Raw genomic sequence first — 102466 nt, 5'->3', positions numbered from 1 at the left:
AAATTAGCCCCCTCGGAGATATCACTGAAACTCTGTAAGGTGGGGGGGTGGGGGGGGGATAGTGGTAGGTGAGGCATAAGTAATGCTAGGGGCTGACTCGGATTAATGAATGTGCACATTTCGTAAGGAAGTTCTTGAATGCTAGATCATAATGTTTTCTTAAAGCCTCGCAAAATACTGAAAGTAACTAAATTATGTTTTTTAAGCTTTTACTTACGAATCAGATTACCATTTTAATTAATATATTAATTTATAAAGGTGAAATGTAATTTTTAATCAGTGTCGTAGGCAGGGTTTTTTAATGTAGTTTAGTCAGTAGAAGGTTCCTAAGTTCAACCAAACTCTGATGGGTAACTAACTAATTATGGAAAATAAATATATAAAAAAGTGCTGACCACACCTTCCCTACATATGCCGAGGTCAAGAAGCATAAACTATTGTTTATCTGCCAAGAGAATTCTTTACTTTTTTTATAAGGTGGTATAGGTTGGTTTTAGAAATGAAGTGGCACCCCCACCCCCCCCCCCCCCCGAAGAAAGTCTACCACCTCCCCGAACATATACTTTTAACAGTGACCGCCCCCCCCCCCCGAAAAAAGTCTACCCCCCCTCCCCCCCCCCCGAAAATTTCAAGTGCCTGCCCGGAGAAAAACGTCTGGAAGAAACACTGATTTTGAGGGTGATGTAGGTAGCTTTTAGAAATGAAATAGCAGGTTTTGAAGGTGATGTAGGTAGGATGTTATGAGATAATGAAAGCAGGTAGGTTTCTCAAAGTATGTATTTTAGTTTGCTAATGATTTATGCAGACTTAGGTTGGTGCAACGTCAACAAGTTTAAAAGAGTGTGAGTGGGGTAAATTTAACATTGAATTTTGTAGTTTTAACAAAAGTAATTAGAAACCATTACAGTTCATATTTTTAGGTCCAACACGCAAGTAAACAAATCAGTAAGTGGATTAAATATTCGACATTTTGTTTTCAAGTCCTAAGCCAAGTAAGTCTACATCATTTATGAAAACTAAGAACAAAAAAAAAAGACCTCGTAGGTAAAACTAATAAATTAGTTTGTAAAAAGGTTAAGCATTCCTTAAAAATTATAAAATAAGAAAATATGTGATGCGGTTTTCCTTACCTTATGAAAACTCCTTTATTTTTTTTTGACAAATTGACAATCCAACTACCTATGTACTTTCGGTATCAGTGTCGAAAGATTACGTTATGAAATAACACAGCGGTGAAATAAATAAATTTCCAAAAATATTTTCAGAAAAATATTTCCCACCGAGTAAGTCTAGAAAAAAGAAAGTCCTGGTTCCGTCTGCCTGCGAACGGTAATTCCAAGATCCAGACTACGTCACTGATGCCACAGCGGAACCGCAGACTCGCGGTCATGTGATCCGATGCTCGGGGTTTCATTGGATAAAAAAGCGCCATGTCTTGGAGGGGGGTAATCGAAATATTTGGATCTGGGAATATCTGGTTAATCTGTGAGGAAGGGAGGGAAGCAGAAGTGTTGGGAACTAGAAAGAACAAAAATGGGGATTTTAAAATTACTTTACTAAAAACGAGAACGCGATTTTTTTAAATAACTTATTATTGTATTTTTCCGAAATAAAAAAAACTTGCGATTAATTAGTTTCTTTTTGTCATGATCTAGATGAGTGTTTTTAATAAAAAAAACTAAATGGAATTTTCGGTTGGGGTGGATGTTGTATGCAGATAATAAAAAAAAAACAGGAATAACTTTAAGTAAAAACAGCCCATATAGAAAATAAATGTCTTGAGCCTGACGTGTTAACTGATAGTGAGTTCAGCACAGTGAACAGTTCTCTTCACTTTTACCAACTCGTGCCAGGTACCCACTTTAGCTGAGTGGACTCAACGATGTACTTCAAGTCCGCGAACCGACCACGAGACTTCAGGGTTAGTAACCGTGTGCTCTAACTCAGGACCACAACTTAGATAAATATTTCCTAATGTTCTCGGTGTACGGGTTTAATAAAAAGGGTTGCGTCTTAAGGCGCCGTCTAACTATTTACAGAATATCTGGTCGCGGTATCATCGTACTATAGTAGGTTAGGGGTCATCCATAAATGACGTCACGCGTATTTTGACAAATTCCCCCCCCCCCCCCCTCGCCTCCGTCACACGTCACAAAAAGCCAGACTCCCCCGTAAAATGACGCAACACCTCAGCCGACAACCCCCCCCCCCCCCCAAAAAAAAATTGCAGTTGATTTTTTCTTAAAAAACATCGATATTTTTCCAAAAACTCTGTCAACATAGAGTATTTTAATCAATTCCTATTAAAATTTATTAAAACTGTTTTCTAAAACGCGAAATATCGGCTAAAACTCGTTTTCTAACATTGCTTTTTTATAATTCAAAAGTGTGACGTCACACCATCTGAACCCCTCCCCCCCTTCCCCCTCATCACACACCGTCACAAAATTAAGGACCCCCTCCACCCCCCCCCCCCCCTACGAGTATGAGGTCATTTATGGACTACCCCTAAGTGTCCAATACCGATAAACAATTTTAGATGGAGACAAATGAGACATTTTTCATAAATTATCTCCATTTTTTCTAAACACTGAGAAGTGATTGGTGGTGAAATTTTTTTTGGATACAAGAATAGAAATGGAAGCATAAAAATATAACATTTATATAAAAATATAACATAAACATTTAACATTTATATAAAAGTTTAACATTTATATACAATTGTAACATTTATATAAAATATAACACTTATTTAAAAATATAACATTTATATAAAAGTATAACATTTATATAAAAATGTATTATTTATATAAATATATAACATTTATATAAAAATATAACATTTATACAGAAATATAACATTTTTTTTTCAAATTAGGGGAAACTCGTTCAAAGTCATTGTGTCACCAAACTTAATTTATACTCAAATCAGTAAAACAAAGTGCGATATATATATATATATATATATATATATATATATATATATATATATATATATATATATATGTATATATATATACATGTATACATATATCTATCGATCAATTAGCTGAAAAAATCATGAATCGTCCATTAAATATTTTCTGTATATGTTCTGATTTAATTAACAACATAAAGTTGGCATGCCATATAGAGATTACAATACGTAACACGATAAAGCTAAATTCTTCATATACACAATTAACAAATCGCGTTCCTTGGTTCGTGGGGTATTGATCGATGATCTATCTACATGATGGGTAATTTTATGCATCTAAACATTTATTTTGCGTGCTGTGTAAACTGATACACTCATGATTGATCATTCATAATATTTTATCACTACACATACAAACACAAACACAGTTATAGACATATATATGTATATATATATATATATATATATATATATATATATATATATATATATATATATATATATATATATATATACCGTGACTATGTTTGCGCATTCGAATTTGCATGTGTATGTAAATGTGTAACTGTATGTGCGTGTGTATATGTTTGTGTAAGTGCATGTACATGGGCACTTGTGTTTTATAATTTTTACATGCATACACACACTCACGCGATGAACAAAATCAGCGACAAAATGCATTAACACTACGATACTATTTATGGGAGATAATATGCACAAATTTACCAGAAATGTTATTCTTAGTTGTCTTTCTTTAAAAAAGTTTTGTTATACGAATTAAACATTTTACAATAGATTGGTACTCTGAAACTTTAATTAAGGCCATGAATTATTATTTGACAATTTTGAACTAGTTAGGGTTTGCGACAAGGATAGCAATCCAGCATGATTTCGAGGCATATGTAGATGATAGTCTGAACTATAGGAAACACGTTTTATAATGAACCATTTAGACTGTTAAGGAAGAAGCTAATCCGTTTATGTAACTCAGTTTCAGATGAGTGGGACGTGACATCAATAGTTTTCCAGCTTACTGGGTTCGAATCCTACAACCCCCGATCTATATCTCGACCACTTTTCCCCCCACTTATCCCTCGCACTCTCCTACCACAATCACAACCACCACCTCAACCACCACCACAACCACCACCACAACTGCCACACACCCCACCCTAACTCTATGTGTCTCATGTTCCGACATGACAAATATTAGTTCATTTTTAGCCACACTTTCAAGGGGGTCGGCGTGGTCGAGTCGGTTAAGCTCGTGGTTGCTAAACCGAAAAGTCTCAAGTTCGACCCCCGCGGCATATATATATATATAAATATATATATATATATAAATATATATATATATATATATATATATATATATATATATATATATATATATATATATATATATATATATATATATATATATATATATATATATATATATATATATATATATATATATATACATATATATATATATACACACACATATATATATATATATATATATATATATATATATATATATATATATATATATATATATATCAGCAAAATTAAACTATTTCTGCCTTGAAACAAATCCAAAAAGTAAAGCAGGCTGAAACCGTAGTCAACGGCTCTTATGCCGCATAACCAGCTGCGCTTAACCAATGACATGTAATACATAAGTATGTTGGAGGGTATCAACTGAAATTGTACATGAATCTAATGGAGTTGGGATAAGCCAGAAAAAAATACCACCTATCCAAAAAAACTTTAGATCCTTTCTCTGTTCTTCGTTTTAAACAAGTAACTATGACGCATAGATAGTATTTCCCCCCTAAAATAAAGGGAAGCAACTTTTTATTTTGTAGGTTTTTGATCGGTTGATAGAAGGGAGGACTTTGAAAGGGCAGTAACTCACTGATGTCATTAACTGTAGTTAAAACAGAGTCGCTTATCTTTCTTACGTCCATAGTATTAGATCACTGGTATTTTGTGTTACAAGATTGATTGTTGTACAATAGACAAGACTTTTACTGAATAACAGCAGTATAATTTAGTGTCGCTAACTGGAACTTTGGCAAAAAAAGTTGCCCATCCAGCTACCATTTGCTGCAGAAAGTTGTTTTTTACTGGTTAGTGGTGATTGGTGGCTAGTGGTCATTACTGTTTAATGGTCATTACTAGTAGGTTAGTGGTCATTATTGGTTAATGGTCATTACTGGTTAGTGCACATTTCTGGTGAGTGGTCATTTCTGGTGAGTTGTCATTTCTGGTTAATGGTTTCGGCCTAAATCCTATTTATTTTTAAAACAATAAAATCGATTTTCGAAATAGTTACAAGGGCTCGAGTTCGAGTCCACTCAGCTCTGATGTGTACCTAACTCAAGTTAGTCAAAGTAAAGGCGGCGGGGCATATTGCTGACCATATTTTCCTTTCAAATGCCGAGGTCAAAAAAACATATGAACTCTAATTCATTTGCCCAAATGCTCGTTAGGGGTCGTCCATAAATGACTTCACACTCGTAGGGGGGAGGGGGGTCCGTAATTTTGTGACGGTGTGTGATGAGGGGGAAGAGTGGGGTTCAGATGGTGCGATTAATAAATTGTAATAGGAATTGATTAAAATACTCTATTTTTGACAGAGTTCAGATAAAATTTTGGAAAAATATCGAAGTTAAAAAAACATTCAACTGTAATTTTGAGGGGGGTTGTAGGCTGAGGTGTGACGTCATTTTAGGGGGGGGGTCTGGCTTTTTGTGACGATGTGTGACGGAGGGGAGGGGGGAGGTAAAAATCGTCCAAAAACGCGTGCCGTCATTTATAGATGACCCCTTAGGTCTAAAGAGGTATCTTTAATTATCATACATTTTAATGCATTCATATCATCATTTAGTATATCTTGGGGGTGTGGTGGGGGGTGGGGGGAATGGACTCAGAGGTAAAGTTCTCTTATATAATGATCATTAACCTTGCTGTTATAACTGGTAGTACAATTTCCTTCTTAAAAAACAAAGTCAGCTTATAAAAACTGGCCTTACCTGAACGTGAACATAGATCAAACTGCTGACCAATCAAAACTTTACCTTATCAGATGAGAAGATCTGTTTACATCAGGTAAAAACTGTCGGTCTACTTTTTTTCCTAATCATTACTCACGGCGTAAGATTTCTGTATAGTACATAAAGGGAAGTAACAGGGAAGTAATTTAGCGTCGTGTTGCAAAATAATTTTAAAAGAAAGCAGCGACGTTTAGTTTACCTAACTAACGTAATTGCTATTTTTTTCTTTATAAATTAATTTATGTCTAAATGAAAAAAAAACTATTTTATGTTCATCTTAAAATTAAATAAAAACTGATGCTTTTAAAAAAAACTAATAACCTTAGTGTTTAAAATACATTTTTTATTAATAAATTTAATTACACAACTATATATGATAGTTAGAGATACACTGACGAACAACATTTTTATTTTCTCGTATACGACGTTTACAGGAAGTATTTAAATCATACAATAAATCGAAATGGAGACTTTTTCAAATCTCAACATATTAAACCACCCCGAGTCGGAACAACATAGTTTTGCTATTTTGTCTGTATGTGTGTGAGTGTGTATGTATGTGTGTGTATGTGTGAACACGATAACTAGAGTACCTTACAGCTAGTTTGATGAATTTTCATATATAAGTATTATGTCAAATGTGTAGTTTTGTATCAACTTTTCAGTGATTTCCGGTAACCGGAAGTGAAACTTAATCTACTTATGGTTTTTCAAAGTTTAATTTAAATCTTTGGATCTAACTGCCAAGACGTAGGCCTACAGTATAAAATGTATACAATTTTCTCGGCCAGATGTAATACAAATTACTTTTTAAAAAAAACAACAGAAATACCACTGAACAGGGTTTTTAAAGGAATCGTTTAAGTCTCTTGATCAGTGTGTGCATTTAATATAGTGTTGTGTTGACTAATTATATATATATATATATATATATATATATATATATATATATATATATATATATATATATATATATATATATATATATATATATATATATATATATATATATATATAATATCTGTATCTACTACTATTTTGTTAGTCAAAGAAATCTCTGGTTTTGAGACAAGTTGAAAACGTTGTATGTCGCCTAACGTTTTGGTTTGTAAACAAAGTCCTGGGCGCCTTGACACAGGCCCCACATTTCTCTCGCCGACTTTATCGTGCCGCGCACCGGTCTCGTTAGATCACACGCACTTTTCCTTTATCTCCCACGTTGATCAGGCCGGTGGGCTGGCTGTTGTTTTGGTTTCAGCAATCTCAGGCACGGACTGGTGCGGTAACACGGTCACGTGACCTGTTACCGTCACGGAGAAGTCACAAGAGAAAAACCTGCTCACGTTGTGGGATTACGTCACTGACGATAGAAGAAAAGTGTAGTTAGGTTAGAGGTCTGATGAGTTGGTTTATAATTGAAAGTACCTATCAGTATTAACATTTATCAAACTTGAATATATATATATATATATATATATATATATATATATATATATATATATATATATATATATATATATATATATATATATACAGTCTCTAGGCGTCTCTAGGTAGGGTGTCACCCGGTGCGACACTTAATGGTGTCACCCCCTCCCCCACGTGTTATAGTTTTAAAGTAAGCACATTTAATCGTAAAGATGTTAATTTATAGTAAGTTATTAATACATGTGGATTAACTCTAAATATCCTTTAATTGAACTGACAAAAAGCATATTTCTTCTATACATTATGAAAGTTTTCCGCATAACGTCAACCGTCTAAATGGTGTCATCCGGTGCGGTCCGCAACCCCCGCCCCCGCCTCACGACGACTCTGTATACATACATATATATATACACACACACATATACACCCACACACACACACACACACATATATATATATATATATATATATATATATATATATATATATATATATATATATATATATATATATATATATATATATATATATATATATATATAAATATATAAATATATAAATATATAAATATATAAATATAAATGTATATATATACACATATGTATATATGTACATTTATGTATTTTGAGTAGTATCATTCACAACATTCTTTTAATGCTATCGAGACCAAATCAAATTTTTAATATAGGAGGAGGGGCGGGGTGAGGGCAGGAAAAGCAATCAATCATTCAGTGGTTCCAACGAGAGATAAAAAAAATATGCATGCTGTTTCATTAAGTTTGGTAATTAACGACGCTGTGTAATTATCGATGCATGAAATAGTATCAGCGTAATTAACCGGATGAGGGTTAGATTTCTAGTGAAGGGGGGGGGGGGGATGGAGGAGACCTAATGGAGAGGGTTGTGCTGTTGACCCTCCCCTCCCCCCCCCCCCCCCTCACACTCACGTACTCTTTTCGTGGGCACCCAATATTGTCATATAAAAAATCTGAAATCCCATCAATTGGGCAATGTCATCATGGCTATTTTTTTAAATCATTGGTTTTGTTTTAATACGTCTTTAGTGTCTCTTGAAGTAAGGGGTGGGGAGGGGGGGGGGGGTAAGGGGTAATCCCTATAATAAGATATTACAAAATATAAATAACCGAACTCCCAGGTTTATTCCAGCTAACTACCCCCCCCCCAACCATACCCCCCCCCCCCCTCCAGGGTTATCTGTCGCGGAGTAGAGGTAGATACTGTAAGTAGGGTGTAGGGGTCGGGGGATGGGGTGATTAATGGTGGCTGACACTGCAGGAGTCACGTGCATGTGAGTACTGCATGAAGGTCAGGTGGGGCTTGGTGAGCTGTTCGTGTTGGGTGAGGTAGGCATTGAGGGGGAGTTATGGGGTGCGGGGGGTCAGGGGGGGGGGCGGGGGTGTAGTTGGAGGAAGTTGTAGGGGTGGTGTTGTTAGAGGTAGTTGTGGGGTGGTGTAGTTAAAGGTAGTTGTGGGATGGTGTAGTTAGAGGTAGTTGTGGGGTGGTGTAGTTAAAGGTAGTTGTGGGATGGTGTAGTTAGAGGTAGTTGTGGGGTGGTGTTGTTAGAGGTAGTTGTGGGGTGGTGTAGTTAAAGGTAGTTGTGGGGTGGTGTAGTTAGAGGTAGTTGTGGAGTGGTGTAGTTAGAGGTAGTTGTGTAGTGGTGTAGTTAAAGGTAGTTGTGGGGTGGTGTTGTTAGAGGTAGTTGTGGGGTGGTGAAGTTAGAGGTAGTTGTGGGGTGGTGTAGTTATAGGTAGTTGTGGGATGGTGTAGTTAGAGGTAGTTGTGGGGTGGTGTAGTTAAAGGTAGCTGTGGGGTGGTGTAGTTAAAGGTAGTTGTGGGATGGTGTAGTTAGAGGTAGTTGTGGGGTGGTGTAGTTAGAGGTAGTTGTGGGGTGGTGTAGTTAAAGGTAGTTGTGGGGTGGTGTAGTTAGAGGTAGTTGTGGGGTGGTGTAGTTAAAGGTAGTTGTGGGGTGGTGTAGTTAGAGGTAGTTGTGGGGTGGTGTAGTTAGAGGTAGTTGTGGGGTGGTGTAGTTAAAGGTAGTTGTGGGGTGGTGTAGTTAAAGGCAGTTGTGGGGTGGTGTAGTTAGAGGTAGTTGTGGGGTTGTGTAGTTAGAGGTAAATACACTAAGCATACTTGGAATGTGGGTGTGTGTGTGTGAGAGAGAGAGAGAGAATGTATTGCCGAGATGGTCAGTGTGTACTTATAAGACTTTTAAACTAATTATTCATTTACTGAACATGCAAAACGCATTTTTCTTCTATATATTTTGCAATTTTTTCGTGTCACCCCCCCTAAATGGTGTCACCCTGTGCGGTCCGCACCCCCGCCCCCGCCTTGCGACGCCTCTGATATTTTGTTTTTGCAAAGCGGCAACCTAAAATGAAATTTAAAAAAAAAATCAATTACCTTCGAACATACACCAAGATGTATTCGTTTTTAAAAACCTATTAAAACAATTGCAAGCCTCGCTTTCTTTACAAACCTCTAGTTCAATCGATTTTCATTTCATCTTGTGTGGGACTTCACCTACTGTTTGTATAGCATAATGGATAAGATTTCTTTAATTAAAAACGGGAGAAATAAGAGTACGTAGGTGTTCAAGGTTTTTTCTTCAAGATATTTTTTTAAAGAGGTAAGCAGGATAACAGAGAGGTTGGATAATAATATCTTATATAAAGCATTACAAAAAGTCTATTCAAATGTCGATATTGATTGTAAATGAAAAATGGAGGCTTTAAAAAGAAATATCTATTTATTTGAGGTTTTTTGAAATTGTGTACTAGGTGCGGTAATTGCATGTGTTTTGTTAGGATTTTAAAAATAGCTTTCTATGACAAAGACCTGGGGTTGAAACGTGATTTTGTTGTGTTTGTTTTGAACTTTTGGTGTAAGGAATCGTTAACCTAATTGGTGGTGGCGATAGGGGCGGGGGGGGGGGGGGGTTAATACACCCTGTTAGTGACAGTGTCCTAAATCAACTTGGGGTGGGGAATTCCAGATGTAGCACCGCACGGGTAAAGCGAGAGACCAATAACATAACTCAACAACCCGTAATGTTGACCAAGCCAGTATCTTTCCAGTTATCTCCCTCCACCCAAGCAGTTCATTACACGATAAATATCAGATTCATTATAAAACGTAATCAACAAAAATGTAATTATCTAAATAAGGATTCGCCCTCAGTCCAGCCAACCACATTTGATAATCAGCTGTTTTATAATTACTAGTTCTCTAATTAATTAACGGCGTCATTTATTCTTTTTAAAAAATCTATTTCAATCATTATTAATATACGCATTGAACCTGGACCAAGATTATATTCATCATTAATATTTTTTCTTCCTGCATTTTATGAACTAATAATAATTAGTAGTTTTCATTTCAGAAATGACATCTTACAAATGTAGTTTACTAGCAGCATCCTCCCGACACTGCCCGGCATTTGTCTACTTTGTTTATTCAAGTGTCTATAGTCTATTTCTTACTGAGGTTGTATGAGAAAATACTGAGTAGTTTACGCACCACCATTTATTAATCAGGTTGTTGTCGATAAAACTAAGCTATATAACAAAGCTATATAACGCCCAACACCAATTATGCCTAAATATTAAACCCAACCCTGTATCCAATGAAAAAAAAACATTTAAACTTGTACTCTAAACTAACCCTAACCTAAATTCTAACATCAACCCAGAATTTAAATAATTGTACCTACAATAAAAGTAAATTTTCATTATGATGAAAACTATTAAACATAAATAAGTCCTGATTTATCCATGAGTAGAGAAAAACCAAGTCATTTTTTTCGTTTTATTTTAAACTTTATTTACTTACATAAAAAATTAATAGACAATATTGTATTGAATTTGTAGAAAGTCGTAGGCCTACATAAAAAAAATACATAATTATGTTTTTACAATCAGATGTTTAAACAACACGACAATTGAATTTCAAGTTTTTAGAGAGTCCAATTCGTTTGATGACTGGTATTTTAATAAAGAGTATCCTGTTTCTTATTGAAAACGAAAAATTCCATTTGGCAGATTAGGGCGAACATCATTTTAGGGGTGGGCGTTGACTTTTAATGACGCTGTGTGACACTGTGTGACGCTGTATGACGCTATGTGATGGTGCGACGCTGTGTGACGCTGTGTGACGCTGTCTGACGCTGTGTGACGCAATGTGACGCAATGTGATGGTGTGACGCTGTGTGACGCTGTGTGACGCTGTGTGACGCAATGTGACGCAATGTGATGATGTGACGCTGTGTGACGCTGTGTGACGCTATGTGACGCTATGTGACGGTTTGACGCTATGTGACTCTGTGTGACGATGTGTGACGCTGTGTCACGATGTGTGACGCTGTGTGACTATGAAAAAGATTGTCTTAACAAGTGCCATCCCTAACTAACAAATGCTGGCCAAGTCATTTGACCTTGATGTCAAGGTCTCGAAAAAAAATCGTTTTTTATTTTTTTATTGGATAACAGATTGGCGTCTATTTTTACTTTGTGACAGAAGCTCGAGAGGAAATAGGCAGGGTTGCGGGTCCTGGTTTAACAGAGGTGACATAGGCCAGGCCTGTCTGAATGGGACAGTTAATCTGGCCGCTAGGTGTCTCTTGTGTCGTGTGGGCGGAGGGGGTGGGTGAAGGAGGGGGTGAAGGAGGGTTGGGTGGAGGAGGGGGTGGGTGGAGGAGGGGATGGGTGAAGGAGGGGTGGGTGAAGGAGGGGGTACGTGGAAGAGGGGTGGTGGAGGATTTTTTTATGGTGTGGAAGGGTCGTGAGAACATTGAGCTTATGTGGTACGTGAGGAGAGTTTGGAGTACTCACTTGTAGAAATAATGGAGGAGAGGGTTTGTACCGGTGGTTAAGTACAAGCTGATACGTCTTTGTTAGGGCGCATGATGGGGTGAGGGGGGGGGGGGGTTAACAAGCGAATGTGATTTCCCAGAGTTATGGATCACTGAATTTAAAAAAAAAATTCAATCATAGAGAAAAAAAACCGCAAGTTAATAATTAAATTAGCAATTGATTTTTTCTTGAGGTGGAATTAGCTTTTTAAAATTTTAATTAATTTAAAAAAAAAAATAAGCAAAAAACAAAAATAAAAACAACTCTCAATGGGTACCTCTAGTTATGGGTACTTGAATCTAGTTAGGGAAAGTAAAAAAAAAAAAGGTTGTGTATAGTGTTGACCATACTATCCCTGCCAATGCTGAGGTCACAGAAACAGATGTACTCTACTTCACCTGCTATATGGACCGGCAGGTACAAAATGAAATAGGCAGGCTGTTGTCATTAGTTTTGTTACAGTTGTCCAAGTTTTAAGCGTAGTACCGGTAAACAAGCATTACTTTTACATACGACACGGTTATGGTAGTATTGTCTGACACTGATACTGGCTAAACCATACACCAAGAGGACATGCACGATCTAGGCCAAATTCGTCACCTTGGATACAACGAGGGAAATCTTTTAAACAAAATGTTTGGCATCACTTTAAGCTTGTCTGGCTGATGACGTGTGGTATGTTTGACAGATGACATATAGCTTGTCTGAAAAATCACGTGTGACGCGTATGACAGATGGCGTATGACGCGTATGACAGATGACGTGTGGCACGTATGACAGATGACGTGTGACACGTATGACAGATGACGTATGACACGTATGACAGATGACGTGTGGCACGTATGACAGATGATGTAGCCTGGTTGTGTCTTCTTAGACCTAGTTTCAATAGTTATCTATGGGTTACTAAATAGGGCATTGTCTGATCACAAATAATCACTTGTGTGTTCTTGCTTTTGTGGCATACGGTCACTTGACAGGTGAAGATCGCCCAGTTGGGCATCGCCCAGTGGGTCATCGCCCAGTCGGACATCGTCCAGTCCGTCATCGCCCAGTCGGCCATCGCCCAGTTGTTCATTGCCTAGGTGGTCATTGCACAGTTTGTCATTTCCGAGTTTGTCATCTCCCGGTTGGTCAACACCCAATTTGTCATCGTCCAGTTTCTCATCGCCCAGTTTGTCATCGCCCAGTTTGTCATAGCCCAATTGGTCATCGCTCAGTTGGCAATCGCCCCTTTTTGTCTATGTTAATATTGAGTAACTAGCTGCATACCCGTGCTCCGCCACGGTAATTCTTTTTTAAATGTACCAACTTGGGAACAGAGCAAAACTAAACATAACATAAACATAAACGCAACACAAACACAACACAAACACAAAACAAACACAACACAAACACAACACAAACACAACACAAACACAACACAAAAACAAATACAAACTCAACATAAACACAACACAAACACAACACGAACACAACACACAAAAAACACAAACATAAAACAAACACAACACAAACACAACACACAAAACACATCACAAACACAACACAAACACAACACAACACAACACAAACACGACACAAACACAACACAAACAAAACAAAACACAACACAACACAAACACAACACAAACACAACACAAACACAACACAACACAACACAACACAACACAACACAAACACAACACAACACAACACATCACAACACAAACACAACACAACACAACACAAACACAACACATCACAAACACATCACAAACACAACACAAACAAAACACAAACAAAACACAAACACAACACAAACACAAAAGAAAACATACCGCGGGCGGACGCGCCTGATTCAGTGAATAACTATAAAACACCGGCTTGTCCACAAACCGAAAGGCAGAATAATAATTAGTAAACAGTACGTTTAGTGTATAAAATAAATAAAAGGCAGTATTTAAAATATACATGTTTATCAATTCGTGCATTATTTTTCCAGTTCTTTAATTTTAAAAATTTATAATAGAGTTTTATGACTTAAACCATTGCGCACCTAATGAACGTGATGGCGCGTGTATAATGTTGCGTACGTTCAGTGAATAAAATAAATAAAAGATAGCCTTTTATCAATCTATGCTAATCATAATATTCCAACAACAATGTCCTCTTACACGTCTTCAGAATTTGCATTCATATTTTGCTAATTATATTATTCCAACAATAATTCTCTCTTGGAGATTTTGCGTTCACATTTCTTTTTATTAGCGTGAGTAGAATTTATTTTTAAACTACCTCCCAGTTTAATTTATCAGTTTTTTCGACCCTATTATTATTAAAATATATCCACTTTTTTCTAGGAATCTAAACGAAAATAATATTTGACATTGATCCGTTTAATATGTTTTATGAATTTGCGTGTATTTAATATTTTCTTTACGTTATGCGAAAGAGTAAAAACAGTGGCAACTATAAAATAAATTTAAGTCGTTATATAAAAAAAACCTACTCTATCACTTAAGTAAAGTAGACCTAAGAAATCCTGGAGGACATAGGAAGGAGAAGTAAGGGCTGCTGGGCTTACGTGGTCTCATTTAAATAGAACCGTCCAAAACATAGTCAAGGGGATAAGTAAAGTCAAGTTATACGTTGTAATATGAATTATTTCTGTGAAGTAATTACACAAAGATTCCTCTTTAGACCTAGCAATCCTTTGTTCAGATGAAGCTCATACATTTTTTTTACCTCGGCATATGATGGGACGGTGTGGTAACCACTAAGTCCAGCCGCCTTTTCTTTCCTCTAATCACGTAAATACAAGAAAATCGTGACCCAAATGAACAAGTTACAGTACGAGACCTAACACACACTCGAGCTACGGGTAGCACAGAAAAAAGGTTGACACTAACACGACAGGAGCCCATATTCGCATACGTCACTTATCTGTATGTGACCGACATGTTAGCAAAAAAAGGAGATCGTGAACAAGTTAAGACTAATTAAGCTAAGATTTAAAAAATAAAGAACCAAATAGATAGCTTTATCATAATGACAAAACATTTGATTTTGTTAATCTTGCCAGCACAGTTAGGATTGACTTATGTTGAACACATAAGCATTGACAGAATTATTTAAGTATATATATATATATATATATATATATATATATATATATATATATATATATATATATATATAACATATTGCATTGTCTTTAATACTAACCCATGTGCCGAATTTCAGACAAATAGGTCGGTTAGAAATGCCCGGAACTTTGATCTGTGACCACAGACAAAAGCACGAAAGACAGAGAAAGCAAGTTAAACTAAAGCTTGTGAAAAAAAAGTGCATAAAAAACGTTTAAATAACAAGCTTTTATGTAACAATGCACTTAAAAGGGATAAAACAAATGATTTTCTTTACATATATAACAATACACTACAGTTTTTAATTAGTATATATAAAAAAGACGTGTGTCTCTTCCTAAATATTAGTAAACGTATCCAATAGATAATTTAGTGACCCACGCTTTTCATTATAGAAATGTAAATAGTAGTGGTCGAGTAGGTAAAAGCTCATGTTTATTAAACCGAAAAGTCTCGAGTTCGAACCCTCGGGCAGATGAGGCTCTTTAATTTGGAACAGCCACTCTTCTAGGAGACACAACTCCAAAATCAAACAACTGCTACCTTGTAGTTTGTTCTTGGTTGGACAAAGACTATGGAAGCAAATCCAAAAAGAAAAGCAAGCTGAAATCGGAGTCAATGACGCATAACTAGTGGACACGTATATTTAATTGTGTTGGAGGGGATCCCTTCCAGCACTAAAATTAAGAACGAAGAAGAAGAAGATTAAATATATAAACAAAAGCTTTGTTTTTCTCCTTTTTGTGCATTATTTTAAAAAGCTTGTTATTAAAACGTTTTTTGTGCAATTTTTTTATTACCAGAACCGAAGAACTATTGTGTTAGAAAATAATGGCGTTCGTCAGTAGAAGAAATTCTGAGCAATTAGCCTTTATGTTTTGACACAATCCCATTTGTGCCTAACTTTAGCTAGAAAGCCAGCAATAGACACTATTACCATAACAAAATTTAAAATTTCAATATATAGCTTAAAATATGAATCAAAATTATCCTACACATCAATAGAAGGTTTTAAATAAAGAATTTATTTGGGGCGTTGTCTATAATTATTACAGAAGTAAAACGAGAGTGATCTCCCCCCAAACATTCGCGTACATTCTTATACTAGCCGTCCCGGCCAGGTCCAGCACTGGCCTCTGTGAAAGAACTATCTGTAAAGGACCATCATTTTAGAGTTTATTAAGCAGCATTTACCCGGTATTGCCCGAGTTTAGGAAATATTTTACTTTTCCAATTAAATGGCTATATGCAAATACGAACGTTTGACATAAAGCACATAAAACTAAACCTAACTCTAATATAAACTTAACCCTAACCACAACCAACCAAAACACAAACACAAACTAAAAAAACTCAAACGTAACCCAAACGCAAACCAAAACACAAACGCAAAACAAAAGAAAACACAAACCAAACACAAACAAGCACAAACACAAAAACAAACGAAAACGAAAACGAAAATGTAAACGCAAACACAAACGCAAACACAAAAATAAACGCAATTGTAACCTAGATGCAAACACAAACATAAACGAATACACGAACGCAATCACAAATGCAAACGCAAACACAAATACAAATAGAAACCCAAACGCAAACACAAACGCAAACCGAAACGGAAACAATAACTTAGAAAAGAATGAAAAATTAAAATCGAATATAAACTCAAACTTAAATGCAAATATAAACGCATAATGCTCAACGTTTAGCCTGGGGCGCTACATTGCACCCTGTCGGGGTGCAGGCGGAACCACATAATTCAAATTAGTAAACTACTATAATAACCCATCTTATCCTTAGTCTATTAAACTCACTTAACCGAAAGTAAGTGCCAAAGCGCTAACGGGAAGGTCATAAAAATGTGATTAAATTTTAATCATCCAGATGAAGCTGTACTATGTTATCTGAGTTTTAGAAGCCAGAAATAGAGTAAAGTACAACCTCCTGATATTGGGGGCATTCATAATTTGAGAGTAATCCAAGGTTAAGATTTTCTAAAATTTATGTTTGGAATTTCGACTGTCTAACTGAAATAGTATTTAAGTTGTTGTGTTCCCAATTAAATATAGTGACTGACCACTTTTGGTTACCGGAAATCGTACAAAAGTTGAAAGGAAGCTTTGCATACAACCTTATTTGAAATTTTGTCTACCTAACTTTAAAGGTACTTATATTAGCAGGTTTTTAGAGACCGGATTTAGAGTACGTATCATTTCCGTATACCAGAAATCGCTTACAAATTGAAAAAACGACAAATTTTACATATATGTATATATATATATATATATATATATATATATATATATATATATATATATATATATATATATATATTTGGTCAACATATCTGAAACGGTACTCAAGTTATCGTGCTTAAAGACACACACTCTGACGGACAGGATTGCAAAACTATATTTTTCCGACAAGGCAAAGTTATAAAATTTCATTATTCATCAAAATATCAATTTAAATTCTTGTACGATTACAATGAATCCTGTAAATTCCGTATCCAATACAGTGGGGAGGTGTAAAACGGCGAAAACTCTTAAATTTGTATTTAATTTTTCAGCACTATCACAATACTTTTTCTATACTCTGTGTACGAGAAAGTAAAAATACGCCTTTAAGCTAGCTCTGTAAAAAACGTAATAATAAAAACTTTATTTAGTATTCTATTTCTACAATTATCATCTAATTAAGATTCGGCCATGTAGTCCTAAACAGGTGTTTCAATAGAAAATAGACGAACAATTTGTTCAACTTGCTATTAATCTAATCAGGCATCACCAAAATAATTAATTTTAAAAATTTAAATCAATTTAAACGGTGTTTTAGAAAATGGAAATTCTTATCTCGATGACTTAAAAATATTACTATTTGTTACAGTTTGAAAATGCAGTGTCAGTCACGAGACGAATGTGACCCAAAAGTCATCTAAAATTGTATTCAAGTAAAAACAAAATGTGCGTACAATTAGTAGATAAATTGTTGTTTTTTTTTTTAAATTTTTTTTTAATAAAAAAAAAGATAACACTATTTTTTTTTAATTTTAAAATGCTTTATCGTTTCTTTAATTTATTACTAAAAAAAATTTAAACTTACAAATTCGTGTCGACCTTTGTATTTTAAAAATAAAATTAAAATGTTAAGTTCCAAATCAGGTTTTGTCCTTGAAGAAGGCCCATACTAAAGGTAACGACTTGGGCAGTATATAAAGATGGGGCGCACGGACAATCAACAAAAAGGAAGGCAGTTCTTCTTGACAACATACAAAGACAAGATCATAATAGCCAACAACTATGAGGGTGCTTGCTGTCTTCATCGTTGGACTTGCCGTCGTATTTGGTAAGACATTGCATCTCATGACATGTTTTGTACTTGATAATAATAAGGAATGTTTTTAAAAATATGTGAACAAATAGGTGACTGGAACAATGTATTATATATATATATATATATATATATATATATATATATATATATATATATATATATATATATATAATTTTGACCAGGTCTACAGTAAAATGGCTTAAAGGAGTTAGGCAAAATTAAATTATATTAAAATATACCAAATTTTGAAAATTAAAAAATAAAAAATTCAGTAAATTTTCTGTTACAAAAAGTATCCAGCTTTCTCTAATAGAGCTAGGAGAAGGACCAATGCTTTAGTGATCAATAGGCATACATGTTATTTTTTTAAACCCTGAGACCTACACAAAATGTTTATTTTTAAAGATGACTTTGCCATGGCAACCATATTTTTTGAAGAGTCCATTAAGCAAGCTAATAATTCCCCTCAAGTACCCTAACTTAGATTTAAAAGAAAAATATAAGGCTTATTAATTTGATTTTTTTGGTTGGGGGGGGGGGGGCTAACCCCATAAAAGGACACTTTTGGTTTGACTTTAGATTTCACCTCCCAGTCAAAATCTTTAACAAATAACTCGCTTTTACTTAGAATGTCTTGCTCGATTATTTTTTCTGAATATCTTATTAAAGTTTTGATGTAAGGGTTTAGGGTTAGGGTCTATCTGTGAACGACTGTATTCTGTTGGGTTTAGACTTGGAAGCATTATGAAGAGAAGACTGTAATTCAATAACGGGCGTAATGAGTTAAGCGACAAATCTTGCCTTATTGATACGGCTGTTATGTCGTCGTCTACACCGCCATATTGTTAATCACACTCAAAAATATGTGAATTTGTTTATTTTGTTGTTTTTTTTGTGTATGTCTTCTCCTTATAGCTGAATGGCCTTGACCGAGTTGTTGTTGATTCAGATTTCAATTGCATTTGAGTCCTACTTTGGACGTTTCTTCAGATAGCTGATTCGTTTTGGTTTGGGGAATGCTATTCGATGAACTTTATTTATTAATTATAAAATTATTAACAAATGTTTGGTGCTAAGCATTTATGTAATACGTGGGTACTTTTCAGGAAATGTCGTAATTACCCCGGGAAACAGAAATGTTAACACTCCAGTTGGCGAGATCCATACCAGAAATGTCGTGATTACCCCAGGAAACAGAAATGTTAACACTCCAGTTGGCGAGATCCATACCAGAAATGTTAACACCCCAGTTGGCGAGATCCATACCAGAAATGTTGTCATTACCCCAGGAAACAGAAATGTTAACACCCCAGTTGGCGAGATCCATACCAGAAATGTTAACACCCCAGTTGGCGAGATCCACACCAGAAATGTTGTCATTACCCCTGGAAACAGAAATGTTAACACCCCAGTTGGTGAGATCCACACTAGAAATGTTGTCATTACCCCAGGAAACAGAAATGTTAACACTCCAGTTGGCGAGATCCACACCAGAAATGTTAACACCCCAGTTGGTGAGATCCACACCAGAAATGTTGTCATTACCCCAGGAAACAGAAATGTTAACACCCCAGTTGGCGAGATCCATACCAGAAATGTTAACACCCCAGTTGGCGAGATCCACACCAGAAATGTTGTCATTACCCCAGGAAACAGAAATGTTAACACCCCAGTTGGCGAGATCCACACCAGAAATGTTAACACCCCAGTTGGCGAGATCCACACCAGAAATGTTGTCATTACCCCAGGAAACAGGAATGTTAACACCCCAGTTGGCGAGATCCATACCAGAAATGTTAACACCCCAGTTGGCGAGATCCACACCAGAAATGTTAACACCCCAGTTGGCGAGATCCATACCAGAAATGTTGTCATTACCCCAGGAAACAGGAATGTTAACACCCCAGTTGGCGAGATCCATACCAGAAATGTTAACACCCCAGTTGGCGAGATCCACACCAGAAATGTTGTCATTACCCCAGGAAACAGAAATATTAACACCCCAGTTGGCCAGATCCACACCAGAAATGTTAACACCCCAGTTGGCGAGATCCACACCAGAAATGTTGTCATTACCCCTGGAAACAGAAATGTTAACACCCCAGTTGGCGAGATCCACACCAGAAATGTTGTAATTACTCCAGGAAACAGAAATGTTAACACCCCAGTTGGCGAGATCCATACCAGAAATGTTAACACCCCAGTTGGCGAGATCCACACCAGAAATGTTGTCATTACCCCTGGAAACAGAAATGTTAACACCCCAGTTGGTGAGATCCACACCAGAAATGTTAACACCCCAGTTGGCGAGATCCACACCAGAAATGTTAACACCCCAGTTGGCGAGATCCACACCAGAAATGTTGTCATTACCCCTGGAAACAGAAATGTTAACACCCCAGTTGGCGAGATCCATACCAGAAATGTTGTCATTACCCCTGGAAACAGAAATGTTAACACCCCAGTTGGCGAGATCCATACCAGAAATGTTAACACCCCAGTTGGCGAGATCCATACCAGAAATGTTGTAATTACTCCAGGAAACAGAAATGTTAACACCCCAGTTGGCGAGATCCATACCAGAAATGTTAACACCCCAGTTGGCGAGATCCACACCAGAAATGTTGTCATTACCCCAGGAAACAGAAATGTTAACACCCCAGTTGGCGAGATCCACACCAGAAATGTTGTCATTACCCCAGGAAACAGAAATGTTAACACCCCAGTTGGCGAGATCCATACCAGAAATGTCGTCATTACCCCTGGAAACAGAAATGTTAACACCCCAGTTGGCGAAATCCATACCAGAAATGTTAACACCCCAGTTGGCGAGATCCACACCAGAAATGTTGTCATTACCCCAGGAAACAGAAATGTTAACACCCCAGTTGGCGAGATCCACACCAGAAATGTTAACACCCCAGTTGGCGAGATCCACACCAGAAATGTTGTCATTACCCCAGGAAACAGAAATGTTAACACCCCAGTTGGCGAGATCCATACCAGAAATGTTAACACCCCAGTTGGTGAGATCCACACCAGAAATGTTGTCATTACCCCTGGAAACAGAAATGTTAACACCCCAGTTGGTGAGATCCACACCAGAAATGTTGTCATTACCCCAGGAAACAGAAATGTTAACACTCCAGTTGGCGAGATCCATACCAGAAATGTTAACACCCCAGTTGGCGAGATCCATACCAGAAATGTCGTCATTACCCCAGGCAACTAAGCAGTAATATGTTGCTTAACACAAAGTATGAAATTTCTGTCATACATTTGTCAAAATAAAATTAAATCTCTGTCTTCGAACAAAGTTTCTTCGAGGTTTTTTTTTTAATTTAATATTTCTAATGGTGTTCTTCCTTGTTTAATTTGATAAACATAATTTTCTGGCAATAATGATATAAATATAATATTTAACAGTTCGTTACACAAACACAATAGACACCAGACTAATTCTAATATATAAAAGCCCATGTGCGCACTTCTCTCTGTCCGCAAAATTTTTTGGCAACGTCGTCAGAATGTTCAGCGATATATGGAGAACTTAAAAATACGGATTTTTGATGAAAATAATATGGTGGACGGTATAAATGTATAAACTAAATTTTCTTTAAAGAAGAAAAATAAAAATAAAAGCATATTCAAATGTAGATCAGATTTCTTACTAAAGCGTTTATTGTCCTGACAAGAACGCATTAAACAATGACATCACATGTCATATGTTTACACTATAAGGAAAGAACCCAAAACTAATGGCGCCATCTTCAAATTGTAGAATATTAAAAAATTAACTAATTCATTCAAATTCGATTTAGATCTACGTACGCTATTAAATATATACAATACTTAATTATCTAATATATAAAGTTCAATTCTGTATGTTTATATGTATGTAATCGAGGATTACAAAGGAATACAAGAAAAAACGAAAAAACAAAACGATACTTAATGGATTCAAGTGTTAGATTATTAAAGTGCTCATGGTCTAAATTTATGAGATAAAAAAAAATTACTCTTGAAAGTTTAAAAAAACAATTTTCATTTTATATACTTAGAATAACAATTTTCAATTACAAACATTACATATAATTTGAAAAAGTGTATGAACATTTATAACATTTCTAAAATTGTGTCTGAAATGTATTTGCATTTTGTCCTATAGTTCTCATAACGTCCCTTGATTTGGAAAACACAGTTACTTCCCTTTAAAAAAACCATTAAATCGGTGGAAGAAAGAATTTACTTTTTATTACTTTGTTTTGGTGTTAGGTAAAAAATTACATAATTAGCGGGGGTTGATTGTATTGTCGTTGGTATTTTTAATACTGCCTTTTATTTATTCTATACACTGAACATACTGTTTACTAATTATTTTTGTAAATCAATTACACTTAATAAGCCAGGTCCTACAAATCCTATATGTTTATTTCTTTCCATTTACGGATAAGCTTGGAGTATTATAATTTTGTTCACTAAATTGAAACAGACGCGTCCGCCGGCGCCTCTGCACGTTTCGATTTTGCGCCCTGGGCTATCCTGTGAGCGCTATGCTGCATAATTTTGTTTTAAACAGTGCGATAGACTATGGATAAGAAAGGTTACTATAGTCTTTATGTGAATCAAATCCGGGCGTCCTCCGGCACCCCGACAGGGTGTTATTTGGCGCCCCAGGCCTTCCCGTGTACGTCATAGTACCTATGTTCGCGTAAGTGAGTTCAAAAGACTATGAATAAGTTGGGTACTATAGTCGTTTACTAAGTTGAATCAGGCGGTTACGCCGCACGTCGTCATGGTGCGATTTGCCGCCCCGGGCTAGACTGTGGACACTTTGAGTTTATCTTTGCGTTTGTGTTTTCTTTGTGTTTGAGTTTGGGTTTGCGTTTGTGGTTGTGTTTGCGTTTAGATTTGGGTTTGGGTTTGTTTTCGTTTGCTTTTTCTCTTTTCGTTTGTGTTTTCGTTTGCTTTTTTCTTTGTATTTGTGGTTGTTTTTGTATGTTGTTTTTTTGTGTGTTTTGGTTTTGTTTGGTTGTGGTTGGGTTTGTGTTTGCGTTTGCATTTATTTTCGTTTGCTTTTTTGTTTGCGTTAGTGTTTGTGTTTTCGTTGTGTTTGTGGTTGGGTTTGTCTTTGTCTTTGCGTTTGTTTTTGTGTTTTCGTTTGTGTTCGTTTTGTGTTAGTGTTATGTTAGCTTTTTTTTGTGTGTTTTGGTTGGTTGTGGTTAGGGTGGGCAATGCCGGGTAAAGGCTGTTTACTAAACACACAAGTTATGGTCCTTTACAGATATGTTTTTCTAATTTACTAACGCGGACTCTCTATGTAAACTACTTAACTAATTTTATATCTGTTACGTTTACGTTTACGTTTACGTTTACGTTTACGTTTACGTTTACGTTTACGTTTACGTTTACGTTTACGTTTACGTTTACGTTTACGTTTACGTTTACGTTTACGTTTACGTTTACGTTTACGTTTACGTTTATGTTTACGTTTATGTTTACGTTTACGTTTACGTTTACGTTTACGTTTACGTTTTTGTTTTTGTTTTTGTTTTTGTTTTTGTTTACGTTTATGTTTACGTTTATGTTTACGTTTATGTTTATGTTTATGTTTATGTTTATGTTTACGTTTATGTTTACGTTTATGTTTATGTTTATGTTTATGTTTATGTTTATGTTTATGTTTATGTTTATGTTTATGTTTATGTTTATGTTTATGTTTATGTTTATGTTTATGTTTATGTTTATGTTTATGTTTATGTTTATGTTTATGTTTATGTTTATGTTTATGTTTATGTTTATGTTTATGTTTATGTTTATGTTTATGTTTATGTTTATGTTTATGTTTATGTTTATGTTTATGTTTATGTTTATGTTTATGTTTATGTTTATGTTTATGTTTATGTTTATGTTTATGTTTTTGTTTTTGTTTTTGTTTTTGTTTATGTTTTTGTTTTTGTTTTTGTTTATGTGTAATTGTATATGCATTTGTAATTGTATATGCATATCCATAGTACAAATATTGTTAAGCAATATTTATGTTACTCGTGCTTTTAATATTAAACTTTAGAAATACAAATTATATAATCTTTTTGTACAAAACCCTGATGCGTTAGTTAAATCGTGCCAAAATTAACTTTTAAAACCATTTTAGAACCAATTTTACCCTTCTATCGCACTTATCTCTAACTAAGAAAAAAGAAGTCACGATCTGTAGTGTATTTTGTTTTTTATTTAATGACAGTAAGTCACTGATAAGAAAATTTACGTGGGACACTGAACAGCAGCACCAATGTGGCCATTGCCTTATTTCTACCAATATTTATTTCAAATTACGGTTAATTAAAACGAACCAACTGTTAACTCATAAGCTTCCCTAAGCATAGTATCTAGACCTAAATTCACTCACAGACTTTACTGCTAATAATAAGTCTTCAATATAGAAAGGTATAGTGTGGTCAGCATTTTACCCAGCTGCATTGACTACCTGTAACGTGGGTCAGGATCCCATCAGAACTATCCCAATTCTCTAGCGCGATCCCGATCTATATCCCTTATCACTACACCTACAACTGAAGAAAAGAAGAAGAGAAAACGTGCGACATGTTTCTTTTTGTTAATTTCGCAGAGCAGTGTACTGATAAAAAACCGAAGTGGACAAGGGGTGACACCACATTGCAAAATAAAATATGTTTCGATGTTTGGACATGACTGCTAAGTAACTTTAGCGTGTGTGTGTGTGGAAGGGGGGGGGGTTAACAACAGTTAAACAATAATTGTCAATTTGATTGTGTAAGTACTTTTGCCTTGGGTCGATACGCTTGCGCCTGTGTTTTTTTTTTGTTTTTTTTTTTTTGTTAAGCATGATTTGTGATTAGGGCATTTTACAAGTTTTTATTTCACGCTTCCTCCGTCTGTCGTCAGCCTGTCTGTCTAGATCGAAACGCCCGACCAAAGTTTCGGGCATTTCTAACAGACAGATCCGGTTCAAAGTTGGCACGTTGGTCAGGGCATGAAGACAATGGAATCCGACATTAAATTTGACTTAATTGGATGCCTAAATAATTTTTCATGAATTAATTAAAATTTTGTCCAAATGAGTAGCCAGTCTTACCCAACTATTCCGCGTTATCGTGTTTATTAGGCACGCAATAGTTTTTAGTTATGCAACTCTATTGCAAATAAAAACAATTTAAAGTATTGAAAAAATTCATAAAAGACGTTTTAATAACAGGCGCTTAGTAATAATGCACTGAAATTACAAAATAAATTATTTTCTTGAAATATTTAAAATACACTACCATTTAAATAACTAAAAGAAAAGCCTGGGTTTCTTCCTAAATGTTAGTAAAGGTATCCAACAGCTTATAAAGTGACCCACATTTTCTTCATAGTTATTTAAATGGTAGTGTATTTTTAAATATTTAAAAAAAATATTATTTTCTACTTTTTAGTGCATTACTATTAAATTCTTGATATTAAAACGTTTTTTTATTAAATTTTTAAATATTCAGTTTAACAATAAATTCTGACAATACGTCTATTTATACAGTAAACGAACCAAGGGGTAATGGTATTAATTGGACGTTATGATTAATGTTTTACATTATAATAAATAGATAATAGCATTCTAGAATCTGCTCTGACCCTCACTCAAGTAATGTTTTACGCTAGACACTATTTTACCGTTTTTAACTTATGATGAAAGATGATTTCTAGCACTTAATCATTTTATGTTTTTGGTTTGTTTTGTTGATATTAAAAGGAACTAGACTACCCGTTATCCTTGGATAACTGGATTTCCGGGGTCATCCATAAACGACATCACGTTTGTTTTACGATTTTTATCTTTCCCTCCCTCCCTTCTGTCACATATAGTCACAAAAAGCCAGACCCACATTTACAAAGACGTCACACCTCAGACATATATTTGTCTTTCAAAACACCGATTTCGACTGAGCATGGTTCTGACCACACTATATCTCCGTATGCTGAAGTCACAAAAGCAGGTGAATTTTTCCCAGGCCCCGTGTCCCCAACAAGCCTCACACAACATGTTTTCGCCTTTTAAAACTCTTGGCTGAGCGTGGGTGTGAACACACTATCTCTACATATGCCGTGTTCACAGAAACAGGTGAACTCTACTTTACCTGCCCCTTATCCCGCCAGGTTTCGAAAGGCAACTTTATCATTTTATTTTTTTAAAACTTCTATTTCTTTCTATAGTATTTTCTAAGCTCGAAACTCATTTTATTCATAAATGAAGAAATTATTAAAATTAACGTCAAACTAGTAATAATAAATTAGAATCAAATGTAAGTGTTATCATTTCGCACTGTGCATTAAAAATCAAACAACAAAAATTAAAACAAAAAAAAATAATATCTACATGATGTGTCTCGATCCCGTACCACAAGTAAGGTAATTATTACACTATCATCTAAGTCAGCTGGGTACATTCGATTGAGTGCTAATTTATTGGGCTAGTTAATGTTAATTTACCTAGGGCGTATAATAAAGCTAAATTACGTGAATATTATTTTTTAATTAGTTTATTTATACAGAGTTACATGACTGAAAACCATTGCGCATCTAATGAAAATGATAACGCGTGTATAATAGTGCGGAATACTTGGATAAGACAGCTTACTAATTTGGGCAAAATTTTAATTAATTCATAAAATTAATGAGGTATCCAATTAAGTAAAATTTAATGTCAGATTCCATTGTCTTCATATCTTGACCCACGTGCCAACTTTGAAAGGAATCTGTGAGTTAGAAGTGCCCGAAATTTTGCTCGGGCGTTTCCATCTAGACAGACAGAGAGACTGACAACAGACAGAGAGAGGAAGCAAGTTAAATAATGCTTGAAAAAAAGAGTAATTTTTATGAGATCAAAGAAATTTTTAAAAACCTATAAAACGCTGTGCCGACTAAACAGGAAATAATATAAATAAATTTAACACTAATCTATTAAAATTATTCACCTTAACATATAATAATCAATGCGGTAGAAACAAAAAAAAAGTTAAAACTTAAATAGCTGTATTTCTTTTTAAAATTACTTCCACTGGCAAAATTATTAAACATTTTAATTAAATCGTTTTATTCGGCACTACTTCTATTAAAATGAATCGATTTTTACTAGAAATCTAAGCGAAAATATTATTTGATATTGATCCATTTAATATATTTTAGAATATGCGTGTATTTAATATTCTCTTCACGTTCTTTTGTTGACGTATGCAAAAGAGTGAAAACTTTGCAGAGTATAAAAAAAAATTAAGTCGTTACATAAATAGACCAAACTCGTAATAATTATAATAAGACAATTCAATGCAAGTAAAATCACTGTATGTGTTAATGTTTACTTTAACACATGGGTTCCCAAACTGTGGGTCATGACCCCCGGCTTTCTGAGGGATCGCCGACGGGTAGACTATAACCATAGCCATGAAATAACAACATAAAGATATAGAAGAATATCTGAAATTCGGCATTACTGGAAATGGAAAAGAGAAGAAACAATGCGTACTGTGCAAAGCTGTTCTCATTCATGAGTATATGAAGTCAGTTACAAACGGCAGAGACTTGATTAAACAGGAAGCTTGCACCAAGAAAACACGGCATTAGTGCAAACATATGAAACCATATTAGAAATTGTCAAGCAGAATCAAGCAAAAAACCTCTCACACAATAGGAAAAAAAACATTCATAAAGCCTTGAATATTAAAGATGGTGAAATTAATTCTTGGGGACTCCTGTGCAGTAAAGATAAACATATATCTATGTCTAATACTATTCAGCGGCTTATAGCAGACATGTCCGTAGATGTTAAAGAACAAATTTTGAATTAAATCAAGCTCATTGTTTTGTTTTTAAATTGATGAATGTACAAAAGTGAGCTAGTGTTCGCAGTTGCTTGTCTTTGTGAATTATATTCATTCAGATAATAGCAAAGAAGAGTTTCTATTTTGTGAAATAATCATAGAGAAAATAAATAGTTTTTTTTTTAAATCGGAAGGTTTTTACGAATGTTGCGCCCTGTTGGTTCAAAATTGTGCTTTCAGAAAATAAAAGATGTATCTCCATAACCAAGGGGAATCCATGATTCACCGGTATGCCCTCGCCAGCAAGACTCTTCCGACTCCATTGCTAATAAAAGTCATAAATTATATTAAATCTGGAGCCCTAACACCCGTCTATGTGCAAAGAACTGTGCAAAGACATGAATAAAGATCACGAAGTTCTGCTTTTCTACACTACAGTACGCTGGCCGTCAAAAGGAAATATGGTGAATCGTGTTTTTGAATTGAAAGATGAAATCAAGTTGTTCTTGGAAGTGCAAAGGAAACAAGACCTTTCGATATACTTTATCGACAAAGAGTGGTTGGAGTGTGTCATACCAAGCAGATATATTCGAACATCAATATAAGCTTAACCAGAAGCTTCAGGCAAAATGAACAAATATTATCTACTTTTATGATAATCCGTGCATTTTTATCAAAGCTGCAAAATTGGCACAAAAAAAATCTTGAAAATATTGCCATGTTTGAGGAACTCTGCAGTCGGACAGATGAATATGTGTGATCAATAAAAATTGAAAGAGGTTTCTGGGCATCTTGAATCTCTTGATAACGAATGCTGGTGTTATTTCCTTGAGCTGAGAAAAGAAGAATCTGCATTGTCACGTAACCTATTCTCTGCTTCCCGTGACGTTGCCATTATTCCCGATGAATTACAAGAAGAATTCTTAAACTTGCGGAATGATTCCGCGTCACGTACCGTGTAAAATAAAAACTACTGTCACAATTTTGGTGTAGTATGCACCATTCATACACAAACGTGAAATTGATTGCCTTTCGATTTTTAGTTCTTCTTGTGTCTACATATCTTTGCGAGACTAGTTTTTCAACACTTCTACAATTATAAACAAAACAAAGAAATACATTAAATGTTGACAATGACATGGGGTTGGCGTTATCAAAAACTCAACTTTGAATGTTGAAACTAGTTAATAGTATGCAATTCCACCCATCGCATTAAAACAGCTATCAAGAATTATTCATATTTAAAGTCTACTATAAAATCTTATTTTAGTGCTGATTTATTTCCTTACTAATTTCGACTTTTTAATTCTATGAGGGTCGCGGGTCACTTACAGTTTCTAAAACGTCTATAACATCTATATCCCGACTTCACTGGAGTTGGCATCCCCATTACTGTTTAAAAAATATTCGAGAAAGTTTAAGGAAGATCACCGCTTTATTTTTTATTTTTTTTAAATTCAAAATTTTTAATACAATAGAGTTGCGGAACTAAAAACTATTGCGCACCAAATGAACATGAAATGCGCGTATAGGAGTGCGATAAATAGAAGGTTTCCCTACAAAATTCAGAAAATTTGAATTAATTAATACAAAATCAATAACGCGTCTATATAAGTCTAATTTGATGTCAGACTGCAGTGTCCTTGGCACTCGACACACGTGACAAGTTTGAAATGAATCGGTCTGTGAGAATTGGTCGAATTTTCGCTCGTCAGTTTCGATCCATGACAACAGATGAAGAGAAATAAATAAAAGTGTACAAACATTAGTTCATAATAAGATTTCATGAAAAAAAGTTTTAATAGCAAGCTTTTATGTAATTATGCACAAAAAGAAGAAAATAATTATACACTACTATTAAAATAACTATAAAGAAAAGCGTGGTTCACTTTAGTATCTATTTGATACCTTTACTAATATTTAGGAAGAGATCCACGCTTTTCTTTATAGTTATTTAAATAGTAGTGTATAATTTATTTTCTCCTTTTTAGTGCATTACTATACCACCCGTCATCCCTTGGATAACTGTGGGGGTCATCAATAAAAACAAAATAACTACACATTCAAAAAGACGTTTTTGTCTTTTAAAAACACCGATTTTGGCTGAGCATGGGTCTGACCACACTATCCCTTCGTATGCTGACGTCACAGGTGACCTACCCAACTCTACTTCACCTGCTCAGTGTCCCGTCAAGTCTCAGACAACATGTTTTTATCGTTTAAAAAACGATTCCAGCCGAGTATGACGCTGACCACACTATCCCTTCATATGATGAGGACACAGAAACAGGTAACTCTACTTCACCTGCCCTGTATCCCGCCAAGTTCCGATTGGCAACTTTATCATTCGCATCTAAAATAAACTGAAAAAAATTAACATAAACATTTTAAAAAAAAATTAACAATAACATGTCTCGAACCCTTGCCACCTGCATCGTAACCGAATACGCTAACAAGGGATTAAATTATATATTTTACTTTTAGTCTACGTAAGAAACTTCATTGACGCGAATAGGCTCTAAATCTAGAACTATTTCAAATTAAATTTGATCTCAAATTAACCAATGTATAGTTAAACTGTAATAGATTGAGATAATTGTGAGGTCAAGGGAACTCACTCTTCTGTATTAGTATTATATTTATATTGTTATCTTGAGTGATGTCCCTTACATGTTTTTATGTATATAAGTGTCTCGTCACTTCCGCCCTCCCTCTCTCTCCTCCTGGTGTGAATAAACTACTGTTAACAACCAATGTGGCTCCTCGTCAGTGATTCCAATCTATCACATTGGCGACGAAGGATAAATAATCCACTAGAAAGAGCACCTACTTACGCAAAAAAGAGGTTTGCTAGAGCATATTAGCTAAGTATTTCTAGAATAATGGCGCTGTATGGCCAAATAAAAGAATTTGATTCGAATGATGAAATTATTCAAGATTATCTAGATAGGTTAAGCTTTTACCTTGAAGCAAACGACGTGACGATAGAAGCCAAAAAGAGAGCTGTTTTGTTAACAGTCATAGGGCCTCAACAATTTAGGCTACTAAAGGACTTATGCGCACCAGCTAGTCTAACTACTAAGAGCTTTAACGAGCTGAGCAAATTGCTAACAGACCACCATGCGCCTACCCCATCAAAGTTTCTATGTCGAGCTAGATTTGACGGTAGGACTCGTCAACCAAACGAGTCAATATCAGAATACGTTGCTGCTTTACGTCATTTAAGTAGATTCTGTGAATTCGGAGACACACTGTCTGACAGACTATGTGAAAAGTTTGTGACAGGTGTAAACAACCCTGATATTCAAAGAAAGTTGCTGCTCGAGTCAGATCTAACATTAGAAAAAGCAATACAACTTGCAACTTCATTCCAGCAGTCATCCGATGCGGCGAGATCTCTTACGCCTTCAGAGATCCATGCAGTAAACAGCAGGTTAGTCAACAAACACCAACCCCATCAGAGCATTCCAACTTATGCTAAACAGCCTGCACGTTCAAAGCCTAGATCTAAATCTAGTAATAATTATCAAAAATGTCATCGATGCAAAGGTCCCCATGCATCTCATCGGTGCAAGTTCAAGTTAGCAACTTGTTATAAGTGCAGTAAGCAAGGTCACATTGCCAAGGCCTGCTTTGCAAAGTCTTCGTCTGTTGCTAAATCTAGCCAGTCAAGACAGTACCGCAACCAAAGGCAGCACTATGTTAACTCTCACCAAGACTACCAAACTCAACCAATGAACCACTCTACCTGTGAAAATGCTCAAACTGATTCGCAGCCGGATTTCAACCTGTTCTCTGTGAAATCAAAAAGTCATGCTCCCATCAATGTACTAGTTAATATCAACGGTAAGAGCATCAGCTTCCAACTTGACACTGGAGCATCTCTAACAGTCATCACAAAGAAAGATTTTGACGCTGTCACAGGAGGATCAGTGCCTCTACAGCCATGTCACAAGTGTCTAACAACATACACTGGTGACAATGTTCCGGTAATAGGAGAGTGTATGGTTCATGTGAGTTATAATGGTCAAAGTGTTAAACTTCCTCTTCTTGTGGTTGAAGGAAATGGACCACCATTACTAGGTAGGAACTGGTTAAGTAATCTTAAGTTAAATTGGGAGAGTATATGTTCATTGACCAATGCAAAAGAATCTAGTCTTACTTCACTAGATAAAGTTATATCTGAAAATAAAAGTGTTTTTGGCAATTCAGGTTTACTAAATGATAGAACAGTGAAGTTAAGCATTAAAGACACAAATCCAAGATACTGCAAAGCTAGAGTTCCACCTTATGCAATGAGGAATAAAATTGAAAATGAGCTAAGTAGATTGGAATCTAAAGGCATCATAAAGAAGGTAGACTATTCCGATTGGGCAACGCCCATTGTGCCAGTGTTAAAGAAGGATGGTTCTATAAGAATTTGTGGAGACTACAAAGCTACACTGAATAAGCAAATAGAGCTAAATAGGTACCCTATTCCTAACATTTCAACTAGAACTGCATCCAGATTCAAAAGTCTATACGACAATAAACACACATAAAGGACTCTACCAATATGAAAGACTATGTTTTGGCATATCATCTAGCCCTGGAATTTTCCAAGCTGTCATGGACAGTATTTTTAAGGATATTCCAAATGTTTGTGTTTACTTTGACAATGTGTACATAACTGGTAAGAATGACACTGAACATCTTGAAACACTTGATAAAGTATTGAAAATTGTTGGTGAAAAAGGTTTAAAGATAAACAAAGATAAATGTCAATTCATGTTGACAGAAATTAGTTTTCTTGGTTATATATTGAGCAAACAAGGCATCAGACCTCAACCTGAGAAAACAAAAGCCATTAAAGAAGCACCCAAACCTGAAAATACCCAACAACTAAGAGCTTTTTTGGGCTTGATAAATTACTATGCAAAGTTCATAGGGAATCTGTCTGGTAAACTATCACCACTGTACAAGCTGCTACAGAAAAATGCAACTTGGCACTGGGGTAAACAACAAGAAGCTGCTTTTAATACAGCAAAAGAAGCTTTGTCTTCTGACACCTTACTAACTCACTATGACCCAGGGAAAAGACTTATATTAACATGTGATGCTTCACCAGATGGTGTAGGAGCAGTCTTGTCCCACATGGATGAGAAGGGTGACAGACCCATTGCTTTTGCCAGTAGATCTTTGAACCAGGCTGAGAAAAATTATTCTCAGTTAGATAGGGAAGGCTTAGGCATCATTTTTGGTGTTAAGAAATTTCATAAGTTTCTGTTTGGTAGGAAGTTCACCATCTTTACAGATCATAAACCATTGCTAGGTTTATTTGGAGAAAGCAAAACCCTACCTGAGCATGCCTCACCAAGAATTCAAAGATGGGCTATCACACTAACTGCATACAATTATGAATTGAAATACAAACCTAGATCTGAGAATAGTGCAGATAGCCTTAGTAGATTACCTTTAAAAAAACCAAAGCCTGAGCTATGTACCAGAAGATGTATTTGTTCTCTTCACTATCATGGATAACTCCAATATAAATGTGAATGATATTAAAAGAGAAACACAAAAAGATGAGTGCTTAATAAAAGTATATGAGTACTGTAAAAATGGTTGGCCTGAAGAGTCTGTGAATGATGACTTAAAGCCATATAAAATAAGAAAAACAGAGTTAAGTCTAGAAGATGGATGTATACTATGGGGGTCAAGAGTAATTATCCCCAAAATATTACAAAAAGAACTTTTAAGAACTTTACATGATACTCATCTTGGTTCTTCCAAAATGAAGAGTCTAGCAAGATCATGGTTCTGGTGGCCACATATGGATGCTGATATTGAAAAATATGTAAAGCTTTGTTCAAGCTGTGCACAACATTCAAATCAACCAGCTACAGCACCTTTGCAAAACTGGGACTGGCCAATCGAGCCATGGAAACGTATACATATAGATTTCGCAGGACCTTTCATGAACAAAATGTTCTTAATTGTTATTGATTCACATTCTAAATGGTTAGAAGTTAAAATCATGAACACAATCACTGCAAATGATACCATTATAGAACTTAAGGAAATATTTTCAACTCATGGATTACCAGATCAAATTGTTTCAGATAATGGGCCTAGTTTCACAGCTCATGAGTTTAAACTGTTTTGTGTGGCAAATGGTATTGAGCATATAACCACATCCCCCTATCATCCTGCTGGGAATGGTTTAGCTGAAAGAGCGGTAGGCATATTCAAAACCGCTATGGTAAAAATGAATACTGGTAACAAGTTTTCTCTTAGAGAAAGAGTAAACAGGTTCTTAACCAAATACCGCACAACTCCTCATATAACAACAGGTGTTGCACCATGTGAATTGATATGTGGTAGGAAAATTAAAACTCATCTTGACCTACTACATCCAACTGTTCAAAGGTCTGTTTCCCAACATCAACATACACAAAAAGTAAATCATGACAAATCATCCATTGAAAGAGAATTTGCAGTTAATGATAATGTGTATCTAAGAAATTATGGGAGAAGGGAAAAATGGATACCAGGTCAAATTGTTAAATGTACAGGACCTGTGTCTTATAAAGTAAAAACAAATGATGGACTTATTGTCCGTAGACATGCAGACCAGTTAAAAATAACTTGTGCAGATAATAAGTGTGAATCTGTCAATCCCACCAAATCTGAACAGTTCACACCAACTCAGTTTGTTCCACAACCAAGTTCTGTTGATATGAGTGAACCAAGTAGTCTGGAGTCAGAAAATGTAAATTCTGGAGTTAATGATTTAAATCCTAGACCTCCTGAGATAGAGAATCCAAATGGTCAGAATCTTGAGTCACCAAATCAAAAGCCACTGAGAAGGCCAAGCAGGACAATCAAAGTCCCAGATAGTTAGACCTATGATTTTAAAGGTCAAAAGGACTTTGACATCATTGTTTTGTATCTTGATTATGTTGTAGCATATTGTGCATTGTTTGTAAGGATGTAATCTACCATAGTGTTCATGTTACAATATAATTGGTGATTTTAGGATACTATCAATTGTTCTATTGAGAGATGTGTTATTGTGTTCTAAGGGTAAAGGGATGTAATAGATTGAGATAATTGTGAGGTCAAGGGAACTCACTCTTCTGTATTAGTATTATATTTATATTGTTATCTTGAGTGATGTCCCTTACATGTTTTTATGTATATAAGTGTCTCGTCACTTCCGCTCTCTCTCTCTCTCCTCCTGGTGTGAATAAACTACTGTTAACAACCAATGTGGCTCCTCGTCAGTGATTCCAATCTATCACATAAACAAAGATTTAGATCTATATAAAATAATTAAGATCTAAAATAGTTTAGTATAGAAACTCTTATCTAGATTCTACGGCTGGTTTGGTTAAGTTTTAAGTTTTAAATCGAGTTTTCTCGTAGATCTAGAACCTAGAATCCTAAATAGATAAATCACTTAGATTAGATGATCCGTGAAGCTAAAAAGCAAAGATTTATATTAAATATTTAAGGACTAAAATAGTTTAATAAAGAAACTCAATAATGTATTCTGATTTTAAAATGCTTTTTAATTTTAATTAATTAATTTTGGTTTGACCTGGATTCTAGATCTATAAATAACTCCATTCGACAGCTGATATTTAGATTCTAGATCTAGATGACTGTTGAAAATTTATATTAGTGTTGGAATGTTATAAAAAATAGCAAACGGACGTATCCTTAAAACTATAGCCGACAGAAAATTAGCTATATAATGCGTTATACTTCTGAATAGAGGCAACAAAATCTTCGATGGAAGCCACCATTGTTGTTGTAAAAAGTAAATAAATCATGTGACGTCACTATTCACTATAAGTAAAGTCATTGTTCTTAACTTTTATAATTAATGTGGTTAATCTACCAATGAATAAATCAATAAATTAATTAACCTCTTTAAATAAATTTGTGATTAACTGTCTGTTTAAAAAAGAAAATTGTTCTCTACCTAAATACTATTTTACAGCTCTACACATAGTGCAGATTCTCTCCTGTGACTAAACGAACAAACAAAAAAAAACAAATAAATATTCAAACATGTAAACAAACTTGAGTTTTTGTAGTTTACTAGGCATGCTGCCCAGCTTAGCTTAGGCTTTTGAAAACATTGAGAATTTGAATGCTTAATTAATTCGCCCATATAAGGCGCCGGTCAGTCGAGGTCAGTTTTGACCCCCTCATCGTAGACTTTTCGGCCAACCGGCCCCCGTGTTCTGTCGACCCAAGGCAAGATCCTGAAAAATTTGAAGCGCCTGCGGCGCCAGGTGGTGCCCTATCGGGCACCCGACAACTTAGCTTTATATATTATAGAGATTAGCAAATTGCATAGATAAACAAAGATTTTAATAAAGTAATTAAGGCCTGAAATACTTTAGTATAGAAATGTATTATTTGAATAGATTCTAGATCTAGGTATGGTCTACATCTGTGTAAGTCTAGTTTTTCCGTAGATCGAGATCATATAGATCTAGAATATCTAGATCTATATGATATAGAATCTCTAGATCTAAATGATCTAGAATCTCTAGATCTAGATGATTTTTTATTTTTCTTCTTTAAATAAAATTGTGGTTATACATTTATAACATCTAACATATTGTTTTCAACAAAAGTCCGTATAAAGGTATCCATATATCGCTGCCGATTCTGACGTGATGTTCGGCGAAAATATTTTGCGGACAGACAGAGAGAGAGAGAGAGAGAGAGAGAGAGAGAGAGAGAGAGAGAAGAGCGCACATGGCCTTTTATATATTAGGATAGATTACATAAAAGCTTGTTATTAAAACGTTTTTTTTTTATGAAATTGTTTTTTTAGTACCTTACATGTTTTTATTTACAATAGAGTTACATGACTAAAAGCCATTGCGCACCTACTGAACGTGATGACGCGCTATTGAACGTGTGGAGTAGTTGGATATGACTGCCTACTTAGTTGTTCATATTTTTAATTAATTCATAAAAAATTAGTCAGGCGACCAATTAAGTCAAATTGAATGTCATGTTGCATTGTCTTCATGTCTTGACCAAGGTACCAATTACGAACCGTATCTGTCAGGAAGAAGTGCCTGCAATTTCGCTCGGGCGTTTTGATCTAGACAGACTGACTGACGACATACTGACGACAGATTGACGACAGACAAAGAATTGAGTTAATTAAATATTAAAAGTTTGTAATAATAATAATAAAAACAAAAACAGTAGAATTTTTTCTTTCTTTATAAAAGATTTTATTTCATTTATGCAGCAGTGTTATGATTAAAATGCGGGTGGGGTTGGGTGGTTGCCAGCGTGCTCATCAGCGCGTTTGACTGGTGGGGTTGGGTGATTGCCAGCGTGCTCATCAGCGCGTTTGACTGGTGGGGTTGGGTGGTTGCCAGCGTGCTCATCAGCGCGTTTCACTGGTGGGGTTGGGTGGTTGCCAGCGTGCTCATCAGCGCGTTTGACTGGTGGGGTTGGGTGGTTGCCAGCGTGCTCATCAGCGCGTTTGACTGGTGGGGTTGGGTGGTTGCCAGCGTGCTCATCAGCGCGTTTGACTGGTGGGGTTGGGTGGTTGCCAGCGTGCTCATCAGCGCGTTTGACTGGTGGGGTTGGGTGGTTGCCAGCGTGCTCATCAGCGCGTTTGACTGGTGGGGTTGGGTGGTTGCCAGCGTGCTCATCAGCGCGTTTGACTGGTGGGGTTGGGTGGTTGCCAGCGTGCTCATCAGCGCGTTTGACTGGTGGGGTTGGATGGTTGCCAGCGTGCTCATCAGCGCGTTTGACTGGTGGGGTTGGGTGGTTGCCAGCGTGCTCATCAGCGCGTTTCACTGGTGGGGTTGGGTGGTTGCCGGCGTGCTCATCAGCGCGTTTGACTGGTGGGGTTGGATGGTTGCCAGCGTGCTCATCAGCGCGTTTCACTGGTGGGGTTGGATGGTTGCCAGCGTGCTCATCAGCGCGTTTGACTGGTGGGGTTGGGTGGTTGCCAGCGTGCTCATCAGCGCGTTTGACTGGTGGGGTTGGGTGGTTGCCAGCGTGCTCATCAGCGCGTTTGACTGGTGGGGTTGGGTGGTTGCCAGCGTGCTCATCAGCGCGTTTCACTGGTGGGGTTGGGTGGTTGCCAGCGTGCTCATCAGCGCGTTTCACTGGTGGGGTTGGGTGGTTGCCGGCGTGCTCATCAGCGCGTTTGACTGGTGGGGTTGGGTGGTTGCCAGCGTGCTCATCAGCGCGTTTGACTGGTGGGGTTGGATGGTTGCCAGCGTGCTCATCAGCGCGTTTCACTGGTGGGGTTGGATGGTTGCCAGCGTGCTCATCAGCGCGTTTGACTGGTGGGGTTGGGTGGTTGCCAGCGTGCTCATCAGCGCGTTTCACTGGTGGGGTTGGGTGGTTGCCAGCGTGCTCATCAGCGCGTTTGACTGGTGGGGTTGGGTGGTTGCCAGCGTGCTCATCAGCGCGTTTGACTGGTGGGGTTGGGTGGTTGCCAGCGTGCTCATCAGCGCGTTTGACTGGTGGGGTTGGATGGTTGCCAGCGTGCTCATCAGCGCGTTTCACTGGTGGGGTTGGATGGTTGCCAGCGTGCTCATCAGCGCGTTTGACTGGTGGGGTTGGGTGGTTGCCAGCGTGCTCATCAGCGCGTTTGACTGGTGGGGTTGGGTGGTTGCCAGCGTGCTCATCAGCGCGTTTGACTGGTGGGGTTGGGTGGTTGCCAGCGTGCTCATCAGCGCGTTTCACTGGTGGGGTTGGGTGGTTGCCAGCGTGCTCATCAGCGCGTTTCACTGGTGGGGTTGGGTGGTTGCCAGCGTGCTCATCAACGCGTTTGACTGGTGGGGTTGGGTGGTTGCCAGCGTGCTCATCAGCGCGTTTCACTGGTGGGGTTGGGTGGTTGCCAGCGTGCTCATCAGCGCGTTTGACTGGTGGGGTTGGGTGGTTGCCAGCGTGCTCATCAGCGCGTTTCACTGGTGGGGTTGGATGGTTGCCAGCGTGCTCATCAGCGCGTTTGACTGGTGGGGTTGGGTGGTTGCCAGCGTGCTCATCAGCGCGTTTGACTGGTGGGGTTGGATGGTTGCCAGCGTGCTCATCAGCGCGTTTCACTGGTGGGGTTGGGTGGTTGCCAGCGTGCTCATCAGCGCGTTTGACTGGTGGGGTTGGGTGGTTGCCAGCGTGCTCATCAGCCCGAAATATGGAAGCTGAGTTGACAACTGCGTGGAATATAGCGTTACAATTTATTATACTTAAATGGCTTTGATCAGACTAATGTACTACATTCTCAGTTCTTTATTTAGTTGTTGTTTGTTTTTTTATAATTCAAATTGACCGTTTCACTTTTCTTAAAAAAAAAAGAGTTAGAAAAAACAAACTTCGCATTAATGTAGATTTTTTTTTTTTTTTTGCTTTCTTGCAAACATCCGCAGTTTAATTTTTTTTTTTAAACTGTAACCTAATAAACTTTATGTATTTGTGTAAATTAAGTTTTATTGGCCAAATATAATTTTCCGCCTTTAACGAATTTTCCTACCGTAAATAGTTTTTTTTTCCTATTTTTATTCAAACGCGAGTCAAAAAAATCCCCCCCCCCCCCATTTATAAGCAAGACGTGAAAAATTAGCTACATATTTAAAATAAAACATGATTAAACTTAAAATGGATAAAGTAATGATATATAAATACCTTGTATGGCAAGTATGCCGATGGCGACGGCGAAAAAGAACCTCATGGTTGCTCAGTAAATGTATGTGTTTAGCTTTTCCCACTTCAGCTGCGTGATGTTTTGTGTTAGATCGGGCTCTTCGAAAGTCTTGATCTCCAAGGCATGTTGCCTTCCTTAAATAGCTCTTCTGTAAATTAAAAAGAAAAAAAATCGTGTACAACAGAGGGGTTTAGATTTTAATAATTTAAAAAAGTTGACGACACGCTGAAAATTATTACAGAGATAAGTTGTTTTTTTTTTTAATGTAGGTCACTGTCCCAAATTGGTAATCACGAAGTCACACTTTCTGACATCGTGCCTGTTTCGTTTCATTCTTTTAATTTTAAGTTATTGTTTTTAAAACAAACGTACTGATTATTGTTAAAATTTAAACGATTTGACCTCAGTTTTATCTCAAGAACCAAGTGACTAATTATTTCGGTTGTTTTCGGTAATTACGCTTTTTACAAGCTGTTATTTAACTCACTTCCTCTGTCTATCGTCAGTCTGTCTAGATCGAAACGGCCGAGCGAAATTGCAGGCACTTCTAACTGACAGATACGGTTCGTAATTGGTACGTGGATCAAGACATAAAGACAATGCATCGTGACATTAAATTTGACTTATTTCGTGTTTCCATTTACACGGAGCAATTACTTTTTCAGTTGATTCTTTTCTATAAAACAAGACATTTTATCATTTCGTTTCTCAACTCTTGATAATTTTGAACGTTTTTAAAATAATTTAATAATCTTTCCAATGGTTTTCTTTTTGAAATTGTTTTAATAACGTTTGGGATAATGAGAAAACTTCATAGAGTTAAGACTAAATTAGTTTTTTTTATAAGCACGGTAAGCAGAACACAGTAAAGAAATTATCTTTCCTTGACTAGTTTGGTTTTTTGTAAATAAAAATTATGAGCAATTTGTTTAATCATATATCACTTTAAAATCGCAAATTGAACATGTAGGCCTATAGGTAGTATGCTGCATTAAAAACGTTCGATTTTAATCAATTGGCTAACTTAAACATGTATTGGCCATAATTATTACTGATTTAATACACATAGTCTAGCAAATACAATTGTCAGCATTACATAGGACGATAGTATTTAGGTTGTTTGCATTTAATTAAAATAATACAGTGATAAATATTTCCTATTTTAAATTATGATATAATTTACAAGTTTAAATCAACTAATAAGACGAAATCTACCAAAATTAGTTTATTGGTTAGGTTTGTAGCCAAAATGCGTAGGGGATTTCATGAACTACCAAAGCAAATTTGTTTAATGTTCTTACTAGCGTGCCCGTCGCCGCGTGTTGCCGCGGTCCAAGAAAAAAAGGCTGACGAAATATATTAAGAGGGTCTCATCAATTATGTTACCAATCATATATTCTTACTCGCGTGACCTTGTTTCCAAAAACTGCTTTATTTAAATGTACACGTATTTGTTTTATTTTCTCATTTTCAATGCATTTTAAAAATAATTTTTATAAAGATTTTTTAATGGGGTAGGCTGCCGAAAAAAAAAACAAATTCTTAACTAATAAGCTTTACTTATTTATTTGTGTGTACCTACGCTAGGGTACTTAAAATAAAATATCTGCATGCATCAGGGAATCTGCTGAAAGTATGGTTGCCATGGCGACGGCAGCCGTCTTGAAAAAAAAAAACCTTTTGTGGAGGTACCAAGTTTAAAATCACACATATACATTGATCAAATAATCATTGATCCTTTTTTTACTAACTCCAATAGAGTTAACTGCTATGTATTTTGTAGCAGAAAACAATCTAAAATATATTTTTTTCAAAATTTCAAAATTTTGTATGTTGAAATACCATTAAAACTAATGCTAAATTTACTGGTATTTCACTAAAGAAAATTTGGAAAATTCGAAAAAAATAATCTCGAGTGTTTTTTGTTACAAAAACTAGCCAGCTATATTTTGGGGACACTCCGCATCTTTCTCTGAACGTGCTAAAGTAAATTTGGAAGGGATGGGGGATAGAGTTGTATGCAGTGTGGGGTGGGGCAGCTATGAAGCTGTTCTTGATTGTAAAAAAGTCTCTATCAAGCTCAGCCGCTAATTAGGACGAATGACGTCAAGCTATTTTTATCCGTAGCCCTTGAGGGTGGGTGATTAGTCAGCCATCATGTAAATAATGAATAGTTTGGTGTAGAGAGTAAGATGATCATCATCGTCATATGTAATCATCATTATCATCATCATTATCATAATCATCGTGGTCATTATTATTATCATCATTATCAATAACATTAAGAACACCTTTTCTTTTGGTCTTTCTTGAAGAGCATTAAGCCTCTTACTAAACTCTCCATTTTATATTCTCCTGTCGCTCTTTTTAATTTTTCCTTAATCATTTCCGCACTAATTGAACCAATTACTATAAACACATATTTAACCCTTATTGACGTTTATTGTTTAAATCGAAAAGCAGCAAAAAAAAATTGTAATCGTTTCACTATACCTAATTTGTAGACAAACTGTATGTGTAAATTGAATTGTAAATCAAACTGTGCCGTGTAATTTGATATCGTTTTGATATAGCAAGCCCATATTCACGGTTGTGATTTAAATAATAGGCAGCAAATCAGTTTTTTAAATCACTTCTCTCTCAATTTTGTAGACGTTCTGTGCATATTTCGATTCTACGATCATGTCCACAGTTTAAACATCTATTTTTTTTTACATTTATTCCATTTTGATGTTTATTATTTAAAAGAAAAACATAAACATAATTTTATCGTATTTTTACAGAAAAAAAACCGTAACTAGACCGCCATCGTGTTGTCTATTTTTAGACTACCAGAACCATGTTTTCATTTGGTCACGCGGACTCTATCGTATGGTCACGTGTGTTCTGTTTATCTTTAAACTCGGTTATATAACGCACTATGACGTCATACTGCAAGGGGTAGGTGTTCATTTGCGTTAGATCACCCCACCCGTAGTTGCCAAATTGAAATGAATTTTTTTTTAAAAGATATATTTAAACTGACGGTTAAACTAGAATTTTAATTTAAGTTGTTAGTTTGTATATTGTTTTCTTTTTTTTTGTAGTTGTTATTGTTGTTGTTGCTTTTTTCCCACATCGATATCTTTTATTTTTTTTAAAACATTAAAATAATAACGTAACAAATAAACAAAGTAAGTAGCCTCCAGTCTCCAATGCTAAATAATTCTAAGGACTCCTCAATCTGTACCTTTCAGTTATTAATATACGAGAAATGTCTTAAACTGAAGTTTCAGCCTTTTTCTTCAAGTGTTGTGTAGGGCGTATGTTTGTATAAAAAAGATGATACAGTGAAACCACAAGCAGGACAGGATGAAAGTAAATCTAGGATAGGATGAAAGTAGATCATGGGTAGGACAGTGGCGGAACTAGAAAAAAAAGGGCCACCCCACCAAATATGGTTGGGCCCCGTATATATATATATATATATATATATATATATATATATATATATATATATATATATATATATATATATATATATATATATATATATATATGTATGTATATATATATATATACATATATATATATATATATATATATATATATATATATATATATATATATATATATATATATATATATGTATGTATATAAAGAAGCTAAAGTCGTCTTAATATCTAGCGGCCTCTCGCGCAAATGGACTTGGATTTTTTTTTTTTCAAAATAATTTTGCCGACAACAGCTTTTGTTTGATAGTAGGAGAAAGAGGACTCGGCTTTCAAAGTGGTTTAAAAACAAAGTGAAAAAGCATATACAAGAGCGTGGGGTGGTGTCTATAGAATAAAGATAATCCAGCTGCAGCTAAGGCAATCTTTTTACAAACCAACCATCAAGTCCAAAATGCAAGAAATTTATTTTTTAATTTAACTATCAAAATTTATTATGGTTGGCTTTGGGCCCCTAAATGGCGTGCCCCCCACCCCCCACATTTCGGGGTCTTGCGGAACTGTAGTTCCACCACTGGGATAGGATAATGTAGATCAAAGATATGACAACAGTAGATCTATGATAGGATGAAAGTAGAACTATGATAGGATGATGGTAGATCTAGGAGATGATGAAACTAGATCTAGGATATCCTAAAAGTAGAACTATGATCATTAAGATAAAAGTAGATCTGTAATCGAGGATATAAAAGTACATCTAAAATATGATGACAGTACATCTAGGATAGGATGGAAGTCGAACTAGGATAGAATGAAAGTAGATCTAGGAGATGATTAAACTAGAGTTAGGATATTCTGAAAGCAGAACTAGGATATGCTGAAACTAGATCTAGGATATGATGAAAGTAGAACTAGGAAATGCTGAAACTAGATCTAGGATATGATCAGTAGCGTAGCCAGGATCGTCTCATGGCGGGGGAAGGGGGTTCAAATTTTTACCCGGGGACAAACTTTCGATTTGCACCCCCCCCCCCCTCAAACTTTCGATTTAGACCCCCCCTCAAACTTTCGATTTTCACCCCCCCCCCCTCAAACTTTCGATTTACACCCCCCCCCCCCCCTCAAACTTTCGATTTACACCACCCTCATACTTTATATATATATATATATATATATATATATATATATATATATATATATATATATATATATATATATATATATATATATATATATATATATATATATATATATATATATATATATACCGAGGGGTCTATGGAGGGGTTATGACCCCCCTAACCCCCCCTGCCTACGCCACTGGATATGTTGAAACTAGATCTAGTATGTGTGGAACATAGAACTAGGATATGCTGAACGTAGATCTAGGATATAATGAAACTAGATCTAGGATATGTTGAAAGTAGAACTAGGATATGCTGAACGTATATTTTACTATGATGAAACAGAACCAGCTGATAAGGTGCACGCTTTAAGTAAGTGCTGACCTATAAGGTGCTGGTGTATGGAATCATGAAAAAGTGAGGATGTGGTTCGAGTTGTGTCATGGACTTCCTAATTACCTGATTGTTCTAGACACAAAGATTTTTTTGTGTGTGTTGTGTTGGAGATAAGGTTTAGATTTGGGTGATTTCTTGACACTGTTTACTTGCTATTGTGGTGATGAGAAAGGAAGATACACATTATTACGTTAAATTGCGTTTTTACTTTCTCGTATATACGAAGTATAGAGAAAGTATTGTAATCGTGCAAAAAAAATCGAGATTTTTACAAATCTCGACGTTTTACACCTCACTGATACGGAAAAACATAATTTTGCAATCTTGTCCGTATGTCTGTATGTCTGTGTGTGTGTGTGTGTCTGTCTGTCTGTGTGTAAACACGATTACTTGAGTACCGTTACAGCTTGGCTGATGAAATTTCATATATAAGTATTTTATCAAAATCGTAGATCCGTATCAAGTTTTGAGCGATTTCCGATAACCGGAAGTGTTTTTTTTTTTACTTTGAATTTTTCAAAAACCTATAACTTAAGTACTTTTTCAGATAGATAAATGAAATTTCACATGTAAGTAAAAGATCTAATTCTCTACCTTCCGTTTACGCTACTTCCGATTTCTCAAAAAACTAATGTAAATTTTTAAAGTACTAATAATATTGTGCACTATTATGCACTTTTTTATTTGGCGTTCACTTGGTGTGCAATTATTTTTTCTACGAGATTTTATTCTATTTTTAAAACTGTAAGTATTAAAAATTGATTAAGAATATTCGAGAAAGTTTAGGGGAGATCACTCTCGGTTTGTTAACATTATGTCAGTATCAACTATGACGTATGTCGTGTTAATGTTTATGGTGGCAGTCTTTTGTTAAGTGTCGTGTTGTTTTATTAATTACCTTAATTATCGCCAGTGTTTCTTCCAGACTTTTTTCTCCGGTGGGGGGGGGGGGGGGGGGGGGGGGCACTTGAAATTTTCGGGGGGGGGGGGGGCGGTAAACTTTCTTAGGGAGGGGGGGGCGGACCCTGTTAAAAGTATTTATTTTCTATATAAATTATATAAATTTCATTCCGTTCGGGGGGGGGGGGGCGGTAAAAAAATTTCGGGGGGGGGAGGGGGGGGGCTGCTTCCCCCCGTAGAGATACCTGGAAGAAACTCTGATTATCGCATATTTTTTTACCTAACCAGAATGTAAAAACAATTGTGCGAAAATAATTTTTTTTAAATTATTTTTTAAAATATAAAAACAATACCTTAAAAGGATCATTTTAAAATGATATAAAAGCTTCCTTAAAATTTTTTCAATGGTTGTAAAATCCTAACATAACATACATTTTATCCACAGGTTTCCGTCAGTATAAGGTCCACCCTGTGGACTTAATACACAGCCTAAATGCCCACACCATCGACTGCTTGATTGGACGATAGATCGCATGATTGCTAACCCGAAAATATCGATTTCAGATACCAGGTTCGAATCCACCCAGAGCTGAAGTGTACCTGACTCAAACTTGGGGAAAATAGAGACGACTGGGTATAGTATTGACCACACTATCCCTTCATATATCGAGATCACATAAACAGGTTAACTCTACTTCATCGGCCCCCATAGACCGATAGACATGAAAGGGCAAGTTTATCTATTTCTGCCCAGGTAGACCCCCCCCCCCTACTAACCCCTAACATGAGGACAGATGACTAGCTGTGACGTCACTTCCTGTCTCCTCTAAATCTTGTTCTATCTCTCAAAATGTAGTTTTGAGAAAAACGCATCTGAAGTTTCATGTGGTCTGATTCTTATATTTAAACTGTTCCAATTAATTTTGTTTTAGATAAAATGTTAAAGGGCATTAAGCAATGAGCATCCAAGTTATTTTTATTACTTTGTGTACCATTAGAAGACCATAATAATTATTTTTCACTTTTGAGATAGAACAAAATACGACGAAAGTGATCAGGTTTCAAAAATTGTATAATGTTCTAAGTCAAATTTTGTGTTTTTTAGGCAGTTATAATAGCTTTTCTAGAAGTATCATCTACTTTTTGTATGAGCAATGTCTTCTGGTTTTCTATCCTATTGTTTCCGGTCTTTACTTTCATATTTTTGATTACCGCAATGTGCAAAAAATATTTTTTGCACTACATTACAGAACAAGTAATATTTTAAGTTGTAAGTATGCTTTTGCATACAGAATTTTGATTTAATGTATTAATAAAATGAATTCACAAGTCAATAGATAGGTTCAATAGATTTTAATGTTTTAATTCTACACCATGAGCCGTTTAAAAAAACAAAAAAAACAAAAATAACAAAAATAACAAGAACTTGTAATAATGAATATTGAGAAAATACATAAACTTTGTTTTTATAATCAAAACAGTTTAAGCAAAAATAACACTCGCCGACAGTGCTTTAAAAACGTACTGTTAAAGGCTTTGTAATTTAGAAATTTTCTGTCAATCATTTTTTTTCAAATCTTTCTTCTTTTCTGCTGAATTTAGGGAGCCCACTTTATTCGACTGAATTGTAAACTCCGGTATACTGGGAGATGTTTCAGGCTTTTCTTTTCTAAGTGTTCTTTATAAGTGGGTTTGTGCATTAAAATGTAAAGTTTATTCTGTAACTTTGGCTTATCTGCATACCTTAACATAATTTGATTTAGTCAGTGGCGAGTCTAGTTAGGGTGACACTCGGTGTGGTAACTGAGGGTGTCAACCCTCCACCTCTTACAATTTTACATTTTTGGTTTTGTGTCACCCCTCTACCCTATAATTTTATTTTAAGATTAACTGGATAAAGAATTATATTGGCTGTAAATTTTAGTGTTTTTCACATTGGTGTCGCCCTCTAAATGGCGTCACGTGCGGATCACACCACGCCCCCAGCCTTGTGATACAACTGGAATTAAAGTATTAATACAATAAATGCAAATCTCAGGAATTAGCTTAAAAAATAATGTATTAATTTTACACAATATACACAGTTCCCTAATTAAAAAACAACCAATCTTGTAATTGAATATTGAGAATATACATAAACACTGTTTCTTTTCTCATAATGATGCTGCGCAACTTGAATACAGGCAGCGCCAATATCCATATCATTGACACTGCATTTCCAGGTCTCTGTTGTTTTTATTGTTCTCTTTCACACTTCTCTGTGGATAGAAATAAAGCTAGACTACATCAGTACAAAGTGCAAAAACAGAAGGACTTATTTCCCCACCCCCCTCTGCTACACTAATACTAAACTGAAAACCAGGAATAAACTTATCATGGTTTTAAGACTAATAAGTTACTAACAATGAATTACTTTACATTTTGATCTGTAACAAAGACATTGTTTTCATCATCCGTATATTGGAACACTTCCTCATTATGATTTTGATAATATAAATACAAAGTAAACCCTACAGATACTATTAAACTACTATACTACTAAACAATACAATTAGTATTAGTATAGGCGTATACTACGGTATACATTAACAATATTAGGCCTATTATTAATTAAGATATTTTAACAAACTTTGAACTAAATATGTGTAAAATAACACAGTTAAGACAACATATAAAAGATAAATATACTTACGATTCAGGATCTGGTAATTCAGTCAGTTTATTTGCATGACAACCAAAATCGACTACAAGGTGTTCACACGCCGCCATTTTGATCAACGACGCACAAGTCACATGACTTAAACAGCTGATTTCATTGGCAGAATCGGACATAGAACATTATAATTCTAGCGTATCCAAGGAAAATTTATGCGTTAATTTTATATAGATTATATACTGTTAGAACAGAATCATATTATAAAACTGACATAGAACAAGATTATACTGGCCAAATGCATCAACTTGTAGTTAGAACAATGTGAAATTGAAAAGTTTGGTAGGAAGCAGATGACTTAGAGTCACGTAGATAAGTGGAGATTGAACATAGTGCTTTTCTACATCATAGGGTTGAGTTTTTCGAAAAAATCAAAATTTGTAGTTAGAACAAGATAATACTGAGGGGACGTAATACCGATTGAATCTCGCGCCAACTGGCCAGGAAAGCGCTGCATCGAGTTTCTCCACTGAGTGAATATGACAACAACGGAGGTAAACTTGCCAGTTGGTAATTGTGAACTGTTTTCTGTACTTTCAAAGTCACATTAAGCACTGGATCTAAGTGCATTAGCGGCTACGTCGTTTGAATCTAAATGGTGTTGGCGTCGTTAGCCTTTTTGTAATATTGTTCTCGTCATTCTGTAAAAAGGAAAATATTTTTTTACAAAGTTGAATTAATTGTATTTTAATTATAGGACGGCGTAGACAGATGTTGGGGCGTACGACTACTTACCCAAACGTCTCGAGTTCGGATCTGTGGCTTGAGAACGTAAGACCTCCTTGAGTCAACCCAGCTTATATGGGTTCCTGACTGACCTTAGTGCACCAATTATTGATAATTTAACGTAAAACATACAACTAATTCTTCTGACAGAGCGTGGGGATGATAATAGGGGAATGGTGGACGCCAGAGGGAATGAAAAACGCATGCGGGGAACGATGGAAGCTTGAAGCTTGAAGGGAAGGGTAGAACCATGAAGGGAATGGTGGACGTATGAAGTGAATGTTAACGCATGATATAGGCATGAAGGGAATGATAAACAAATGAAAGGAATGATAGAACCATGAAGGGAATGATAAACCCATGATATAGACATGAAGGGAATGCTAGAACCATGAAGGGAATAGAGGGCGCATGAAGAGAATGATAAACGCATGCGGGGATTGATAGGGGCATGAAGTGAAATGATGAAGGGAATTATGGAACCCTGAATGGAATGTTTATTAAAGCATACAAGGATTGTTCGAAACATGAAGAAATTGATAGAACCTTGACGTGGAAATGATTAAAAGCATGAATGGTATTATGGACGCATTAAGGGAATGCTGGTAGAATGAAGGATGTGCTGGTCACATAAGGGAATTAAGAACGCATGAAGGGAATGAAGAACGCTCACAGGAAAGGATAGACGCAAGCTAGGAATGATAGGTGCTTACAGGGAATAATAAACGCCGGTGGGGAAATAAAGAACGGCAGAAGGGAACGTTAACGCCGGCAATGTGATTAACAAAACCTTGACACAAATATGCCTTGGGACATTCTTGCAGTACTAATTAGCTCCTAATTATTTAACGAGGCGCGTCAACATATTTAATTAACCAGTGTGATTGCAGAAATTAAATTATGACGTGTGGTGCCAAAAAGGCACAGGGTGTGTGTGAATTTGCCAACACTGATAATTGCTGACTCCAACTCACGGGGCGCTACCGGTTGACAAGGGAGTTAATTTGACACTTTTTACCTCCCTTGACAATGCGTGCAACAGTGGAACTGAGTTTATTAAGTTTGGAATTTTAGCTACGTGTTTGGGGAAAACGAATAGAACGACTGGTTTAACAGTTACTCAAACAATGCTCAGAATTGTCCGATTTAGTCACACGGCTAATTTAGTCTAAGGACCGGTTCAGACCGGACAACTGACTAATTTAGCCGAATAACCAAAAAATAAAATAATTCGTTTAAAAAATGGTCATGCTAATGCGCTAATTAGCGAATTATCTCGTTTTAATTTTTAATTAAAATTTGCCGATTCCATTTTGTGCACACGGCCACAAAAATCCCCACACAAATTACCCACTCCAAACCCACACAAATATGTTTCCCAACTCCACACAAATGCTACACTCTCCCCCCCCCCCACACACAAATACTTACCTTTGCCCCACATAAATGCCTAGCCCATCCCCAAACATCCCCAAATTCTACACACATGCCCGCCCCTAACCCTTCTCACAGTGACGCCCCTACCCCTTCTCCCAGTGACGCCCCTACCACCTCTGTCGAGTGACGCCCCTGCCACTCTTCCCTAGTGACGCCCCCGCCCCATCTCCTGAGCGACGCCGCTGCTCTGATTGCGTCCACACGGTGTATCATTAACCCCCAGCGACGCCCCTACCTCTTCTCCCGAATAACAACCCTACCACCCTGTCGAGTGACACCCCTGACCCTTCTCCAAGTGACGCCCCTGCCCCATCTCCTAAGTGACGCCCCTGCTCTGATTGCATCCAATCAGTGTATCATTAACCCCAGCAGCCCGCGGCTCCCGTCCACTAACTTCTGCTTCAGAAAGCACTTCCGCGCCCAAATCTTCCTCGCTATTTGCATCAACGCCACCTACGCCAGGGGGCGCGCGCGTTACGGCAAGGTCACGTGTCCTTGATCCCCGGCTCTGATTGGGCACACGAAAAAATTGAGTTCACCGGCTATCAAAGTCTTGTTGACCGGAAAAAAAATTATACGGATAAGATGAAAAGGAATAATATTATCGGGAAAACCCGATATTTATTTATAGATAACGTACTACATCAAATATCGTTTGCTTCATAAATTATTAAGCAGTTTTTGTGTGAAGAAAGTATATTTAAAATTACAAATTTTAGTTGTGGTTTTTCTAATGCAACGTTGGTGGATAATTTTGGCATTCCCCCCCCCCCCCCCTCCATCCCCCTCCCCAGTGGTAGCGCTGCAGATTATACTAACACGTGTTATTTACTTTTGCCCAAAAGATTTATACCCTAATGCGTTTTCAAGAATACTGTTTGTGCCCAAATGGACGTTTGCCCGGGTGCCGTTTGAATAGTTACCCGAAAAATTATTACGGGGTTAAAAGGGATGTGATGGGGGGGGGGGGGGGGGGGTAATAAACCTGGTAATAATCTATTCCGACTTTGAAAGTTTGGTAAGTGGTAAGGAGTATTGACGGGGGGAGGGGGTAATCGTCCTTAACTCACCCTCTCCCGTCCTTGACTCACCCTCTCCTACCATCACTCACCCCCACTCTCCCTCACTCTCCCTCACTCTCCCTCACTCTCCCTCGATCACCCCCACTCACCCCTACTCACCCTCAGCTCATTAACATCAACATTCATCATTGTTCATGTCTTCCATTAGCTCAACTTCACACACCCCTTTAGCTCATTCACAATATACATCATTGGTGTTGACCACTTAGCTCAACCTCACACAACACTTACCTCATTCACAACACCATTTATCATTGCCCATGACTTCTATTCAGACATTACATGTTATTACACTGTAGGTATCTTTACATAGATACAAATCTATTAGTATCTTTATATAGCTACATATCTATTGGTATCTTTACATAGCTACATTTCTATTGGTATCTTTACATAGCTACATATCTATTGGTATCTTTACATAGATACATATCTATTGGTATCTTTACATATCTAATGGTATCTGTACATAGCTACATATCTATTGGTATCTTTACATATCTAATGGTATCTGTACATAGCTACATATCTATTGGTATCTTTACATAGCTACATATCTATTGGTATCATTACATAGATACATATCAATTGGTATCTTTACATAACTACATATCTATTGGTATCTGTACATAGATACATATCTATTGGTATCTTTACATATCCATTGGTATCTTTACATAGATACATATCTATTGGTACCTTTACATAGCTACATATCTATTTGTATCTTTACATAGCTACATACATATTGGTACCTTTACATAGCTACATATCTATTTGTATCTTTACATAGATACATTTCTATTGGTATCTTTACATATCTACATATCTATTGGTATCTTTACATAGCTACATATCTATTGGTATCTTTACATAGATACATATCTATTGGTATCTTTACATAACTACATATCAATTGGTACCTTTAGATATCTATTAGTATCTGTGTACCGTTTTCTGCAGGTTTATGAGTTTAAAGACACGATCAATACGGTAAGAATGATTGAGGGTTTATGGATGGGTGGAGACTGGGAGTGGGGGTGTAGAGGGGGGAACCTTCCACGTAATAAACTATGGTCACGCTAACGTGAAATACAAACCCAACCCTCCCGGGGAGGGGGGAGGCGTGTCATTAAGTGGAACAGAAACCTACAGTTAGCAGAGGTATTGCATGGCGCTGAGATACTGAGGTGTGCAGAGGTATTGCATGGCGCTGAAATGGTCTACAGAGGTATTTCATGGCGCTGAGATACTGAGGTCTACAGAGGTATTGCATGGCGCTGAGATAATGAGGTCTACAGAGGTATTGCATGGCGCTGAGATACTGAGGTGTGCAGAGGTATTGCATGGCGCTGAGATGGTCTACAGAGGTATTTCATGGCGCTGAGATACTCAGGTCTAGAGAGGTATTTCATGGCGCTGAGGTGTACAGAGGTATTGCATGGCGCTGAGATACTGAGGTCTACAGAGGTATTTCATGGCGCTGAGATACTGAGGTGTACAGAGGTATTTCATGGCGCTGAGATACTGAGGTCTACAGAGGTATTTCATGGCGCTGAGATACTGAGGTGTACATAGGTATTTCATGGCGCTGAGATACTGAGGTGTGCAGAGGTATTGCATGGCGCTGAGATGGTCTACAGAGGTATTTCATGGCGCTGAGATACTGAGGTCTACAGAGGTATTTCATGGCGCTGAGATACTGAGGTCTACAGAGGTATTGCATGGCGCTGAGATACTGAGGTCTACAGAGGTATTTCATGGCGCTGAGATACTGAGGTGTGCAGAGGTATTGCATGGCGCTGAGATGGTCTACAGAGGTATTTCATGGCGCTGAGATACTGAGGTCTACAGAGGTATTGCATGGCGCTGAGATAATGAGGTCTACAGAGGTATTGCATGGCGCTGAGATACTGAGGTGTGCAGAGGTATTGCATGGCGCTGAGATGGTCTACAGAGGTATTTCATGGCGCTGAGATACTCAGGTCTAGAGAGGTATTTCATGGCGCTGAGGTGTACAGAGGTATTTCGTGGCGCTGAGATACTGAGGTCTACAGAGGTATTGCATGGCGCTGAGATACTGAGGTCCAAAGAGGTATTTCATGGCGCTGAGATACTGAGGTGTACAGAGGCATTTCATGGCGCTGAGATACTGAGGTCTACAGAGGTATTTCATGGCGCTGAGATACTGAGGTGTACAGAGGTATTTCATGGCGCTGAGATACTGAGGTGTGCAGAGGTATTGCATGGCGCTGAGATGGTCTACAGAGGTATTTCATGGCGTTGAGATACTGAGGTCTACAGAGGTATTGCATGGCGCTGAGATACTGAGGTGTGCAGAGGTATTGCATGGCGCTGAGATGGTCTACAGAGGTATTTCATGGCGCTGAGATACTGAGGTGTATAGAGGTATTGCATGGCGCTGAGATACTGAGGTCGACAGAGGTATTGCATGGCGTTGAGTTGGTCTACAGAGGTATTGCATGACGCTGAGATACTTCGGTGTACAGAGGCACTGCATAATGCTGAGATACTGAGGAGTACAGAGGTATTGCATGGCGCTGAGATACTGAGATGTGCAGAGGTATTGCATGGCGCTGAGATACTGAGGTGTACAGAGGTATTGCAGGACACTGAGATACATGTACCGGATGTCCTGCGACAAAAATCTGAAACAATACTATAATTTATTACACATAGTCTATGTAGCCCTATACCAAACTTGTACCGATTTTCTGTGACATACATCTAGAACATAACTTTTATTTATTACACAATGCCTATGTAACCCTATACCCAGTTAGCATGCCAAACCTCGATATATTATCTCGTCAAATCGCGTTCCATCCCATAATGTCACCACGCCCTGTTCACGTGACGTGCCAGCAGCCAATCAGAAGATGCCGGTTAGCCTCATTTTCGTTTGGTACTTCATAAACGATACAATATTTTGTTATCTTTAAGTAAGAACAGAGGCGTAGCGACACTTACGGCGCCCGGGGACAATTTGGCGCCCCCTCGGGAGCAAATTTTCAATTTGCACCCCCACCCCCCTGAAACTTTCGATTTGCACCCCCCCTCCCCCCCATCAAACTATAATGCAAAAATGAAGCTAAAATAACTTTTTAATTTGTTTTTTTCATCCCATTTTGGCGCCCCCTAAGGTTGGCGCCTGGGGACATATGTAACCCCCTGCCCCCCCCCCCCCCCGCCCCCATCGCTACGCCTCTGAGTAAGAAGCATTTTCTTTTAAATTTTTTAACAATCTACACTACAGTTTCGTTAAAGGGTATTTGTCTGAAAAGTCTAAGATTAACAAAAATATATTTCATGCTAGGGCTTTAAAACAAATTATTTCTGCCTCTTGTGTCAGGAAAAAAATTATAATACCTGTCCATAGGCTACTTGAGAAAAAGAGTGTAATGAACTCTTGAACTTGACATGGGAGCGAAATTATTGATAAATCACATGAATTCGTGACGAGACTAACATGTAAACGTTTTTTTTAAACTGATTTTTGTAACCAATGCGAAATAGCCTTAATGGAATTTTATGCCGACTAGCATGTGATGTTTTACTTTTTTTTTAAATTACTTTTGCGATTTTTTTAATTGATCTGAAAATTGCTCAATTAAAGTAATCATTTTAAAGAAATAGCATTGCTACTAAAGTACGATTTAAAACGAAAACAAAATTCTGTTAATGAAAAAAAAATCATCGAGTCCCTTAATTTATCCCTGATATTCCAACTACCATCTATAGTCAAAAACCTAACCAAAACTCTCTCATTAAACTCATCCGTTATCCTAATTTTTGTCAAAGCTCTAAGCTAATCTAAATCCCAATACTTTAGTGGTTTAATAAATGCGGCTGGCAGGTACCTTTAAGCATTATATATTGATACGAATCCACAACATAAATGTTAAGCTAGTACTAATATTTAGTTGAAAGTGTAATAAAGCACTAAACATCTATTAATAGACAAGATTATTAAAACACGCAGGTGAAGATGGACCAGACAGGCCCAGAGTAGAACAGATGGAAACATCTCGAGGCAAACGTTAGATTAAAACCCAAAGGAAAGTGAAGAGTAGACATAGGCTAGAGATTGGCTGTTGAAAGGGAAGCTAGGGCTGTAAGGCTCACATGGGCCCAACTAAAGAGAACAGATGGAAACATCGCAAGGCAAACGTTGGATTAAATAAGACAAATGGAAGAGAAATGTTCATGCCTGGAAAATCATAGAGTGCTGTTGAAAGCGAAACAAAGGCTGTGATACTTACATGGGCCCAACTAAAGAGAGCAAACACAACAGAGTCCTATGAAGAGGTGTAGCTCCAGTCCTTTGCTTCTTAGGGGCTTCACGTGATTATGTCAGGAAAGCCATGGTATAAATGTATAGTGCTATAGTCTGATAGACGATTGGATGGTTGCGCTTTCGAAATCAAGGCCCAACGTCTGGGCAACAAGTTGAGAAGAACCAGAGAGTTGAGAAGACCCCATCTCCCCACACAGCTGTTGGGTGCGGCGGCACCTATAAAGCTGAAGTCATAATCTAGACAACATCATCAAATGACTACATCACAGCTAAACCAGATCATAACTAAAACACATCATAACTAAACCACATCATAACTTAACCACATCAGAGCAAAAATACATCATAACTAAACCACATCACAGCAAACCACATTATAACTAAACCTCATCATCAGTAAACCACATCATAACTAAACCACATCATCAGCAGACCACATCATCAGTAGACCACATCATCAGTAGACAACATCATCAGTAGACCACATCATCAGTAGACCACATCATCAGTAGACCACATCATCAGTAGACCACATCATCAGTAGACCACATCATCAGTAGACCACATCATCAGTAGACCACATCATCAGTAGACCACATCAACACTAAATCACATCATCAGTAGACCACATCATCAGTAGACCACATCAACACTAAATCACATCATCAGTAGACCACATCATCAGTAGACCACATCATCAGTAGACCACATCAACACTAAATCACATCATCAGTAGACCACATCATCAGTAGACCACATCAACAGTAGACCACATCAACACTAAATCACATCATCAGTAGACCACATCATCAGTAGACCACATCATAACTAAACAAATCATCAGTAGACCACATCATCAGTAGACAACATCATCAGTAGACCACATCATCAGTAGACAACATCAACCCTAGACAACATCATCAGTAGACCACATCATCAGTAGACAACATCAACCCTAGACCACATCATCAGTAGACCACATCAACCCAACCAAATCCATTATAGAGCGTCAAACCCTCGTTAATTTAACCACCCCCCTCCCTACGGCTCAGCTTGTCAATGTAACCAGCATTAACCATCCCCCTGTCCCCCAGTCCCCCATCATTCTCCTGTCAAGTACACTCCACCAAGCCAGTTAACCTTAGACTAAAAATCACTATGTGATTACGTCCCTTATAAAATTATGGTGTTTGTTGTTTCCCTTTAATGTCGGGTTTTGTTTTCATTATTTCCATCACACATCCCTTTGAGAAAGTAAATGGAAAAAAGACTCTGTTATACGTTATATTGGAGTAATGGCTAGGTTTAACTCTAGAGTTTAACCTAGAAGTATACAAATAGAAAATATAACATCTAAACAATAATTTAAAACATGTATATCAGTTCTCTAACAGACTGTTATCACGAAACAACATATACTTTTACATGAAAGCACCATATTTCATATATAGGCCTATATATATATGTATATATATATATATATATATATATATATATATATATATATATATATATATATATATATATATATATATATATATATATATATATATATATATATATATATATATATATATATATATATATATACACCAACCAGCCCCGCACACAACTGACCAACACAAACTAACAACACTTAAACATTAACTAAACAAAGATGCATCGATCAGACCATGACCATCACAACATTAAGTTTCAACCCCCCCCCCCCCCCACACCATCCCACACCACCCCCTCCCCACAGAGTACAAAACAACCGGGCCGACATCGTTTAAAGCTGGACCAATCACGCGAGTTTAATGAAAGATTGAACGCACGGTCGTAGTTAATGTTTCATGAAAGTGGTTAACCCTACCCGGAACCGGCTCGCCGGCTTTGTAATTCACGGGCTTTTAAACAAGGTGTCGCTCCAATCAACTCTCTGTCACGGAGCGTTCAAGGGAAATAACTTTTTTAGATTGAAAAATTTTTGTACCTATCTCATTATTAAGGCAAAAAAAATATACTAGCTGTAAATGTTGTTTTTATGTGTCGAACAAAATAAAGAAAATATTGTGTTATTTTTCTTCAATTTTTTTTTTTTAAAACTTGATTGATTAGGAGGAAAATTGCAACCGTTTAAATTGAACCGATTTTTTTTTTCAAACTTGACACGAAGGTTAAGTCCTCTTGTTATTATACTTTGCCTTTAGTAACTACTCTGACCTCTAGTCATGCTACTTTGCCTAAATCTAAATCTAAATCTGACCTCTGGTCATGCTATTTTGCCCCTGAATGCCATTCCGACCAACGCTATACACCCCAACCCCATTTTAATTGTTGCCTTTTTTATACGTCCATAGGACACCACTTTAATCACGTTTTCTTTTAGACAAAATTAAATTCTCCATGGGGACATTTGAAACTTCCGGGGTAGGTGGAGGGCACTTGAAATTTACGTGGGGTGGACACTGATATTTTCTTTATTAATACTGTGCTATGCTCTCCTTTGAGGGAGGGGGGGGTCGGTGGGTGTTCATTGTTGCCTGAGGCGTGACGTCATTTAGGGTGGTCAGGCTTTTAGTGACAATGTGTGACGATGGGCAGGGGGATGTAAAAATCGTCACCAAAAAAAGTGTGACGTCATTTATGGATGACCTCTAAGATCCAACAAATTAAAGTTAAAATTTACTAAGCAATCACTTTAAACTTTTTTTAAAAAAATAATTAAATCATTTTATGTAACCCAAACAATAGTTAATTTCGCCATTTTTAATGTAGAGTTACTCAACGTCCAAAAAAAAACACCTTTCAGCATTGTCTCCCTTGAACGCCAGCATGGACGCCACGCTGCGCGCGTCGCCTAGCAACCAGCGAGTCAATGCACTTTGCCGTGCTCTCGCATTTCTGCGGCGTGCGGGCCCACCGTCGCGCGGGCCCCTGACTCCCGTTACAGGGGAGAGCCCCACCTTTCTGCGAGACTCACATCTTTCTGGGACCGCAGATGTACACATTCTTACAGGTAAAATAGATTTCAGTTTTATCAGGAGTAAACTTCCTCAATTCGACTATGGAACCGATTTACTGTGAACTTCGTTTTTCTGTTGGATTCTAGATGGACCAGTATTCATTCTTAGAGGTACTGAAAATGTGAAGTTTTTACATGGTATAATAGAATTTCCTGTTTATTTTTTTTAAACTGAAATTTTGAGTTGTATTCACGTGTGGTCTTGTAATATTAAACTTCGTTAAATAGTGTGGTTTGTTTACTAAACGTGAGTCTTCTTCTTCTTCTTCTTCGTTCTTAATTATTAGTGTTAAAGTAACATCTATATATATAATTCTCTTCTGGGAGCCGTTAGAAAACAAGCTGCAAGCGCGCGCCTTGCAGTCCCCTCTTTTCCTCTCTATTGCTACTGAAAAGCAGAAAAAACAACTAAATAGCGGCGTATGATGCACCGCGGGTCGGCTCGTTAGATTCTATTCCAGCAGGATAAATGAAAATGTCTTTGTTTATGTTTGTTGTATGTGATAATGACATGGAGTTAATTAAAAATGTGTTTATTAGTGTCGTATATCAAATTTTTAAATCATTTTTAATAATGTGTTTTATTCTTTCTTAGTGTTGTCTAGACTAGGGTTGTTTAATAAATTATGTCCGTCTTTTTAATAGCCTTTTCTATGTATGTCTGCAGCTCTGTCGAAGTTAACTTGTGTATTACAGCTGTGTATTAACTCGTGTCTTGCCTAGTGAAGTCTGTCCACTGTTTCTTTCAGACATTTTTTCTCAGGGGGGGGGGGGACTTGAAATTTTCCTGGGGGAGGAGTCTAAATTTTCCCGGGGGGGGGGGGGGCGGACACTGGTAAAAGTATATATTTTCTATATGAATTCTTTTTTGTTCGGGGTGGGGGGTACACGTTTTTCGTGGGTCACAAACCCCCCCCCCCCCCCATCCCCCGAAGAGATGCCTAGAAGAAACTCTGAAACATTTTAAAACCCTGATATTTCATGGAGCTGTAAGTCCTTACTATAGACCCCTTATAGGTTACTGTACTTAGATCCACTTTAGCTAAAAGTTGTTATAATCAGAGCTTCTTTTTCTTGTTCTTCTGCTTCCTCTTCTTCTACTACTATTACTTCTTCTTCTTCGTTCTTAACTTAGTGCTGAAAGGGATTCCCTCCAACACCATTAATTCCACGCGTCAACTGGTTATGCTCCATGATCTGAGGCTATATTGACATTGCATGTATTAAGACGTCGTTTTATGTGTCGTTGACGTGGATGGGGTTTATGTGGGGTATTAGGTGACCGTCGACATGGACGTCTATATCTTGTTAGTAGAGATGGCCATTGGTCATCATTTTTTTAAATTTTAGCTTTCAACGTTTTACGAAACATGTTTTTTTTTTTTATATTTTTCTTTAAATATACGTTTCTTCTTCTTCTTCGTTCTTAATTTTAGTGTTGATAGGGATCCACTCCAACACAATTAAATATTACGTATCAACTAGGTATGCGCCGTTGAGGACATTAACTCCTATTTCAGCCTGCTTTTCTTTTTTTGGATTTGCTTCCATAGTCTTTGTCCAAACAAGAACAAACTACAAGGCAGCAGTTGTTTGATTTTGGAGTTGTCTTTTAAAACCTTTAAAATCAACACCTGAATTTTAGTTCACCGAGATAATTGACGAAAATTTCAATACCAATTAGAAAAAGTCGTGAACTAATTTATCGGCACAATACTTAAACGAATACCTGCAAGGTTTCACGGTGTATGACATGTTTTCAACTTATTATACCCTCATTACAATTCTTCAATTCGTAATTGAGTTGTTTCCCCTGTACGTAATTACGCCCCTTGATAAATTCAATCAATAGTGTCTCTGTTTGAAGGGGAGAAAATCCATGGTTTATCAAGTACTGGTTTATCTGATTCTGCGGGCTTTATTTAGTCGCGGTACAGTCCATGTGGACACAACATGCCGAGGGTTGGAAGTTGCTGGCTTCGATTATGATGATTGGGGTTCGATTATGGTGATTGGGTTGTGACCAGATTTTTTTTTCTTTCGCGCTTGTTAGAAAGATAAGGTGTTTTTTTTTCTGTTGGTGTAGTTGTTAGGGTTAGTTAAGGTTGGTGTTGTGGTCTGGGTTAGGGGTAAGGCAGGGGTCAGGGAGAGGATTAAGGTGAAGTTGATGTCTAGGTTTTAAGATAGAGTTGTAACTATGTTGCGGATAAGGGTCAGGTTAGGGTTAAGGTGAAGGTTAAGGCTAGAGTTAAGGCTAGAGTTAAGGCTAGAGTCAAGTTTAGGGTGACGATTAGGGTAGGTTAAAGGTTAGGGTCATGACTTAGGTCTATATAAATCACGAAAAGATTATCGGTAGAGCATTGCTAGTCTAGTCTCTCTTGTCCTCCCTCTTTCTCTCTTTCTCCTGCTAGCCTCTCTCCTTCTCTCTCTTCCTCAATCTTTCCTCATTTTCTCTCCCTTTCCCTCGCTCTCTCCATCTCTCTATATCTTTTTCTCCTCCTCTCTTTTTCTCTCTTTTTCTCTCTCTTCTCTATCCCTCCCTCTCTTTCCCCATGTTTTAACCCGTTCCGTCGCCCTCTCTCTCCTCTTTCTTCCCCTCTTTTTCTCTCTCCCTCCCTCTCCCCTCAGTCACCCTCCATCACTGTCTCTCTCTCTCTCTCTCTCTCTCTCTCTCTCTCTCTCTCTCTCTCTCTCTCTCTATATATATATATATATATATATATATATATATATATATATATATATATATATATATATATATATATATATATATATATATATATATATATATATATATATATATCGTACACCGCCTATTCCAGTTCTATCAATGCCCTTAAGCCAACAGCTTGACCCGTGGGTCTCCATCAGCTCTCCCTCCTCCACAAGTTCAATACAACCCCAGGTTCACATATGGGGGTCAGTTAACTCAACAGGCGACCCACAGTCTCAAGCGTGAGTACCTATCTCATGACTTCCAGAACAACAACCGATTTTTCTAGACCATTCTTTTCCAATCCCGTAGACTCAATATTTCTGTTATTAGATTTCATAAATTTAAACTGGTTTTATTTCTACTGAAAAGGGAGGGAACTTGAAGCAGGACGAAAAATCAATTCAAATAATTTGACATGCATTCAGAAACTGTCGGCCCAAGACAGATAATCAGATCAATTTTTTTTTTGGACAAATGTTTAAAGATCGATGGTTTAGAATAGGTTTTCAGCAATTAATTTTTAACAATAGGGATTTTTTTCGCGCCATTTTGTTTCACAGAGGCTTTTCGTTCCACTGTCTTTGGGGGAAATTTTTCACTCATATTTCTTCTACAGTTGTGAATACTTCAAAAGAATGTTATTTTGTTTATAAATAAATTCCTCGTTTTTTTGTTTCTTTATTTGTTTATTTAGTTAAGTTGTTTATAAATTTGTTTATACATGTGTTTGTTTATTTGTTGTTTGTTTGCTACTTTATTTGTTTACTTGTGTGAGTATTTGATTGTGTGCGTGATTGATTGTGTATTTGACTGTGTGTGTGTTTGATTGAGTGCGTGTTTATTGTGTGCGTGTTTGATTGTGTGAGTATTTGTTTGTGTGCGTGTTTGATTGTGTGTGTTTTTGATTGTGTGTGTGTTTGATTGTGTTTGTGTTTGATTATGTGCGTGTTTGATTTTGTATTTGATTGTGTGTATGTGTGTTTGAATGAGTGCGTGTTTATTGTGTGCGTGTTTGATTGTGTGAGTATTTGTTTGTGTAAGTGTTTGATTGTGCGCATGTTTGATTGTGTGCGTGTTTGATTTTGTATTTGATTGTGTGCGTGTGTGTTTGATTGAGTGCGTGTTTATTGTGTGCGTGTTTGATTGTGTGTGTGTTTGATTGTGTGCGTGTTTGATTTTGTATTTGATTGTGTGTGTGTGTTTGAATGAGTGCGTGTTTGATTGTTTGCTTGTTTACAAACGTAACCATTCTATCAATTATTTTTTTACAATTTTTTTTAAAACCACAATCATACACATAATTTATTTTCATTTTCGTCTTTGTTATAGGGCTGGTAAGTAGGTCACCAACCAGTTCTACGGCTCAATAAACTTGCATGAGCCATAGAACTGGTTGGTGACCTACTTACCAGCCCTATAATGTTATAGGTTTAGTGAATATTTTCAAACTCAAAGAAACGGAAGAGAAATTTTTTATATCAACGTTGATTTTAGCAGCACTAACTCTAGAAACACATCAAATACAGCTATACATGTTCAAGCAGTTGCGTGGAAGAGAGACGATTATTCTGTGTTTTGTTTTACGTTCTTGAGTTTCATAAAACGTAGAAAAAAAGACTGTTATCAAACCTTTATTTATTTGGGAAAGGGGGGGAGGGGAGGTGACACCATGAAGTGCCACAATCGGTGACGCCGACCTAGCGACGCCTCTGAATACCATCAAGCCACTAACATTAGTTTTTATCGTTGATGTGAGAAAATATGTTGTTTTTTTTCAGCTACATTTTAGCGCAATTTCCATACTGGCAATTGCGTTTAATAATTCGTCATTTCTGGATGGATGGATGTGTGGATGTGTGTCCGCAGCTTTAAGTCGTATCTCCTCCTCAACGAAGCAATATCGAGGACTAGTTCCAAAAGCAAATATGTTAAGCAAGTTCCGAGGATGATTGTGGGCCAAAAATAATTCCGGAGTTCCTTCCTGGATTTCCCGGAAAAGCTTAAAAACCTCAAAAACATGCAGTTTTTGGCCCATATCTCGGCAACCAGACCACTTAGCGACTTGAAACATTTACCAATCGATTTCTGTCATAATTTAGAACAATATTGCCGAAGAAAGTTTTCAAAAATATCCTTTCGTTCGGTCACAAATTTTTGTTTTAATATATTTTAAACTGAGCATCGTGTAGGCCTACTCGTTAAAAAAAAATCATTTCCGTTGATATAGGTTAATATAGTTGTCTTTTTTTTAGCGCAAAAAAATATCCTTTCGTTCGGTCACAAAAAATTAAAAATCGTTATGGATAACATAAGGAAATTGCGCTTAAATTGTCACTAGACTTTTTATTAACTTGTTTTTATAACTGGCATTAACAAATCTATTTACTGCAAATTTAGTAGCAGCTAATCTGGTCCATTTCGTAACATGGGATTATATGTACACATCATTGAATACTTAACTTTCAAAACAAACCATTAGGATTATCGGTACATGTAAAACGGTATACCAAATTTTAATTATTAAACATTATATGAATAAGAATTTTAATTTCAGCTCATTGCTCATACAAAGTGCGGTAGAATAAAATTTAAAAAACAAACTGAGTAAATCACATAAATCATTTATTATCGTTCAAGTTTCACTTTCTAGTTAGCGTTTTATAGAATAAAAAAAACATTACGTTGTAAATATTCATAATACTTGTAATGTCATCTAATCACAAACCAGTCTATACTCAAAATAATCGGAGTCTAGATTGGCCGAGGCAATTTTTTAATCAGTTAGAGTCACAAGGAATGATTCATTACTCCTGACAATTTAAGCTTGTCATACTTAAAACCTTTTTTACTAATCCTCTCATTTAAATGTATGACAGCTGCCACATGATATCCTGCTACATCTGTAGGTATAGATGGTAGCTGCAGTGAAGGTAATACAATTAGTCAGGTAGTGTTAGTTGGTTGGTGCTGACGAAGACCTTGGGTCGAAACGTCCATACTACCTGTAATTGTCTTTGACTTGTGAGGTAACTAACACTATCTGTTTTATCACTCACGGTCACATGTGTAGAGCTCTCCTAGGTGTGAGTGTGAGCCCACATCTGCTATCCCGTCCTACAGAGCATTGCTCATGTTTGGTCCAACACGTTGTTGTTTTTGTTGGTTCAGCGTGAACAAGGGCTGTCTCACGCCTAAGTGGTGTTTTTATATCCATCAAACACGTTCTCTGAGCATGTTCATTGACTTAGATCGTGGCCTAGTAGTAGAGCGCTAGACTGCTACCCTGAATGTCTCGAGTTCGAATCCGGGTTCAAGTCAGTAGAACGCTCGTGAGTCCACCCAGCTCTGATGTGTACCTCACTCACTCAATGAAGATGCGGCAGGGCATAATACTGACCATACTATTTCTTCGTATGTCAAGGTCACAGATACAGGTGAACTCTATTTCAATTGACCGTCTGGACCTTCAGGTCAAAAAGTGAACTTTACTTGTTACTACATCTCGACTCTTATTGGCTGGTTGTACATGATCATTTAGTGAACTTGAGTGAAATTATTAGCAGTCTTTGCGTTATTGTATAGGTGGTTGCGTTATTATCATATTATTATTAGTCGTTGCGTTATTATCAAATTTTTATTAGTCGTTGCGTTACAGTAAACCACACAACTATGTGAAATATTTGCCACACATACACACACTCACAGTAAACCACGCCAGTATTTGATACCTCGCCACACTACGCTAACACTTCTCCTTCACCCAAAAACAAACCCTCTTTAATGCCCTGTAAGGTTCAGTTTAGTGCATAATTATGACTCGTTAGCAACCATAATTTAATTAACTAATGAAAGGGGTCATGTTTTTACACGCATCACCTCAACCTATTAGCCTTTTTTATTATCTCCCATTAAAAGGCGCGAATTCATTACAGTAATAGCTATGGGATTACCCGTTACTATTAATACTTCATCAACATATTCGATTTGTGCTAGTGTTTATTTTAGGCTTGCTACAAATGGCGGTCATTAGTGGTTTATGTACGTACAAGTCTCTAGCGACAGTATGGGTGATTAATATGTTTGTAAAGTAAATGTAATTGATTAAGATTATTGTAGTTATTGCTACAAGAATTTACACCGAAGAACAGATTATATCAGTAATTTTCATATCTGCATCGGACAATACCATAAGAATGAACTTTCTATTATCATATGATGATAGCTGCTCGTAATAATTATTATTTTATATTTTTATTACTATAATTTGAGTAGCTTCCAACCTAGTAAGACAATATGCACACACATAAAAATTAAATAAAAACAAATTACGTTTTGTTAGACTTTTTAGTTACATAGGTAATTTCCTAAGGATAAAAATGCATAGTAACAACATGGAATGAAAACAAAATTAATTTAATACTTTCACAAGTGTAGTTCGAATCCGGGTTCATGTCAATAGATCGTCCCTGAGTCCACCCAAATCTGATGGGTACCTAACTCTCTTAAGGTTAAGTAAAGGCGGCTGGGCATAGGGCTGACCACACTATCCCTTCAAATACCGAGGTCACAGAAACAGGTGAACTCTACTTCACTTGCCCCATGGACCGTCAGGTTCGGAAGAGGAACTTTAACTTTTCTTTAAGTGGAGTGTCCTTGATTCAATAGTAACATTGAAAATGTCTTAATCTACCTTCATAGCTTATTTGTATCGAGTGACAAATACACAGACGCACCTTGTTAATTGTTATATTAGCTGCACCACCCCACATCAACATCTCTCCCTGGCCTCAAACAACCCTCATCCACCCATTCTTCACGCACGAAATTTCAACCACTCTTATATCAACTTAAGACTTACCTACTATGTCAAATAACTTATATGGTTTAACATTTTCTTTGTCTGCATTCCACTGTATTCCAATTAACAGAATGCTACGTGGAATGTCTATCAATAATAGATACTAACAAACCACATTAAGAAAAATATATTTATTTACGTAATGACACACAGCCTCCTGAAACTCTTCTTCGTTTTTTGATTGTAACATTGAAGATGATTTCCTCTAAAACAAGTATAAAATGTCAACATGTTATGTGCCATATGGCTCGTTTACTAAAACTTCTGCCTGTTTTTTCTTTTGGATTTGCTTCCATAGCCTTTGTCCAAGAAAGAATCTGAAAGGCAGCAGTTGTTTGATTTAGGAGTTAATTCTCCTTGATGGGTTCCTGTCCCCAGCTAATGAGCCTCATTTGCCCTGGAGTAATTTTAGGTTAATTATATTCAGTAATTGAAAAAAAAAATATTTCTTTAAGCTGTAATAGAAAGATCGTTCAAAGCTGACGAAATCTTTTCAATGCCTTTTAGCGTGTCTGTGGTGGGAAGGGGGGGGGGGGGAGGAAAGGGGTGTGGGTGGACGTGCATTTGTGCCGTGCGTGTACACACACACACACACACACACATATATATATATATATACATACATATATATATATATATATATATATATATATATATATATATATATATATATATATATATATATATATATATATATATATTAACAACGTCTGCCGCATGTCGTGTCGACATGACATAGTAAACCATGCAGACGATCACTAGCAAGATAAAATATACCGGCCTGTGAAAAAAGAGATGTTCAGTTACCGAACTTTGTTTTGAATTTACATTCCGATACAAGCATGTGGAGATCACGTTTATTTATTTTTTCTGTAGCCCTGGTTGGTTTTTGTCTGTTTAAAACATCTTAAATGTCTTTTTCTATCCAGTTTTCTGTGGTCTCTGGGAAGTCTCAAGATGCAATGTAAACATTTTTATGTGTAATTGATCTATTTTTTTGTCCCCAACTCATCCCAACACCCATATATGTCTAGTTTTTATTTTTTCTAAGAAGGCTACGCTTTGCTAAAGCCCTTCATTTCTCCTCTCCCCCCCCCCCCCACTCGCATCCCCCCCTGAGTTTAACATGTACATCTATCTGTCATTTACTGTAATTTACCAACAGCCATCACTCTATTTTGGGCTGTTACTCGCTTTATTAGGATTTAATAACTAGGGGCGACCATTCTGTTTATAAGGGCAGTAATCACTATTTATGAAAGGGGATTCAGTCTGTTCTGTTTTAGTGGGATCATTCTCTTTTTAAAGTAATGGAGCTTAGTTTCATAGTCTTTGTATCATGAGTAAATTATCTATTTTTTTTAAAAAAAGGGGGGGGGGGTTAGAATGATTTTTTTCGGGCGGAGGAGGGGGGGTGCAATTTAATAGTTGCATTTAACTCTATTTATGGAAGACAAATAAATGTAGATTATTCTAATTTTAGCGGCCTAAGCACCTCACACACCATCCTCCATTACCTCCACAACCACCACCACCAAACACCATCATTACCATCGCCAAGTTATTAGCTTATAAACCCCATAGAAAAATTAAATCTTAACCCGGCCCTAACTTTAAATTTCAACTCACCTTCTACGACTAAATAAATCGTATACCTAAAAACCGAACAGTTTTCAATCGATCCATGATCAACTCTACTTTACCTGCCACAACTACAACCTCAACCGCTTGTTTACAACTCCAGGGAAGGGAGATAAATCAAAATGTCTAAACGTCGTGTTGGTTTTAAAAAAACATCGATTCCGAATCTACGGAATCAAACAAACGAGGCGATTCTAGACTCGTTTAAAATGCATTACAACTAAATCGCTAATCACACGAGACGGAAGCGATTTTTTTTTTACTTTAAAAAAATGTTTTCAAGCTTTTTTCAATTATTTTGAAATTAGTTTTGTTAATGTTTTTTTTTAATATTTTTTTAAAAGTAATTTTATGTTGGTTAATTTGATTGTTGTGATTTTATTAAAAGCCGTCAATGGCAGATAAAACGATGACCAGGCTGCATACAAAAGCCCCGGATAAAAGGGAACCCTAATTGTATTTTCTCTCTAACGCCCAGCATGTGTACATTTTAACAGGACAAGGGCGCCGGCATATTTTCTCACAGAGGCCCTTCAGTGGAGCAGCGCCCAGTTAAACTTAGCAGATCACAGAGAGTATGGAGCAGCAGTCAGTCACAACACAAGGCGGGGGCGGGGGTGGCGTCCGCATCTGGTGACGCCCTTCAGTAGTTGACCACAATTTTTTTTAAAAAAGTAATATTTACTGTCTAAACAAGTTTTATCCAGTTAAAATAATTAAATAGACGGCGAGAGGGGGTGGCACGAAACCACAAATGCACAATTGTTGTAGGTGGGGGTGACACCCCAGTTACTGCACCAGGTGGCACCCTTCAGGGGTGACATCAAATAAAATAATCGTAAAATTTACTGTTAAGACAAGTTTTAACCAGGTAAAATAATAAAATAGAAGGTGTGAGGGGATTTCACTAAACTTAAAATTGTTGGAGGTGGGGTGGTACCCCAGTTACCCCACCAGGTGACACCCCACCTAGTTACGCCACTGAACAGGAAAAAAAAATAACACCTGACCCTTGACGTCTTAACCCGTGTCTTCGTTGGAGTGGAACTAATTGTGAAAGTATTGTAGGCGAGAAGATGGTAGCTGCAGTAGAGTTGATGCAATCATTGTAATTAGTAATAAACCAGGTAGTTATTTGCATACTAACAAATTAAAGATAATTACAGATACACGGTAATTGTCATGTAATTCTCTTATATTTATGAATGCACTAACACTCTCCGGTTTAATTAATTACTAGTAGGTGAGGGGAGGGCTACCACAGCTACAGTGGCGTGGGTAGGGGAGTGGGGTGGGGCGTCTGCCCTGGGCGCCGACCTTTGTGGGGCGCCAACAGCGGTAGAAAAAAATTAAAAAGCTCATTTTAAGTTGGGTAATTGAATCATACACAGTAACTGTTAAGTAGGTAAACTGCTGCATGGCTTTACATACTACATCAATTGCGTTGCCCCCTAAAATATATATAAATAAGAAAATATATAATCTTACAAATATCCACCCGCCCCACACCCGGGAAATCTAGTCAGCCCTTGTTTAAAGTTTCAAGTGCGCCCCCCCCCCCCACCCTGGAATAGAAAAGAAACACTCCGAGCTTTCTTAAATAATTGGCAGTACTAAGAGCAAGATCAGCGAAGAAAGTTTTCAAAGAATCTAGGTCAGATTTTTAAGATTTGTTAGGCTTATTTTATATAATTACTATTAATATGCATAATAGCTTTTTAAGAATCAGCATAAAATGTTAAAGGTAAATGCAAACACGAAAGGTCAAACATCAATGTTGACAATTCGAAAGGTCAAAAGTCAATTCTAACAGTAAAAAGTTCAGAGGGCAATACCAATAGCAACTAAGGTCAATAGACAATGCTGACAGCACAGAGGGTCAAAGGTTATTGCTAACAGCAGGATGTGCTAAAGTTCAGTGTTTTATTTAATCGCTGTAGCAAAAAAAAGCCAGTGAGTTTGCCGTGCTGGATTTAATTAACTCAATTATTTCATTAACCGTTGATTGTGCTGTGGGGGATCCAATTAAAAGGCATCCTGCAATCTGTCCGGAAATTTCCGGTTAGCCAAGGTACGGTACGTTACTCCGTGACGACACCGTGACGTAGATTGTCGTTCCAGAGTTATACAGGGTGAAGGTCAATGGGTTGTTGATGTGTGTAATCACCTTCTGGATTGGGTGCCGGCATGGAGACCAATAGAGATGTGTTTCATATTCAGGGTTAAGATACACGCACACATACACTTACACTTACACATACACACGTACACGTACACGTACACGTACACGTACACGTACACGTACACGTACACGTACACGTACACGTACACGTACACGTACACGTACACGTACACGTACATCTACATCTACATCTACATCTACACCTACACCTACAACGACACCGACACCTACACCTACACCTGTATCTACACACACATTTATGTACGAAAGGTATATGAAACCGAAACATAAATCGCATAGTGTAGTCTGTAATTTGAGCTAAAATTTAAATGGTATCATATGGCTCGTCGTGTGATATGTGATCGATGTACTTCATGTCTGTATTTCGTCGTCCGCCCTATACCTATACATCTATATACAATCAAGTGTGCCGCCCGCTCTACTTTCTATGATATCCTTTGGCGCCCCAACAACCTCAAAAGCATTTCACCCAGGCAAACTTAATCCAGTGCTTTGTACGTGTGCATGTATACCGTTACTAAAGACTTCAGCGCTTCTGGACATAACTGCCCGCGATTAGAGGCGTAGCAAGTGGGGGGGGGGGGCAGGGGGGGGACATATGTCCCCGGGCGCCGACCTTAGGGGGCGCCAAAATGGGTTGTAAAAACAAATTAAAATGTCATTTTAGCTGCATTTTTGCAATTTGAGGGAAGGGGGGGTGCAAATCGAAAGTTTGAGGGGTGGGGGGTGTAAATCGAAAGTTTGAGTGGGGGTGCAAATCGAAAAGTTGAGGGGGGGGTGCAAATTGATAATTTGCTACGCCTCTGCCCGCGATACAGAACTTTAAAACTGGTTTTCTTACTCGTGGATAGGGTTGAGGATCAAGAGAGCGGGTCTAATTGATTGTGTTTAGGTGCAAGAGAAGGTTATCTCGCCTTGGGCCAGTTAGAACATTGTTGCAGTGGAGGGACATGGGGGATTACTTTTAATGGGATTTCTGGCATTGTAGATTGTGAGGTGTAGTGTGGTTGGTGGGGTATGGTGTCGTTGTTGTGTAGGTGTGGGCTTTTGTGTAGTTTGATGTTTAATTGTGGGCTTTTGTGTAGTTTGATGTTTATGTGTGCTTTTGTGTGTAGCAGATGTGTGTAGTTAGATGTTTGTATGCAGGTGATGTGTCATTGATTCAGGCTTTTGTGAAGTATATGTGTGGGTGTAGGTGTTGGTGTATTTTGATGTGTTGGTTTAGGCTTTAGTATAGTATGATGTGCGGATGTGGGATTTGTGTTATTACTGTGTGGAAATGCGTTTTTCTTTTATAGTTTAACTTTTTGGTCTACCGCCCCCCACCCCTCCCAGAACGAAAGGGAATTTATATAGAAAATATATACCTTAAACGGTATCCGTCCCTTTGACCTTTGACCACAGCGGAGCTTTGACCATAACGGAGCTTTGATCATAACGGAGCTTTGACCATAGGGGGTTTGACCATAGGGGGTTTGACCATAGGGGGTTTGACCACAGCGGGGTTTTGACCACAGAGCGGGGTTAACCATAATAGATTTTAAAATAGATATTATAAATTGTTATTTAATTTAAATTTGGTCAAAGCACCTGTGGTCAATGCACCTAGGACCGAAATTTTAGTCCGACCCCCCCCCCCCCCCCTCAAAACAAATTTCAAGTGCCCCCCCCCCCCCCCCCCCCCCCCGTAGGAAAAAAGTCTGGAAGAAACAATAGGCTTATGTGTGTTTAGTTTTAATGTGTTTGTTTTGGCTTTGGCCTTCTGTGTGTTGTTTAGTATACGGATTTGGGTTTAACTACTGTATAAGCTGAACGAGATCATATAACACATTGTGATTGTGCGTCTGTGTGTACGTTTTACGTTGTTTTTTTTTTAAACACGTATTTAACATGTGTCACACACCAGCACAGATTAAAATCGATTTTTGTGTAGACAATGCTGGCGAACACATTTAAAAAAATACTCACCTGAAAAGATAAATATCACACACGCTCACGCAAACACACACACACATATATACAAACACACATAAGCTAACACACACTCACACAGCTAAAAAAAATCTAAATGACTGCTGTCGCTGATGGTGGTGGGGGGGGGGGGGGCAGGGGGTGGGGGAGTAGTTAGTGTAGGTACTGTGTATTTACCAATAATTGCTGGCTACAAATTGCTTATAATAAGACACGGGTGCATCGAATGCAGCTACGTAGGTAACTGTTATTTCTGTTTTTAGTATTTTTCCTTTTTACAGCAGTAATGTTGTACACTGTTTTTGTATTGCATTGTGAGTTGGCTAGGTGTAAGTTAGAAGTATCTAGTGTGTAAGTCAAAAGTAGAGATATCTAGTTTGTAAGTTAGCGGTAAAGGATAGTACATTATAAATTAGACTTACAGCTATATAGTTACTAAATAACAGGTAGAGATATTTCGTTAGGAATTTCACTAGAGTTATTCATTTTTGTAAGTAGTTTGTAAGTTATTTAGATGTTAGCTGAGTAACGCAACAATGGTGATGATGTTGGGGCCGACTACACCAACTATCAAACCAAATTTGCGAATGGTCTTAATATATTTTTTAGTTAAAAGAATTATTTGTGTTAATGAAGGGCAGTCTTGCAGCAGTCATAAGATTCCCTAGCAACAATTGTGTTTGCCTAGAAACCACTGCGTTTGCCTACCTATCCCACTGTGTTCACCTAGCAACAATGTTTTTGCCTAGCTACCACTGGGTTCGCCTAGCAACCTCTGCCTAGAAACCGCTGCGTTTTCCTAGCAACCCCACTATTAGCTAAATGCATTCAACGGTGGTGTATCATCAGGCAGTAGAATGCATGTGACAAGTGATAAAGAGGCATAAGGGCTGGGGGCTTTATCGCAGTATAATTAGACTTTAACAACCCGCATTATTCAAAGCAAAATTTATAAAACCTAACATAAATTTCAGCTTTGGATTTTAACGCGTGAAATTGAATAAGGCCAACATATGGTATCGTTGTAACAGACCAACAGGCTGTATGTGATAAAGGCCAACGATTGTAATTAAAAACCAATAACTAATTCAATTTCCAAAAGGCCAAAAATTAGTATTTGTAAAAGGCCAAAAATTAGGGTTTGCAAAAGACCTAAAAATAGTAATTGTAAAAGGCCAACAATTTGTATTTGTAAAAGGCCAACAACTTGAATTTTTAAAAGGCCAACCCCATGTACCATTGAGAACTTCCAACAGATTCTACAACTGTAAAGACCAACCAGTTATATAATTGTACGTGACAACTAAAACATGATAAACAACTGAGCGATCAGTTTTTGGTTACAGTACAACTGAGTTATTGTCTTTACAATGTCAACTGTGATAAATGCCAGCTTATCTGTCAGTCTATATAAAGTCCGACCAAGCTATAGTCTGTATTAAGTCCAACTGAGAAACTCCGCCTTGATAAAAGACAACTGAGCTATAGTCTATTTAATGTCAAATGTGAAATACGTCTATATAAATGACAAATTATCTGTCAGTCTATATAAATGTCACCTGAGCTATAGTCTATATTCTATATAAACGACAATTGATCTGATAGTCTACATAAAGTCCAACTGAGAAACTCCGCCTTGATAAAAGACAACTGAGCACCTGATAGACGACTACTGAGCATTCACCATGATAAATCAATATAATTGCTGTTCCGTGACTTGTGTGGGAGAGGAAATTAGAGGGTTGGGTTGTAGTGTGGCTGGGTGTGAGAGGTGGTGTGGGGTGTGGTTGGGTGTGGGGAGGTGATGTGTTTAAGCTGAGAGAATGAGAAGAGAGGGTGGTGGTGTGGTTAGGGAATGGGGTGGTGGTGTGGTTAGGGAATGGGGTGGTGGTGTGGTTAGGGAATGGGGTGGTGGTGTGGTTGGAGAGTGTGTGATGGTGTGTTTGGAGAGTGGTGTGGTGGTGTGGTTGAAGAGAGGGTTTTTTTGTAGTTAAGGAGTGGGGTGGTGGTGTGGTTTCAGAGTGGTGTGGTGGTGTTGTTGGAGAGTGGGGGTGGTGTTGTTGGAGAGTGGGGGGTGGTGTGGTTGGAGAGTGGGGGGTGGTGTTGTTGGAGAGTGGGGGTGGTGTTGTTGGAGAGTGGGGGGTGGTGTTGTTGGAGAGTGGGGGGTGGTGTTGTTGGAGAGTGGGGGGTGGTGTGGTTGGAGAGTGGGGGGTGGTGTTGTTGGAGAGTGGGGGGTGGTGTGGTTGGAGAGTGGGGGGTGGTGTGGTTGGAGAGTGGGGGGTGGTGTGGTTGGAGAGTGGGGGGTGGTGTGGTTGGAGAGTGGGGGGTGGTGTGGTTGGAGAGTGGGGGTGGTGTTGTTGGAGAGTGGGGGTGGTGTTGTTGGAGAGTGGGGGGTGGTGTGGTTGGAGAGTGGGGGGTGGTGTTGTTGGAGAGTGGGGGGTGGTGTTGTTGGAGAGTGGGGGTGGTGTTGTTGGAGAGTGGGGGGTGGTGTGGTTGGAGAGTGGGGGGTGGTGTTGTTGGAGAGTGGGGGGTGGTGTTGTTGGAGAGTGGGGGGGTGGTGTTGTTGGAGAGTGGGGGGTGGTGTTGTTGGAGAGTGGGGGGTGGTGTGGTTGGAGAGTGGGGGGTGGTGTTGTTGGAGAGTGGGGGGTGGTGTTGTTGGAGAGTGGGGGTGGTGTGGTTGGAGAGTGGGGGTGGTGTGGTTGTAGAGAGGGGTGGTGGTGTGGTTAGGGAATGGGGTGGTGGTGTGGTTAGGGAATGGGGTGGTGTTGTGGTTAGGGAATTGGGTGGTGGTGTGGTTGGAGAGTGTGTGATGGTGTGGTTGGAGAGTGTGTGATGGTGTTTTTGGAGAGTGGGGTGGTGGTGTGGTTGAAGAGAGGGTTTTTTTGTAGTTAGGAAATGGGGTGGTGGTGTGGTTGGAGAGTGGGTGATGGTGTGGTTGGAGAGAGGTTTTGTGGTGTGGTTGGAGAATGGGGTTGTTGTGTGATTAAGCTGAGAGAAAGACGATGGCGTGTTTCTGGAACCATATGGTCTCATATTAGCAGACGTTAAAACGGAGATGTAGTTGCAATGGTTTGGTTGTGTTAGCTATAACACTGCTACAAATGTGGTGCTCACAATTTAATCGATCGCTGATGTAACGTATGTTTAGGATGGTTTTAAAAACTGAAACTTCGATTGATTTCATTTTTATCTGTTAAAAATACAAGCTCATTTACATAAATCGTCGTCAATATTTTCTACATCATACACCTTTTTAGTCATGCAAAAATAAGAAATATTGAATTGGCCATCTTTAACATAGTTCGTTTGTGTGTCTCTATTGAATTGAAGAATTGGCCATCTTTCACGTTATTCATTTGTCTGCCAGATAACAATCATACTAAAGACATCTCAATCTTTCGCGTCATTCACGTGTTGGTCACATAACAATCACATTGAAGACATCTCATTTTTTTACATTATTCATTTGTTTGCCACATAACAATCATACTGTAGAAATCTCAATCTTTCGCGTCATTCATTTGTTTGCCTCATAACAATCATACTAAAAACATCTCAATCTTTCGCGTCATTCACGTGTTGATCACGTGATCGCCGAGTGTGACACGTGAACCGCATAAGATCACGCCACACCATTGCTCCACGCACACAGCCAAGTGCCGGAGAATGGGTGACACGTGACACTGGAACCATTCGACCGTGAACGCGGAACCAGTCAAGCGTGGAATCGATTACATGACGTGCGGTGATAATTAAACTTGGCCTGTGGTATGTTTTCGAGATCCTGATTGCTAATTTTATTGGGTTTTTTTATTTTTTATTTTATTTTTTAAATTTTGTATATTCGATTGTGTGTGGATAATTGTATAGGATGCCGTGTTTCTTCTAGGTTGCGCGGTCGTTTTGCTGCGCAGTAATTATAAAACTGCCACGCAGTCATTTTCTAACATACAGATAATCTTGTTTTTAAGACACAGCAAATATATTTTGCACACAATGTTTTATAGGGAATGTTGGATAAAATATGGCTATAGTGGGTCGGCGTGGTCGAGTCGGTAAAGCTCATTGGTGCTAAGCTGAAAAGTACCGATTCGGGGGACAGCAACATATTAGGAGAGACAACTCCAAAATCAAACAACTGCTGCCTTGTAGTTGGACAAAGGCTATGGAAGCAAATAAGATAGGGTTAGAGATAGGGTTAGAGGGGGTTAAAGATAGGGTTAGATATAGGGTTAGAGATAGGGTTAGATATAGGGTTAGAGATAGGGTTAGAGATAGGGTTAGATATAGGGTTAGAGGGGGTTAAAGATAGGGTTAGATATAGGGTTAGATATAGGGTTAGATATAGGGTTAGATATAGGGTTAGAGATAGGGTTAGATATAGGGTTAGAGATAGGGTTAGAGATAGGGTTAGAGATAGGGTTAGATATAGGGTTAGATATAGGGTTAGAGGGGGTTAAAGATAGGGTTAGATATAGGGTTAGATATAGGGTTAGAGATAGGGTTAGATATAGGGTTAGAGATAGGGTTAGATATAGGGTTAGAGATAGGGTTAGAGATAGGGTTAGAGGGGGTTAAAGATAGGGTTAGATATAGGGTTAGAGATAGGGTTAGATATAGGGTTAGAGATAGGGTTAGATATAGGGTTAGAGATAGGGTTAGAGATAGGGTTAGAGATAGGGTTAGATATAGGGTTAGATATAGGGTTAGAGGGGGTTAAAGATAGGGTTAGATATAGGGTTAGATATAGGGTTAGAGATAGGGTTAGATATAGGGTTAGAGATAGGGTTAGAGATAGGGTTAGAGATAGGGTTAGAGATAGGGTTAGAGATAGGGTTAGATATAGGTTTAGAGATAGGGTTAGAGATAGGGTTAGATATAGGGTTAGATATAGGGTTAGAGGGGGTTAAAGATAGGGTTAGATATAGGGTTAGATATAGGGTTAGAGATAGGGTTAGATATAGGGTTAGAGATAGGGTTAGAGATAGGGTTAGAGATAGGGTTAGATATAGGGTTAGAGATAGGGTTAGAGATAGGGTTAGAGATAGGGTTAGAGGGGGTTAAAGATAGGGTTAGATATAGGGTTAGAGATAGGGTTAGATATAGGGTTAGAGATAGGGTTAGATATAGGGTTAGAGATAGGGTTAGAGATAGGGTTAGATATAGGGTTAGATATAGGGTTAGAGATAGGGTTAGATATAGGGTTAGAGATAGGGTTAGAGATAGGGTTAGAGATAGGGTTAGATATAGGGTTAGAGATAGGGTTAGAGATAGGGTTAGAGATAGGGTTAGAGGGGGTTAAAGATAGGGTTAGATATAGGGTTAGAGATAGGGTTAGATATAGGGTTAGAGATAGGGTTAGATATAGGGTTAGAGATAGGGTTAGATATAGGGTTAGAGATAGGGTTAGATATAGGGTTAGAGATAGGGTTAGAGATAGGGTTAGAGATAGGGTTAGATATAGGGTTAGAGATAGGGTTAGAGATAGGGTTAGAGATAGGGTTAGATATAGGGTTAGAGATAGGGTTAGAGATAGGGTTAGAGATAGGGTTAGATATAGGTTTAGAGATAGGGTTAGAGATAGGTTTAGAGATAGGTTTAGAGATAGGGTTAGAGATAGGGTTAGAGATAGGGTTAGAGATAGGGTTAGAGATAGGGTTAGAGATAGGTTTAGAGATAGGGTTAGAGATAGGGTTAGAGATAGGGTTAGAGATAGGTTTAGAGATAGGGTTAGAGATAGGGTTAGATATAGGTTTAGAGATAGGGTTAGAGATAGGGTTAGAGATAGGGTTAGAGATAGGGTTAGAGATAGGGTTAGAGATAGGGTTAGAGATAGGGTTAGAGTTAGGGTTAGAGATAGGGTTAGAGATAGGGTTAGATATAGGGTTAGAGATAGGGTTAGAGATAGGGTTAGATATAGGTTTAGAGATAGGGTTAGAGATAGGTTTAGAGATAGGGTTAGAGATAGGGTTAGATATAGGTTTAGAGATAGGGTTAGAGATAGGGTTAGAGATAGGGTTAGAGATAGGGTTAGAGATAGGTTTAGAGATAGGGTTAGAGATAGGGTTAGAGATAGGGTTAGAGATAGGTTTAGAGATAGGGTTAGAGATAGGGTTAGATATAGGTTTAGAGATAGGGTTAGAGATAGGGTTAGAGATAGGGTTAGAGATAGGGTTAGAGATAGGGTTAGAGATAGGGTTAGAGATAGGGTTAGAGTTAGGGTTAGAGATAGGGTTAGAGATAGGGTTAGAGATAGGTTTAGAGATAGGGTTAGAGATAGGGTTAGATATAGGGTTAAGTAATAAAATGCGCATGATGCTTACCCTAGTTTTAAACGTACCGCACTGTCATTTTATAAAATACTTATAGCATTGTGTGATGTTTCAGAACACAGTGAAGCTACTTTCTATGTAAAGGCTTTTCTCTAATTATGTTGTTTACAGCCTATGTGTAATACCTCGTTTCCAACCTGCCCATGACCTTTAGTCATACATCAATCAATCGACCTTTAACTCTAGTTACTTTTTAAATATAACTTTCTGCCATCTGCAATCTGCCCTCTGATGCCCTTGAGTAGTTCTGCTACATGCAGTCCAGTCTTTGCTGCCCTCCATCCAATGAAGTATCTGCCTTCCAAGTCTCAGATATAAATTACTTAATTAACGTCATGTTTATACTAATTCATCAAAATACCTTCTGGTGATATGTTTTTATCCTTCCTAGTAAAATATATGAAGTATTTCGAAATAGATTTTGGAGTATTTTAACAATGGTTTTATCATACTAAAATACATGAAGTATTCCGAAATAGATTTTAGAGTATTTTCCCAATTTTTTTATCAAATCCGACCGACACTCAAGTTAATCCATCATTTAATGTGTGTGATTGATTATTTTTTCAATCTATTAATAATGCATTTAATTTTTTATTTTAATTTTATTTTTTCTAAGTCTCGATGCGTCATGTTCTGTTTAAATTTAGAACAGGCCGCAATGTATAATCTACTGTTAAAGTTTGGGACACGCGTCGATCTATAATCTATTGTTCCAGTACTCGACTTTACTGTTTCGATTTTTCAAACCCTAAATGATATGTTGGCTATTCGTCTTTGTATCTTGCACTAAAATATTTATTTTGACATAGAGAGTTCATTCCCATGACGGACCAATGCAATAACCAATCCACTTATGTAATTCTTACATTAATGCAAATGTATACATAGCGCAAAAACATAATTTAAAACCTGCATTTACTTATAATATCTAAACACATAAACTGCCATGTAATTTTAATTCAATTCTACCCATAGCATACCGTATCAAGGTTTTTAACATAAGTTTTGCATACACTCAATTATAATATATAATTCACAATTTAATTTTATCCCATAGTCTGGATTATAATCTCACTCAAATGCAATTCGTCCCCAAAATAATCCTATCTTTGATCAACGAAAATGCTGTAGAACATAAAGTAACAGACTTCTTTCTCCGGGGGGGGGGGGGGGGGCACTTGAAATTTTCGGAGGAGCGGTCAAAAATTTCCGGAGGGGGAGGCGACACAGTTAAAAGTATATATTTTCTATATAAATTATATTTCGTCCGGGGGAGGGGGGGGGGGGAAGGGATTGGTCGAATTTCTTTGCCCCCCCCCCCCTTGAAGAGATGCCCCTGGAAGAAACTCTGGTTACAGACCTGTATTATTGAAACTACCAAATTTGACATATTAATTGACTACTGAAAGAGCTGCCGGTAGCAGTCCGTAGGCTCTACTCCCACTACATTCCCATAGTACATTTTTTTTTTTTTGGTTTTTTTTAATAATCTTAACGTTAGTTAACTTTCAGTAAAGTTCCATTAAGCTTACACTGAACAGCGAGTTGTTTACCTTGCATAATTTATATCTTTAATGGGTTGAAGGAGTTCGATCTATGACAAAACGTGAAGGTGTTTAGTCCCAGAGTTTCTTTTAGGCATCTTTTTGGTGGAGTTGAGGGCACTGCCTCCTAGAAGCACGGCCCCCAGTTTCCGCACCTCCGGAAATTCAATACCGCCCCCCGGAAGTTTTAAGTGCCCCGGATAACAATGTCTAAGTAGAAAGAATATTTGGTCCCAAAAGAATTAATGTCATACATCTGAACACGAAAGTATTACAAGGCATCAATCGCTAGTCCTGTGTTGATAGACAAACGGCTGCAGAGCCACAGTAACAGCTATATTGGCTCACGGAAACAAATTGAATCTCACTAACAGCTGGACGACTAGGCTGTTAAATTTGAGTAGAGAACACGGAAGTTGTGCTGAGAGTCAAATTAGCCGGTGATTATCGGATTAACAGGGGCGTTAATCTCATGGGGCCCAGGGTAGTTTCGTCTGGTTTTTAAATATTAAAAACTCAATCCCTGTGTGGTTGGGGGTATGTAGAGCAGGGGGTGGGGGGTATGTAGAGCAGGTGGTTTGTGTTATGTAGAGCAGGTGGTGGAGGTTTGTAGAGCAGGTGGTGGGGTATGTAGAGCAGGTGGTGGGGTATGTAGAGCAGGTGGTGGGGTATGTAAAGCAGGTGGTGGGGTATGTAGAGCAGGTGGTGGGGTATGTAGAACAGGTGGTGGGGGTATTTAGAGCAGGTGGTGGGGGTATGTAGAGCAGGTGGTGGCGGTAGGTAGAGCAGGTGGTGGGGGGTATGTAGAGCAGGTGGTGGGGGGTATGTAAAGCAGGTGGTGGGGTATGTAGAGCAGGTGGTGGGGGGTATGTAAAGCAGGTGGTGGGGTATGTAGAGCAGGTGGTGGGGTATGTAGAGCAGGTGGTGGGGTATGTAGAACAGGTGGTGGGGGTATTTAGAGCAGGTGGTGGGGGTATGTAGAGCAGGTGGTGGGGGGTATGTAGAGCAGGTGGTGGGGGGTATGTAGAGCAGGTGGTGGGGGGTATGTAGAGCGGGTGGTTGGGGTATGTAGAGCAGGTGCTGGGGGTATGTGGAGCAGATGGTTGGGGGGTATGTAGAGCAGGTGGTGGGGTCATTTACTCCGGGACATCCCCCGACTTTACCCCCACACCCATACGGATTATTCTCCACACATACACACACACCGTTACCCCCATCCACTTATAGATTACCACATGAATACAATTATACCCGCCCAAAAAACTGCAATACAACATAATCCACCGCATGCACCTTTCAAAATGCAATGCTTGCGGTCGGGTTATGAGTAAGGTTAAGGGTACGGTTAGGGTTAGGGGCTAGGGGTTATGGTAGGGGTAAGGGTAAGGGTAAGGGTAAGGGTGAGGGTGAGGGTGAGGGTGAGGGTGAGGGTGAGGGTAAGGGTAAGGGTAAGGGTAAGGGTGAGGGTAAGGGTAAGGGTGAGGGTGAGGGTGAGGGTGAGGGTGAGGGTGAGGGTGAGGGTAAGGGTAAGGGTAAGGGTAAGGGTTTAGGCACAGAGTAAAGGAGGGATTAAGCACTTGGACAGGCTAACCTGTATTACATTTATAGAATGTCTGAATGTCTAACTGTAGGTTTTAGCAATCCTATGGAATGCCGGGTTTCTCAAAATACCGATGATATGTGCAATAAATATTCACAAGAGTGGGAAGAAATTACTGTAAGGGGGCGGGGAGTTCTTTCCCTGGGGTAAGTGAACCTAGGAATATTGTTCCTGGGGGTAATTGACCCTGGGGTTATTGACCCAGGGGGTAACTGACAAGGTATTATTTATTTGGGGAGGGGCGTCATTACACCTAGGGTAATTCATCAGTGGGTTATTGGCTCTAATAAGAGCCGAAACGGGGAAGTGGAGGGGGTTAATTGACAAGGATTATGGGGGGGGGGGGGCGTGGAATCGTCCAAATCCAAGACCCGACCTAAGGGCACCTACTCACCTCACGGACCAATTGAGTCCAGTGATCCGTCATGGCGTCAATTTTATATCTCGTTACGTCCGTGTCGGCCTTTTGTTTTGTCGGCCTTTTGAATGTCGGCCTTTTGTTTTACACCCCGGTCTAAGGGCGGACCAATAGTGTACAGTCATCCGTCGTGGCGTCAATTTTATACCTCGTTACGTCAGAAAACCAAACTCTTTTCATACTGTCTTTGATGCTATCTTTGATGCTGTCTTTGATGATGTCTTTGATGCTGCCTTTGATGCTGTCTTTGGTGCTGTCTTTGATGCTGTCTTTGTTACTGTCTTTGATACTGTCTTTGATACTGTCTTTGTTGCTGTCTTTGATACTGTCTTAGATGCTGTCTTTGATGTTGTCTTTGATGCTGTCTTTGATACTGTCTTAGATGCTGTCTTTGATGCTGTCTTTGATGCTGTCTTTGATGCTGTCTTTGATGCTGTCTTTGATGCTGTCTTTGATGCTGTCTTTGATGCTGTCTTTGATGCTGTCTTTGATGCTGTCTTTGATGCTGTCCACTTTTCTTGAAACTCGCGGACCACTTTCACATCGTGGCCACAAAAAGATCAAGAACTGTGTTAAAAAAAAAACGCAAACATGACGCTCAAACCTAAAGCTAAACCAGCGCATGAGGCTCACGTGCTTTTAAGATAAACACAAAAAGAAATCTTGTTTAATTTGGACAAGGTCAGCCCGACCCAGCTGTCATAAAATATTCTCCTCCATCAGCTGAACTCAAGCTTCTCTATCCTTGTGTTATACCCAACCTCAGGCAGGGCTTAAGGGAATTATCAACGTGGTGGGGGTAGGGGGTGGGGGGGGGAGATCATGGAAGGGTAGCTTTGCCATGCCAATTAGTGTTAATAGGATACAAGCAGTATTATACATAAATTTATATATATATATATATATATATATATATATATATATATATATATATATATATATATATATATATATATATATATATCGAGAAGAAATCCCCATCCCCGAAAGAAACACTGGTCAATATGAATTAAAGTCCTGATTCTACCCAGCTCTAACGGGTACTCAGCAATATGAATTCAACGTTCTGAGTTATATATATATATATATATATATATATATATATATATATATATATATATATATATATATATATATATATATATATATATATATATATATATAACTCTTATATATAGAGAGAGAGGGGGGGAGGAGAGAAAGAGAGAGAGAAGCAAATTCTGTGTACTTTATCTCTTCTAATCGTCCCAACGAATGTGTGCATTCTATATTCTCCAAGACTATCGAGTTTATAAATTTTCTCAATAATTAAACACCCCATAAAAACGTTTCGACGTATTCATCAGCGATTTAATAAAATAACACGAAAACACGGCAGCTTAACAATTAGCGCCAACTGTAACAATACCACAGTTAATCGATGTCTATGATCAGATCGCCGACAAGATCCTCTAACAAAGACGAAAAGACTGCAGAATTTTTTTTCCGCTGATCAATACTGATCAGGTTGGCGGTTATTGATTTTTTTAACAGCTTTCTGTTATTAAAAACACAAAGTGAAACTTAGAAAATAAAAGATCAGAAATGGAAATAATAACGTGGAAAAAAAAAATAAACTTAAATTTAAAAAATGTTTTCGTTTTTTGTCTTGATGTCTTGTGGATAACAGGTCTCAAAACGAGGCTTTGTGTCTATTTTCTAATCTATTTCTTGACGGAAGTTGACGTATTCAATCCATAAGTAAAAACTACAATGAACGAAGACAAAAATTACGTTAGCAGAAAAGGTAGAATATAGATAAGATATGTTACCTGCCTTGTCCAAAAAAAATTACATAAATTTTTTAATCTGTAGCAGAGTGCTCTACCTTTACTGCTGTGTAACAGATTTCTTCAATTGAAAACAAAGTAAAAATGTTATTACTGTATTATTATTTTGAAAGAACCTACTTCTCACTACCGTGTTAGAAGTTACTCCCCTCCCCTCATTCATTATGTAAACGCTTACTTCCCGTGGTTACCATTTAATGAATTACTTTCCCTGACTGTCATGAATGAATTACTCCCCCTGACTATCATGAAAAAAATTACTCCCCCTGACTATCATGAATGAATTACTCCCCCTGACTATCATGAAAAAAATTACTCCCCCTAACTATCATGAAAGAAATTACTCCCCCTGAATTGATAGAAATTATTTCCCTTGAATATCACGAAAGAATTTAGTTTTTCCTTAAAATTGTGCAGAAACTTACCTCCCCGGTAGCCATGTTAGATAATACTCGTTTCACCAAGTAAGAAATTACCCGGTTGGCGATTTTGTAAAAAAAATTACTCCCCCTGGCAACCATGCAAAAAAATCATGTTAGAAATTACTTCCCTTGAATACTAAATACACATTTAACCACACCCCACACTTAAACCAGAACCAGCATAGCCAGTAAAACAACAAGAGCGACCGCTCTCTCTTTCTGAAGCCTATTGCATTCTCTTCTTTTTAAATCCGCTTCAAAATATAATTCTTAAAAAAAATAGAAACTTGTATTTTTACAAAGCTATGAATAAAATATCCGCAAGACTGAGCTAGGTAAAACAAAATTACTTCAATGCATTTTTTGGATGTAGGATATTGATCTATGATTTCTGTGAATGTCATTTTGTTCTAGACACACAGGGATGTCATCAGGTGATGACACATGACATAAATGACATGCTAATAAAACACAGCAGGGGCAGCGTGTCATACGGATGTACATTGTACTCTATAAAGACTCTAGGACAAACAAACAAACAAGCGGAGAATAATTTTTTTTAAAGAAAAAGAAATCAAAGAACCTAAAACTGTAACATTTATCTATCAATGTAGCAACCAATTAATCTAACAAACTAATAAATAAACATACATACTAATACACACACAAAGTAGAAACACTCTATAACACAGCAACAGCCACTCACAAGCTCACAGTCACAAAGCATCAACACAGACAATCACGCAGACAATCACACAGACAATAAAAAACAAACATCCAACAAACCAACACACACAAAAATCCGACAGACAACACAAACCAACACACAAACAAACAAACAAAATATAAAACACACAACCCAACACACAAACTAACACACAAAAAAACAGACAGTAACACACCAACAAACAAACAATCTAAAACAGATAACCCAACACACAATCCAACACATAAGTAACCACACAAACTAACAAAAAAAAACAGCGAACAAAACAGACCGACACACAAACAAACATTTCAAAAACACAATCCAACACAAACAACCACACCGGCAGACACACAAACAACCACACGATTCATTGACTTTAATAAGATCTAGCACAAACAAAAGACCACCCTCCAAACGTGAATTATCGATTTTTTTCCCCCACTTGGTAGACGGAATAGCAAATTTCTAATTTTGAAAATCAATAGAAGCAGTCATGCATTCAAGAAAAATCAATATCATTTTTTTCAAAACACACAAACATTTTTAGCATGTTAATGTCATTCTGAATTCAATTTAAAATCGATAGTGTAGACTCGATCTTTTATGTTTACTATTCTTTGAAATTTCGAAAAAAAAGACTCACTGTTGAATTTTTAAACGACTGATGGGAAGGTGTGTGTGTGTGTGTGTGGAAGGTGAGGGGGTGTTAATTGAAAATTATAACGAGACAAAAACTAAATCTGATTATCAAAACTTTGGGGGAACGAGTAGATCAAGATTAAGGGAATTCAAATTCATAATATCTCAAGTAGGAAAATTTGGAACCAAAGAAAATGACTGATAAATATTTTCCGGTGACCGGAAAATTGCGCATCGGAAAACTGCTCAACGGAATTTGTTTTCTTAAATCGAACGATCATAGACACTGGCAAAGAACGACCACATGTACATTGTAGCATAATAAAACATTTTTTCACCAAATATGATGAAATTAAAGTGTATTTGTATAATTTATTTGTATTTGCGCATTTTTCTGTTTGCGCAGCTTTTCGTTGCGCAATTTTCTGTTTAACCAGCAGGACATTGCATGGCAGCAGAGATATAAATTGTTATCTATTTATTTGGTGAGCTCTGTGTGAGGGGGGGGGGTTATAACCTTTCCCCTCAGGACATGAAGAAAGTTTATCTCACGTTAAGCTACGGCTGGTGTCGTCCTATGTCTACAATTTTAAAACTTGGTATCTCATAAAAATCGATTGCGAGCGTGCGTTATGCTGCTTGTTTGTGTGTTTCTGTGTTTGTGTTTTTGTTCTGAATGTGTGTATATAACAAACGCACCATCTTGAGAACAACAATAATGACAGTTGTGTCAAGGGTTTCCAGTTTTTAATTTTTTCTAAATTAAATATTTCAAACTACGCGTGTGCTACCACAATGGGTAAACTCGCGGGACCGAAACAGAGTTCCGGCTGGTACGGAAATCATTTGCTGGTGAATTTATTCTTTGTTATTTTCGGTGGGAGGAATTTGGTTTAACATCTACGCTTAATAGAAATGAAATTCTTTCTGGGAAGGGGGGGAATATGTATGATAAACGAAGGCTTGATCAAGAGCGATGTTGTCGCAGGGTTAATGTGGTTTAGGGGTAGAGCACACAATGACAAATGGAAGCTCCTCGAAGAATTTCAGACTTCTTCTCTCGATTAGTTTGGGCTGTCGTGAGTCTACCGATACCAGTTAGTCTGTAGAAAGTCCCCGGGTGTACGCTAGTTCTAACAGGTAGCCCAATCCGTCATTATAAATTTAAGTCACTGAGTCAACTCAGCTCTAATAGGCACCGGTCAATATGAATTGAAGTCTTTAAGCCTACCTTACTAAAACGTGTACCCTTCTTCATAATTCAAGTCCATAAGTCTGCTCAGCTCTAATGGGTACCTATCAATATGAATTCAATAGGTACCCATCAATATGAATTCTAGTCCCTGAGTCTACTCAGCTCTAGCGGGCACCTATCAATATGAATTCTAGTCCCTGAGTCTACTCAGCTCTAGCGGGTACCCATCAATAAGAATTCTAGTCCCTGAGTCTACTCAGCTCTAGCGGGTACCCATCAATATGAATTCTATTCCCTGAGTCTACTCAGCTCTAGCGGGTACCCATTAATATGAATTCTAGTCCCTGAGTCTACTCAGCTCTAGCGGGTACCTATCAATATGAATTCTAGTCCCTGAGTCTACTCATCTCTAGCGGGTACCCATCAATAAGAATTCTAGTCCCTGAGTCTACTCAGCTCTAGCGGGTACCCATCGATATGAATTCTAGTCCCTGAGTCTTCTCAGCTCTAGCGGGTACCCATCAATATGAATTCTAGTCCCTGAGTCTACTCAGCTCTAGCGGGTACCCATCAATATGAATTCTAGTCCCTGAGTCTACTCAGCTCTAGCGGGTACCCATCAGTATGAATTCTAGTCCCTGACTCTACTCACCTCTAGCGGGTACCCATCAATATGAATTCTAGTCCCTGAGTCTACTCAGCTCTAGAATATGAATTCTAGTCCCTTACTCTACTCAGCTCTAGCGGGTACCCATCAATATGAATTCTAGTCCCTGAGTCTACTCAGCTCTAGCGGGTACCCATCAGCTGATAAATTTTCCTGACGTCAATCACTGTAAAAAGCGACGAAGATCAATTTTTATTCTACGCCTACTAGTCCTAAAATGTGCTGACGTCTGTGATTCTATCATTTGATTGTTGTTGAATAGGAAGACTTGAGCAATCAACCACATATGGTCGCGTTTTATCTGAAACCAAATTCAATTATCAAAGTAAATTGGTTGCAAGAAACATTATCTCTTTTTCTTTAAAGTTGCTATTAAAGTTATGCTAAACCTCAATTTTAATGCAGTTCTTTTTTCCGCGTTGTTGACATGAGTTTTGAAAATCTGGTTCAAATTTTTTTTGGCCAGAAAGTATATTTTTCAACCAAAATTGAATATTTTAAAATATTTGTGTAATAAATGCAAAATGACTTCCGGTTTTATTAAGGCTAGAAATAATCAAACAAATAAATACTAGTAATATAATAGTAATTTAGCTAACACTTTTATTTTTAACTTGGATTAGTAGAGTCATGGTGTTGTGGTGATATGGAATGTTATATTATTTAATATAAATACAATATACGCTATACACCATAGATCACTATTGTGTGTTTTATGATGGAAAAAAAACAGTTCTATAATTCTTTGTTTTACTCTCCCTGGCCATTACGGTTGACTTCCAGAAGTGGTTGAGGGTGGTTTTTTTTTTTAATATTTTAATTGAGAAAATAATTCTAAACGGCTTTTCAACGGCTTATAATTAATGCAAAAATATGAAAATGAGAGTCATCGGTGGTTCCTAAACAGCTTTAAGTTTTTAAGATATAACTACAATTTTATCGCTTGCCATATTTTTAAAATATTTTATTTTAAATTTTGTATGATTACATAGACGTTTCAAGCCTTTTGTGTTTATAATTTGCGTCTTGAAAAAAAATTAAATGCTGGAAACAAAGCTAATCAAAACAATAATTAATGTTTTGTCTTAATGGCTGTAATTGGATAAAAATAGCCACACGCCGTTTCTGCGGAGCAATTTAATGGATGGCTTAACGACTTAATAAAATATCTTTAATAAATTCTGTTGGGAGAAATTATGGGATGGCGCCGCCATTGAAATAAACATTAAACATGATTTGCAAGGAGAAATAATGGGATGTAAATACAAATGTGAAATTGTCTGCGTGACATTTAAGATTTTTTTAAAGCAAATACATTTACGGGTTTAAAAAAATATTTAAAGATCTATTATACATGACAAAATCCCGTAATTTCTGAAGATAAAATGATTATAATGGAAGAGACATTTTAAATGAATTCAATTTATTTAAATAATAAACGGGGATTCTGTCAATGCTAATTACCACGCAGCTCCAGATATTTAAATTTTTGTGACGTCATTTTTGGTTGCTGGGGGTCAGGATTTTTTCAAGGTGAAGGTTGACAAAATAAGTTATGCCATCTGGTGACGAAATTTGTATCCTAAGTTTTAATGGAAAAAAAAAATATCCTGTTTTACACCAACATACATGAAATTCTGATTATTTTTTCGCATTTTTTTTCAAGATCCTGATAGAGAAATCATCTAAAAATACAAAAATAGAATGTATTATCCTATTCACTAGCTCAGTGACAAGCTTTGATAGATTCATCCTACCCTTCTATGAATGAAGTGTCCTTTCGAACTTCAAGGTCCATGGGGGGTATGTTCGATTTTTTCAGTGACCTCGGTATATTGGGGGATAGTATGGTCAGCACTATATATCCGGGTGCCTTTGCCCATCAGAGCTGGGTGGACTCAGTTACGTCTTACGAACGTGAGCCCGGGATCTGAACTCGAGACTTTCGGCTTAGCAGCCGAACGCTCTACCGTTGAACCACGTCGTCCCTCCACCCTAGGACACTTGTAACAAAGTTCGATACCTTCTTCATCAGATCGATGACTTGCATCACGCCATGACAGATTCGATGCCTGTGACGTCGTGTTGAGAATGAGAACATCGATCACCCTCGCCACCTGCCTCGCCTTTTGGACGTGGACCTCGTGTCACGGTAAACCCACACTTCTACCACAACCCACAAACCACACATCACACACTCACACACAACCCACACACCACACTCACACCTCTATTACAACCCACACTCCCACACTCACACCTCTACTACAACCCACACCTCCACAACCCACATCCCCCACCTCTACTACAACCCACACTCCCACACTCACACCTCTACCCTAACCCACACATCACACACTTACACACAACCCACATCCCCCACACTCCCACCTCTACTACAACCCACACTCGCACACTCACACCTCTACCCTAACCCACACATCACACACTTACACACAACCCACATCCCCCACACTCCCACCTCTACTACAACCCACACTCCCACACTCACACCTCTACCCTAACCCACACATCACACACTCACACACAACCCACACACCACACTCACACCTCTACTTCAACCCACACTCCCACACTCACACCTCTACTACAAACCACACTCACATCTTAACTACAACCACACTCCTACAATCACACCTCTACCATAATACTCACTCCCACACACACTCCCAACATCACACACTCCCACATTCCCACACATACACACACTTACCCACCCGACACACATTTCTCCCACACACACACACACATACACTCAATCAACCTACTCACAATCACATATCCCACACCTCACTCACACTTCCCCCTAAACACTTCACTTTATATATATATTTCCCCTACCCCCACATTCCCACACACAGTCCCATCACATACACATTATTCCAACCATCCTAGACACACACGTACACACACACAGAGAAACACACTTCCCAATCCCACACACTTCCCAATACCACACACTCCCACTACCCCACAAACACTTCCCCTCATAAACACCCCACACCCACACACTCAGATCGTACCACCTTGTCACTTGTCATAACGACAACAAATTATTTTATAGAAAGAAAAAAAACAAATGCCACATGAATTAAACAACTCATTTCATGTCGTTATTCGGATTTTAATTTGCTTCCCGGAAAAGGAAATGGCTTTACGTTAAAATGAAAGCACAGGCCATTTCCCCTGGGTATTCCCGCTCAGTGAATGATGGGGTTTTTTTTTGATGTTTTTAATGTAACGCTGATTTTTTCCCCCTCTGTTTGTTGTTTTAATGGTTTATAGATCTAACATCAACATTCGTTTTTAAAAATGAAATTGAAGTATCCAAACATAGCCATATTCGCGACGTATTCCGCCTGTTAGACATTTAGCGTTTTATTTTATTTTGTTTTATTTGTTTCATTTACGTCACGCGGCAAAAAAAAATGGCTTCCTACTTTCGTTTTAATGTTTGTGTCTTGTTTTCTTCTTGCTGCTGTTTTTTCATCAAATCAGATGAATGCGTCAGAAAATATTAAACAGAGATTTTCGGGGATCATTCACGTGTAACATAGCTCCGAAAATATTGGGAATGTCTTTATTTTGTTATAATGTGTTTTAAAACGTGAGGTGGTGGTATAAACTAATGTTATAAAACGATGCCTTTGGTTTTCTTTATTCCTTTTATTTTGTAATTAATAAATGCCATGTGGAATGATTGGGGGTCGGATTGGTTGATTAGAAGAGCACCTGAAACGTTGAAATATGTGAAATGTGTTTAATGTGTGAAATGTCATGGTTGAAATATGTGAAATGTCATGGTTGAAATATGTGAAATGTAATTTCTACATACACTGCTCAAAGTAACTTGTCCATGTGTTAAGGCCACCAAATTGAGAAACCCACATGTTACTAATGAACTTTACTAATTGCGGGTTCCGTGGTTTTAGAGCCTGAATATTGCAATAGGAAATCGTCGATCGGTTAAAACGTGTTGTAACAATAATAAAAAAATTTAAAAATACATCAGCCACTTTAATAGTTGTCGACAGGGTGTATCAAATCGTGTAAATCATGATATCGCTACACAAATACAAACTATCTGGCTTTGATATGAAGCCTAACTGAGCCAGGTACCCAGTACAGCTGGGTTGACTCAGTGACGTCCTACTCACTCCAGATCGTGTTCCGAGCTCAAGAGTTCTCGACTTTCGGAATAGCAGTCGGCGCTTTCAACCCCCCCCCCCCCCCACCCCGACCCCGACACGCCTGACTCAACTAAAATGACGTGTAAGGTATTGGGTTAACTTTTTTATTCTTTTTTCCTGGGGGGGGGGGTACGACCGGATACGTTTAAAAATACCATTTAGTAAATAGCGAATGTTAAATTTAAATTTTAGAACATATCAAAAATATCAAACAGGACTATAGATTATTCCGCTAACTGTTCCTTTTCCCTCAATAAAACTGCCGCAACATTTAACACTAGACAAAGTCTTTCATGTTTTAATTATCTCAATTTAACCGATTGCTTTTTAAAAATCTACAAAAACATACAAACAAAATCCCATATTTTTATTAAAAACAAAAACCATCAATTTTAATCATTTTTTTCCGAATCCATCATTGACAAAAAAATCAAGTTGATATTTTTTTATGTTTTTGTTAAATAAAGCGGTGATTGATGCTATTTTAATACACACAAAATCTTCCGATATAAAATCTTCGACGTGCAATGTATAACAAGGCGCTTTGCTTTTAAAAAGTGTGTGTAAATCAGTTTTTAAATCATCACATAAAGTATCAATAGTATAAAAACAATCTTGATTGTATTGGAGATCGTGAAGACGTCTATCTCAGTTTAGTGAAGGTTGAAGACATTCTGTCACAAAATATGGATTTGTTTATCTAGAGAAAGGAAGATTGGATTGTGAAAACTTTGATCAAAGCGTTCGTAAATTGAATGTTGTTTTTTAATTGTTTCGTTACAATTATTAAAGCAAATCAAGAAGGCATTTAGAAAAAAATTATATGGTTTTTAAACGTTTGTTATTATTTTTATTTTGTTTAAGAATAAGACATGCAGGCCTTGTTTATTTTTAAGATAACTAAAGGTGTTTTAAATGTAGAATAATCTTTTTGATTCAAACATACATTTATGTTATTTTTAAAAACATTTTAAAGTGGGGCTTTTTTGTTATTCTTCAATAATAGAAATATTTTCTTTCAAAAAAATATTTTTATATTTTCTAAAGTAATTTCTTCAAAAGTTTCAGCGTCTCAGTGTTTTAGTGTGCTATATGTTAATTGATATTTGGTAATATAATTCGTATTAAGGTGGCACTGGAATCCTCTTCATGGATGAGGAAACATAACTGCACATACAATTTAAACAATGAAACATAACTGTACATACAATTTAAAAAATGAAACATAACGTACATACAATTTAAAAAATGAAACATAACGTACATACAATTTACAAAATGAAACATAACTTTACATAAAATTTAAATAATGAAACATAACCGTACATAAAATTTAAATAATGGAACATAACCGTACATACAATTTAAAAAAGGAAACATAACTTTACATAAAATTTAAACAATGAAACATAACTTTATATACAATTTAAACAATGAGACATAATTTTACGTAACATTTAAACAAATAATCGTAATTTTACATAAAATTTAAATAATGAAACATAACTTTACATAAAATTTAAACAATGAAACATAACATTACATACAATTTAAACAATTAAGCATAACTTTACATAAAATTTAAATATGATTACGTTACAAATCAGCTTCAAAAATCAGCTTTCACATTTCACCGATTTAATGATAGTGAATATCTTTTGTCTCACATCACATAAAATTTAAACAATGAAACATAACTTTACATAAAATTTAAACAATGAAACATAATTGGTCATAAAATTTAAACAATGAAACATAACTTTACATAAAATTGAAATAAAGAAACTTAACACTTTACGTAAAATTTAATCATTTAATCGTAATTTTGCATAAAATTTAAATAATGAAACATAAATTTTCATAAAATTTAAACAATGAAACATAACTTTACATAAAATTTAAACAATGAATCATTACTTTACATAAAATTTAAATATGATTACGTTACAAATCAGCTTCAAAAATCAGCGTTCACATTTCACCGATTTAATGATAGTGAATATCTTTTGTCTCACATCACATAAAATTTAAATAATGAAACATAACTTTACATAAAATTTAAATAAAGAAACTTAACACTTTACATAAAATTTAAACAATTAATCGTAATTTTACATAAAATTTAAATAATAAAACATAACTTTACATAAAATTTAAACAATGGATCATAACTTTACATACAATTGAAATAATGAAACATAACTTTACATAAAATTTAAACAATGAAACATAACTTGACATAAAATTTAAATATGATTACGTTACAAATCAGCTTCAAAAATCAGCTTTCACATTTCACCGATTTAATGATAGTGAATATCTTTTGTCTCACATCTTTTAGTTGATGATCACTTTATTAGTATGGACATATTTCACTTGGACAGGCCCTTACCATTACTTGCATTTATATGTATTAAACATGACCTTTTATCAATATTTTTTATTTTATTTAGATGATTACTTTCGATGTTAATTTAAGTTTATTAATTCATAGATTCTAATTGCAATAATTTAACGCAAGCTTTTTTAACCTAAGCTTTTAACTGCAAGTTTTTCTAACCCTAGCTTATAACTACAAATTTTTTAACCCCAGCTTTTAACTGCAAGTTTTTTAACTCCAGCTTTTGACTATAAACTTTTTAACCCCAACTTTTATCTACAATTTTTTTAACCCCAACTTTTATCTACAATTTTTTTAACCCCAACTTTTAACTACAATTTTTTAACCCCAGCTTTTAACTGCAAGTTTCCGAATGACAGCTGTGAGGACAACAGTGAATGCTGCAGTGGAAAATGTAACGAGGCCCATTCAGGAACGAATCCACGCTGCACCAAGCTGGGGTAGGCTGTGCATATGATAACAATTTTATATTACTGATAACTGTGTTATATATAACTGATAACAGTGTTATATTACTGATAACAGTGTTATATTACTGATAACATCGTTACATACATAACCGATAACTGTGTTATATTACTGATAACAGTGTTATATATTACTTATAACAGTGTTATATTACTGATAACAATTTTACATGACTGATAACAGTGTTATATATAACTGATAACAATGTTATATTATTGATAACAATGTTATATTACTGATAACAGTGTTATATTACAGATAACCGTTTTACATTATTGATAACAGTGTTATAGTAGGCCTACTTGATTTGTAGGACTTGGAGTATAATAGTAGACGATATCACTTAGCTTCAACACTTTATTATTCATACACAGTACAGCTCCGACTACACGTATCCTATCAAGACACATTCATAGCAAACTCACTGACATCAACAACACGGCTACACAATACATAGAGCCCAGACATTCAAGGGACATAACTATGATGTAAATAACACAAGGGACGTAACAATAGCTAACTAGACATAACGTAACTAATAGTAAGCAGCCGACTTAATGAGATAATTACGGAGTATAAAATAAGAAATGTTGAAAGCTCTATAAAGAACGTCTAATACTGTGAACTTGTGTGTGTATTTCTTGCCTAGAAATAATTTTGTAGCCGCGCTTACAAGTATGTCTTAGTTCTGTTTGGGATCATCTGTAGGCCACTTAACGTAATTTTTTTAAAATAAAGAAATTTACCCAACCATTAGGCCTACCCACACCGTCTGTCAAAATGACGTCACAAAGTTCACCACCTTTCATCCCCACCTCAACCTATTGGAGGTGTGATGACATAAGTTAATAACTTATTTACTTTAAAGCTAAGGGGTCATCCATAAATGACGTCACACTCGTAGGGGGGAGGGGGGTCCGTAATTTTGTGACGGTGTGTGACGAGGGGGAGGGGGGGGGGGGGGGGTTCAGATAATGCGACGTCACACTTTTGCATTATAAAAAAGCAATGTTAGAAAACGAATTTTAGACGTTATTTCGTTCGCGCTTTAGAAAACTGTTCTAATAAATTGTAATAGGAATTTATTAAAATACTCTATTTTGATAGATTTCAGACAAGATTTTGATAAAAATATCGATGTTTTAAGAAAAATGCAACTGCAATTTTGAGGGGGGGGGGGTTGTAGACTGAGGTGTGACGTCATTTTAGGGGGGGGGGGGCTGGCTTTTTGTGACGATGTGTGACGGAGGGAAGGGAGGGGAGGTAAAAATCGTCCAGAAAGCGTGACGTCATTTATGGATGACCCCTAAATCCTAACTCTTACTTGGCCATATCCATGAGACTAACTGCAACCCTAACCTGCAATCTAATAACGATAACATAATTTGTTTTTTTTTCCTATGTAATATTTAATATCATAAAAAAAGTTTCCCTTTCAAACCTGATGGTCAAAGTGAAGTGGAGTTCACCTGTTTCAGTGACCTCGGCATATGAAGAGATAGTGTGGTCAGCACTATGCCCAGTCTAGCTCTCTACCGCTAGACCACTCCGTCCCCATTAAATCTCATACAGACACAAAAGCAGCGTAAAAAATTGTTTTAAATATATTTTCTTAAACTCTACATTCCCATTGGTCCAATCCATAACGTCACGCCCATTGTCTTGCAGCCTCCACAAGCCGTGCCTGTACAGCTACCAGTGCCAGAGTCTCCTCCTGTGTGGCAGCAAGAACAGATGCTGCTCCAAGTTCTGGGGGTTCTGTAACCACGACAGGGACTGCTGCGAGTCTAAACACAAGTGTCTACCCGTACGTCCGCTCACTTCACACTCGCACACATACATATAGAGTGGCATGCATACACTTACAGAAACACGGATAGCCATACATAGGGAGTCATAAACACACTCGCACACGTACATATAGAGTGACATACACACACTCACAGACAGACACACAGGTACACTCACACAGAGACACACATGCGCACACACACCGACACACAATCCTACACATAAACAGACACACAAGCAGACGCTCACTCAGAAACACAATCAGTCACAATACAGACATACACACAGACACAAACACATACACACAGACAAACTTAGGCCTACACTTTGAAATCTCCTACCTAAAAAAAACAGCTTACGCCACTCTAAACTTAGCCTAGAATTTTGATTCTCATAACTGAAAGAGGTTCCATCATACTTTTGAATAAGTTCACCAAACTTTTAACGGTAAAAGAATTGCATGTTTATTTTTAAAATAGTCAAATATTTCTGTCTAAATTAATTTCATTTTAAATTGAGTAACAAACTTTTCAAACTTAATTTCAGGCACGAGGATTCTACTATAACCGATGTTTGGTTACAAATATCATCCCCATAAAAAACGACGCACACACTATTTTTAACTCTCCATATTGGAGAGTCATAGCGAGCAGTTTTGTCTCCCTTTTTCTGTACAAACCAAGCTGACAGAATTGCTTGTCTCGCAAAGTAAATACTCTACTCGTGATTTGATGGTAAAACTGACGTGAAAGTAGGCCTACATCACAGAATGTAGTCACTTTTGGCTCGTCCATAAATGATGTCACACTCGGAGAGGGGAGTCCGTAATTTTGTGACGTTGTGTAATGAGGGGGAGGGGGGGTTCAAACGGTGTGACGTCACACTTTTGCATTATAAAAAAGCAATGTTAGAAAACGAGTTTTAGCCGTTATTTCGCGTTTTTACAAACGGTTTTAATAAATTGTAATAGGAATTGATCAAAATACTCTATGTTAACAGAGCTCTGACAAGATTTTGGAAAAATGTCGATGTTTTAAGAAAAATTCAACAGCAACTTTGAGAGGGGGGGGGGGAGATTGTAGACTGAGGTGTGACGTCATATTAGGGGTTCTGGCTTTTTGTGACGATGTGTGACGGAGGGGAGGGGAGAGGTAAAAATCGTCAAAAAAGCGTGACGTCATTTACAGATGACCCCTTTAGACTTTCTTAAAATAATAAATGGCAAAATGTTGCATGTCTCGAAAAAATAAATCCGTTTTAAAATGGCATAAATTTACGTTTCACAATGTTGCACGCAACTTAAAAGTTAAATTCTAATTTGCATAACTCTGCAAGGCTCGAAATGGAAGAAATTTTAGATTTTTACTTCCGGTGGGGTAGGGAGGGGGATTTCCATCAAAAAGTCTTTTGGAAAAAAAATGTAGGAAAATATTGGCCTCGTAAAAGCGAACACAAAATTTCCTTATTTGTTGGTTTTTATAATATTTTTATAACGTCTTCTGTTCTCGATGGTTCTATATGTAAATATGCTTAGCTATGGGAGACTCTTATAGAGCCAAATATATATATATATATATATATATATATATATATATATATATATATATATATATAGATATATATATATATATATATATATATATATATATATATATAAACACGTATATATATATATATACACGCATATATATATAGATATTTATGCATATATATGTATATATGTATGTATATATGTATATATATATATATATACATATATATATATATATATATATATATATATATATATATATATATATATATATATATATATATATACGTACATATATATATATAAATATATGTACATATATATATATATATATATGTATATATATATATATATATATATATGTATATATATATATATATATATATATATATATATATATATATATATATATATATATATATATATATATATATATATATATATATATATATATATATATATATATATATATATATATATATATTTATATATATATATATATATTTATATATATATATATATATATATATATATATATATATATATATAACCAAAGCATATATTTATATATAGCTAACCACCACCCCCGCGCAAATTACCTTCAAAAAGTAGATCCGCCTTTGATTATATGTAAAATCACATCAAGTTGTGTATATTGAAACGTCGTGGTTCTTGATTAAAATTTTAATTACCATTGCATGTCCCCCAGTCTAAGATGTTTATTTCAGTAAAACGCTTCTCTTCACGCAGCATTTAACCTATTTGCATTGCATCACAAATATAGTTTTAAATGTTTACCCATTCTGCAATTAACTATAAATAAATGGATTTATCTTTACCTTATATAATATAATCTATACATGCGTGCATTTTTTTTTAAATTATTGAGCAATATTGTATGCTACATATATTCTATTAATATTAATTATTTAATTCATCCTATATTTTCATAAAAATTGTATTAATTTAAAAATATATTTTAAATCTATTCTGACCCGCGGAAAAAAAAAACTAAATCCCTTTCATTGAAAACTGATTTTAAATTGTAATTTTTTTATTTATCGATTACAATAAGTTATTGCCTCTAGTCTGCGGGTTGAAGGCTAGTCTAAACTCTAAACCAAACTTAAATTAAATCTGCAACCTCTCAGCTGTCCATTCGTTATTCACACTCCCCCCTATCAAAGCTATTTCCAGTTACTTCCCCTGAAAATATATCCATGTATTTTGTTATCTTCACCTAAAAGAAGTTTTCTATTTTTCTATTTTTAAATGTGTTGTCTACAACTTCCTGAGTGTATTTGAGTATTAACATGTTTTTTTTCAATATTTTTGAATTTCAAAAATTGTATTATACACTTTTTTTTATTTGTTATAAATAAAAATCAGCTATATTTTTTTTCAAAATACTGGTGCTTTTTCTAATTCTTTCGTGAAGGCATTAAAACGTCATTTTCAAAAAGGCGTTGTTTACAGGCAGTGTGACTTGATTGTCAATACGTAGTCAGTCCCAAATCATTGTGGTTTATGTGTGATTGTATATCATCTGAGTGTGCAGGGTTTCTGAGAGAAAATGTTGTAAGGGGTGGGGGACTTTCGTGGGAGGATCACTTAGTTTCTAATTTGTGTACATATATATATATATATATATATATATATATATATATATATATATATATATATATATATATATGTATATATATATATATATATATATATGTATATATATATATATATATATATATATGTATATATATATATATATATATATATATATATATATATATATATATATATATATATATATATATATATATATATATATATATAATGATAGATAGAAATAGATATATTGATATATTTGTTTATTTATTTATTTATAAATATATACAACACACATACATAATTTTTATTTATTTATTTTATATTATTTCATTTTTTTCTTTTTTTTTCTTTTCTTTTTTTTAATTTTATTTATTTATAGAAACCAGTGTCTGTCCCTCTCCGCCACCTCACCAAGAACGTTATAGACATATATATATATATATATATAATATACATATATATATATATATATATATATATATATATATATATATATATATATATATATATGTCTATATATATACATATATATATATATATATATATATATATATATATATATATATATATATATATATATATATATATATATATATGAGTCGTGAGTCGCATTTTGAAATATCAACGCGTGCGACATATTTTATACACCCAATGTTGCCAATAAGCTTCCCAATAATAAAATCATGACTTTACCAATGACAATTAGCCTACATTTTGTTTTTAAATAAAACAAAAAATTTGCAATCGATTTCTTATTCTCCGTGCTTGTAATGTCGCATATATTAACCCTTCTCTTCAGACAAAAATACTAGGCTGTTATCGTTTGATCAATGTAATTACATCAATTTCATTTTTTTTTAAATAATGGTAGTTATCCTTTAAATCAGGGGTCTCCAAACTTTTCAGTCCGAGGGCCGCATTAACTATCAAATTTTAGTTCGGGGGCCAGGTCTTTCAGGCATGTCATTGATTTTTCTGGGCAAAGTTCCTCAGCCATCACCAACAAACGTTTTTTTTTCCGTGGACAAAAAGATTTCCGAGGCCGGATGAGAGGACATCGCGGGCCGCATCCGGCCCGCGGGCCGTAGTTTGGAGACCCCTGCTTTAAAATCCTCAGCGAAATGCTAAATTGGGACTTTCATAAATTTTCGTTTAATTAAAGCTGGCGCTGTGGGTATTAGGAGGGGGAGGGGAGAGTTAAAATTTTATTCCCACTCCCCTTATTTCACACATCGTCACGAAAGCCTGATCCCCGCCAACCACTTAAATGACGTCATGCATCAGCCTACAACCGCCCTCAAAAAAGCAACCCTATTTCTTAACAATGTTTTTTTTTTTCTAAAATATGTAGATCAATTTCTATTATAATTTACTAAAGTAGATTTCTGAAACGCAAAACAATTACTAAACTTCAGTATCTATATCGCAGAATTATGACGCCACACTAACTTTAACCATCCCCCTCCCCACTCCACTCATCACACGTCATCTCAAAACTACGAATCTCCCCCCCCTCCCCGAGGAATGTGACGTCATTTATGGACGACCTCAACTGCCATATTTTTATTTGAATATGCCTTATACAAACCGCATATTTTAAAACGACGCATATAATTGTTAAGAGAAACTTTGATTGGCTGTTATTAGCCACCGTTATTAATTTCTTGAGGTAATCATTCAGGTCTGTGACATTTAAAAGACATCATAAACGCAGCGCGTTTTTTTTTCAGTAATGAAATACAATTTTAATAATTTAAAAAAAAAATGTTTAGTACATTTTTGTAATTTGATAAAATCAATGTCTACTATTGAGCATCAGCTTGTCCTGGTAAAGTATAATTTCTTTTTTTTTTTTTTTTTTTTTTTTTTTTTTTTGATTTTTTTTTTACATTTATCATGTTCTGACAAGGAAAAAAAACAATTAGTTTGGCTTGTTATTTTTTTTTTAACTTTTTGGTACCCGGAAATTTAAAAAATAACACATCGACAATGTAAAGTAAACATATATTAAAACCGTAGAACAATGGGTTTTTTTTATAATCACCAGTATGTTTTTAGCCCCTGAAGCTTATCAAAATCCAAGATGCAAAGGGAAATAACTTATATTATTTTTGTGTGCTTTGCAATGTCATATATTGCAAATTATGTGGTGTTTTGAGAATTCAAAAATCAAATCTGCTTTATGGACCATCAACCTGGCATTTCACTTTTATTTTCAGAGTAATCAAATTAGAATTTATACCATGAAGTTAAACTTAGTATCTACGTCGATTTAGTTAACTTTCCTTTTTTAATTACTTACATATATATATATATATATATATATATATATATATATAATATATAT

At 36.8% G+C, this 102466-nt stretch overlaps 3 protein-coding genes across 3 annotated transcripts; 2 read left to right on the top strand and 1 right to left on the bottom strand.

Moving 5' to 3' along the window:
* The first annotated feature begins 18613 nt into the window (after positions 1-18613).
* On the top strand, positions 18614-22042 carry LOC131929637 (putative uncharacterized protein DDB_G0282133). The gene is made up of 2 exons (XM_059285932.1): positions 18614-18733; positions 19828-22042. The coding sequence occupies exons 1-2, from the start codon at positions 18688-18690 to the stop codon at positions 21951-21953; spliced, it is 2172 nt and encodes a 723-aa protein (XP_059141915.1). The 5' UTR covers positions 18614-18687; the 3' UTR covers positions 21954-22042.
* A 15750-nt stretch (positions 22043-37792) lies between these two features.
* LOC131929634 (uncharacterized) lies at positions 37793-40407 on the bottom strand. The gene is made up of 2 exons (XM_059285929.1): positions 40213-40407; positions 37793-39743 (listed from the first exon to the last, which is right to left on the bottom strand). Exons 1-2 carry the CDS (start codon positions 40256-40258, stop codon positions 37828-37830), a joined length of 1962 nt encoding a protein of 653 aa, XP_059141912.1. The 5' UTR covers positions 40259-40407; the 3' UTR covers positions 37793-37827.
* Positions 40408-59352: 18945 nt separating this feature from the next.
* LOC131929636 (uncharacterized) lies at positions 59353-98030 on the top strand. Its single transcript, XM_059285931.1, has 5 exons — positions 59353-59476; positions 90148-90264; positions 95056-95164; positions 96861-96999; positions 97530-98030. The coding sequence occupies exons 2-5, from the start codon at positions 90204-90206 to the stop codon at positions 97668-97670; spliced, it is 450 nt and encodes a 149-aa protein (XP_059141914.1). The 5' UTR covers positions 59353-59476; positions 90148-90203; the 3' UTR covers positions 97671-98030.
* The last annotated feature ends 4436 nt before the right edge of the window (positions 98031-102466 follow it).

This window comes from Physella acuta, unplaced genomic scaffold (assembly GCF_028476545.2).
Source record: "Physella acuta isolate Inbredline_101_S28 unplaced genomic scaffold, ASM2847654v3 ptg001658l, whole genome shotgun sequence".
NCBI classification, from domain to species: domain Eukaryota; kingdom Metazoa; phylum Mollusca; class Gastropoda; family Physidae; genus Physella; species Physella acuta.
This window is presented reverse-complemented; position numbering and strand designations above follow the sequence as displayed.

Coding starts and splice junctions, on each gene's coding strand:
- LOC131929637 (XM_059285932.1), top strand. CDS start 18,688: ATGAGGGTGCTTGCTGTCTTCATCGTTGGACTTGCCGTCGTATTTG. Junction 18,734..19,827: donor TGGACTTGCCGTCGTATTTG/GTAAGACATTGC, acceptor GGTACTTTTCAG/GAAATGTCGTAATTACCCCG.
- LOC131929634 (XM_059285929.1), bottom strand. CDS start 40,258: ATGAGGTTCTTTTTCGCCGTCGCCATCGGCATACTTGCCATACAAG. Junction 39,744..40,212: donor CGGCATACTTGCCATACAAG/GTATTTATATAT, acceptor TATTCCACGCAG/TTGTCAACTCAGCTTCCATA.
- LOC131929636 (XM_059285931.1), top strand. CDS start 90,204: ATGAGAACATCGATCACCCTCGCCACCTGCCTCGCCTTTTGGACGTGG. Junction 90,265..95,055: donor GACGTGGACCTCGTGTCACG/GTAAACCCACAC, acceptor TTTTAACCCCAG/CTTTTAACTGCAAGTTTCCG. Junction 95,165..96,860: donor CCACGCTGCACCAAGCTGGG/GTAGGCTGTGCA, acceptor ATTGTCTTGCAG/CCTCCACAAGCCGTGCCTGT.